Source organism: Oncorhynchus mykiss, chromosome 25 (assembly GCF_013265735.2).
Source record: "Oncorhynchus mykiss isolate Arlee chromosome 25, USDA_OmykA_1.1, whole genome shotgun sequence".
NCBI classification, from domain to species: Eukaryota; Metazoa; Chordata; class Actinopteri; order Salmoniformes; family Salmonidae; genus Oncorhynchus; species Oncorhynchus mykiss.
The window spans coordinates 20,076,974-20,221,152 of NC_048589.1; the positions used below are offsets into that span (position 1 = coordinate 20,076,974).

At 43.2% G+C, this 144,179-nt stretch overlaps 3 protein-coding genes across 9 annotated transcripts in view; 1 reads left to right on the forward strand and 2 right to left on the reverse strand.

Annotated features, from left to right (window-relative positions):
* Positions 1 to 24,784: 24,784 nt before the first annotated feature.
* On the reverse strand, positions 24,785 to 64,849 carry LOC110505542 (G patch domain-containing protein 2-like). Of its 6 annotated transcripts, none has more exons than XM_021584833.2 (9): positions 64,211 to 64,846; positions 62,480 to 63,166; positions 52,659 to 52,720; positions 46,596 to 46,760; positions 46,217 to 46,296; positions 45,996 to 46,091; positions 45,805 to 45,896; positions 34,493 to 34,581; positions 24,785 to 28,507 (listed from the first exon to the last, which is right to left on the reverse strand). In XM_021584833.2, the coding sequence occupies exons 2-9, from the start codon at positions 63,163 to 63,165 to the stop codon at positions 28,338 to 28,340; spliced, it is 1,440 nt and encodes a 479-aa protein (XP_021440508.1). In that variant the 5' UTR covers position 63,166; positions 64,211 to 64,846; the 3' UTR covers positions 24,785 to 28,337. The 6 variants fall into 6 exon arrangements, with proteins under 6 accessions (XP_021440508.1, XP_021440507.1, XP_021440505.1 ...); XM_021584832.2 differs by having other exon boundaries at positions 62,480 to 63,169; XM_021584830.2 differs by having other exon boundaries at positions 64,180 to 64,846.
* Positions 64,850 to 88,194: 23,345 nt separating this feature from the next.
* Positions 88,195 to 121,505, reverse strand: LOC110505544 (intraflagellar transport protein 43 homolog A). Of its 2 annotated transcripts, none has more exons than XM_021584838.2 (9): positions 121,387 to 121,505; positions 120,983 to 121,087; positions 107,667 to 107,737; positions 101,943 to 101,981; positions 101,057 to 101,103; positions 91,259 to 91,331; positions 90,202 to 90,277; positions 89,947 to 90,009; positions 88,195 to 89,333 (listed from the first exon to the last, which is right to left on the reverse strand). In XM_021584838.2, the coding sequence occupies exons 1-9, from the start codon at positions 121,429 to 121,431 to the stop codon at positions 89,241 to 89,243; spliced, it is 612 nt and encodes a 203-aa protein (XP_021440513.1). In that variant the 5' UTR covers positions 121,432 to 121,505; the 3' UTR covers positions 88,195 to 89,240. The 2 variants fall into 2 exon arrangements, with proteins under 2 accessions (XP_021440513.1, XP_021440512.2); XM_021584837.2 differs by having other exon boundaries at positions 89,943 to 90,009.
* Positions 121,506 to 133,222: 11,717 nt separating this feature from the next.
* Positions 133,223 to 144,179, forward strand: part of LOC110505545 (transforming growth factor beta-3 proprotein) — a 14,083-nt gene continuing 3,126 nt past the window's right edge. The window contains exons 1-3 of the mRNA XM_021584839.2: positions 133,223 to 134,032; positions 142,618 to 142,781; positions 144,046 to 144,175. Coding sequence (XP_021440514.1) covers positions 133,687 to 134,032; positions 142,618 to 142,781; positions 144,046 to 144,175 — 640 coding nt within the window. The 5' untranslated portion in view covers positions 133,223 to 133,686. The remainder of the gene's footprint in view (positions 134,033 to 142,617; positions 142,782 to 144,045; positions 144,176 to 144,179) is intronic.

Genomic DNA, 144,179 nt, shown 5'->3' on the forward strand with positions numbered 1-144,179 from the left:
ATGAAATGTGTTACCAATGTAAATGAAGCTGCCTCTTTCTACTGGAAACCAGGATTGCCATATCCACAAAATGTTCAATATTTCAGGTTTAAACTATTTAAATTGTTTACATAAACCTATCAAATGGTGTATTGAAAATGCTTGGGGTTCACCCCGGTGCAAACTGAAAATAAAACCATGTGACGTTCATTATCAGCTTCTATTTACCCCTTTCCTGCACTCTCTTTATGTATCTAATATTTCAAATTTACCACCGTCCAGGAAAAGTGACACAAGAAACCATAAATTCCCTTCTAATTCCAAATAATTCCGATTACATGGACGAGTAGTTTTCAATCAGAAAGATAATCTGGATGATAGATGGTGGGATAATTGGCTGTCTCTGCCACGTAAATATTGTGTCGTTCTATTAATCTTGCCGAATGAGGTGTCACTCTGTCACTCATTCGTCAAACTGAATTAGGAAATATAACGAATAAATAAATGTGTGTGTGTGTGTGTGTGTGTGTGTGTGTGTGTGTGTGTGTGTGTGTGTGTGTGTGTGTGTGTGTGTGATGCAATGAAATGGAAGGAATTTGTAGGTGCTATAGTTACTATCCTACCAGTATGAAAAAGTAAGAATGCAGGGTATAGTTTCCAGGGAAAAACCATATGTATGCACTATTACGCATCTTTGAACATTACTTTGTAACCATACCCCATGCTAAATCTTGAAACAGGCATTTTTATCAGTAAATATACCCCTGGTACAGTACTGTATTTTCTGTTTCAGGATCCATTTCTCTCGCATGTTAAATCACTCAGAGGCAGCTCGTCCAGACAGGGAATATTTTCCTCCCCCATCAGGTGACTTGGATGTAGCTGGGAAGAGACAGTTTATTGCCACACCAAGAAGGTCCATCCTTTTAGATTTACATTGAACCCTAAACAATATGTTAGACATATTTGCTATGACAGGCTTTTTCCCTCAGATAATATTTAGCATTGTTGTTATTGTACTGGCATTCATTTAATGAATTCCCTTGTAAAGCTTTTGATATCGTCCTAATGTACAGACTCATCCGGAAACAGAACCTACTTTTCCCTAGCTAATATGTCAGCTAGTCTCTTAACCTGTGTGGGAGGAAGATTTTTAAAAATCAACCAGTGACATCTTCCTAATTTAATTTATAAAGATCATAATTAATGACCTGCAGGCAGCAGGAGACCCCATCTCAGAGCGGAGACAAAAAGGCCCCAGCCGTAAGAATAAAAATGAAGTTTTCATTGAATTCTGAATTAAATCTCAAATATCAGTAATTTAAAAGAAAAGGTCAGCTCTAATGGAGTCCCTCCCTGCTTTTTAATATCTCATAATTCTCTTTAAGGAGCCTACCTGGCATGACGTGGTCTGCTAATTCAACTCTATTAATTAATAGAACCATCAGGTGTTTGTAAAGGCAAACAAATCACTACAGTGCTGGTTTGGCCTGTGGCCAGGTGAACTGATCTCCCTGCATGAGGCGTGACAGATTATATCTGCTCAGGAGATGGGCCACCGGTTTATCTGCCTGATAAAGTCAGATCCTCGCTCCATTTTCAATCATCAGAAAGGAAATTAGATTAAAAATATCTCAAACTTTGCAACATGAAAGACAAAAAACACAGATAGGCCAAAATTTAATAAACCGAAGGCATTTTTAGATCAATCACTAAACAGAAAGTGTTGCAACATTAGCAATGCTGCACTTCCGGTAAATCCAGTCATTCATTCTATTTTAATTTAGTCTCATAAACCCCAGACCTTGGAGCAAAAATAAACTAGGCAACAACAGCACAAGGTCTGGGTAGGATGTCGGATTCCCTTGGGAAGAACATTTCTGCGGAGGCTCTTCTTCGGACAGACAGTTCTCCCAACAAATCATGGGTCTGGGTAGGCGGCGGCGAGGTTTAAAATGCGGTGCTCATGCTTAGCTAGGGTAACAAGGGGATACGGCAGTGACGTCACCGGTGACTCGCGTCTCATTTCCGACTCCTCCTCTCTGTCCCAACTTACTCCAGAACTTCTACAGATGTGTAAACCGGAACATTGGAACGTTGAGTGAGGTAACCCGTCTGTCTAGAGAGACTACTTTTAATTCAGGCTATATCAGGTCATTGTTCTATGGATTTAATGGATATTCCAACCCACCTTCTGTTACACATTGTATTGTCTGTATTGCATGTCAATCATGTGTGTTACCTGCAGGTCAGGATTGCAGAGATGGTCTCCAGAGGAAGCCCTGATAAAGGAGTGGGTTAGAGACAGGGGAGGTAACTTTGGGCATTGAGAGGGACCAGCTGGGGGCTCCACTGCCTGCGGAGAACAGGTGGGCTGTTTAAAAGGCAAGCTCTCTGCATGACGCGTGACAGATATCTGCTCAGAGGATGGGCCGCCGATTTATCTGACTGATAAAGTCAGAGCCTCAGTCCATTTTCAATCATCAGAAAGGAAATTAGATTAACAAGATCGCGGTATAAGCAGACAAATATAAACCCCATATTTCCTTTATGCCACTGTAGATTCCTGAACACAGCTTGAATTATAAAAAGGAAGAATCATATTTGCTAATATTTGATCTAAATATGATTTGCAATTTTTCAGAAAAAGGGAACTTTCAGTTGTTCAAATAGAAGCCCCTCCATCTATTCTCTGCCTCTTCTCCTGTCCCAGTTAAATCACAAAGCACAGTGTGTGTCCATAGGGCAAAGGTATGGGGACGGGACAGGTCTGTCATTTCATTTCTGTGGGCGAACAGGCTCCATACCTCAGTCAGTCATAAATTTACAGTACCCCTGCTCTCCCCTGGTGGGTCAGCCCCTCCCCTGCCTTTCCGGCCCTGACACGCATAGCAAGCATCCCAGGCCTCGTAAAGCTGACATCTTCACTAAACTATGCTAACAAGACCATGGTGATTTGTATATGCACAGTTCCCTGGCACGTGGCAGTAAGGAGCACAGGAAGAGAAAGAGCCCAGGGGGAATGAGGGGATCAGGGGTGGAATCTACAGGCCTGTTGATGGGCAGCCCCCTCAAAGTTCCACCTTTGAGGGGGCTGCCCATCAACAGGCCTGTAGATTCCACCCCTGATCCCCTCATTCCCCCTGGGCTCTCACACATGGCCAACAGGACAGCAGGGGTGGCAGGGTAGCAGGACGGGGGACAGGCGACCCCAGGGATGTCATGGCCAGGACATGGAACATTCCTCCTGTGATTCTCCACAGGAGAATTTATAGATTTATAGACCCCTGGGTGAATGGTTGGTGCAGGTGCAGAGCAACTTGCCTCTCGCTGCTGATGCAATATATTACAAAGCAACTAACATGGCTTAGGGTGTCACCACAAACAACACAGTTATTATTTAAGGTTTATTTTAAGGTGACGACATTGAACAGCAAAGGCTGGATAAAATCACGTTGGATTTAAGGTTTGGAAAATCATGTGTATAGATGAGTGAAATGTGGGGTCAAATTAATCCAATTGTATATGTTTTGGCTCCTCTGATAGATTAAGGTAAAAATAGAATAAAGTCCGATTTTATGTTCCATCTGAATGGCCTTAACATGTTATTTAATTTACAACAGCTACCCAGGTTATTAACAGTGTTCATTCCAAATATATAGCAAATCACATGGATAAGACAAAACGACAGCAGCCTAAAACTATATCTGTGTCGATGTATCTGGTTAGGCATGGTTTCACTAGAACCTTCCTCCTCTCTATTAATACCTGCCTCTGGGCTTGGAGACAGTGAGTTGTCCACTGCTCACTACAGGGTGATTGAGGGCCTGCATGCTCTTTTACGACCCGACAGGTGAGGCTTATTTGAGGGCATTGATAAGAGCCTCACCCCTGTCATGACCCAGCCACGCTAATTTGAGAGACTCCCAGTTAAAATTATAATACACTTCATTAAAGACACTCTTTTAATTGTTTTTTTCTGCAGAGGAATGACATTCAGAGGATTAGATAAGATCCAGTTCAGCGCAAAAGATCTCGAACTTTGCAACATGAAAGACAAAAACCAAAGATAGGCCAAAATGTAACAAACCGAAGGCATTTTTAGATCAATCACTAATCAGAAAGTGTTGCAACATTAACAAGGTTGCACTTCCAGTAAATCCAGTCATTCATTCTATTTTAGTTTAGTCTCGGAAACCCCAGACCTTGGAGCAATGTAAGCTAGGCAACAACGACACAAGGTCTGGGAAGGATGTCAGATTCTCTTGAAAAAAATTGTTCTGGGAAGGGTCCTCTCCCAACAAATCATGGGTCTGGGTAGGCGGCGGCGAGGCTTAAAATGCGGTGCTCATGTTTAGCTAGGGTAACAAGGGGATACGTTATCTGCAGGTCAGTATTGCAGAGATGGTCTCCAGAGGAAGCCATGATAAAGGAGTGTGTTTGGGACAGGGGAGGTAACTTGGGGCATTGAGAGAGGCCACCTGGGGGCTCCACTGTCTGGGGAGAACAGGAGGGCTGTTTAGAAGGCAAGCACTAAACCCACACACAGATCATCACTGTATACAGAATAAATATGATTGGAATGAATCCAGACAGTTCAGTAGGATTAAATGAAAAAGAAAAGAGAAACCACAACAGAGACAGCACCAAGGATAAACCATGGATACAAAAAGAGAATAAACAGAACATGATTCTGTTGGAAGCAGAGGAACAATGGTTGAGTTACACAGAGGGAGAAGGACAGTGGCCATGGAGATAGAGCTGTGTAGAGTCCAACACTTCCTCCTGTACAGTATCTCTACCTCCTGCCACACCTGTCCCGGAGTTCATCCCATCCACCGTTTGAAGTTCCAACTTATCTCTCCCTTCTATCTTTGGGCCCATTTCACATCACTGACTGTTTTCTTCTCTCTGTGCTTCTGCTACATCCTCTCCCTCTCTAACTCTTTATCTCTCTGCCCCCCTCATCCCCCCCCCCTCTCTCTCTCTCTCATTCTCTCTCTGGTTTGGACACCAGGGCCAACCAGGGGGATGAAGGGGTAGGAGTGAATGAGAGTGCCCCCACTGATCTGCTTTCTTCAGGCTGTCAGCGTGCCCTGGAGTGGGCCGTGTGGACCCGCTGTCGGAGGGTGTCATGTTTCCAGGGCTGACACTGTGGCCCCTCTGTCCTGCCTGTGGCCCGGACTCAATGGGACCTTTGATGGGACACCCGAGGCCTTTCATCGTGCACCCTGCCCTGGAGCACGGAGCCGGGAGGGGGGGGGGGCTCACAGCCCAAAACACCTGGCAGGTACCGAGGACCATGTGCCTTGGCCAAAACAAAAGCCACTCTGTCAAGTCATTTATTGCAAATTAATTTCCTCTCCCGATCTTTTTGCATTCATAAAACACAGGGGGGAAGTGAGGGAGGGAGAGACAGGGTGCTTACAGTGAGCCACTCAGCAGGTACAGATGAACTGTCAGCTGCAGGAAGTAGGTTTATTTACACAGGCAGATTAAGGAGATCAATATTAAAATAAAATAACAATTGGTAAAATCATCAGGCTCTTGGATAACAGCTAACAGCTAATCTGCTGAATACAATTTGCACACCATACATTTTTCAGAAGTACACATCATCCTGAAAGCATTAAATACTCCTTGATATTTTTTTGTTGTTATCCATTTCATGGTTTTATTCATTTTTAAGCTGTATGTTGTGTATGGATATAGTTGATTCATAAGTACACTTCCACCTACCATGGGGCCTATCTCGCTTGGCCCTTTAATGCACGCCTTGTGGCACACCTGCCCCCTACTGTGTCGCCCTCTTACCCCCTTCCCCCAAACACTGTTACATCCCTGGACTCATCCTCTTCCTTCCTTATCTGCAGTTCAAAGCCTGATGACTGAATTATCTCTGGATGGTCAGAGAGAAAGGAAACAACTGTCTGCAGCTCTCAGCGTGGTGGGGATGCTGTTCTCCCACAACCGCCGGGTTAACTCTGCCTCCCTTCTTAATCCCAATGAAGAGAGAAGGAGAGAGGGAAATACAGGAGAGAGAGAGAGCGAGAGAGCAGTGTGAGGGCACATCAAGGCCATTGCTGGTCTGTCTGCAGGGGTGGAAGTAACAAATTAAAAATACTATACTGTAATTGAGCAGCTTTTCCAAGTATTTGTATTTTTGAGTATTGTACTTCACTACCTTTTTATTAACATCCGTTACAGAGTACGATTTTGTAGGCTATCCATAATCGTAGCTCGTGAGGACACGGAAAGTTTGCAAGAGCCCCTCGGAACCAGAAAAAAACTGCTCATCGTTGTTTTGTCAGTGAACAATCAAATAAAATGTCACGCATTGCGCCAATACAGGCCAATCAGATCAAGCTGTGCATACAAACTGAACAATGACAGACAACGACAAAGCTAAAACATGTTTTAGCAATTTTTGCACATTTATTGAAAATGAAACTCATTAACATAAGTACCCTGTAGATGCACTGGTGGCGGTGATTACACCTGTGAGTCTTTTTGGGTAAGTCTCTCAGAATTTTTCTCAACTGGATTGTACAATATCTGCCCATTATTCTTAAAGAAATTCTTCATGCTCTGTCAAGTTGATTGTTAATCATTTCAAGACAACCATTTTCACATTTTGCCATAGATTTTAAAGCCAATTTAAGTCAAATATGTAACTAGGCCACTCTAGAACATTCAATGTTGTCTTGGTAAGCAACTCCAGTGTAGATTCAGCCTTATTTCTTCGGTTATTGTCCTGCTGAAAGGTGAATTCATCTCTCAGTGTTTGTTGGAAAGCAGACTGAACCAGGTTTTCCTCTAAGGTTTTGCCTGTGCGTATCGCTGTATTCCTTTTCTTTTTTTTATTCTAAAAACTCCCTAGTCCTTGTCGATGACAAGCATACCCATAACATGATGCAGCCACCACCATGCTTTAAAATATGAAGAGTGGTACAAATTGATGTGTTGCTTTGGATTTTCTTTGTATTCAGGACAAAAAGTAAATTTCATTGCCACATTTTTTGCAGTATTACTTAGGGTACCTTGTTGCAAACAGGTTTTTAATTCTGTACAGGCTTCCTTCTTTTCATTCTGTCATTTAGGTTAGTATTGTGGAGTAACTACAATGTTGTTGAGCCATCCTTAGTTTTCTTATATCAGTTTTCATCCTCTGGAAGTTAGGAAGGATGCCTATAGTGACGGGGTGTATTGATACACCATCCAAAGTATAATTAATAACTTCACCATGCCCAAAGGGATATTCAGCATTTGCTTTTTTATTTTTTACACATCTACCAATCGGTGCCCTTCTTTGCGAGGCAAATCATAAACATAATAATAAAATCTGTCTGTTTATGCTAGAGATATCTGCATGGGCTTCGTCTCGATCCACCTCATCCACTGATATCTACGGTGAAAGGTGGCAAAGCTACAGCTGTGTTTGTCAGACCATAAGAAATCCAGAAAATAACCCACAAGCCTCACAAGACACGTCTGAAGGTCCCCGGTACCAGTTTAAAAAATGAATGGAAGTATACACTGAGTATACAAAACATTAAAAACACTTGCTCTTTCCATGACATACACTGACCAGGTGAATCCAGGTGAAAGCTATGATCCCTTTTTGGTGTCTTGTTAAATCCACTTCAATCAGTGTAGATGAAGGGGAGGAGACAGGTTAAAGAAGGATTTGTAAGCATTGAGACAATTTAGACATGGGTTGTGTATGTGTGCCATTCAGAGGGGGGGTTGGCGCCCCCCCTTGGGTTGTGCCGTGGCGGAGATCTTTGTGGGCTATACTCGGCCTTGTCTCAAGATGGTAAGTTGGTGCTTGAAGACCAGTGGTGTGGGGGCTGTGCTTTGGCAAAGTGGGTGGGGTTATATCCTGCCTGTTTGACCCTGTCTGGGGGTATCATTGGATGGGGCCACAGTGTCTCCTGACCATTCCTGTCTCAGCCTCCAGTATTTATGCTGCAGTAGTTTATGTGTCGGGGGTCTAGGGTCAGTCTGTTATATCTGGAGTACTTCTGTCTTATCCGGTGTCCTTTGTGAATTTAAGTATGCTCTCTCTAATTCTCTCTTTCTTTCTCTCTCTCCGAGGACCTGAGCCCTAGGACCATGCCTCAGGACTATCTGGCATGATGACTCCTTGCTGTCCCCAGTCCACCTGGCCCTGCTGCTGCTCCAGTTTCAACTGTTCTGCCTGCAGCTAATGAACCCTGACCTGTTCACCGGATGTGCTACCTGTCCCAGACCTGCTGTTTTCAACTCTCTAGAGACTGCAGGAGCGGTAGAGATACTCTTAATGATCGGCTATGAAAAGCCAACTGACATTTACTCCTGAGGTGCTGACTTGCTGCACGCTCGACAACTAATGTGATTATTATTATTTGACCATGCTGGTCATTTATGAACATTTGAACATCTTGGCCATAATCTCCACCCGGCACAGCCAGAAGAGGATTGGCCACCCCTCATAGCCTGGTTCCTCTCTAGGTTTCTTCCTAGGTTTTGGCCTTTCTAGGGAGTTTTTCCTAGCCAACGTGCTTCTACACCTGCATTGCTTGCTATTTGGGGTTTTAGGCTGGGTTTCTGTACAGCACTTTGAGATATCAGCTGATATAAGAAGGGCTATATAAATACATTTGATTAAAATGGACAAGACAACAAAAATGTAAGTGCATTTGAACTGGGTATGGTGGTAGGTGGCAGGCGCATCGGTTTGTGTCCAGAACTGCAACATTGCTGGGTTTTTCTCGCTCAACAGTTTCCCTTGTTTATCAAGAATGGTCCACTACCCAAAGGAAATCAGGCCAATTTGACACAACTGTGGGAAGCATTGAAGTCAACATGGGCCAGCATCCCTGTGGAATGCTTTCAACACTTTGTAGAGTCCATGCCCTGACGAATTCAGGCTGTTAAGAGGGCAAAAGGGGGTGTAACTCAGTATTGGGAAGGTGTTCCTAATGTTTGGTTTACTCAGTGTATATGGAAGTAGTTTAGTGCCTCAAAAGAAGAGGTTAAATATGTTAATAACAATGTAAATAATTTCCTGAGCTTTCTTATAGCTCTCAGATATAGGACAGACACGTCAAAACAAACGTCCACTGAACCAATTTCAATCAAAAGGAAGAAAATTATGATTATTCTAGGCCAAGGCCATAGTACCCCATACCCTTAAATATGTATTTAGTCAATATTACAGCAGCTCAAATGGCATTTTCTAAGATTTAAAAAATGTATGTCAAGTAATTATTTAAAAGGGTTGTCTTAAATATGTAAAATGATATGGCCTAGGACCCACTAAAACATTAAATCATTGGTAACCGTGAACACATTTCTGAGTTGAACAAGTGGATATTTATCTCAGCATTTACAGAAACTATTTCAAACACATTAGGCACAAATAAGCAATGACATTGGACCGACAAAATATCTAACGTTTTTGTTTTCCTGTGAACTAGCTAGCTAGATTTTTATTATTTAACTAGGCATGTCAGTTAAGAACAAATTCTTATTTTCAATGACGGCCTAGTGGGTTAACTGCCTGTTCAGGGGCAGAACGACAGATTTGTACCTTGTCAGCTAGGAGGTTTGAACTTGCAACCTTCCGGTTACTAGTCCAACGCTCTAACCACTAGGCTACCCTGCCGCCCCAACGTAAATTAGGATAACGTTAATCTAAAAGCCAGAGACTCACACCATAGCCAAACCGGGTGCTCGAGTGCGTCCACATGCACCATCAAGCGTCTGCATGCGTCTGCATGCGCCATTGTGCGCAAATTGATTTTGTCCCCCCACACCAAACACGATCAGGACAAGCAGGTTGAAATATCAAAACAAACTCTGAACCAATTCTATTAATTTGGGGACAGGTTGAAAAGCATTAAACATTTATGGCAATTTAGCTAGCTAGCTTGCACTTGCTAGCTAATTTGTCCTATTTAGCTAGCTTGCTATTGCAAGCTAATTTGTCCTGGGATATAAACATTGAGTTGTTATTTTACCTGAAATGCACAAGGTTCTCTACTCCGACAATTAATCCACACATAAAACTGTGAACCTAATTGTTTCTAGTCATCTCTCCTCCTTCCAAGCTTTTTCTTCTTTGGACTTTATATGGCGAATGGCAACTAACTTTCATAAGGTGTATTACCACCACGACCTCCGTTCATCTTTCAATCATCCACCCATGTGGGTATAACCAATGAGGAGATGGCACGTGGGCAAATGCTTCTAAAAGCCAATGAGGAGATGGGAGATGCAGGACTTGCAGCATGTTCTGCGCAAACAAATAGACGTAATTTAGATTTTAGCTCGTTGGCTCGCGCAAGCAGTGTGGGTGCAATGATTGAATAACATGTATGTGCACATTTATTTTGCAACGCTCACACAGCAGTGTGGTCAGAATGTAAGTAAGTCTAACTGTGCAAATAATTGTGAGTCTACACAATAAGTACAGCTAGACATGGACTCATCTCAACTTTTTAGGTCTGAGAACATCTGACAAATTCACTTCAGTTTCAGTATCTGAGAATAAGTATGGAAAGTTTGTGTTTGGGCTATCGTGAGGTCAGTGCTGTGATAAAATAAGATGCCACATGAAACAGAATTGTCATAAATATTCCAAATATTTACGTTGTGTATTTGCCACTATACAGGTTTGGTCTACCTGAAGCATCATCTTGACATAATGACAGAGGACGAGAGAAAGCAACAGAGCCAGCATTCATCTGATGAAGAGGATTTCTTCTCATCACTAATGCCCAAAAGGTTACAAGGTACTAGATGGGTACCTTGCCTGTGTGTCAGACAAGATGGACTTGCTTCATTCCTTTCCATACATAAAGAAGCTGTCCCTCAAACTCAACACGGGCCTGCCTGCCTCTGCCGCCTGTGAGCGATAGGCACGATTCACTTTGAAAATCAGCGCCTGCTGAAACTGAACAGAAAGTTCAGAGAGACGTGAACGCATTAGAACAAAACTCTTTTGTTTTTGCTCAAAGAACACTACATAACCTAATGTACTCTGTACATCTAGTCTATGTAGAGTTTATCAACCCGTCTCTATTCAGGGGGGGGTTTGCTCAAACATTTTTATTTCCATGATGTTTTGATGTTGCCTCCAAAGGTAATTTGACATCAAATCCTTTAGGTATGTCCAGTGTGCCCTGGAACTCCCTATTTGGCCTTGTATGGGTGTGAGTGAATGAGTGAGTGAAGTGAAGTGATAGTGATTGGGTGATTTTTTTTGTTTATGTACTTTATTTTGTGAATTGCTTTGAATGTTTGACAAGTCCTTTGTTTTTTCATATACAGCTGTGCCCTGTTGCAACTCAAACAATCAAGGAACTTACTTTATACTATACATTAATTTCCACTCTTTTTCAATTTCCTGCAGATAATGTGTAACAATACTCAGGTAAACTTAGCGAAATTAACTATTTTTATTTTAAAAGTAATAAGTTACTTTTACTCTGAGTACTTTTTAAATGAGCTACTTTTAATTTTACTTGAGTAGTTTTTTACACCAGCAGTTTTACTTCAACTCGAGTAAAATGTAACTAAAGTAACAGTACTTCTACTCGAGTAGGATATTTCATTTCATTTGTCTGTCTGTCTGTCTGTCTGTCTGTCTGTCTGTCTGTCTGTCTGTCTGTCTGTCTGTCTGTCTGTCTGTCTGTCTGTCTGTCTGTCTGTCTGTCTGTCTGTCTGTCTGTCTGTCTGTCTGTCTGTCTGTCTGTCTGTCTGTCTGTCTGTCTGTCTGTCTGTCTGTCTGTCTGTCTGTCTGTCTGTCTGTCTGTCTGTCTGTCTGTCTGTCTGTCTGTCTGTCTGTCTGTCTGTCTGTCTGTCTGTCTGTCTGTCTGTCTGTCTGTCTGTCTGTCTGTCTGTCTGTCTGTCTGTCTGTCTGTCTGTCTGTCTGTCTGTCTGTCTGTCTGTCTGTCTGTCTGTCTGTCTGTCTGTCTGTCTGTCTGTCTGTCTGTCGAAGTGCCGGGACAGGGAAGATGGCCTCTCTATTTCTTCTCCAGCAGTGGGATGTCATCGATAGTGGCTGTCAGCAGCGGAAGCTGGGGTCTCATGTTTGAGTGGCCACAGAGTGCAGTTGACTGAGGTGTTGAGAGGGGAGGTGTGGTGGCCAAACCCACAGGAGAGAAAGAGACTGGGGGAAGAGAGAGAAAGATGGGGGGTACAGAATGAGAGGGACCCATTCAATCTAGAACACCTGTGCCCTCTGATCACAGGAAATGTGTGTGTGTATGTATCAGTCGTCTAGTTTCTATAATCACAGAGACATAATAGGGGGTATTCTCCTTGATACCAAGAATTATGGACTTGCTGTACGCTTTCAAGTTTCAAAGTTGATTCACAATGTGCACAGGATACAGGTGTAAAACAGTACAGTGAAATTCTTACCTTGAGAGCTCTTTCCCAACAATGCAGTGATAACAATAACATAGATAATAATAGAAATATTATAAAATACATAAATAAAAACCACACAAGAACTACGATGTGAGTTCAATAAACACGACTGTGCAAGTCTATACAGGTCAGTGCCAGTATCTTATTCAATGTGCAGTGTTTATCACAATTGCTCTGAACATTTACGATAAACCACAGAACCTACCACAATCTCACAATTAACTGTTACCTACTGTAGATGTAAAGTAGCCCCCCATACCCATATAGATCTCCATCCTGGCCTGGCCTCCTCGTTGATCTTATCTCTGGCACACAAGGTCATCCCCCAGCCAGTCACGACACTCCAATTAAGGGTACTAATGGACAGAGCTAATTGGGAGGATTTATAACCTCCTTTTACTATGCTTTATGAGGAAGGCAAGTGGAGGGCATGACCATTTATAGGCCCTGGGCTCCATCCGGGATCACCGGGTGTTACTGTCCAACTTGCCACGCAGACCCAGGAAAAAGAGAGTCCTAACAGTAGTGACTGAAACTGCCATCTCTACAAAACGCTTCCATCAGCTTCTACGTCCCTCGTCCTTTTCTTTCTATAGTTTCCTACATAGACAGAGAGCAAAAGGAAAAAAACAACATCTTACAGCAAAAAGAAACTAAATGAAGAGTGAGAAATAGAATGATTTACACAGAGCAAAAGAGACACAAAGAGAAAGAAAGAGACCGGCAGAGAAAAAGAGAGAAGAGACAGAAGAGAGACAGTGAGACAGAGGCAGAGACAGAGGTAGGCTCCACAGAGCAGGCAGGCCCCAGCCAGTAATGAGTGTGTGGTTATTGATTGTATTGTCAGGGTGGCTGACCAGGGTCCCGTGTGCTATGGGCCCTAGTCCATCTGTGGACAATGCAGTCAGTTACAGCTCACTGCCCCGTCTAATAAAGAACAGGCAGATTGATGACACGAGTATGGGTGAACTCTGCCTAACACTCACCAGCCCAGCACCCCTCAGCACTTTCAGCTGACCGAGGAGGGGTGAGAGGGTACCTTAGTGCTCCCGTGTAGGAGCTGCTTGTCTAGGACTGAGGATCCATCCCATCGAGGGGATTTCTATGATGACAGCGTGATTATAGAGGGATTCTTTGTGTGATCTAGATTCTTCTTTTATTTATGCTGGGCTAGAAATCAATTTCATACCAACGTCATGCAACTCTGCTCACATACTGCTTTTATTGCACATTTTAATTTACCATTTGGGCATTGCTGTTGCATCTGAGAATTTACATGAACCTGTTTCCCAGAACACAAAGACACAGATACAGATGTAAAAAAATAAATAAATAAAAAACACACACAAGTAATGTGCAACCTGTTTGTTTCAAGTAGAGCCTGAAGATGCCGTCTGTCAGAGACCTCAGTGTCTCCCCTGAGGGAGAAGAACTCCCCTCTATCAGTCAAGCACAGGAAGAACAGACCGTCTTCATCAGCTCCAAACATGTCTATACACATGTCTATCTCTACAAATGTCTGTCATAAAAAAAACACAACATTACCACAGAACTCAAAGTGTGGTATTGTGGTCAGTTGGACAAGGCTAAATAGGCTAAAGTCTGTATGAGACAGGACATCAGGTGAGAGGAGGACTACAGTCATATTGAGCTACCATGCTAACGTATCTCACTTTGGATGGAAGTCTCAGTCCAGGGTCCCACCTTACGATTGGCTGTACCCCAGCCCCAGACCCAGGCCAACCGGTAGCTCCAGTGGCAGCAGAAGCACGAGTGATTACTCTGGTGCAGCCAGCCAAAACGCAAAAATCAATAAACAATCTCAACGTTTCTGAGGGCCTTTCGTCTGACCTAATAAATGTCTCAATTCACTGTTATGACTTCATTTCGCTTTAACGTCTTCTTCATGTGCATCTTTTGCCGATCAATTAGAGAATGGAGTGCCCCCTGTCAGGACACCTGCCCTCGTTCTGCTACTACACACGTGTACGCACACACAGAATATTCCACTCTTGTGAGCACGGTAAACATATATTTTTTATCGGGATTTAGATATTATTGGCAATCCTTTCACCAAAATGACATAAAATAGAAGCTGTTTATATGAAAAAAATTAATACATGCTTGAATGACATTCCATACATTTTCCTTTATTGGAAATGTTTTGGAGAAATGATTGCCGGTTTGATTGTTTTCCCTCACCATAGTGAGTGGACACTAGACTCTAGAGCTAGTAAATGATTGTAAGGCAAACATTTGTCTCCTGCTTGATTCTAGCCTGGTAGGAAGACATGTAAGTGTGCCAGAGAGGCTCCATATCCATTCTGTCAGTGACAATGACAAGTACACAGCCTCTCTCCAGCCTGGTCCCCCTGTCACAGGCCCTAATCCGGGGAGGTGCAGGGATGACAGGTGAGCTGTGCCAGAGCCCCTGGTCTGTGACTGGGAGCTCGGGGAGAATCTCATACATGGGCCCCTCTCTTGTCTCCACTCGATTCTGCCAGTTCCCATTATTGTCAATCAGAGCAGCGGCGTCTCCATGGGCGGAGAGGAAAGCAGCGGCAGGCAATCAGGCAGGCGGCAGGGCAGTGGGGTGCAGAGGAGTGAGGCCAGGGGGAGAGACGCTGCTCCACGCCTGCCAGGCACCACGCCACCATTGGGCCACCAGGGGCCTCACTCTGGGGGCCACACTGGGCAGGATGCCACCACTCAGACAGGACATTTGCTCTACAACATGCAACACACACTCGTACAGCGTAGCGGGATGAAACCTCTGGAGCTGACTTGCTATGCTTTCTGCCATGGCAATAAGAGCAGCTGAGACTGTGGTTCAAACATAGTTTCACAGGGGCTGTCAACAAGAAAACATTACTGTTCTCTCAGACGTGACTATCTTGTTAGAAAAATGACATAATAACAATGACAGGAGTGATGGAACAGAAGTGAGCCGCTGTTTTGCAGGATGAGGTGAGGTGGGAGGTACGCTCTCTGGGGCCAGGTCCATCAGAGGAGCCCAGATGGGTCCTGAGTGGGCTGCTCCCCTGGCGCCTCTTGACCCTGTGTGGGCCGGTGGTGTGCACGGCGAGCCGATGTTCTGGTTGGGTAATGCGACCATGTGGCAGCCATAAGCCCCGGAGATTGATTGGAGCGTCGTTCTCCCGCCCTGCGCTGTAAAAGATTATCCGCTCACCCGGTGGAAACAAAGCTGTGATGGAAATTCGTCTCGCATCATCAGCAACAAAATATCTACACGCCGAAGCGGGAGTCTCTCATTTTTCATGGGCTATATATTAAATAAAAAAGAGCATTAAAGAAAAAGAGAAGGGGGGTAGCCTGAGTGATAGCGCTAGTTAGTATTTTTTTTTAAATGGCCCACTTGAATCGGGGAGATTATAATGTTTTTATTGGCTGTCAGAAAACACAACTTTCTGCGTACTTCACCCGCTGGAGCTCGTAACGCTCTGATTAGAATGCCAGGAGAAATGAAAAGGAATGGTGCTGTTGTAAGACAACAGAGAGGGAGGCACGCAGGCCAGCAGATGTCCTGGGATCTGCTCAGATACACACAGACACAGCAGGAATGTATCAGTTCAAATACTATCTCTATAAGCAAAAATATGGCCAATTGATGTATTGTATTATATTAGAATTTTCCATTATGGGAACCGCAAAGTGAAAAATGCCACTGATCCCTTTTTATTTTACACTACCACTGTGTAGAATGCTCCCGTGTTCAAGAGGTAAAGGAGTATTGTGGTGATAAGGATGGACTGATGGAAGCTACAGACAGCTGCTGTGTGGGTGGCTATCCTAGTGCAGGGAAACTGACTGATGTTAGTCAATCAAAGGGTCACCTCAGATGAAGTTGCCATGACAGTTTGCCACCCTCTAAGCCAACCTTTACCAGCCTCCTACACACCCTGCTCCCTGGGGCATACCCCTCATGAACCAACACCACCCCAAATGAAGATTTCAGGGCAACCCAGCAAACAAATAGGAGAGATCGAAAAAAAAAATATATATATAGATAGAAATGGGATAGAAATGGGTAATTACCAAGCTAACAACAAACGTTCGCAAAACTTTAGATAACTTTCCCTTAAGAGAGATCGAAAAAAAATATATATATATAGATAGAAATGGGATAGAAATGGGTAATTACCAAGCTAACAACAAACGTTCGCAAAACTTTAGATAACTTTCCCTTAAGAGTCTCATAAATTCATTACATTAATTTACATTTTCATAGGAATGTTCTTGTGATGTGCAAGGAATGTTTCCAAGAGACCATTCCCTTAACTCAAATTGAACTTATCCAGAATGTGGTTACCATGTTCTCAGAACATAAGATATTTATGTTCAAGAGGTGTTCTGTGGGTTAGGAGAATATTCCAGCAACATCCCACCAAACATACACAGAGTGTACAAAACATTAGGAACACCTTCCTAATATTGAGATGCAAATCAAAATCAAATCAAATGTATTTTTATAGCCCTTCGTACATCAGCTGATATCTCAAAGTGCTGAACAGAAACCCAGCCTAAAACCACAAACAGCAAGCAATGCAGGTGTAGAAGCACGGTGGCTAGGAAAAACTCCCTAGAAAGGCCAAAACCTAGGAAGAAATCTAGAGAGGAACCAGGCTATGAGGGGTGGCCAGTCCTCTTCTGGCTGTGCTGGCTGGAGATTATAACAGAACATGGCCAAGATGTTCAAATGTTCATAAATGACCAGCATGGTCAAATAATAATAATCACAGGCAGAACAGTTGAAACTGGAGCAGGAGCACGGCCAGGTGGACTGGGAACAGCAAGGAGTCATCATGCCAGGTAGTCCTGAGGCATGGTCCTAGGGCTCAGGTCCTCCGAGAGAGAGAGAAAGAAAGAGAGAAAGAGAGAATTAGAGAGAGCATACTTAAATTCACACAGGACACCGGATAAGACAGGAGTACTCCAGACATAACAAACTGACCCTAGCCCCCCGACACATAAACTACTGCAGCATAAATACTGGAGGCTGAAACAGGAGGGGTCAGGAGACACTGTGGCCCCATCCGATGATACCCCCGGACAGGGCCAAACAGGAAGGATATAACCCCACCCACTTTGCCAAAGCACAGCCCCCACACCACCAGAGGGATATTTTCAACCCCCAACTTACCACCCTGAGACAAGGCAGAGTATAGCCCACAAAGATCTCCTCCACGGCACAACCCAAGGGGTGGCGCCAACCCAGACAGGAAGATCACATCAGTGACTCAACCCACTCAAGTGATGCACTCCTCCTAAGGACGGCATGAAAGAGCACCAGTAAGCCAGTGACTCAGCCCCTGTAATAGGGTTAGAGGCAGAGAATCCCAGTGGAAAGAGGGGAACCGGCCAGGCAGAGACAGCAAGGGCGGTTCGTTGCTCCAGAGCCTTTCCGCTCACCTTCACACTCCTGGGCCAGACTACACTCAATCATATGACCCACTGAAGAGATGCGTCTTCAGTAAAGACTTAAAATGTTGAGACCGAGTCTGCGTCTCTCACATGGGTAGGCAGACCATTCCATAAAAATGAAGCTCTATAGGAGAAAGCCCTGCCTCCAGCTGTTTGCTTAGAAATTCTAGGGACAATTAGGATGCCTGAGTCTTGTGACCGTAGCGTACGTGTAGGTATGTACGGCAGGACCAAATCAGGACCAAGTTGCACCCCCTTTTGCCCTCAGAACAGCCTCAATTCGTCAGGGCATTGACTCTACAAGGTGTCGAAAGCATTCCACAGGGATGGTGGCCCATGTTGACTCCAATGCTTCCCACAGTTGTGTCAAGTAGGCTGAATTTCCTTTTGGTGGTGAACCATTCTTGATACACACAGGAAACTGTTGAGTGTGAAAAACTAAGCAGAGCTGCAGTTCTTGACACACTCAAACTGGTGCACCTGGCACCTACTACCATACCCCATTCAAATGCACTTAAATCTTTTGTTGTGCCCATTTACCCTCTGAATGGTGCACATACCAAATTCATGTCTCAAGGCTTTAAAATCCTTCTTTAACCTGTCTCCTCAACTTCATCTACACCAGTGGTTCACAAACTTTTTATAGTCCTGTACCCCTATAAAAATTCAACCTCCAGCTTCGTACCCCCTCTAGCACCAGGGTCAGCACACTCTCAAATGTTGTTTTTTGCCATCATTGTAAGCCTGCCACACACACACTATACAAAACATTTATTAAACATAAGAATGAGTGTGAGTTTTTGTCACAACTCGGCTCGTGGGAAGTGACAAAGAGCTCTTATAGGACCAGGGCACAAATAATAATATAGTAATAATCAATAATTTTTCTCTTTATTTAGCCATCTTACACTACCGTTCAAAAGTTTGGGGTCACTTAGAAATGTCCTTGTTTGTGAAAGAAAAGCAATTTTTTTGTCCATTAAAATAACATAAAATTGATCAGAAATACAGTGTAGACATTGTTAATGTTGTAAATGACTATTATAGCTGGAAACAGCTGATTTTGAATGGAATATCTACATAGGCGTACAGAGGCCCATTATCAGCAACCATCACTCCTGTGTTCCAATGGCACGTTGTTTTAGCTAATCCAGGTTCATCATTTTAAAAGGTTAATTGATCAGTAGAAAACCATTTTGCAATTATGTTAGCACAGCTGAAAACTGTTGTACAGATTAAAGAAGAAATAAAACTGTCCTTCTTTAGTATCTGGAGCATCAGAATTTGTGGGTTCGATTACAGGCTCAAAATGGCCAGAAACAATGAACTTTCTTCTTAAACTTGTCAGTCTATTCTTGTTCTGAGAAATGAAGGCTATTCCATGTGAGAAATTGCCAAGAAACTGAAGATCTCGTACAACGCTGTGTATCACTACCTTCACATAGAACAGCACAAACTGTCTCTAACCATAATAGAAAGAGAAGTGGGAGGCCCCGGTGCACAACTGAGCAAGAGGACAAGTACATTAGAGTGTCTAGTTTGAGATACAGACGCCTCACAAGTCCTCAACTGGCAGCTTCATTAAATAGTACACGCAAAACACCAGTTTCAACATCAACAGTGAAGAGGCGACTCTGGGATGCTGGCCTTCTAGGCAGAGTTCCTCTGTCCAGTGTCTGTGCTCTTTTGCCCATCTTAGTCTTTTATTTTTATTGGCCAGTCTGAGATATGGCTTTTGTTTGCAACTCTGCCTAGGAGGCCAGCATCCTGGCATTGCCTCTTCACTGTTGATGTTGAGACTGGTGTTTTGCGGGCACTATTTAATGAAGCTGCCAGGTTAATGAGAAGGGTGTGCTTGAAAGGATGCACATAGCTCTGCAATTGTGGGTTATATTGGAGAGAGTCTCACTCTTAAATAATTTTCCTCACACAGTCTGTACCTGTATTTAGTTTTCATGCTAGTGAGGGCCGAGAATTCACTCTCACATAGATACGTGGTGCGAAGGACATCAGTGTCTTAACAGCGCGATTTGCCAAGGCAGGATACTCTGAGCGCAGCCCTATCCAGAAATCTGGCAGTGACTTCTGATTAAATTACCACTTGTTGCAATTTCGATGAGGCTCTCTTATTCAGATATCGGTAAGTAGACTGGAGGCAGGGCATGAAAAGGATAACGAATCCAGTTGTTTGTGTCATCTGTTTTGGGAAAGTACCTGCGTAATTGCGCACCCAGCTAATCAGGTGCTTCGCTATGTCACATCTGACATTGTCCGTAAGCTTGAGTTCATTTGCACACAAAAAATCATACAATGATGGAAAGACCTGTGTATTGTCCTTGTTAATGCAGATAGAAAATAGCTCCAACTTCTTAATCATAGCCTCAATTCTGTCCCGCACATTGAATATAGTTGCGGAGAGTCCCTGTAATCCTAGATCCAGATCATTCAGGCGAGAAAAAACATCACACAGATAGGCCAGTCGTCATCATGCAAGCGGTCAGAAAAGTAAAAATGATGGTCAGTAAAGAAAACTTTAAGCTTGTCTCTCAATTCCTCTGTATGTTGCAAAAGCGTTACATGGTCTCTGTCCATATCATTGCATAATATAGAAAATACACGAGAGTTCAGGGGCCTTTCTTTAACAAAGCTAACCATTTTCACTGTAGTGTCAAAATCATATTTCCAGCTGTCAGGCATTCCCTTGGCAGCAAGAGCCTCTTGGTGGATGCTGCAGTGTACCCAAGTGGCGTCGGGAGCAACTGCTTGCGCGCGCGTTACCACCTCAATATGTCTCCCCGTCATGGTTTTTGCACCATCAGTACAGATACCAACACATCTTGACCACCAAAGTCCATTTGATGTCACAAAGCTGTCCAGTACTTTAAAAATATCCTCTCCTGTTGTCCTGGTTTCCAGTAGTTTGCAGAAGAGGATGTCTTCCTTAATTGACCCCCCCATAAACATAACAGACATATACCAGGAGCTGTGCCAGGCCCGCCACATCTGTTGACTCATCCAGCTGTAATGTATATAATTCACTGGCTTGTATGCGAAGTAATAATTGTTTCAAAACATCTCCTGCCATTTCACTGATGCGTTGTGAAACAGTGTTATTTGATGAAGACATTATCTGTATATGTTTTGGGGGCCTTTTCCCTCAGCATTGTCCCAGCCACATCCGTAGCAGCAGGAAAAATGAAGTTCTCCACAATGGTATGGGGCTTGCCTGTCCTAGCCACTCGGTAGCTCACCATATAAGACGCTTCTAGCCCCTTCTTATTAATGGTATCTGTTGCTTTTATACATGTCTTACTACTCGAAAGTCGTCTTTATTCTCGTTCAAAAAACTCCTGTGGCTTATTTTTTTAATTGTCATGTTGCGTTTCTAAATGTCTGCGCAAGAGTGAAGGTTTCCCTCCACAGAGTAACGGTTAATGTGATTGGATGTTAATTATTTGACTAGGCTACCTGTATTTGACATTATGCTGTTATTTCACTGAACACTAGAAGGCTAAATTTTATTTTTGCCAGTGAAACGAGGCTACTCAGGCGAGAAAAAAACCTCACCCAAATGTATAGCCCTGTTGAAAAATATAAATGTACTGTTTGAAAATGTGAAGAAAATTTTAAATATTATTATTATTATTATTATTATTATTATTAATGTGAATCACATTTTTATTTGGCGTACCACCGACGGCATTGCAGGGGTACACATACCCCAGTTTGGGAATAACTGATCTACACTGATTGAAGTGGATTTAACAAGTGACATCAATAAGGGATCATAGCTTTCACCTGGTCAGACTATGTCATGGAAAGAGCAGGTGTTCCTAATGTTTTGTACACTCAGTGTCATGTTCTCAGAACATAATATATACATTAATGGGAATATTTATGTGTCCGAAGAGAAATTCATTACACTTGTTCCTGAGTCAATCAAGGCCCTGATTGGTGAATAACGTATCCATTCATAGCTCTTTGTCTGTTGGCAAGGTGCTTTTAACTTACATATTTGACATACATGATTACATTTCTACAGTAGTTATTATTCAACATGTCCTCAACTTGGATTTGAACTCACAACCTCTTGGTTTATGCTACTCTGATCATCCTCGAACGCCACCATGCCCGTGTCAGATATCAGTTAATCTGATTATTCTCATCATTCATTTGATTTACTTACTTCAGCAACTGAAGGGATTTCTGTATAGTTGTCTAATGTTAGTGGGGCATATTAACCTGTTTTAATGTTACTCCTGAATCACTATGATCAATGAAATATTTTAGTGTACTTTTAACAGAGAATCCCTGTGGAATGCTTGAAACCTTCTAAAACAATGCCCTGGTGAATTGAGGCTGTTCTGAGGGCAAAAGGGGGTGCAACTCAATATTAGGAAGGTGTTCCTAATGTGTTGTACACTCAGTGTATATTGCTAAGAATGTGAGTAGTGTGACTCCCCTAGTGGGTCTCTAACCCAGGTCACCAACACCAATGACCAACACCCGAACCACTGTACCAATAAGGGATATCACTAGGGCATGTGCTTATTGGCCCAGGATAGTTAGGCCCTGTCCAGCAGAAACCCTAATCCTCCTCCATCAGCATGTGTGTTGTTCTGAAACAACTTGATAGGTGTAAGCAATAGGGTGCATGCACTTTGAAGTAAATCTCAGCTCTGTTAAAAGTACACTCAAAATGTATTTTTATTGACCATTGTGAATCAGAAGTATCATTAAAACAGGTTAACATGCCCCACCAACTATACAGAAAGCCCTTACATTTGATTTTAAATAAGTAAATTATTAAATCAATGATGAGAGAATAGTAAAATTATGCCAAATATGTACATTGAAAACACTATGTTAAAAGCACTTTGTGTGTGAGTATCCCTAACCTTGCCAACAGACAAAAAGGGCTGTGAATGGATCAGTGGTTCACCAATCAGGGCCTTGATGGGCTTGGCAACAGTAACACGGCGTAATGTTTAATTACATTTTTTTCTTTCTTCTTTGGGACCACCAGGCGACGCCCTGAAAACTGATACACAGAAATGTTCTTGGAACGTTCCCATGAAACATTAATATCGACCATTAATATCATCTAGAACATTAATATCTTACATTCTGAGAACATGGCAACCATGTTTTGTGTGTGTTTGATGCATCGTTGATGGAATATTCTCCTAACCCACAGAAAACTGGACACAGGAAGGTTCTTGCAACTTTCTTTTAACAATGCTGAATAGCATAGCGCCACAGTCAAATAATATTACTAGAAAATATTCATATTCATGAAATCACAAGTGCAATATAGGAAAACACAGTTTAGCCTTTTGTTAATCCACCTGTCGTCTCAGATTTTGAAATTATGCTTTACAGCGAAAGCAATACAAGCGTTTGTGTAAATTTATCGATTGCTCGATAATCAGAAAAGCAATCAAATTAATCGTTTACCTTTGATGATCTTTGGATGTTATGCCCAGGAATCCACCAGAAAGAGCGGTCACGACAACGCAGACAAAAATTCCAAATTATATCCATAATGTCCACAGAAACATATCAAACATTTTTTATAATCAACCCTCAGGGTGCTTTTCAAATATCTATTCGATAATATATCAACCGGGACAGTTGGCTTTTCACTAGGACCGGGACTAACAATGGCCACCTCTCTCTTTTGCGCACAAATCACTCTGAGAGCGCCCACCTGTACACTTACGCAATGTGGTCGTTCTTCAAAATAAAAAGCCTGAAACTATGTCTAAAGCCTGTTGACACCTTAGGGAAGCCATAGAAAAGGGAATCTGGTTGATATCACTTTCAATGGGCAATAGGGATGCATAGGAACACAGGGGTTTCAAAATAAGAGTCACTTCCTGATTGGATTTTTCTCAGGCTTTCGCCTGCAATATCAGTTCTGTTATACTCACAGACAATATTTTTACAGTTTTGGAAACTTTAGAGAGTTTTCTATCCTAATCTGTCAATTACATGCATATTCTAGCATCTGGTCCTGAGAAATAGGCCGTTTACTTTGGGAACGTCATTTTTCCAAACATAAAAATAGTGCCGCCTAGCTTCAAGAGGTTTTAAATGTGTTTTGAACATTTATGTTGTATATTTTGAGAACATTGTAACCACGTTCTAGATAAGTTCAGCTTGACATTAAGCAAATGTTCTCCTAACTTTAAACACCAAAACATGCTTAAAAGGCTCTCAGAAGATTTTTGCTAACATAGATAGAATGTTCCACTAATGGAACACTGAACACTCAAACATTAGGGGAACATTACGGGTAAGACTACAAAAACGTTCTCTCTCTCCTTAGAATTGTTAGCTGGGTTGGGAGAACGGAGAGAATCTACTTAGTCACTGTCAGTGTGAATCTACTTAGTCACTGTCAGTGTGTTCAAACACTACTTTCACTCCGAGAGCTGGGAGGAGAAAGCAGGGTAGGGAAAACATCAAACTCCTAAACATGACAGAGCAGGAGAGGAAACCATTGATTTTTCCTCCATTTGGCCATGAATCTGCTGGAGAAGAGGTGGCTGTGGGTGCTCAGACAGCTGATGATGTGATTTGTAACACTGGACCACTGGTGAGCAGCAGAGAGAATTGCTCGACTCTCAACACATGGCAAAGTGGCTGCTGCGACTCCTTCACCATCCAGACAAGATTAACTAACAGCGGGGGACCTACAGTATCGATAAGCTCCACAACAATCCTACAGAGTTTTTCCTCTGTCACAGCAATCTAGGAGCCACTGTTCAATTAACAGTGACTAGAGCGATGGGCAGACTGGGGGGGTTTACAAATAGTTAGTCCTTCCTGTTGTGACAAACATGTCAGAGATCAATAATAAGGACAGAAAAGTGTCCAAATATGTTTTTCCGAACCAAGTGAATCATTTTGCTTCAGGTGAAAATGAATTCCCAGAGACATCATCCCAGATCCCAAACACTAAAATGCATGTATTGAACACACACAGTTACAGCCTTTGGGATAAATATATTTGAAAGGCATGGACATTGAAGACACACAGTGATAAAAATGCACATGGGTATATGATTAATGATTCATAATGTACTAATTTGTTTAACTTTCCTAATGTTAATTTAACATTAAATGAAATCATGGTATGGAAAGTTGGGCATAAATACTGTATACTATATTAAGTTTATCTAGCAACTACATAAATACTGTAATGTATTTCTGACATCAACAGAACGACAAACACACAGTGCAGGCTTTCTAAGGACAGAATAAAAATAATCCTCCTTAGATCATTTGCAAAGCAATTACGCAAATATAAACATAACAGCTTACAAGATAAGATGCTATTAGTCATATGGGATAGCTGCCTACGACAATAGTTTAAAATCCTTGTAATAAAACTACAAATATAATCAAGACAGTTTCGTCATTCTGTCTATCACGGTATATCTAGCACTTAGAAGTCATGAAGATGCCATAATAAATGCATATCTATATACCAGGATCTACATCTATGGATGGACCTTTCGTATTTTATATCATACAATATGAGTGCAATGTAATGAACACTATGTTTATGTTTAAGGTTTCATAGAGTATATCAACATTCTGACAATCCATGCAAAAAATATCAGTCTATTCAAGCAGCCAAGAAATACAGGACGGATAATGTACAATAGTATTGACCCTTGATAGTGCAGTACCATCATCACTAACTCAGAGATCCTGTGAACAGAGTGCTTGGAACTTATGGATAAGAGTGCCCAGACATACAGAAACAAAACATACAGTTGTTTTCTCATCTTTAACAGATCACCTATTGACTGACTGGATCACTGATGTCATTGACAGAGGTTCTTTCACCAGAGCCAACCATTGTGACCCACAACATCTACATTTGTCAGCAGGGACTGAACTGCGGTAACCAGATACCACAGATGTGTTAGCAATCAACACATGCTGTATCTGTGTTTCTGCCATCAACCATCTACAAATGCAATTCATAACAACAACAAAAATATTAAAATAAAAAAGTGGCCCAAACAGCGAGTTCACAAATGACCTCTGACCTACAGGGATGGAGGAATGAGCCTTCCCTGCTTGTTCAGAGAGTAGGTTCATGCAGAGTTTATGACTACATTATGTCTCCTCATCCCCCCCATCCCGTCCCATCCCCTGTTCAGTGGACACGGCCTGGAAGCCTCCCACTGGAGGAGACGGACTGGGCATCACTCATTCACTCGCCTCCTAGGTGCCTTTGTCAGGTGATTGCTGCCGGAAAAAGGAAAACAGATCAATACATCTCCCGTGGGCCTGACAGGTAATCTTTACCCAGGATGAAATATGAGTGGTACCAGCCCGCTGGATTCCTTAACTGTAACAGGGCAATTGACTGGGTGCACGTAACGCTCTCTCTCCCCACTTCCTGTCTGCATGGCCATTGGAAATTCATTTTGGAGGGGGGCTGGCTGAGACATCACATCATGGTGAACACGAATTACTATGGAGGAAGCCAGGTAAGGCATTCCCCCTGCAATTGACGAAACTTGATCTGAACATTCCTTCCTATCTGTCATTTCCTTTGGCACCAAAACACAGAGTGAAGGATAAGTCATTAGGGAAAGGGACCTCTCCAGGAAAGACCAAGCACTTGTTAAAACAGAGCTGATCTAGCAAAAGCTCTGACTCACAATATCCTTTAACATTAGCATATTTTTGTATGACATGTAATATTCTTATCCAACAGTGCTGTGGTTCCTTGAGAAGCTGAGTAGCCTCTCTTGTGTTCAGGTACCCACTGATGTGTTCTCTTCAGGATGGAGCTGGCGGTCTGAGGGTGGAGGTTATTTCTGTCTGTCTGCAGACTGACAGATTCCTGTAGCAGGATGTCTTGGGAGAGGCATCCATTTAGATGAGTATACACACACAGCATTTCTAAAACGTCAGCTAGCACCTTCTCAAAAGGATCACTGCAGATCTATATCTCACACTAATTTATAAAACCGTGACTATTCCACAGAAGTGTTATCTGCACCTAATATTTTTTAAATATTGTTTCTAAAGCTTTGAAAATAGCTATGTATTTACTGTGCACAATGACCAATGAAAATGAAAAATGATCCAAGATTATAATCATACTGCATTAGTGACATAGTTATCTAGCCAAATATAGTTCATAAAGAGCGGTTTCCTAAATCATACCACTGATAAATCAATGTATCACTTGATTCCTTTGCCTAAAAATAAAATGTTCCACATAACTAACTACCTTGTCTCATCTCTGAAGAGCGTGCACAATGTTGGTTAGAGTGAGTGTGACTGGGCTCATGTGACTGGGCCGTGTGATATAAAACCACTGAGGGAGCTGAGTCAGTAGGGAAAGCTGTCCTCTCATTCTCTTACAGTTATTCATTATCACTGATCTCGCTGGCATCCAGGAGTAAACCCTCTGCTCTCTAATGCAGGGACTCCTGAGCCCTGTACTGGATGGTGAGTGTATGCTATCATGATGCTACCACACTGATCTCTCTGTGCCCCTGGCACTGCCCATTTATCTGCTGTGGGCGGGCGGCCAGGGAATGCCAGGTAATGTCAGGGCAGACAGTCACAGCCCAGCCTCACAGCTAGCTAGAGACACCAGGGTTCCTCTTTGTGTGCCACTTAAAACACGGTGGAGATTACTGTTATTTACCCTCCTCTCCTGCTCCCCCATCCCTCTCCACCTGACTTTCAACACACTCAACATTAGCCCAGTCAGTCACAAAACAACCGCTTTCCACAAAAAAACGGGGTTTTGAAAACGGATTGTGCGACTTGCCTTGAACTTGAATGTGTTATGAAATTTGAATAAGGAAGGTGAGCTGAAGAGAACAAAGAGGCCCCTCCGAGGAGCACAGCCACAGCCCCTCTCTGTTGTGCTAATGAGAGACGTTGTAGCCAGTGTAGCTTTTCCAATCCATGCTAATAGGAGACCTGTTCTTTGTGCCGCTCTCTCTCGGTGGTCACCTCTCTGAACCTTGTACCAGCATGAGGTAGCAGAACATTCTGATGCTCTCTATCTGTCAGCTGCTACATACGCTGCAGAGCAGACCTGTTGGTCCCACTTCTCCCAGGCTTTCAGCAGAGCAGAGCAGACCCCAACCACTCAACCCTCCCTGACCATCATTTCAGTGTCCCTGCTGACAAATGCCAGGCAACTCAAAGAAGACATAATTGTTGGGCCTGAGTAATGGGCAGGTGGCCTGCAGACTGTGTATTGTAGAGACAGGAGGAGGTGCCTGGCTGGTGCTGCAGTCTGGAGTAGCAAGACGAGGAGGCTCTTCAAGGAAATGGCTGGCTACGGAGTGATTAACTGGGCTTGATTGCATTAACATTATTCATCCTTTAAATGCTAGATGGAAAGACTTGATCCAGCAGCACAATGCTGATTCAGAGAGCAATGGCGTGCTCTCCCTCTCTCTCGCTCTCTCCCTCTCTCTCTCCCCCTCCCTCCCTCCCCCTCAGTCCTGCTCCTGCTCCCTCTGGGGGCTAGGTCTGAATAAAGTCCCAGGCTTGATGAAGTCCTGCTTGTCAGACGTGGAGGGCCCAGGGCCTGCAGACTCCATGCTCAGAGAGGTGGAGGAGGTGGACGTGTCCTCTCCCAGGTCATCTTTATGGAAGGGGATGCATGCTGCAGAGAAGAAGGACACACAAATAAATGTTAACTTGTCTTTTGATTTTAGAACTCAAAGACGGTTCTTCATTTTATCTACATGAATGCATTATCACTATAAATCTACAGTTATCATATGGCCTAATAGTTAATTATGTATTGTTCAATCGATCTCAATCCTTTTTGGCCTCATATGCCTAGTGGCCACGGTTGTTAGAAGGGCAATCTGATTCTCCTATGGTTAAAACTCTCCCATTGAACATGATCTACTTCAGTGAGACATTGTGTGGCTGTTATGTAGTACCATTTTACTGAAAATCTTGACTCAAAACAACTTCATTCTCACCATCTTCATCCTCCTCACTTATTTAGCCATTCTGTCTCAATACGCTCAGAGTTGGAGGGAGGGGAAATATCTGAAACACTTCTCGAGCCAATTTACACTGTAGTAAAAAAGAACTCTAAAACAATTGCACTTTCTAATATCTGCTCTCCTTTCCTACTTTCCGTTAATAAATCAATCTGTGTTGGTCTCTCCAGAAGTTAGTGGCAGTCACACAGACTTTTTGTGAGGTAGAGTAGGAGCAGAGGACACAGGAACTAGAAGTGACATTGTGGCTCAGGGTTGTCTCAAAGGATTAGGCATTACAGCATTCACTGGCATGTGCTTTTGCTCTTTCCCATTATATCTGCTTGTGCCTCTTTCCAGATGACTTCTTCCCCAAACTCATCCGGCGGGCTAGATAATTGATTAATATTTCTGGAGGGAATGATGACTAAACTGTTGCTGTGGTTGAGCCCAAACACTTGGACATCTCAGGTTAAACACGGTCAAAGTTATGAATACAAATTCCGTAGTTTTTTTTCTTACTTGATAATGCCTTGGGAACAGACGACAGTGTATCCACCGCTGAAAGATTGATCATGCGGAATACAATAGTATTTAATTGTAACTTTTATCAGTAGTGATATTTCATCAATATTGTTTTTTCAGTATTGTTTATTTCATTAATAAAAACAAATCAGTGACTTTCCATGAATAAATGTCTCAGTCCCCCTGAAACATACACTGTGAAATATGTTACCTAGATAACAACATCTAATATGAGATCCTGTGGTGGTCAATAAAAATTATACAAAGCAAAGATTCTGAGTCCATGTGAGAATTACATGCATTTGTTTTGTGCAATAATGGGTGGAGTGAATGGAACCATCTTGGCATCTTAACAACCTCTCATGTGAGGCTGTTCAGAAACAATCATTACAGCACTTCCTGGAGCCATTCCCTCCCCTCCCCTCCCCTGTTTATTAATCAGCTAATTACACATTGACAGTAATGGGTCTGCTGATTCTCACAGTTAAATGAACAGCACTGAATGGGCCTTTAATCATTAGCCTTTGTGTGTTTCTCCCATACACTCCAGGCTCCATCCATTTCACTGGACCACAAGAGGACATTCAAATCAAATCCCTCAGAAGAGGGCTGGAACACTTAAACACTACTAGTACCTGACTGTTCAAACCAGCTACTCTGTAATAGTGCAGTGTGGTCCTGTAATGGAGAACTGAACATAGAAGAACCAGTAAAGGACAGCAGCTCAATGAAGAAAACAATCATCCATATGATCACATTTTGTTTTCTGTGATACATGTGAAGCAACAGGAAAATCAAGTCCCCCACCAAAACACCTTTAACCAAACTGTGAGGACTCATGCGTATTCACCCCCACACAGCAGCCAGCGACTCTACCCTGAAACTTTGGTGGAGCGGTGCTAGTGGCAGGGGCAGGTGGGTTTTTGAAGGACACGACAGGGTAACTGAGGGGAGCAGAGTGGAGCGGTAGAGGGCGAAATAGTGCGCTGGGCTGCATTTCTGTCAGCAGAAGTGATGGCTGAGTGCTGGCGTTATTTGTCTTGTGCTGCCATACGGCCGTCGCACCAACCTGGGCATTAATGAGAGGGGGCCGGACCGGCGGGCAGGAACATGCAGGGTCTCAGACGCAGGTGATCTGTCACACAACAGCCCTGCTCCGGCTCCACCAAGGAGACACACAGAGATGGAGAGGCAGGGAGGTGGGCGCCACACAGGGAGGTTGGGAGGTTGGGGGTTGGACCCACCATGGGCATCCACTTGGGTCCCATGATAGAATGTAAGGTTGCTAAGTTACATGCCAAGCAGCTGCCAAGGTTGAAGGAGGGTGATGTACACAAATGTTGGTTGCCGGCAAATTATGTAATAAATGGTTTGAGGAAACCAATCATTTACACAAATGTAAAATGGATAGAAAACTTCAGATCAAACTGTTACGTACACAGTCAGGACACATGTACTAGCTTCTTTAAAAAAGTGCACTGTATGAGTGTGTGAGTTAGTGCTTATTATCAGCCCTCGTCCCTAATTTCAAATGAAGGGCACTGTGCAATACAGTGGGGGAGGGGGAAATTTGAATAATGAATTAGTCGGCATGTGAAACAAGCAGAGGGTATTAAAATCCATCAGGACCTTTATACTTGCTGATTTATCCCTGCCAATGCATACAATGAATTATCTTTTACTCTGAATGTAGATTAACCAAATGAAACGTGCCCAACATAGGTATATTTCTTGGAATAGTGTACATTGAAACCTTTTCTTCATTTTCTTTTTCAAAATGTATGTAGTAAAAAGTCAATAAATGTCCCCCGCAATGATTAGATTTCTTAAATCTAGAATTGAGGTTGAGATCTGAACACAGTACGCAGCTTAAAGGAACAGTGTCTACATAATGTGAAAATGACACTTTTTAACACATTCTGTAGAACGGATCCTAAGCAAATTACTCGTGGTGATGTCATCGGTCACACATTGAAACCAGGTATTTGCATTTTCCGTTCAGTTTTTGTTGGCGGGATGTGGTCTTCTTCTATTGTTGGATTGATGGTAGTGAGAAGTGTATTTAATGGCCAATTTGAGCCTGACAAGTGGAGTGGTCGTCCTATACAAACAGATACCTGGGTTGATAAGTTCTTTCACAGCCAACTTCAACACTTGAGCTGATAAGTGCTAAGCGTGTAAAGATGGAGGACACAGCAACAGCTAGGTACCATCTCAGCAATACCCTCAGGAACCCTGGGAGACACTTCCAGCTACAGGCCATGTTCACTACTTATTACAGAGTTTAAAATCAACCACAATACAAGAAACTCACTTCCCAAACTCTTCTACACCGGGGGAAAAAAAGACAAAAAAAACTACACATATGTCTAAAGGAATTCTTGCAAATTCAAGGAAGAAAACGCATTTGAATGATAAACTATGAAAGAAAATAAATGTGTATGAAGAATAGTTCATTCCAGCTATAATGAGAATACCTATTACTATTTCTACAAATAAACTGCAAATGCATTTAGGAGCCGATGTGTATCTCCTGGCTTCTGTGATATGACAAAGTAGAGGCGTGGAATACTGTAGCAGGGCGCCAAGTAAAGATTTATACAGAGCAGTAGGAGCCGCAGAAACTGCCATTGGATGACCATTCCCTGCATGATAAATCACTCTGGTACGGGGGCATCAGACTCCAGAACCAGGAAAAACAACTTGGTACAGGGACATGGGGAAATACTGTAAACTTAAGCGTTAAACTTCAAAAAGATTGTGAATATGGTAATAACTTTCATTAGGCCTATTAAGAGTTTGAAAAAAATCTGCCTCTTAATAATAGTTCTTATTTATTGAGAACGTTTTTCATTCCGGATCGAGTTGCCTGTTTTCACCAAATCTACTTCTTTATATTGAGTGGGAAATGTATCCTTTCGTGATTTTATTTGGCTTTTATGTTTACAATATTTTCTTCTGTTGAGCATAAACCCTATGTTTCAGTTCCAGCAGCTGGATGTGATGTTAACTGCATATCTCTCCTGGGGGGGGATGTTGAGGGATCCCCATGCCTGCCTCTACATGGTGAATAACATGGAGAATATGAGGGGTCTTTAAGGGCCAGGGGTGAATCTTTTTGAATCTTTTTTTAGTTTTATGGGAAGTGGCTGAGCGCTGAAGAGGTGAAGGACAGAGTCGCTGGCCGTTCCATCACTCAGTGCAATAAATGGATGCAATCTGTATCCCAGTAAAGCATTGGCTGGTTTTAAATTCCACCTCTTTTATCCAAATGAATGATGGATCCCGGTACAGTGCACTGTGCGGCAATATCAATATACATCAAAGGCCAGCGCCCCTCACTAAATCAGGAAACCACCGGCATTTGTTATTTAAATGACAAACAGAGGCTGCAGGAGCAGAGCAGGAAGAGGGGACTTTGGAGAAGAGGTGGACAAACCAATTCAAATTTCAATCCGGTAAAGACGCCAGGCCCGGAGCCATCAGTCTAATGAAAAAAGGCAGCTCTACGAGCCCAAACGGACGAGGGGGCTGCTGCAGGGTGCCGCCTCCAATACGGTCTGCTTCCCATCACACTTCCCTCAGACTCAGTCAGACCACTTCCACATGGGAGGACAGACAGGAGGCCCACAGAGCCCTGTTCTGCCAACAAAACAGCACACACTAGTCAAGACTGAACTCTTCGCTCAGCTAATAAACAGTAAATATGTTGCTGTCTCACAAATACTGGAGACACTATTTGTAAGAAACTCAAGAATTCACATGTATCCAATATTCCTATATTAATAGATATGATTCACATGTTTCCTATTTTCCTATATTAATAGATGTGATTCACATGTTTCCTATTTTCCTATATTAATGGATGTGATTCACATGTATCCTATATTCCTATATTAATGGATGTGATTCACATGCAACCTATATTCCTATATTAATGGATGTGATTCACATGTATCCTATATTCCTATATTAATGGATGTGATTCACATGCAACCTATATTCCTATATTAATGGATGTGATTCACATGCATCCTATATTCCTATATTAATGGATGTGATTCACATGTATCCTATATTCCTATATTAATGGATGTGATTCACATGCAACCTATATTCCTATATTAATGGATGTGATTCACATGCAACCTATATTCCTATATTAATAGATGTGATTCACATGTTTCCTATTTTCCTATATTAATGGATGTGATTCACATGTATCCTATATTCCTATATTAATGGATGTGATTCACATGTATCCTATATTCCTATATTAATGGATGTGATTCACATGTATCCTATATTCCTATATTAATAGATGTGATTCACATGTATCCTATATTCCTATATTAATGGATGTGATTCACATGTATCCTATATTCCTATATTAATGGATGTGATTCATATGTATCCTATATTCCTATATTAATGGATGTGATTCACATGTATCCTATATTCCTATATTAATGGATGTGATTCACATGTATCCTATATTCCTATATTAATGGATGTGATTCACATGTATCCTATATTCCTATATTAATAGATGTGATTCACATGTATCCTATATTCCTATATTAATGGATGTGATTCACATGTATCCTATATTCCTATATTAATGGATGTGATTCACATGTATCCTATATTCCTATATTAATAGATGTGATTCACATGTATCCTATATTCCTATATTAATAGATGTGATTCACATGTTTCCTATTTTCCTATATTAATGGATGTGATTCACATGTATCCTATATTCCTATATTAATGGATGTGATTCACATGCAACCTATATTCCTATATTAATGGATGTGATTCACATGCATCCTATATTGGTGGTTATAAAGGATCATCTAAAGTAAAAGTTAAAAAAAGATATATATTCTAAACCATTTATTTGAACATAAATGTGATAAGCATTGTACATTTTTGTTGGGTAGTACAAGTAGCACAATGTTTTGGTCTGCTGTTTTAAAAAAGATAAAAAACTCTGTTAACCTGAAAGTGGTCTTGGGGATTAGTTACTGTATTGTCAGCAGGATGTATAATAAAGTAAGCGCCCCGATGAGAGGTTAGGTGAATGTTAAACAGGTCAAAGGTGCAGTAGTCATGGCGACAGGTACCTGATGTTGTGGTGACAGAGACAGCAGTGGTCTTCCTCCTCCTCTTGATGTCCCCTGTGCACAGCAGTCCCAGATGGACGTTAGTCTGCCTAGGTCAGAGACACAGAGCTGTAACATTAATCTCAGACAAAATTATTCAAAGACCATCCTTTTCCAATTTCTATGGATCTGTATACTGAAATGTGAGGTCAAAATAAAATAAAAATACTTTGGTTGTTTCAAATCATTATTCATTTATCTTTTCTGTTTGAGTCTAAAAGAAAAATACGAGTGTTGAACCTTTCTGCTATGGCTTTTCCATGAGCAGTTAGAAGTTTCTAGAACACTGCTGCAAGGGAATATCCAACCCTGGACCCAAAAGAAGGTAAAAATACTACAAACTGTTTTTCTTTACTGGAGGGAATCACCAGAATTTTGTTCCATTTTGTTCAGAGTTTTGTTGAAACGTTAACAAAAAATATCAGCGGAGGAAGAAGGAGGTGTAGGGGTTGTGCGTCTGTCGCTGCCGGGTGCAGTTAAACAAAGTACCCCTGCTGTGGACCTCCCGTGTCATATGTCAGTAGCCTCCACAGCCCCTCCTAGCCCTGATTACTGGGATGTAAAGTTAAGGTCAAGGTCCCGCCATGGCTGAGGGGGAGGGACTGACGTTACCAAGAGCCGGCAATGTGATGAGTTGACTCAGTGTGTGTGTGTGTGTGTGTGTGTGTGTGTGTGTGTGCCTGCGCTCATATAGTGCCAGTGCATGATATCGCCCACGAAATGGTGTATTATCTCACGTTTCACAACACTATATCCACTTTGACAACATTGTTTATTGGTTGAAAGCACCTGTAAAGACCCATCTGTAAAAAGAAGAAATCTCTGCAGTGCAAAACAACAAAGGAAGACATTAATACAGCAGACCCCTGTTAACCGTGGTGTCTCCTCCTGAGCAGTCAGCTACATAAACCTCCCTGGTCAAACATGTGCTGAGATAGGATAGGGTCCTGTCATGGCTGCCTTTTAACAGCCTGCATGTACCATCCATGACCTCAACACCCATTAATCACATGACGGCACTGCAGGAGAGGGTGCAGAAAGCTGTGTGTGGAACGCTTTGAGCCAAGTCTATGTTGTATAATCAATAGGTATAAAAATAAATGGCTTGACTGTTATTCCCTCCCTGCTACCCCACTCTAATAAAATCCCAGTAATGCATATTTCATTTACTTTTATACTTATTGATTACCTGTAGTCCAGTTAGTAAATCACGCGCCTATCGATCCCTCAATCGTACAATCCCTCTGTCGGACAGCACATAACCAGCCATTTGTGCCCCTGATAAAGAGCTCAGACATTGAACTCCCCACAGTAAATCTTTGCAAACTAACTTTTTAATTCCAAAATCGATCCGTGCTTAAACGTCGCATTATTTCACGAGGCACGCCCGCGGTATTAAAAGTAATACCCTGATGCATTTGGTCTTTATGCATAGAAGTCCAGACTTCCAATGCTCCCCTCATTACACAGAGTCCTGATCGGGCAGGTGCTCTGGGGCCCAGGCTGCAGCCTGGTGGGAGAGATCCTGTGGAGGGAAGGCTGTCTGGCCCCTCCCCTCCAAGGCCCAGACTACAGGCTGAGGAGCAGGGACCACTCAGGGGCCACATGGAGCCCACAGAGACACTCAGTCACATGCTAATAAAACATTAGAATACCATTAGCTGGCGCATTAGGGAAGGCTAAACGGGACAACTCGTTTAAAAAATGGAACCAAAAGGCCTCTGGTAACAGGCTTGTATCATTTGTAGCTGTTTGATTAGCTCACTGCGGGATAACACAGCTACAATTTTACTCAAAGGTGTAATAAAAAGCTATTTTGGAAATTGGTTTGCAATAGAGTGGGTTTAAGATGTGTTTAAGAGAAGCAGTTTTACATTTCAATGTAATGTAACGGTAAACTAGAAGAGTCCCACAGAAAGAAGCGAAAGTCATTGAATTAGGGATCACCAACTAAGAATAGCAGAGCTGTGTTGAGCCATGGAAAAATAACCCAACATCCAATAAAGAAGACGAACAAGAACTCAATTCTCGCAAAGACACATCGAGGACATTCAAGAAAATGTCTGAGCGATACATTTTACATGTCACATGGGTCATACAACGAAAAAGACACTCTTAAAAACAGCGTGGTCCCTTAGGTAAAGAATACAACAAAAGTGACACAGGGTCAATTGTAATTCAGGTGCCCACAACCAAAAGCAGATATATCAATTAAAAAGAACACCTCAAAAGAAGAGGGGCAGAAGTAACAAAATTGCCACCTATTTTCATTAGGGTACACAGTACTTCAGGTGTGAACAGGATCTCAAGATGAATAAAGGTGTTCAAATGAATCAGAAAGGATTAAAGTCTCCTGGGAAGCCGATCAATAGCCCCAAATCAATAATCAATAGGCCACTCACACCAATATACTTACTGCTGACACCGAGATCTCACAATTAAAATGAAAACTGGGAGAGGAGTGGCGTAAGACTATGATTTATCTTGCGCCTCAAATGTCATTTAGAAAAGAAAAAAAAAGTCAATAGATATAACCGAAGTGCGGCCGGCTCAGGTGGGAGGCAGTTATGCATTTTAACATGGCCACCATCCCAGAACGTTAGAGCCAAATCCTACTGTTCACTGTGCCCAATCACACGGCCATACTAGGACAAATAACATGGAGTCCTATACAGCCTAAAGCACTTCCTATCAAATCCCTGATGGTTGCCATCAACTCTACCAAAACAGGAGATGACAGGTTTTTATTAACGCAGTATTATTTCAACCTCTGCCAGATACAAGATGAATGTTTATACTTCCCTTACAGACCAAAACACTTTTCTTTCAAGGGTATTTTGAAGTAAATAAAAGGCATGGATACATGAGAGCTCAGTGATCATTTGAATAAGTTCCTCAAAATAAATGAAAATATAGTGAAGCCAATTATGTGGAGAGTAAACTTTGCGGTGAGCAAGGTGTTATTTAATACAGTTTCTGAATCTGAGTATCGATGCTCTGTGTTAGAGACACAGCACTATTATCCCCACCCTGTCAGTACCATGCTGATGCCCTATATAAGAATATTGATGAAATGTATGTAAGGGAGTGCATGTGTGAGTGTGTGCATTAGCACATACACCAGTAAGCGTGTGTCATGTACAGTGCCTTCAGAAAGTATTTACACCCCTTTACTTTTCCAACATTTTGTTGTTTTACAACCTGAATTTAAAATGGATTACATTTAGATTTTGTGTCAATGATCTACACACAATGGCCCATAAGGTTAAAGTGGAATGATGTTTGATGATGTTTATTTTTTTTAATTTAAAACATTTTAAAGCTTAAATGTTTTCAGTCAATAAGCATTCAAACACTTTATTATGGCACGCCTAAATAAGTTCAGGAGTATATGCTTAACAAATCACATAATAAGATGCATGGACTCATTCTGAGTTCAATAATAGTGGTTACCATGATTTTTGAATAACTACCTCATCTCTGTACCCCACACATTGTGACGGCCCTGAATTTGACTGAACCGTCTCTGCTTCTCCTTCCAATAGGACACTTCCCCTTTAATTCCCAACTAAATAGCCAGTATCAGCTGCGCAAAAGTGGGTTAATGATGGTGGTGTGAATGAGGATGTGTTCAACCCTCAGTTCCGAAAGCTTCTTTACTCCATTTGTTTTGTTGTATTTAAAAGTGTGCTTTGTAGCTTTGTCTCAAGTTTAACCAGGATCGGATCCACTCATTTCTTCCTTTGGACAACACATCTCATTTGGTCTCCGCAGTTTTATCGTGACCTTTCTCCGCTGGAGATCTGTTGGCGGATTGGGTTGTATGACAACTTTTTTTGCATACGGTATTTCACTTGTTTGAGTGTGATTTATACCGTGTTGATTTGTGGTCAGTTGTAGTTGAAGACTACTGAGATTTGATACTGTTTATGGTTGTTTGGCAAAAGAGTTTGATATTTTGATTGTATGATTGAGACTGGGTTTACGCTACACTTTTATGAACGGACAAACATTGCGTGACTAAAGTCCCTTGAGTTCACTGAACTCCTTCACCGGGCTAGACTCTTTTAGGCCCGAGGTGCGGGACTTTTCTTGAGGAACCAGAGCTCATTGTTTGTTATATTGTAATGTGTGTGATCATTTACACTGCTCAAAAAAATAAAGGGAGCACTTAAACAACACACTGTAACTCCAAGTCAATCACACTTCTGTGAAATCAAACTGTCCACTTAGGAAGCGACACTGATTGACAATACATTTCACATGCTGTTGTGCAAATGGAATAGACAATGGGTGGAAATTATAGGCAATTAGCAAGACACCCCCCAAAAAGGAGTGGTTATAAAGATGGGTACCACAGACCACTTCTCAGTTCCTATGCTTCCTGGCTGAGGTTTTGGTAACTTTTGAATGCTGGCGGTGCTTTCACTCTAGTGGTTGCATGAGACGGAGTCTAGAACCCACACAAGTGGCTCAGGTAGTGCAGCTCATCCAGGATGGAACATCAATGCGAGCTGTGGCAAGAAGGTTTGCTGTGTGTCAGCGTAGTGTCCAGAGCATGGAGGCGCTACCAGGAGACAGGCCAGTACATCAGGAGACGTGGAGGAGGCCGTAGGAGGGCAACAACCCAGCAGCAGGACAGCTACCTCCGCCTTTATGCAAGGAGGAGCAGGAGGAGCACTGCCAGAGCCCTGCAAAATGACCTCCAGCAGGCCACAAATGTGCATGTGTCTGCTCAAACGGTCAGAAACAGACTCCATGAGGGTGGTATGAGGGCCCGACGTCCACAGGTGGGGGTTGTGCTTACAGCCCAACACCGTACAGGATGTTTGGCATTTGCCAGAGAACACCAAGATTGGCAAATTCGCCACTGGCGCCCTGTGCTCTTCACAGATGAAAGCAGGTACACACTGAGCACGTGACAGACGTGACAGAGTCTGTAGACACCGTGGAGAAAGTTCTGCTGCCTGCAACATCTTCCAGCATGACCGGTTTGGCGGTGGGTCAGTCATGGTGTGGGGTGGCATTTCTTTGGGGGGCCGCACAGCCCTCCATGTGCTCGCCAGAGGTAGCCTAACTGCCATTAGGTACCGAGATGAGATCCTCAGACCCCTTGTGAGACCATATGCTGGTGCGGTTGGCCCTGGGTTCCTCCTAACGCAAGACAATGCTAGACCTCATGTGGCTGGAGTGTGTCAGCAGTTCCTGCAAGAGGAAGGCATTGATGCTATGGACTGGCCCGCCCGTACCCTAGACTTGAATCCAATTGAGCACATCTGGGACATCATGTCTCGCTCCATCCACCAACGCCACGTTGCACCACAGACTGTCCAGGAGTTGGCGGATGCTTTAGTCCAGGTCTGGGAGGAGATCCCTCAGGAGACCATCCACCACCTCATCAGGAGCATGCCCAGGCGTTGTAGGGAGGTCATACAGGCACGTGGAGGCCACACACACACTACTGAGCCTCATTTTGACTTGTTTTAAGGACATTACATCAAAGTTGGATCAGCCTGTAGTGTGGTTTTCCACTTTAATTTTGAGTGTGACTCCAAATCCAGACTTCCATGGGTTGATACATTTGATTTCCATTGATCATTTTTGTGTGATTTTGTTGTCAGCACATTCAACTATGTAAAGAAAAAAGTATTTAATAAGAATATTTCATTCATTCAGATCTAGGATGTGTTATTTTAGTGTTCCCTTTATTTTTTTCAGCAGTGTATGTTGGTAATACAACCCACGCAAAATAACCGTTGTTTTTTTTGTTATTTCCAATGTTTTAAGGGTTTATGAAAGGTGTATGTCCATACTGACTTTTACATGAGTCCTTTGTATTGGTGTAGACTTGACGGACCAGACAGGACTCATTCCCTCCCAAACAAAAAGGCGAAATCAATATTTTCTCTGGTACCCCTACAAACAATAACTGCAAGTCAAAACTGTTACAACATACAGATAATTGTAAGGTCCCTCAATTGAGAAGTGAATTTCAAGCAAAGATTCAACCAAAAAGATGAGGGATGTTTTTCAATGCCTTGGAAAGAAGGGCACCTATTTGGAAAAAAAGCAGACATTGAATATCCCTTTGAGCATGATGAAGTTATTAATTAGGCTTTGGATGGTGTATCAATACACCCAGTCACTTCAAAGATACAGGTGTCCTTCCTAACTCAGTTGCCAGAGAGAAAGGAAACCACTCAGGGATTTCACCATGAGACTAATGGTGATAAAATCCTAGAGGAAAATCTGGTTCAGTCGTCTTTCCAACAGACAGTGGGCGATGAATTCACTTTTCAGCAGGACAATGACCTAAAACACAAGGCCAAATATACACTGGAGTTGCTTGCCAAGACGACAGTGAATGTTCCTGAGTGGCCTAGTTAAGTTACCGTTTTGACTTAAAAATCGGCTTGAACACCTATGGCAAGACTTGAAAATAGCTTTCTAGCAATGATCAACAACGAGCTTTAAGACTTTTTCAAAGAATAAATGGGCAAATATTGTACAACCCAGGTGTGCAAATCTCTTAGACTTACCCAAAAAGACTCACAGCTGTAATTGCTGCCAAAGATGATTCTTATCATATTTTGTCTCAGAGGTGAACATTTATCTTATCATTTGTAATAAATGTTAGAATTTATTTCCACTTCGACAGAGTATTTTGCGTAGATCGTTGACCAAATATGACAATTTAAATACATTTTAATCCCACTTTGAAACACAAAATATGAAAAAAATAAAGGGGTGTGAATACTTTCTGAAGCTGGCTGGAGTGTTTACGAACATATTCAACCTTTCCCTATCTCAGTCGGCTGTCCCCACTTCCTGAACTAAATGACAAATGCCCCGTAGCACTCACTTCTGTCATGAAATGCTTTGAGAGGCTAGTTAAGGATCATATCACCTCTACCTTACCTGACACCCTAGAGCCACTTCAATTTGCTTACCACCCCAATAGATCCACAGACGATGCAATCGCCATTGCACCATCTGGACAAGAGGAATACCTACGTCAGAATCCTGTTCATTGACTATAGCTCAGCCTTCAACACCATAGTACCCTCCAAGCTCATCATGAAGCTCGGGCCCCTGGGTCTGAACCCCGCCCTGTGCAACTGGGTCCTGGACTTCCTGACGGGCCACCCCAAGGTAGTGGTAGGAAACAACACCTCCACTTCGCTGATCCTCAACACAGGGGCCCCACAAGGGTTTGTGCTCAGCCCACTCCTGTACTCCCTGTTCACCCATGACTGTGTGGCCACGCACGCCTCCAACTCAATCATCAAGTTTGCAGACGACAACAGTAGTAGGCCTGATTGGCAACAATGACGAGACAGCCTACAGGGAGGAGGTGAGGGCCCTGGCAGAGAGAGGCCAGGGAAATAACCTCTCTCAACGTCAACAAAACAAGGTAGCTGATCGTGGACTTCGGGAAACGGCAGAGGGAGCACGCCCCTATCCACATAGATGGGACCGCAGAGGAGAAGGTGGAAAGCTTCAAGTTCCTCAGCATACACATCATTGACAATCTGAAATGGTCCACCCACACAGACAGTGTGGTGAAGAAGGCGCAACAATGCCTCTACAACCTCAGGAGGCTGAAGAAATTTGCCCCCTAAGACCTTCTGAAACTTTTACAGATGCACAATTGAGAGCATCCTGTCAGGCTGTATCACCGACTGTTACGGCAACTGCACCGCCCGCCACCGCAGGGCTCTTCAGAGGGTGGTACGGTCTGCCCAACGCATTACTGGGGGCACACTGCCTGCCCTCCAGGACACCTACAGCACCCGATGTCACAGGAAGGCCAAAAAGATAATCAAGGATATCAACCGCCAGGGCCTGTTCACCCCGCTATCATCCAGAAGGCGAGGTCAATACAGGTGCATCAAAACTGGGGCTGAGAGATTGAAAAACAGCTTCTATTTCAAGGCCACCAGACTGTTAAATAGCCATCACTAGCCGGGTACAACCCGGCTACTCAACCCTGCACCTTAGAGGCTGCTGCCTTATAGACATGGAATCACTGGCCACTTTAAATAATGGAACACTAGTCACTTTAATAATGTTTACATACTGCTTTACTCATCTCATACAGTTGAAGTCGGAAATTTACATACACCTTAGCCAAATACACTTAATCTTAAATTCCTGACATATACTCCTAGTAAAAATTCCCTGTTTTAGGTCAGTTAGGATCACCACTTTTTATTTTAAGAATGTGAAATGTCAGAATAATAGTAGAGAGAATGACTTATTTCAGCTTTTATTTCTTTCATCACATTCCCAGTGGGTCAGAAGTTTACATACACTCAATTAGTATTTGGTAGCGTTGCCTTTAAATTGTTTAACTTGGGTCAAACATTTTGGGTAGCCTCCCACAAGCTTCCCACAATAAGTTGGGTGAATTTTGCCCATTTCTCCTGACAGAGCTGGTGTAACTGAGTCAAGTGTGTAGGCCTCCTCGCTCGCACACACTTTTTTAGTTCTGCCCACAAATTTTCTATAGGATTGAGGTCAGGGCTTTGTGATGGCCACTCCAATACCTTGACTTTGATGTCCTTAAGCCATTTTGCCACAACTTTGGAAGTATGCTTGGGGTCATTGTCCATTTGGAAGACCCATTTGCGACCAAGCTTTAACTTCCTGACTGATGCCTTGAGATGTTGCTTCAATATATACATTTTCCTCCTCAAGATGCCATCTATTTTGTGAAGTGCACCAGTCCCTCCTGCAGTAAAGCACCCCCACAACATCATGCCTCCACCCCTGTGCTTCACGGTTGGGATGGTGTTCTTCGGCTTGCAAGGCTCCCCCTTTTCCCTCCAAACATAACGATGGTCATTATGGCCAAACAGTTATATTTTTGTTTCATCAGACCAGAGGACATTTCTCCAAAAAGTACGATCTTTGACCTCATGTGCAGTTGCAAAACGTAGTTTGGCTTTTTTATGGCGGTTTTGGAGCAGTTGCTTCTTCCTTGCTGAGCGGCTTTTCAGGTTATGTCGATATAGGACTCATTTTACTGTGGAAATAGATACTTTTGTACCGGTTTCCTCCAGAATCTTGACAAGGTCCTTGCTGTTGTTCTGGGATTGATTTGCACTTTTTGCACCAAAGTAAGTTCATCTATAGGAGACAGAACGCGTCTCCTTCCTGAGCGGTATGACGGCTGCCTGGTAATATGGTGTTTATACTTGCGTACTATTGTTTGTACAGATGAACGTGGTACCTTCAGGCATTTGGAAATTGCTCCCAAGGATGAACCAGACTTGTGGAGGTCTATAATTTTCTTTCTGAGGTCTTGGCTAATTTCTTTTGATTTCCCATGATGTCAAGCAAAGAAGCACTGAGTTTGAAGGTCGGCCTTGAAATACATCCACAGATACACCTCCAATTGGCTCATGATGTCAATTAGCCTATCAGAAGCTTCTAAAGCCATGATGACATTTTCTGAAATTTTATAAGCTGTTTAAAGGCACAGTCAACGTAGCGTATAAACTTCTGACCCACTGGAATTGTGATACAGTGAAATAATCTGTCTGTAAACAATTGTTGGAAAAATGTAATGTAAATGTAAGTAGATGTCCTAACCGACTTGCCAAAACTATAGTTTGTTAACAAGAAATGTGTAGAGGGGTTGAAAAACGAGTATTAATGACTCCAACCTAAGTGCATGTAAACTTCCCACTTCAACTGTATGTATATACTGTATTTAGTCGATGCCACCCAACATTGTTCATCCTAATATTTAGATATTTCTTAATTCCATTCTTTTACTTTTAGATTTGTGTATTGTTGTGAATTGTTAGATACTACTGCACTGTTGGAGCTAGGAACACAAGCATTTCAACACACCTGCAATAACATTTGCTAAATATGTGGATGTGACCAATAAAATTTGATTTGGAGGCACTTTATGTGTTGGGTGACTTGTTTAGGGGTGTGACTGTGGAGGGGGGTGACCTCCAGTGACTGTCCAGGGTAAGTCTGGACAGTCACTAGAGGATGGATTTGAGCTGCTTGGGGAGATGGCTTCAGGCTTGTGCCGTCCGACGGGACACATCTGAAGCACCACTCGTCAATCCCCCTCTCTCCCTCGTTCATTTGGGAGTATGATTTATACTTTTTGAAGTGAAGGGTCTTGAATCCCTCTATAAAGGAATTAAGAGGCTTCCCCTGAGACGGCATTCAAATGAGAGCATGGTAGGGATATGAGGGCTTTTTAATAGATAGAAATTAGTATTCACAATGCCTCAAACTGGAATCTGAAGGAACCTTTCAGGTGGAGAAGAAAGAGCCAGTTAAGAAAATAAATCTAAGAAGTTTAGCCTTTTCATTGCATTCGTGTTTTTGCCCATCAAGAAATGATGGAGGGCTTTCTGAACTAGCCCAGGAGAGAGAGCGAGAGAGCTTGAAACAGAATAAAAAATGCTCTGTAAATAGGCACTGTGGAACTGGAAACAATGCAAGGAAGAGTCTCAGACTGAGGGCTGTTCAGCTCCTCAACAATCCCCATGCAGATCCAGCAGTACAGGGGCTGACTTGGAGCTAGAGGCTTTGAGCAAAACTCTTTAGATAAACTTCTGCAATTATTTATATTTTTTTTGCGTTTTCAGAAACACTGGAAACCAAAGATTCTACATGAATATATTCTATGTTCGAGAAAGACAACCTTGGAAAAATACATCAGTTATTATTCAGCGGAGTCTTATATCCCAGTGAAGAGTTGTCTGTTGTATAGACCAGGGGTCAAGCTTGCCCCATATACAGTACCTGACTGTGCTAGCTAGTCTCATGGGGGACGTGGCTAATATCACACAAGTCTTTCTCCAGCCTTACCCATGTCCTCATCCTAACATGACCTTCTATGACACCACTCCTCTCATTCACTCTAAAGACCATGAATGCCCATGCCAATAGCACCAAAGCACAACTTTAACATGCTTGATGTGATGTCATCTGTATGCCCACCTGAGTCTGGAGGTCACGATGTCACACACGATGTCACACTTTGAGCTCCTGTCTCTGAGGAGTTGGTCAATGTTCTCACCCTCGCACATATTGAACATGTCTCTGAGGTACAAACTTTGATGTAGCATGCATCGGTTAAATCACGACTTGTGTTTAGCGACTGGTTCATTTAAGAGTTAACCACGTCTGTCAATATATTGAGCTTCAGAATGGAATGGGCTGAATGGCTCCAATAGGCCCAGGAGAGGCGGAGTTTAACCATGCCAACAATAATGAGTGCTGTGTGCATCCCCTACCTGGTTTTGCAGATGGAAGAGGAGCATCTCCGATGGGAGCTGTCTGGCACCATGTCAATGGGATAAACAGGTAACGGACACAGAGGGTTGAACTGGAACACATTTAGAAGATGTTAGGAGTTCACCCAGACGCATCAAAAATAGGGCTAGAGAGATGAAATGTCTTATTCAATAATTCAACACAAATATACCTGGCTCCGGTCTCTTTTTCCAATGGAAGGCAGCCATTGATAGGGGTCCTGAGAGAAATGCTTCATTCTCTCCATAGACACTGACATACTGTTGTCCTGCAACACATACAAAGTGCTATTTTAGAACATATCACATAACTTGTTAAATACATGCATTAAAAGCCTGGTATCCATTAATGTTGGTCAAGGAATGTGTTTCTAGTGTGCCACTCTGCCCTCACCTTACTGGGAAGCCTCCTCCGGCCTTTCCTGATGCAGCGGGCAGCCACGCCAGGCAACCGGTTCAGACGGGCATGGTAACCTGCAACACCAAACCACACTGTTACCCAATCAGAACCGGAGAGGGTGACATTTCTGTTGTTTTCTGTTATTTCACAATGTAAATGGGCTCCCGAGTGGCGTAGCGGTCTAAGGCACTGCATCTCAGTGCAAGAGGCGTCACTACAGTCCCATAGGGTGGCGCACAATTGTCCCAGCACCATCCGGGTTTGGCCGGGGTAGGCAGTCATTGTAAATAAAAATTTGTTCTTAAACTGACTTGCCTAGATAAAAAAGGTTAAATATTTATTTTTATGTATAGCATTTTGATTAGCTCATCACCTCTCTGAGTGGGCCGTGCAGGCTGTAGGAAGGTGGGTGGAGCTGAGTCTGGTACTTCGAGGACAGGAGGAGTATCTGGGTCCCAGCTGGGCAGCAGGCTGGGAATGCCCATCCCCCCCGCTCCACACTCCCCCTCAAAGAACCAGTCACTCTGCTCATCATCACCTACAGCACAGGCAGGAAATTCAACACTGTTAGTCACAATGTGTACATTGGGAAATTCCATAACTGCTCAATATGATTCTGCATGACATTTAAACAATGATACAAAAGTATTTTCACGGATGGGCTGCACCAATTTATAATTTAGTGCTGTACAATTAACCATGGAATGAAGTACTGACTGCATGAGGGCATCTTTCCTACTTGGCCTGCATCAATCCTCTCTCTATTTGTTGACAGCCTCTCCACCACCACACAGCAGACCACCCTGGTCCCCAGACACTGCTCTCTCCACAGACCTGTCAGTCAGCGGGGCGCATGCCTCTCACAGTCAAGGTGTAGTGACAACTGTTAAATCAGGGGCCGCCTCGCCCCACCACGGCTAATGAGATTAGCAGAGGCTTCAGCGCTCATTAACACGACATGACAACGCCTTATTAGAGCCGCCTGGGTGCCCGGCAACCAGCCTATTGTATCAGAACCTCTTTCTGTCTAGTCTTAGCATTCTGTTACACTTACAAAGAGCACAGGCTCCATCCTGGAGCACAGCTCCAGCTCCATCCTCTGAACATTCAGGTAATGCTAGAATTAAAAGGCTTATTACATGCTTTTTGTTTTCATTTTGCACCATTATTACCTTTGTCATCTTATTTAATTTGCATATACATATGTAAATGACACAAACCACATTTTCATCCACAGTTTGTATGCGAGGAAAGTCATACCGTATAAAACAAAATCACAATAGCTGTGATGGAAACAGGAGGTTTTGGTGTAATTTTATAAATGCTGACAGAATTTGTTCCTTCGACATGGTGGGATATTATTGTGTCTGTAAAATGTATTATGCGGGAAATGACGGTGGAAACACATTTGTGTGCAAATACTCTGAACAAAAATATGAACGCAACATGCAACAATTTCAAAGATTTTACTGAGTTACAGTGCCTTGCGAAAGTATTCGGCCCCCTTGAACTTTGCGACCTTTTGCCACATTTCAGGCTTCAAACATAAAGATATAAAACTGTATTTTTTTGTGAAGAATCAACAACAAGTGGGACACAATCATGAAGTGGAACGACATTTATTGGATATTTCAAACTTTTTTAACAAATCAAAAACTGAAAAATTGGGCGTGCAAAATTATTCAGCCCCCTTAAGTTAATACTTTGTAGCGCCACCTTTTGCTGCGATTACAGCTGTAAGTCGCTTGGGGTATGTCTCTATCAGTTTTGCACATCGAGAGACTGACATTTTTTCCCATTCCTCCTTGCAAAACAGCTCGAGCTCAGTGAGGTTGGATGGAGAGCATTTGTGAACAGCAGTTTTCAGTTCTTTCCACAGATTCTCGATTGGATTCAGGTCTGGACTTTGACTTGGCCATTCTAACACCTGGATATGTTTATTTTTTTAACCATTCCATTGTAGATTTTGCTTTATGTTTTGGATCATTGTCTTGTTGGAAGACAAATCTCCGTCCCAGTCTCAGGTCTTTTGCAGACTCCATCAGGTTTCTTCCAGAATGGTCCTGTATTTGGCTCCATCCATCTTCCCATCAATTTTAACCATCTTCCCTGTCCCTGCTGAAGAAAAGCAGGCCCAAACCATGATGCTGCCACCACCATGTTTGACAGTGGGGATGGTGTGTTCAGCTGTGTTGCTTTTACGCCAAACATAACGTTTTGCATTGTTGCCAAAAAGTTCAATTTTGGTTTCATCTGACCAGAGCACCTTCTTCCACATGTTTGGTGTGTCTCCCAGGTGGCTTGTGGCAAACTTTAAACAACACTTTGTATGGATATCTTTAAGAAATGGCTTTCTTCTTGCCACTCTTCCATAAAGGCCAGATTTGTGCAATATACGACTGATTGTTGTCCTATGGACAGAGTCTCCCACCTCAGCTGTAGATCTCTGAAGTTCATCCAGAGTGATCATGGGCCTCTTGGCTGCATCTCTGATCAGTCTTCTCCTTGTATGAGCTGAAAGTTTAGAGGGACGGCCAGGTCTTGGTAGATTTGCAGTGGTCTGATACTCCTTCCATTTCAATATTATCGCTTGCACAGTGCTCCTTGGGATGTTTAAAGCTTGGGAAATCTTTTTGTATCCAAATCTGGCTTTAAACTTCTTCACAACAGTATCTCGGACCTGCCTGGTGTGTTCCTTGTTCTTCATGATGCTCTCTGCGCTTTTGACGGACCTCTGAGACTATCACAGTGCAGGTGCATTTATACGGAGACTTGATTACACACAGGTGGATTGTATTTATCATCATTAGTCATTTAGGTCAACATTGGATCATTCAGATATCCTCACTGAACTTCTGGAGAGAGTTTGCTGCACTGAAAGTAAAGGGGCTGAATAATTTTGCACGCCCAATTTTTCAGTTTTTGATTTGTTAAAAAAGTTTGAAATATCCAATAAATGTCGTTCCACTTCATGATTGTGTCCCACTTGTTGTTGATTCTTCACAAAAAAATACAGTTTTATATCTTTATGTTTGAAGCCTGAAATGTGGCAAAAGGTCGCAAAGTTCAAGGGGGCCGAATACTTTCGCAAGGCACTGTATATAAGGAAATCAGACAATTGAAATAAATTCATTAGGCCCTAATCTATTGATTTCACATGACTGGGAATACAGATACCTTTTAAAAAGAAAACCAGTGTGTGTACCATTTGCCTCATGCAGTGCGACATCTCCTTCACATAGAGTTGATCAGGCTGTTAATTGTGGCCTATGGAATGTTTTCCCACTCCTCTTCAGTGGCTGTGCGAAGTTGCTAGATATTGGCGGGAACTGGAACAAGCTGTCGTACATGTCAATCCAGAGTATCCCAAAAATGCTCAATGGGTGACATGTCTGGTGAGTATGCAAGCCATGGAAGAACTGGGACATTTTCAGCTTCCAGGAATAGTGTACAGATTCTTGCTGAAACACGAGGCGATGGCGGTGGATGAATGGCACGACAATGTGCCTCAGGATCTTGTCACGGGTATCTCTGTACATCCAAATTGACATAGATAAAAAACAATTGTGTTCGTTGGCCGTAGTTTATGCCTGCTCATACAATAACCCCACCACCACTTCGGGCACTCTGTTCACAATGTTGACATCAGCAAAATGCTTGCCCACACGACACATCTGCCCGGTACAGTTGAAACCGGGATTAATCCGTGGAGAGAACACTTCTCCATCATGCCAGCGGCCATCGAAGGAGAGTATTTGCCCACTGGCCGGTTACGACGCCAAACTGCAGACAGGTCAAGACCCCGGTGAGGAGGACGAACACGCAGATGAGCTTCCCTGGGACGGTTTCTGACAGTGTGTGCAGAAATTCTTCAGTTGTGCAAACCCACAGTTTCATCAGCTGTCCGGGTGGCTGGTCTCAGACGATCCTGCAGGTGAAGAAGCCAGATATGGAGGTCCTGGGCTGGCGTGGTTACACTTAGTCTGTGGTTCTGAGGACTTTTGAACGTACTGCCAAAAATATTTAAAACAACATAGGCTTACGGTAGATAAATTAATATTCAATTCTCTGGCAACAGCTCTGGTGGACATTCTTGCAGTCAGCATGCCAATTGCATGCTCCCTCAAAACTTGAGACATCTGTGGTATTGTATTGTGACAAAACTGCACATTTTAGAGTGGCCTTTATTGTCCCCAGCAGAAGGTGCACCTGTGTAATGATAATGCAGTTTAAGTTATTTGGGACTGGGGGGCAGTATTGAGTAGCTTGGATGAATAAGGTGCCCAGAGTAAACTGCCTGCTACTCGGGCCCAAAAGCTAGAATACGCATATAATTAGTATATTTGGATAGAAAACACCCTGCAGTTTCTAAAACTGTTTGAATGATGTCTGTGAGTATAACAGAACTCATATGGCAGGCAAAAACCTGAGAAAAAATCCAACCAGGAAGTGGGAAATCTGAGGTTTGTTGGTTTTCACTGCCTATCCAATATACAGTGTAAATGGGGTCAGATTGCACTTCCTAAGGCTTCCGCTAGATGTCAACAGTCTTTAGAACCTTGTTTCAGGCTTCTACTATGAAGGGGGAGCGAATAAGAGCTGTTGCCTGGACACCAGGTGTCTGGCAGAATGCCATGAGCTAAGTCTCACGCGCGAGCTGCGTTCCCTTTCATTTCTAAAGACAAAGGAATTGTCCGGTTGGAATATTATTGAAGATTTATGATAAAAACATCCTACATTTTGATTCTATACATCGTTTGACATGTTTCTACGAACTGTAATGTAACTTTGACTTTTCGTCTGGACTTGCTCGTGCGTTGTGAATTTGGATTACTGGACTAAAAGAGCGAACAAAAAGGAGGTATTTGTACATAAATGATGGACTTTATCGAACAAAATGAACATTTATTGTTGAACTGGGATGCCTGGGAGTGCACTCCGATGAAGATCATCAAAGGTAAGTGAATATTTATAACGCTATTTCTGAGTTTTGTGACGCCTCTCCTCGGTTGGAAAATGGCGGTATGTTTTTCTGGCTTGGCGCTGACCTAACATAATTGCATGGTGTGCTTTTACCGTAAAGTTTTTTTGAAATCTGACACAGCAGTTGCATTAAGGAGAGGTTTATCTATAATCGTATGTATAACACTTGTATCTTAGATCAATGTTTATGATGAGTATTTCTGTAATTTGATGTGGCTCTCTGCACTTTCACCGGATGTTTGTTTGAGACAATGCATTTCTGAACATAACGCACCAATTTCAAATGAGGTTTTTGGATATAAAGATGAACTTTATCGAACAAAACACACATTTATTGTCAAACATGGAGTCCTGGGAGTGCCATCCGGTGAAGATCATCAAAGTTCAGTGATTAATATTAACGCTACTTCTGTCTTTTGTGACACCTCTCCTTCTTTGGAAAATGGCTGTATGGTTTTCTGTGACTAGGCGCTGACCTAACATAGTAAAGCCTTTTTGAAATCAGACACTGTGGCAGGATTAACAAGAAGTTTATCTTTAAAATTGTGTATAATACTTGTATGTTTGAAGAATTATAATTATGAGATTTCTGTTGTTTGAATTTGGCGCCCTGCAATTTCACTGGCTGTTGGCGAGGCGTCCCACATATCCCAGAGAGGTTAATCAGCTTCTTGATATGCCACACCTGTCAAGTGGATGGATTATCTTGGCAAAGGACACATGCTCACTAACAAGGATGTAAACAAATTTGTGCACAAAATTGGAGAAAAATAAGCTTTTTGTGCATATGGAACATTTCTGGGATTTTTTATTTCAGCTCATGAAACCGACACTTGTACATGTTGCGTTTATATTTTTGCTCAGTATAATAATCAACATATCGAACAAAACTTGGAGTCACACAATGATATGGTGTGTGGTTCTCCCACTACAATTCAGAAAACCATACATTTTATTAGTCTACAGATTAAATAACTTATGATGAACTTCACAGGGGGCTCTTGATGCTCCTTTCCAATAAATATTGACGGTCTTACTCTGGTGACATGAGGATCGATGCTTGACTGCCATTTGACAAATAACAATTATCCATAATAATCTTATCATGTAGACTAGCCTACATCTGCGAGCTGTTGGCTACAGAGACCAGAGTAGGCACATTTGCTATTTAAGGCAACGGTTTGTGATAAAACTATCGGTAGAGTTTAAAATGCGATGGAAACATATTGAACTTTACATTTTTATTCAGTACATGAAAAATAGATTTTGTGTGCACTACGTCATTACACACTCACTTTTATCTGCAATAAGTCAATTTATTGGAAACACACCACTGGTGAGAGAATGCACACATTTTCTTCATGCAAATTCTACAATATCTGCATGAAAATCTGTTGCCAACTGGATGGAAACCTAGCTAGTGAGAAATAAATATTATGCTGAACATTAATACCTTGTCTTCCCTCATCGTTAGTGAAGAGGCCAGGATCACTGCTGCATATGCTGCTAGTTTCACTGCAAACAGAGGAAGAAGAATACAATTGTCAGTATGCATGTTGAACTTAGCAGTCTTTTTGTAGTGATAATACTGATGTGTAAAAAGAAAAATAAATATGTTGTGATGGATCATTTTAAAATGGGTGCATTTTAGGGTCAAAGAAGGTTGTGCCTTTGAAAATAGAACAATGTGAAGCAAAAACGTGCAAGCTCACTCTAAAAATGTTAACATGCAACATTCAATAACAAAATAATGAATCAGTCCCGAGCTAGAGGTCAACATAAATATAAAATGACACAAAAAGAGGAGGGGCGCTCTCCCCACTGGTTGCCATCCCCAACACAAAGGCATGGGGAAGGACTCTGGTCGAAGCCACTGAGTGACATGCACAATCTAATTGAATATCCTCCGCTGTCAGCTCCAATCTAATCTGTGCTGCGTTCTGGAGGATGACAGGAGTGCGGCAGATTCCCCTGCCTTCTCAGTCTGTGAGCAGGACCCGCGGACGTGCCTCCACACAACAACTGGCCAGCATCTGCTCTGAAGGCTGGTCCAGCCCAGGCTGCTCCATGGCTGGCCCTCTCCATGCCCCCAGGCGTCCCCGTGTCACCCCCCTCTGCCCCGGCCCATACCCCACCCTGGGCCTCTCTGCCTCTGTCACACCTCTGCCACTTTGGGCTGGGAGCTAAATAGACCCGCCAAGGTCACACAGGAGTCAGGACTATTTGTTTAACACAAAAAAATATTAAAACAAAATATTGTCTTAATGAAGTGGACATTAGTGGAGTAAATTTTAGAACTGTGTTCTGTGAATTTTAAGAATGAATATGTGTGTACGTATTTCGTTTTTTGTTGTGTATCACTTTTTTAGATTATTACAATCAAACTGCCATGGATGGTCACTGATTTAGTCTTAAATTCTCTCACAGCATGCCAAGTAGCAACTGTAACACAAACATCCATGCTCAGTCCTTTGAGGCCATTTGTCCACTGGGTCAGAGGAAGTCTGAGGGTCTTGTTTGCATTGCATTTTGCTTTGCGGTGATCAGCGTTGACCTTGGTGACGAGGGAGAGAGACTGGCGGGGTCAGATACACGCTGATATGGTTCTTTGCCATATTGCACAGGCGTGGCGGTGACGGCAGGCTCAGACTAGGCTGCTGCCAGATGGTCCAGCACCATCTCCCTTCACACACCCAAGAAGCAGATGTGAGAGGGACCAGGCCTCTCCTGGGAATGTGGAAGACGTCTGGCCTAGCCAAGAACTCCAGGATCATCCCTCCCTCCCCACCCCCTTCCCCAGACCCTGGTTCCCCAGGCCTCTACTCAGCTGTCCTCCACCTCTGGACACACGGCTGAGCATCTGGAGCAGGGCTCTCTGTTCGACAGCAGTAGAGGACATATCTCCTCACCATGCATCCTCCTGGCTATAGGCAGCAGCCCCTATAATAAACACTAGTAGCCCTTTCAGGATGATTGTTACTCATCCTATAGCTCTTTCAGTTATCTGTCTCTGTCTCGCTATTATATACAGTACATTCGGAAAATATTCAGACCCCTTCCCTTTTTCCACATTTTGTTAAGGTACAGCCTTATTCTAAAATGTTATTTTTTAAATTCCCCTTTATTCCCCTCATCACTCATAATGACAGAGCGAAAACAGGCTAATTTATTAAAAATAAAAATAGAAATACCTTATTTACATAAGTATTCAGATCCTTTTCTACGAGACTTGCTATGAAAGTTGAGCACAGAATTGTTTCCATTGATCATCATTGAGATGTTTTTACAACCATGGACAGTGCCTGTCAGAGCAAAAACCAAGCCATGAGATCAAAGGAATTGTCCATAGAGCTCCGAGACAGGATTGTGTCGGGGCACAGATCTGGGGAAGGGTAACAAAACATTTCTGCAGCATTGAAGGTCCCCAAGAACACAGTGGCCTCCATCATTCTTAAATGGAAGAAGTTTGGAACCACCAAGAGTCTTCCTAGAGCTGTCCGCCTGGCCAAACTGAGCAATCGGGGGAGAGGAGCCATGATCAGGAAGGTGACCAAGAACCCGATGGTAACTCTGACACAACTCCAGAGTTCCTCTGTGGAGATGGGGGAACCTTCCAGAAGGACAACCATCTCTGCAGCCCTCTACCAATCAGGCCTTTATGGTAGAGTGGCCAGACGGAAGGTACTCCTCAGTAAAAGGCACATAACAGCCTGCTTGGAGTTTAGCAAAAGGCACCTAAAGACTCTCAAACCATGAGAAACAACATTCTCTGGTCTGAAACGAAATCAAATTTCATTAGTCACATGCACCGAATATAACACAGTGAAATGCTTACTTACGAGCCCCTAACCAACAGTGCAGTTTCCAAAAAATATGGATAAGAATAAGAGATACAAGTAATTTAAGAGCAGCAGTAAAAAATATATACACTGCTCAAAAAAATAAAGGGAACACTAAAATAACACATCCTAGATCTGAATGAATGAAATATTCTTATTCAATACTTTTTTCTTTACATAGTTGAATGTGCTGACAACAAAATCACACAAAAATTATCAATGGAAATCAAATTTATCAACCCATGGAGGTCTGGATTTGGACTCACATTTAAAATTAAAGTGGAAAACCACACTACAGGCTGATCCAACTTTGATGTAATGTCCTTAAAACAAGTCAAAATGAGGCTCAGTAGTGTGTGTGGCCTCCAAGTGCCTGTATGACCTCCCTACAACGCCTGGGCATGCTCCTGATGAGGTGGCGGATGGTCTCCTGAGGGATCTCCTCCTAGACCTGGACTAAAGCATCCGCCAACTCCTGGACAGTCTGTGGTACAACGTGGCGTTGGTGGGTGGAGCGAGACATGATGTCCCAGATGTGCTCAATTGGATTCAGGTCTGGGGAACGGGCGTGCCGGTCCATAGCATCAATTTATTCCTCTTTCAAGAACTGCTTACACACTCCAGCCACATGAGGTCTAGCATTGTCTTGCATTAGGAGGAACCCAGGGCCAACCGCACCAGCATATGGTCTCACAAGGGGTCTGAGGATCTCATCTCGGTACCTAATGGCAGTCAGGCTACCTCTGGCGAGCACATGGAGGGCTGTGCGGCCCCCCAAAGAAATGCCACCCCACACCATGACTGACCCAACGCCAAACCGGTCATGCTGGAGGATGTTGCAGGCAGCAGAACGTTCTCGTCTGTCACATGTTCACGTCTGTCACATGTGCTCAGTGTGAACCTGCTTTCATCTGTGAAGAGCACAGGGTGCCAGTGGCGAATTTGCCAATCTTGGTGTTCTCTGGCAAATGCCAAACGTCCTGCAGGGTGTTGGGCTGTAAGCACCACCTGCAGAACCACTCCTTTATTGGGGGTGTCTTGCTAATTGCCTATAATTTCCACCTGTTGTCTATTCCATTTGCACAACAGCATGTGCAATTTATTGTCAATCAGTGTTGCTTCCTAAGTGGACAGTTTGATTTCACAGAAGTGTGATTGACTTGGAGTTACATTGTGTTGTTTAAGTGTTCCCTTTATTTTTTTGAGCAGTATATATATATACAGTGCCTTGCGAAAGTATTCGGCCCCCTTGAACTTTGCGACCTTTTGCCACATTTCAGGCTTCAAACATAAAGATATAAAACTGTATTTTTTTGTGAAGAATCAACAACAAGTGGGACACAATCATGAAGTGGAACGACATTTATTGGATATTTCAAACTTTTTTAACAAATCAAAAACTGAAAAATTGGGCGTGCAAAATTATTCAGCCCCTTTACTTTCAGTGCAGCAAACTCTCTCCAGAAGTTCAGTTTATGGAAGTTCCTTTATGGAAGAGTGGCAAGAAGAAAGCCATTTCTTAAAGATATCCATAAAAAGTGTTGTTTAAAGTTTGCCACAAGCCACCTGGGAGACACACCAAACATGTGGAAGAAGGTGCTCTGGTCAGATGAAACCAAAATTGAACTTTTTGGCAACAATGCAAAACGTTATGTTTGGCGTAAAAGCAACACAGCTGAACACACCATCCCCACTGTCAAACATGGTGGTGGCAGCATCATGGTTTGGGCCTGCTTTTCTTCAGCAGGGACAGGGAAGATGGTTAAAATTGATGGGAAGATGGATGGAGCCAAATACAGGACCATTCTGGAAGAAAACCTGATGGAGTCTGCAAAAGACCTGAGACTGGGACGGAGATTTGTCTTCCAACAAGACAATGATCCAAAACATAAAGCAAAATCTACAATGGAATGGTTCAAAAATAAACATATCCAGGTGTTAGAATGGCCAAGTCAAAGTCCAGACCTGAATCCAATCGAGAATCTGTGGAAAGAACTGAAAACTGCTGTTCACAAATGCTCTCCATCCAACCTCACTGAGCTCGAGCTGTTTTGCAAGGAGGAATGGGAAAAGATTTCAGTCTCTCGATGTGCAAAACTGATAGAGACATACCCCAAGCGACTTACAGCTGTAATCGCAGCAAAAGGTGGCGCTACAAAGTATTAACTTAAGGGGGCTGAATAATTTTGCACGCCCAATTTTTCAGTTTTTGATTTGTTAAAAAAGTTTGAAATATCCAATAAATGTCGTTCCACTTCATGATTGTGTCCCACTTGTTGTTGATTCTTCACAAAAAAAATACAGTTTTATATATTTATGTTTGAAGCCTGAAATGTGGCAAAAGGTCGCAAAGTTCAAGGGGGCCGAATACTTTCGCAAGGCACTGTATATATATATACACACACTAGCAAGATTTCTGGCTCTCACAGACCTGTAACTTCTTCTTTAAGAGGCTCCTCTGTCCTCCACTCGTTACCTGTATTAATGGCACCTGTTTGAACTTGTTATCAGTATAAAAGACACCTGTCCACAACCTCAAACAGTCACACTCCAAACTCTACTATGGCCAAGACCAAAGAGCTGTCAAAGGACACCAGAAACAAAATTGTAGACCTGCACCAGGCTGGGAAGACTGAATCTGCAATAGGTAAGCAGCTTGGTTTGAAGAAATCAACTGTGGGAGCAATTATTAGGAAATGGAAGACATACAAGACCACTGATAATCTCCCTCGATCTGGGGCTCCACGCAAGATCTCACCCCGTGGGGTCAAAATGATCACAAGAACGGTGAGCAAAAATCTCAGAACCACACGGGGGGACCTAGTGAGTAACACACTACGCCGCCAGGGACTCAAATCCTGCAGTGCCAGACGTGTCCCCCTGCTTAAGCCAGTACATGTCCAGGCCCGTCTGAAGTTTGCTGGAGAGCATTTGGATGATCCAGAAGAAGATTGGGAGAATGTCATATGGTCAGATGATTTTTTTACAGTGGGGTGCCGATATAGAGTCGATGTGCGGGGGCACCGGTTAGTTGAGGTAGTATGTACATGTAGGAGTTGTGGTTGGAGGCCGAGCAGTTACCATACCATGCAGTCATGCAACCAGTCAGGATGCTCTCGATGGTGCAGCTGTAGAACCTTTTGAGGATCTGAGGACCCAAGCCAAATCTTTTCAGTCTCCTGAGGGGGAATAGGTTTTGTAGTGCCCGCTTCCCGAATGTCTTGGTGTGCTTGGCCCATGTTAGTTTGTTGGTGATGTTTGTTGTCCTGGCACTACACAAGCGTCACGTCCTTTGGCACTATCCCTACGATGAATCATGTTGGTGGCAGCATCATGCTGTGGGGATGTTTTTCAGCGGCAGGGACTGGGAGACTAGTCAGGATCGAGGGAAAGATTAACGGAGCAAAGTACAGAGAGATACTTGATGAAAACCTGCTCCAGAGCGCTCAGGACCTCAGACTGGGGCGAAGGTTCACCTTCCAACAGGACAATGACCCTAAGCACACAGCCAAGACAATGCAGGAGTGGCTTCGGGACAAGTCTCTGAATATCCTTGAGTTGACTAGCCAGACCCCGGACTTGACCCCAATCAAACATCTCTGGAGAGACCTGAATATAGCTGTGCAGCAACGCTCCCCATCCAACCTGACAGAGCTTGAGAGGAACTGCAGAGAAGAATAGAAGAAACCCCAAATACAGGTGTGCCAAGCTGCTTCAACAAGTGCTTCAACAAAGTACTGAGTAAAGGGTCTGAATAATTATGTAAATGTGATATTTCAGTTTTTATATTTTAAATAAATTAGCAAAAATGTCAATTTTTTTCTTTGAGGGGGAAAAAAACTATTCAATCCATTGTAGAATAAGGCTGTACCGTAACAGAATGTGGAGAAAAAGTCAAGGGGTCTGAATACTTTCCAAATGGTCTTAAGGATAATATTTTGAGTACAGGTTACACATGTACAATAATTATCTTTCTCTATAATAGAGGAACATTTCGAAATATGCACCCTTATCAAAAACAAGTTATGGCTCACAGATGGCAGCGGTACAACAGTTTCTTCCATTTCTGCGTTTAAAAAATGGGTTTGTTTCCTATAGGGGGATTTGGAGCAAAGTTTGAAAAAGATCACAGGTATAAACAATTAATTAGAGCCACACATTAACTATTTATCCGTATTAAAGGTGTAATGTGATGTCGCTGGGAGCAGCCCTGAGCCAATGTGAAACCGTTTCCATTAAGTACTGCCTAATTAATTCCATGAATAATTGAGGCTGCCATTTTTCTTGGGACCAGTAGAAACACCTCTCTCTTTCATCTCCTCCCATGACCTTTGTCAGGAAAAGTTGACAGACCTTTTAGTCAAACTTAGCCTGTTTCAAATGCACTTGCGAGAACAAGGATCATTCCTGTGTTAGTATCAATTACAGGTAAAGCTCATCAAAACACTTGCCTGATGACTCAAACTTGTTTTCTTCCACTGCTCAGTCTGAGATTGACATCATTGAAGTCGTTTGTGGTGACGTCAAAATAAAGGGTGTTGTACAAAACAAAGTCATCAGCGATTGGATCATCTCTAACCAATCAGAGTATCAAAGCCAATTTCTAAATGCAGCTTTACCCACGTGTGTTCTGGCCCAACCCATCAGTTTATGGGACTAATCAGAATGGTTAGAATGTTTGCGTTCTAGAAATCGTTGGATAGGTACTCAAATCTAGACTCATTGCGGAGAAGAAACTAACGTCCGTGGGTCTGGTGTAGCGTTTGGCCAGATCAAGGAGTTTGGGTAGCCAAGCAATCAAAACACACGCCTCCCATTTCTTCTTCCCAGAGAAATACTCTCACGTACTTTGCATCAGGCTCCATATCACTAAATAAGCCTTGACACTGATGTTCCCTTCAACCATGGTGGCACTCAATTAAGACAAGGACAGTTCCGTGTTCGAAGACACAACTGCATTCCAGTGTGGAATAAAAGCTCCCTTCTGACAAACCTCAGTCATTTCTGGTTGAACTAATCTGTTCCCCACACGGCCCCATTGTCTGCAGACAAGCCAGTGAGGTGAAGCAAAAACACAGTATCCAGATTAGGACTAATCATTAGGATATAATCCCTGGCTCCTGGGAGAGGCAGACCAGTTTGCGCAGAGATTACCGGTCGGCCGCCATTTATTGAGCCTGGGCTAATTCAGCAGAGGGGGGACAGAGACAGAGGGGGGCAAAGCGCAGATAACAATGGCTCCGTTGGCTCTTCAAACAAGCCGCCCCAATCCAAATCCATGCCCTCTTCCATGGGCGTCTTGAATATAAGGTTATCCCACTCTCCCTGAGCTCCTGTAATTGGATTAGTCTCAGAGATTTATGAAAATGAACTTCAGCAAATGGAATACAGCTCTAAACCAAAACTCTTCGTAGAGTTTTCAAAAAATCCAAATTAGAAAGTGAATGTGTGGAGTGTGACAAACGCACGCACAATGGTTTGTGCTTTCCGGTGGAAAGGTTGTCCTTGTTGAACACACCACCAACAGTACCAACACCACAGCTGTAGACAAAGGCCGTGTCCCTGTTTGCCTCCACCCACAGGTGAGGCCTGCTCTCTGGGCCAGACTGGGCACCAGGTGGCCATCCTGCCAGCAGGCCAACGCTGCTCTAATCAAGGATGTGGAGCCCAGCTGGAGTTGCCAACATCTGCTCCCAATGCACTTGGGCGGCTAACGGCAGGCTATGGTCTGTGCATATACTGCATGAGCTGTGACCTTAAGGCAAAGGACATTTAAGAGATCAAACACAGAATATGAAGAGGTTAATGGAACGAACAGAGAGAGACTACTGAAACCTAAAAGGGTTCAAATACATTTTAAGAAGTAACTGAAGTCTAAAACATCAGATGGATGGAGCATAGCTTTTCCTGGTGTCTAAATATGGCTGTTGTACCACTGTCAACACCCCATCACTTGCTACCATTTTCCCATTTCCTTGGACTCCAGCAGGACTTAACCCAGAGATTGTTTAGTCCTCAGTACAGAGCGGCAGTCTACTGAGCAGCAATCAGCAGCCTTCTGTTGTGTAAGTGAGAAATGATTGACAGCGTGCCACGGTGTTCCCATTTATTTCTTCTCCCGAGCTGTTTTCTGTCAGAACGGCTATTGATTTTTCCATAAAGTAAGAAAACAAGTACCGTTGAGGGGCCAGGGAGGTCAGGACAAATTAAACCAGAAGATGTAAAGCCCTCTGTCTCCCTATTATTGGTTACCACAGACTTCTTCTCCATGTTTTTTATATGGGCCAACAGATAATGAGATCATCAAGGGGAATACCCAGTGGAGGCAGGTGTCTAGCAGTGGGAGGGACATTGGGGAGAAGAGACCAACCAGCTTTACACACAGGCAGCACTATGCCCTTCTTTGGGACGTCTATGGAACTAGCCTATTCCTCCACGGTCCACGTTTCTATTTTCTTACTAGTGTAGTATACAGACACCGATGATTTCCACTCCGTTGAGGATAGCAGAGGTTAGGTTAGATTATTCACTGTGTATTTTTATGTCAAACTGGCTCAGCCCTAAAGTGTCCAGGCAGGACTGAATAGGCCTATTTAGTAAACCCATTATTGTAATTAATATGACAGCATGGTAATTGATTGGTTCCAATGTCACTTATAGGCAGTCACAGTAGTATATCTAATTTAGATTTTTATTTTTTTTATGCACACATTGGAATGCACTCAATTGAACTCAGGACAGACATAGCTTCAAATATTAAGAATAATATAGACATTTATTTTGAAACGAATCAATACCTCACCAAGCGACTTATTTACTTGAGACAATTTCTCCCAGCAAAGTAATGAGCTGAGTGATGCCTTGCGGCCACAGTATCAGCGATCCCTCCCCACTTATCACCTCAGAGAGAGAGCAGATGAGCAGGAGAAGGGAATATCATTCATTTTTTATGTCAATGAAATACTTGAAGGTGCAGAAGCATCAATGTAATGCACTTTTTGTTTTAGATGAGGCCACATTGAATATTGACAACTAGATGTAGACAGGCAGTATAGATCATTTTAAATGTCGCTGTGTTTAATTGCCTCTGTCAGATAGTAGTTATGCCCATGACTTTTATATTACGGCCCAAACTGCCTCAGTAACTTCACCACCCAAAGGGTAAATGGAACGTGATATTTAGGGGTGATTTGTAGTTTGACTAGGTCTGTGTCAACAAAGGCCAGCAATAACATATTTTACAATTGTAGGCTATATTGTAAATATTGCAAAGGTTGCAAATGTTATGTCATATTTAGGAAATGCCAAATAAAAACACTTAAAAAAAAAAAAAATCACTATCCTAAAATATTATATCCTTTTAGATGTTATATTATTGTCCTGCCAAACTTGATATTTTCTCACACAAAAATAAAATGTATGTTTGGAACATTACCCTTCAGACATATTCTCATCAGAAGCCTCTCGTTGCTCCTTGGCCTCCAGGACCAATGGGATCTTATCCTTCCAGCACTCCTCTGCCCTGAGGCCCACTCCATCAGCCTCCCTGTCCACTCCCACCCAGCCTCCAGCGCCCTTCTTCAGCCTGGACAGACGCTGCTTTTTGGACAACCTGTGGTTTCCGCCCCGCTCGCCATCCACCCCTGACACCGTCAACTTCTGCTGCAGGCTGACCGTCACATCAGAGGTCATGCGTTTGACCTTCCGCCTCCTCCTGAGTGGCCGTCCCGGGGTGTTCTCTGTGAAGGAGTCTGACTCAGGCCAGGAGTGCTGCTTGGTCTTGATGGCGTAGCTGTTGCTGGAGCAGGAGGGCCAGCGCTTGGCCATTACCATGTCGTCTGAGTCGCTGTAGTTGGCGGCGGAGGGGGGCGGGGCAGCATTCTCCCGGCAATCCTTGGCTGCTTCGTCCAGGCTGGACTCGGAGGCCTCACTGAGGCAACGGCTGTGCTCCAAGGGGTGGAGAGAGGAGTCACAACGGCGTTTACGTCCCCGGCGCCGTCGGATCTGCCTGCGCTGTTGCAGAGGACTCAGAACCATCTCCTCCCAGAGCTCCTCTAGCTTGGTCTGCTCGGAGGTCTGCTCCAGGGCTGACACCAGGTCGTGCACCAGCTCATCCATCATGCTGCTGGGGGACAGGGGGAGAGGAATAATGGTAAGCTGGAGCTGTATACTGTAGATGTGATTGGCACATGAATAGAATGAGTATAGTGTAAGTTGACACTAGCTTATGGTGCGTCTAGGATAAGAGGACAGTGTATGCTGCTGCTGATGCCAACTACAACACTACTGAAGCTACTGTTAAAGCTTAATGCACATGACTATGAAGATGTTTTGTTCAACTAATTGAACAACATTCGTGTTAGTCTTAATACAGCCTTCATAAACCCTTCATAGGGCCAATGTAGATGCTATACAACTTATTTATAGCATACTGTATAAAACAAACTTGCAGGTCTGGCATCTGGCACTTTGCCAGAAGTATCACAGACATGTGCTTAGGTTTTCTATAAAATGCTTACTGATCGTTTAAAGTGGAACCTAGGATTTTTTTCAGTTTAAAAAAAAAGTAATAACTATCATTTTCTCTTCTAGTGCAGTTTGCTTTCTGTCAGGCAACCTACAGCGTTCCACGACCCACTACCCAGGCATAGTAACAGCAGTGACTACATAGCCTACAGAATGAATCTACTCACAACTCATTCTTTATTTCAGCACTGCTTCTACTGAAACACTTTTGAATAGAACATGAAGACAGAGTGAAAGAGATAATTTGATCATTAGGCTATAATCAGGACTGAATATGACCAATTGGACAGGGGAATTAAACTATTATGTAAAATATATTGTGTGTAGCCTTCAGCACTTCGGCAGACTCCAAATAACTAGAAAGTTCATATCGTTCATCAATTTTGATTGTTTCTTCTATCGTTCTAAAACTGACCATGATAATTAGATAACAATAGGCCTAGCCTGGGGAGCGAGATGTGCTAAGAAAACCACAAACCAAAACATTATCGTTGCGAAACCTTGATATCGCTTACAACGGTATCGTGACACAATTGTTGTTACTGCACTTAAAATGAGAACGCTGTTTGAGATTACATGCTCCATTTCTCAATGAAATGATATCCTTACGTTATGTAACGATGCTGTTGTTTCCACTCACCAGTCGCAGTTCCTGCTTGTTTTGTTTTCACAGCTGTAAACATGAGACGTACTTCCGCCCCGCTGCCAAACGAATGAAGTAATTTCCGCCCCGCTGTCTTTTTCGGTCTGTGCTCTCTTTATCAAGGCGGAGTATTGATAACTGGTCGCGCTAAATGTGTCCTGTACAACTGCGGTGCTGACCAGGGGTGATGAAATTCATACTTAAAAAAAAACACTTTTATCCAAAACAGCCACCGATGTTTTCCTCATTTGTGTTGCTCAACTTGCTTCTGTCAATTGAATCTCGGAGGTCAGTATGTCTCCAGTTCAGCAACACAAATTAGGAAAACATCGGTGGCTGTATTCCTTAAAATTATGAATTTAAGCAAATCGCGGGAGGACCGCAGTTGTACAGTGCAGTCATGCATTTTTTAAATGTACATTTTACAAGTATCGACTCATGTTGCTAGCAAATCGCGCGACTAGTTATCAATACTAAACTCTGCCTCGATATAACGTATGCTTGGATATAACGGTTCTTGGATATAACGGATCCCAGGATCCTATCTGGGATCCTTGGAGCGTTTCTATCCCATTGAAGTTTACATTTTAAACGATAAGGTTCCAAGGATCCCACAACCCAGATATGATCTTTATCCCACCCATAAAAAAAGAAGCTACCTTAGTTGAGCTCTCTGCACTATGCTTAAAGGGGCAGTGCAGTTAAAAACGTATTCTTTCACATTAAGAGGTCTAAATAACACTGAAATTGTGAACATGGTGATAATGCCCTTTTTGTGTAGGAGCTGTTTGAAAAAAATGCCTGGAATTTCAGGCTGTTCAGGTGGGATGGAATTTTTAGCCACAAAGTGTCACAAAGTGATCTGATTATAATAGACCAATGACTGTTCATCTGGGTAAGGAGGTTGGCTCTTAACCATCCTAACAGCCATTCAGAAGATATGTAAATATCTTCAAATTTGCTTCCGAACTCCCACACAATCAGACTGAGCATTTCAAGGGCCAATGGAGGCTCAGGGAAATAAATGAGAACAAATATATTTTTGAGTTAGTTTCATTAAACACACACACACACACACACACACACACACACACACACACACACACAGAGAGATTTATCAGACATACCATGATGACTTAAAAAATGCATTACAAAGACTGCATGGGGGCTTGAAGCACATAGGCTACCAGAGTCTAGTTATATATAGACATATATATAGACATATAACAAGGGAATAGAATTAATATCTTTATTTTGTATATATTTTTTAAGGAAACTTCCCAGAGGGCAATATAACAGTACATCATGTCAGGTCAACTGTTTTTCTTGACCAGGCAAGCAATAGATGGGCCTATAATACAGCTAGTATGAAAACAGTATTCCTAGTGGTTTGCAGAATAGTTCCCTCAAAGTGACATTGTTCCTTGTGTGTTGGGAAAGACCCATTCTAAATGTATTAGATAAGTTCATACTTTTTTTTAAACAATATAAATAAGTGTTTTTAGACAATGTCTGACAAGTGCCAATAATGGAAGTTTTCCTCAAAGTGAACGTGTGGCTGAATGAAAAGTCATTTACCACTCCTTTCAACTCTCAAATGAAGCCAGGCTAAGTAAAATAAAACATTTAATTTTCTGAGAAAATTAGCACAAAAGCCATTTAATCTCTCTCATCTTACTCTTAATAACTGCACATTTCCCCTTGGGCCCATGGGAAAGGGCCTCTCTGTGCCGCTGCCACCTTATCGGTCCTCTCCATATGTCAGCATGCTGAGCGGCTCCCTCAGTACCCAGCCCCCGGCCTCCTCTCACCGGGCCTGTGGGAGAGCTGGGCTCCAGGGCCCGCCATTGTTCTGGCCTGGGAGGCAGTCCGGGGAGAGGCCTGAAAGCCGGAGAGGGGGAATAAAAAAAACTCAGCCACTGCTTCATTAAATGCCAGCCTTTCACAAGCAAACATATCAGAAACAACCCCCTTTCAGAGGCGGTAATTAGCAATTTGGAAACCTTGCCCCCTCAGGATATACAGTTTCAATTTAGTCGGCAGGACAGCTTTAGATTCTAAGGCACTTAATATTCATTGTTTCTCCCATCTTCCCAATTTCTCAACGTACATTGTCTATCCTTTCACTGGTGATAAAGTTTTTTTTTATCTGTCATGTAATTCTTCTTTTCAATGAGCCTTCTGCAAGAGAATAAAACTTTTCTAGATCATTTTCAAAGGGATTTGTCAAGAATGTGTGGGATATGATAGCAAAGTGCTTTTCAAGAAGCGCCAAGCCGGAAATCCTGTAGAGTTGTGCATGCTTGATTAAGTTGAGAAGTAAATAGTCTGTTAAGAAAACTTGGGGCAACTCTGCCACAGAGGAGACTCTCCCCTCCACAGGAAAGGGCATTTGGGTCTTTGAAAGTCAGGCCAACAAAAGCCTAAACAGACATGCAAGAAACTTGCATCACATGTTAAATATGACTGTGATGACCAATGGAGATTGTCTTCAGACAGCTATTCTAGCACGGCTTAGACATCCTTATGCTGTAGCACTTGCTGTTGCACCCGGCATGCACAGCTCTACAGGATGTCCGGCTTTGCGCTTCTCGAAAAGCACTTGCTATCATATCCCACACATTCTTGACAAATCCCTTTGAAAATGATTTATAAACAGTATAGCTGAAATGATTACCGTTACTTTTTTGACCATTGTTTGGTGGTGCTATAATACTTATTTTGCTGCCTGGATGAGAGGGAAAATGTTTGCAAAGTGTTTAATAACCCAAGCCACACGCTTTACCTCAGGGGGCAAGAATAACACTTATCAGGCCCTCTCCGGATCCTTTGTTTCTTAATGCAACCCATTCCATTCATTTGCATTCTGCTTTGTCTAATAAAAATAATTGATTTTGCCTCTTTCACATAAATGAAAAAGGAATGTGATTAAGAATTTTGTCCCCTCCCCCCCAAAAAAATCTAAATTCCAAGATCTCATCAAAAATGGAAAAATACATAACTCATTAAAGCCAAAAAGAAATAGCTTAAATTGTAAAAAGAGGGACAGGGAATGAAATAATGAATGGAGTCCGAGTGAGCTATCTTTCCCAGGCAGAGCGTCACTAGGGAAGCAAACTCCCAGCCAGCAGAAATGAGCTACCTATCTGTGAAAAGAGTGACTGCTCCATCCTATTTGATTTGGCTTCCCTATCATCTCTTAAGAAGATGTCAGCCTTGCTTCGTCTATTGCTCTGAGCCTTTATCAACCCATGGACGCTTCGCTGCAAAAGGGGGAGCCTCATTTCAATGCCTTTCAAGGAGCAACACTAAAGAATAAGTGTTATGTGATAAAAAGAGGGTTGTTAAATAGATCTGTCTATTTGTATGGTAATAATGATCGCTTAAGGACCTGGGGCTCCGTGACTTGTAGAACAAGGAAACAAATCTGTATTCAGGTGTTGGGTTAACATGGCTCTCAAAACGACCTTGTGAAACTTTTACACAGTAACAAATGAGTTGCATGCTACGTTTTTTCATTATTTCCTCTGCAGCTTGGTATTGGAGCATCCTGTGGCCGCTCAACACAACTCACTGATTTGCTATAAAATGGGGCCCTTGATACCAATGTTTCCCACAATCATATCATTGTTTGTTTTGGTCACATTCAGGGCTTGAAGGCCCCTGATTTCATTGACAAGGTCAGAACCATTTTCATCAAAGAAATACATCCTGATGTTTCCCATTCCTTCAAAATAAAGGAAACATTGTTGATCGTTATTGTTGATCCAGTCACTGCTAGCTACAACACCCACTGTAAGACCAGAAACACCAACATAAACAACATGACAAAAGCCAAAACACATCTCTCATTAGGATTCAAAGGATTGTTTTTCTGGCCCCACATGATTAACAACACAGGAGCATTGTTTTTGTTGTCAAGGAAATGAAACAGTGGTGAGTGTGTTTGTCGTGTCTCTGTACCTGGAGACCTTATTGTAGCACATTGTTCCAGTTGTGTTGTTTCCTACAGTTAGTGATGTCAGCTTGTCCCAATGAAGGCAGGGTTGACATGTCAATTTGGCAGAGGGGCGGGCCAGGGTTCACCGCAGTCATTTGATCCTTTATCTCCCATTTTGATATCTCAGTCTTGTGTCAGTACAAACAACAACAGTCTGCCAGAGAGAGGCTGATGAACATGATTGATTCTTCAGACAGACCAGGGGATGAGTAGGGACCCTCCACAGATACAACAATGACATGAGCACTTGATGGAAAAGCTCCCCTCTATCCTCAGAGTAGCTGGAGTGAGTCAGGGTGTACTCTTTGTTGCCATCCCCCAATAGAAATTACATAATAAATAGAAATACACAATAAAGTTCAAGTCCATTTATTCAAATGTCAATACACCTTGTGACATTCTTCACTGAAAAGCAATGGGTTATTTATTTATTCTGTGTGGCCCTTACATGTCTCCAAAGAGTGAATTGGTAATGGAAGGGCTGGGGGTAAAATAACTAATTTCTCCATTAGCAGCCCCTGGTTGACCTGTGAGTATTCACAGCAGGCAGTCATGTTGGCCAACTCAGCTCTGCACCCCATGCCTGGCTCCATTATGGCCTTCCCCAGCCTGGTCACCCGCTTCCATTTATCTGGTGGGATAACTATAGAAATCTGTCAGGAGGCAGGGGGAGGTTTTTTCGCTCTGCTCCAGCCGAGCTGGCAGATTGAGAGCCTCCCGTAATGCACAAGTCTGTTTTTATTATTCTTGCTGGGGGAACACTATTTCATCAAGCGCATGATTCCACAGAAGAGAGGAGATAGCCCCAGCCGGCTATATTTCTTCCAATCAAACATTCCAAGGGGAAAAAATGAGTGGGTGCCATCAAATCACAGAATAATGCTGCCAGATTTTATGTAAAAAAGAAGGACTGATGGACAAATACAGGAAGGCAAGACAAGTTAAATGATGTGTGTTCAGGAGCTGAGATTGGAAAACTGACAGAGAAAAGCAGCCTCTTTGCTGGAATATAAATTGTTGTGCGCTGTAAAAAGGCTTTTATCTGGAGTGAATATGGGACGTAATACAAAGGTCAGGGTTAAGTCATTTTCTACGGCAAGTTAAGCGAATAATGAAGGCGAGCCCGCCTGGAGAAGGAGCAGTGCTACTGCCAGTTTGTCTTCATTTATTATGCCAAATCTCATGATTTTGGCGTTGCCACGGTGGGTGCTCTGGCGCGCACCAGTGGACGACATATCGCTTAATTTACACAAGGTAATGAAAGCAGGGAATGGGAGGACAAAACAATTTACCTGCTGACACAGGAAGAAGTGATTTGCGAACATGGGGGTGAACGGAAGAGCAGGCAGAGGGCCAAGGCAGAGGGGTGGAAGAGAAAGGGAGAGAGGGAGGGGGTGAGGAGGAGAGAGAGAGAGGCGTAGAGGATGAAAGAGGGGGGGACAAAGAAAAAAACAATAGAATGGGGGTTGGGAGGATAAAGGAGATAGTTGGGTGTTAATAGTTGGAAAGCGAGAGAGAGAGAGAGATGGAAGAGGGTGTTGGTGGGGGGCTGGGCTCTTTTGATCACACCACTATTCTGATCACAGGCATGATGATGGCTCTGGTAACTCCAGTTTAAACACACACACACACACACCTTCAAACCTGATAGAGAGTCTGTTCTGAAAAGGCCCTTGTTTTACTCCTTCCCAATTTGAATCATTTCAACTACGCCACTCCAGTGGAGGGGGTGGGGAGGGGGTGGGGAGGGTGTGGGGAGGGGGTGGGGAGGGTGTAGGGAGGGGGTGGGGAGGGTGTGGGGAGGGGGTGGGGAGGGTGTGGGGAGGGGGTGGGGAGGGTGTGGGGAGGGTGTGGGGAGGGGGTGGGGAGGGTGTAGGGAGGGGGTGGGGAGGGGGTGGGGAGGGTGTGGGGAGGGGGTGGGGAGGGTGTGGGGAGGGGGTGGGGAGGGGGTGGGGAGGGTGTGGGCAGGGGGTGGGGAGGGTGTGGGGAGGGTGTGGGGAGGGGGTGGGGAGGGGGTGGGGAGGGTGACAATAATCATCACACTGGCAACACAACAGGTATTTCTACCCACAGACATCATACGTTTGTAAGACTGCTATCTCAAGCTACCCTGTTTGACAACCACATTACGGTAGTTTAACACATTCACGTTATGTAAAGTTTGCCGCACACATTTTGAATCTTGTGTGAATGTTGGCACAGATTGACATGTGGTCCCTGTAAAATGAGCTGTTCACTTACAGAGGAGCTGAAACCTTCAGACTTGCGCTGATGTTTCGTAACATTCTCCTATAGAGTTTACAGACATACACAAAGCGTCCTAGAATTGCCAGATGGATGGCGACAAAGATCAAAATTGAATGAATTGCGACCATTCAGCTGATGTTCGTTCACTTGAGCAGATAAGAGTCTGACTTGTGACAATGCTTGAGGAGAAGCCCTGTAATTTTCCAATCACTACCATTCAGGCCAGGCCACTCTTTAGGGCCGTAAGATCAGATGAGACTCAGCATTTGCTTTTGTAAGAAACTACAGTCTATTTTCCTGCACACTGTAACAAAAACAATCAGACAGAGAATCCGGCTTTTTTAGTCTCCCTGGAGTGGGACCATAGGGAGGGGAGGAGAAGAGGAGAAGAAGGGGTGAGAGATAGAGAGGTGTCTGAGTCTCGTCCCACTGGCCGCCCACAGTGGGTGGTTGTGGTGATGATAAACGGAGTGGCGGCACAGCACTGAGGCTCTGCTGGCACGGCGCGCTGCAGGACCAGACACTGAGAGGAAGTGTCACTCTCCACAGGCCTGCTGGGTCAACCTGGAATCTGCTGTGTCCTGCTGTTTGAGTCTTCACAACAAATCAAACACCATAACACCACCTCCCTGAACACAGCTGGAGGCCCTCCGCTGTCTGGAAGAATGTGCTAACAAACTCTGGTGCTCATCCAGAATGAATTGAGCAGCACAGCACTGCTCACTGAATATCTGAATGAAACATAACCATTCAACTGCTTACAGCTGGGAGCCCTGTTCTCCCTAGGAGGGTAACTGATCTTTGGGCCCTGGGCCTGAGGGTGCTCCTCCCACAGGCTCCCCTCTACTCCACCCTCCCCTGCCCTGGCCCCCTCCGTAGGCTTTCCTCTCTTCACCCTACCCTGCCCTGGCCCCCTCCGTAGGCTCTCCTCTCTTCCACCCTCCCCTACTCTGGCCTCGTCCACAGGCCCTCCTCTCCTCCACCCTCCCCTCCCCTGGCCCCCTCTGTAGGCTCTCCTCTTCTCCACCCTCCCATGCCCTGGCCCCCTCCGTAGGCTCTCCTCCACCCTCTCCTCCCCTGGGTCCCCTCCGTAGGCTCTCCTCTCCTCCACCCTCTCCTCCCCTGGGTCCCCTCCGCAGGCTCTCCTCTCCTCCACCTTCCCCTCCCCTGGGTCCCCTCCGTAGGCTCTCCTCTCCTCCACCTTCCCCTCCCCTGGGTCCCCTCCGTAGGCTCTCCTCTCCTCCACCTTCCCCTCCCCTGGGTCCCCTCCGTAGGCTCTCCTCTCCTCCACCTTCCCCTCCCCTGGGTCCCCTCCGTAGGCTCTCCTCTCCTCCACCCCCACCTCCCCTGGGTCTCCTCCGTAGGCTCTCCTCTCCTCCACCTTCCCCTCCCCTGGGTCCCCTCCGTAGGCTCTCCTCTCTTCCACCCTCCCCTCCCCTGGGTCCCCTGCGTAGGCTCTCCTTTCCTCTACCCTCCCCTCCCCTGGGTCCCCTCCATAGGCTCTCCTTTCCTCCACCCTCCCCTCCCCTAGGTCCCCTCCGTAGGGCTCTCCTCTCCTCCAGCCTCCCCTCCCCTAGGGGGAGGGGAGGCCTGTTCTCGCCTGGGAGCCCTGTTCTCCCTAGGAGGGTAACTGATCTTTGGGCCCTGGGCCTGAGGGTGCTTCTCCCACAGGCTCCCCTCTACTCCACCCTCCCCTGCCCTGGCCCCCTCCGTAGGCTTTCCTCTCTTCACCCTACCCTGCCCTGGCCCCCTCCGTAGGCTCTCCTCTCTTCCACCCTCCCCTACTCTGGCCTCGTCCACAGGCCCTCCTCTCCTCCACCCTCCCCTCCCCTGGCCCCCTCTGTAGGCTCTCCTCTCCTCCACCCTCCCATGCCCTGGCCCCCTCCGTAGGCTCTCCTCCACCCTCTCCTCCCCTGGGTCCCCTCCGTAGGCTCTCCTCTCCTCCACCCTCTCCTCCCCTGGGTCCCCTCCGTAGGCTCTCCTCTCCTCCACCTTCCCCTCCCCTGGGTCCCCTCCGTAGGCTCTCCTCTCCTCCACCCCCACCTCCCCTGGGTCCCCTCCGTAGGCTCTCCTCTCCTCCACCTTCCCCTCCCCTGGGTCCCCTCCGTAGGCTCTCCTCTCTTCCACCCTCCCCTCCCCTGGGTCCCCTCCGTAGGCTCTCCTCTCCTCCACCCTACCCTCCCCTGGGTCCCCTCCGTAGGCTCTCCTCACCTCCACCCTACCCTCCCCTGGGTCCCCTCCGTAGGCTCTCCTCTCCTCCAGCATCCCCTCCCCTGGGTCCCCTCCGTAGGCTCTCCTCCACCCTCTCCTCCCCTGGGTCCCCTCCGTAGGCTCTCCTCTCCTCCACCCTCTCCTCCCCTGGGTCCCCTCCGTAGACTCTCCTCTCCTCCACCTTCCCCTCCCCTGGGTCCCCTCCGTAGGCTCTCCTCTCCTCCACCTTCCCCTCCCCTGGGTCCCCTCCATAGGCTCTCCTCTCCTCCACCCCCACCTCCCCTGGGTCCCCTCCGTAGGCTCTCCTCTCCTCCACCTTCCCCTCCCCTGGGTCCCCTCCGTAGGCTCTCCTCTCTTCCACCCTCCCCTCACCTGGGTCCCCTCTGTAGGCTCTCCTCTCCTCCACCTTCCCCTCCCCTGGGTCCCCTCCGTGGGCTCTCCTCTCCTCCACCTTCCCCTCCCCTGGGTCCCCTCCGTAGGCTCTCCTCTCCTCCACCCTCCCCTCCCCTGGGCTCTCCTCTCCTCCACCTTCCCCTCCCCTGGGTCCCCTCCGTAGGCTCTCCTCTCCTCCACCCTCCCCTCCCCTGGGTCCCCTCCGTAGGCTCTCCTCTCCTCCACCCTCCCCTCCCCTGGGTCCCCTCCGTAGGCTCTCCTCTCCTCCACCTTCCCCTGGGTCCCCTTCGTAGGCTCTCCTCTCCTCCGCCCTCCCCTGGGTCCCCTCCGTAGGCTCTCCTCTCCTCCACCCTCCCCTGGGTCCCCTCCGTAGGCTCTCCTCTCCTCCACCCTCCCCTGGGTCCCCTTCCTAGGCTCTCCTCTCCTCCACCCTCCCCTCCCCTGGGTCCCCTCCGTAGGCTCTCCTCTCCTCCACCCTCCCCTCCCCTGGGTCCCCTCCGTAGGCTCTCCTCTCCTCCACCCTCCCCTCCCCTGGGTCCCCTCCGTAGGCTCTCCTCTCCTCCACCCTCTCCTCCCCTGGGTCCCCTCCGTAGGCTCTCCTCTCCTCCACCCTCCCCTCCCCTAGGCTCTCATCTCCTCCACCTTCCCCTGGCCACGGCTCTCCTCCACTGGCTTATTTCCTCTCACAATGAGAGGTGACAGTGAACAGCGGAACTCGTCAGTGTGAATAACACACAGTCACGCTCTGCGAAACCCTATCTGGCGGTGTGCACACACACACACATGTGAGTGTCACAGGGGGCTGGGGGGCCTGGTGCAAAGCAGCACAGCGGCAGGCAGGCTGTCAGCCCCACTCCGACCCCTCCATTACAGCTTAACCAGGGACAAATTGAGCGATTTGACGTGTTACTGTATATCGTTTGACTCACTTTGTTGTCTTACAATGAAGTAGTGCAATTATAGACTAGTGTTAAAAATGAAATACCTTCTTCTGGATGGAAGGGTGTCATCAATACAAAAGTGCAGTGTCTCAGCTTTATACCAAGGGCATGCCAGTCATCTTTGGTTCAAACTTTACAGAAATAGCTAAGCTCACATTACTGTAAATTCCCATAGTTGCATGCTCTCAGTCTCTTCAGTCTTCCTCTGTCCTTCTGTGACAGACAGCCAGGAGCTGCTATAAGACAACCACTAGTCTGGCTTAATGTAACAACATTCTTACTCCTCTTCTGAGGAGGAGAAGCGAGAAGGAGAGGAGGACCAATGCGCAGCGTGGCAAGTATCCATAACGTTTATTTTAAGACATAAACTGAACACTATGAAATACAAAACAATTAACGTGACCGTGAACGAAACCGAAACAGTACCGTGTGGCAACAAATACTCACACGGAAACAAACACCCACCACTCAAAAGTGAAACCCAGGCTACCTAAGTATGATTCTCAATCAGAGACAACTAACGACACCTGCCTGATTGAGAACCATACTAGGCTGAACTCAAAACCCCAACATAGAAAAACACACACAGACTGCCCACCCCAACTCACGCCCTGACCATACTAAATAAAGACCAAACAAAGGAAATAAAGGTCAGAACGTGACACTTAATTTAACCACTTTCCCTGTCCACTGTCACATCAGTATACAATATTACATAACTGCTAATGGGCTAATAGCGAGAGAAAGAGAGAAAGATAGTTAGTTAGTTAGTTAGAAATGGAGCTCAGGTTCATCCAAACATTTAATACTTTATCCAATCTGGAGCATACACCTCTTACTGGGCTAATTATATATTTTAACTGGCCTGGATGAGTGGCCAATGCAGCCACTCTCTCTTACACTGTCACCACATAATTATGACTTATGCCAGCACAACCTAGCAACCTGAATGAAGTCAGCATGCAATAAATTGTAATCATCACTTAGACGATACGGACATTCACGCGGCTTCCACCACATTAACAGGAAAATATGGATGCCATCAAAGTCAGACAAGAGACTAGAGACAGGAGGAGAGATGAGATGTGGGAGACAAACAGGGGAGACGTGACAGAAGCCCTGTTTATACCTGTCGTTAACATGAGTCCTTTGTCCTGATCTTGACCTGATCTTGTCTGTTTCACAATCAGAGCACATTTCATCTTTTAATCGTCCACACTTGTCTAAAAAGGTGAGCACAATCACAATGTGGACAAGATTAGGACAAAGGCTCCATGTCAGAACCAGGTATAAACAGGACTATAGGGACAACTAGGCCAGCTGATTTGGGGCAGATACATTTTCCTGCATCTGTGGGATAGGTTTCTGTCTGTGGTCACTGCTCGGCCTGGTTGGGGAGTGACAGAGCTGGTGTGGCGTCAGTTCAGGCCTGTCAGAGAGGTAGACACTGGTTCAGGAACCAGAGCTGCTGTTGCTGTGGTGTGGTGTGGTGTGGTGCGACTTGTCCCATCCAGCAGTAATGGAAAAACAGCAGCTGACACTCTACTCCTGAGGCGCTGCTGGTGACCTCATTTAGAACATGGGCTTTTGGAGGAGGGGTGGAGAGGAGGTGGGCGACTGTATATGGTGGACAGGGAACGCTGCCTTTCACGTTCCAAACCTCAAAGCACTCGCACAAAGTTTCAAATAACTTTCAAAGGTTGAAATAAAGAGAAATGTAATAATGAACAATGGTGATATAAAAATAGATTGGACATAATGAAAAGGGTTGCATGTCTTTTTAATAGCTGTAAAATGGCTAATTACCCCACTATGATTGATCATTGGAGAGGCACATTGGGACATTTGAGACCCCTGAGATTTTCTACTGAAATAATTCAACATTTCTCATGTAATTAAGGGATGTTATATGACTTTACTGACCTTAAATGACTGTGAAATAAGTCATGTAAAAACACAGATACAACAGAAAGGAATAGGCCTCTCAGATAGAAAGGGACTTGACAGTGGTAGATGGCCTGTCTAGAGAGAGAGAGAGAGATGAGCTCTGTGCTGTAGCTGTTTTTGTGGCTATCCTATTTCATGACCGCGCCTCGCCGTGGAGCGATTGAATGACAGAGATGACCTGTTTGGAAAGCACCAGTCTGACCACTTGATTTATGCATGTTTTTGTTTTCTTTCCTGGCTTTGTGAACTCTGTTGTTTTTCTGCTGTAACATGACTAACTAAACCTGAGGAGGGTGATTCTTACCCGAGGGACTCAGGCCAGGGATCAGTCGGTTTCTGATTGAGACTTAGCTCAGAGTCTTGTTGGCTTGTAGCATTTCTGGACCAGGGGTTCACCACAGTCACCCCGTGAGCCTCGCATTGACTTAAAGGGGGTGAAACAATATATTTTTAAAATCTCCCCACCACCACAATCCCATTCTTTCCCAATATTAAATGAGATTGAAAGTTCCACTGCACACTTTCCCGGGGCTGTCAAATGAGCTGTCAGTCATGTGTCAGAACAGTCCGATGCTCATCTGCTCTAATACATCACAGCCTTTTATATGGACCAGGATCAGGGAGGCTCCCCTCCCCTCACCAGCCCCCCCTGGGACCCAGCGTGATTGATAACAACATCCAGGCAGGGACTGATTCATACTGGTGCCCATTTGGAGAATGGGGTGAGGCAGAGACCACTTCCTCCTGTACTGGTGCCTACCACAGCCCCACTGGAGAACATGACATTAGCCTGTTAAATACACAGCAGCAGCATGCTGAACCCCTGGAGCGTTCTGGAGACAAACTCAACAAGGTCTTCATTCATAAAGTGTGCTTTGACAACCATTGATAAATCGTATTCACCAGATGCTGATATGATTTTCATTGTTTATGTTTAGTATAAGGTAATCATCTTAGAACACAGACACCATGACATGCCCACTTTAAAATCCAGAGGGGCGGCAGGTAGGCTAGTGGTTAGAGTGTTGGACTAGTAACTGAAAGGCTGCAAGATCAAATCCCTGTGCTGACAAGGTAAAAATCTGTCGTTCTGCCCCTGAACAAGACAGTTAACCCACTGTTCCTAGGCTGTCATTGTAAATAAGAATATGTTCTTAACTGACTTGCCTAGTTAAATAAAAGGTCAAAAATAAATATTCCTGTGTCCATGCTCCACTCTAAATTAAATGCAGACATCTAAACTATTCTCCCTGATTAGCTGCTCTCTTTCCTTTGGAAGGAGGTTCAGTGCTAGGATTTGTATTGAGGGGAAGTTTTGAGCATGTGGTGGTGCTGCCAAGCTAATGACCACTTGGCACATAGACAGCTATCCATCCCAATCTCAGGTCACACTAATCCAATTCATGCGACCTGCTTGGCATCAGAGAGACTCATCTGTCTTTACTGTTCATTAACAGACCTCCTCTTGGACTAAACGCATTCACATTCCTCCTCTGGATTTCCTGAAAGGGAACACTAGCATATAACCCCCGATCTAATCTGAAGAGTCAATAGAAGGGATGGATACACAGCATCAGAGATTCTACATAAAGCTAAAAACCACATTCACCAAAGGGATATGTTTTTGGGTAAAACTGAAACTCGTTTCTGGACTGTTACAGTACATGTTCCTTCAGACCAGTGTAGGAAGATCTTCACTCAAACAAATCTAATCCCTCCGTGTGATGAGCAGTGTGATGAGCAGCAGGAGCAGCAGTGGAGGGGTATGTCAGGGAGTCTGGAAGTGATAAGTACATCAGTTGCGGCTGTCGTGAGTAAAAGTGTGTGAAGCGATGTAATCACGGCAGTCACAGCGCTGAGGACCTAATCCTGGCCTAGCATCACAGCTATTGACCATGCTATGATAGGACGCTGTGGGTAAACAGACCTGTCTTGATAATCTCACACACACACACTAGTTCCATCATACATTACATCAATCCCTGAATCCAGAGCCGGATGACAGGGAATTCATGCTTTTGACAGGTAATCATGCTCACTTTCTCTCTATATCTCTCTCCAACTGTTTCTCTAGTCCTAGACACTGTCGCACATCCAACTGTCTCTTTGAATATGCTCCATTCAAATTGCATGAAAAAGCTCTTTTGTAGATTTCCCCCATATCCTATTCAAAAATATATCAGAGTACTTGTATTCACGTCAAATCCAATGCGTTTATTCCACACCATCTCAGTGTTGTCACAAGCTGAGTGGCTACATGGGATCCCCCTCTCTTCTCTCCTCTCTCTCAGGCTGTGACAGGGACTTTATGTCTGGGGGTGGAATGATAATAATGTTTCTAATCTTGTTACATTGCACACAGAATTGTGTTCCATGTTAATGAACTGGCCCCCTCCCGGCCCTGCCGATCTGCTTACTTTCAATTTGTGTACTGTCATCTCCCCGCGACGCTGCTGAAATTGATGCACCCTCTTCCTTTTAATTAAATCAAACCCAGTCGGGGGCCGGGCAGGTGGGGGGCCTGCGCCCGTACATACGTCAAAAAGACCTGCCTGACTTCACGCCAAACCTGAGTGCTGGTAAAACTCTGGTTTGGGTTTGGTAATCCATTAGCTAGTGTGTACTTCACTGTTCTCTCTAAGTGTATGTTGCATGGCAGTGTCTTTGAGGCAGACAGGACATCCAGCACACTGTAGTTTACCATAGAGGTGTAACCCACTGATTCCATGAAAATGTATTCAAAACATAGACAGTTGACATCCCGTGCCCATGCTAACATGTAAAGATTTAACACAAAAATGACCTTTCTTGGTCTTTCCCAATCAGCCAAAATAAGTAATACGATGTCAGTAGGGTAATGAAAATCTAGACTTTCTTTAATCTTGAATTATGTAGGCTGCATCACAATACAATATAATAGTCATGGAATAATTGATGGCAGCTGAAACAATCCAGTTTCCCAATCTTAATTCACACATTTTGGAGTTCTATGGACACTGCTCCTAATCTACAAAATCTCTGCTAGAAAAATAGTCCCTCCAACCTGCCTTGTAGCTTGCACAGGTACAGTGGAATATTGGAGCCAGCCAGAGCATAAAAAGGGAAGCGTAAAATTCCCACAAATTACAGGGAAGATAATTGGATTCCGAGCTTTGTCCTGTATGGTGGGCTGTGGGCGGTGGCACTCCTGAAGCTGTGACATTATCAATGTAACATAACCTGAAGGCTGCAGTGCTGTGGCGCAGGGCTGCCCGGTATGGCCCGTCCTCCAGGTTCCACATCACTGCCTGCTTGGCTATTCATCCTGTGGACCCGGCAAATGAAATTATGGGAGGAAGAGCAAAGGACATTCTTTGGGAATTAATCCTATTTATGCCTAAACTCACTTCAAAATGTTATAGTGAGGTACTCTTAAGATGTAAGGCACATTTACAATTAGACAAGGCACTGGGAGGATGGGTCACACAGTATGGCTGTTTCTTGGTAAGTAGGGCAGATGTGAGAGATATAGCAGAGTGTCTGGAAATAATCAAACAGATGGCTAAACACTGAACAAATAAAGACATTCAACATACTGATTTCACACTCAAACAATCTGAAAGAAAGATTCTCACCAGGTGTCCACTAGACCAGGGTTTCCAGTCCAGGGGTCCCCCATTGGTACAGGTTTTGGTTTTTGCCCTGCACTACACAGCTGATTCAAATAATCAAAGGGGAGTTTAGGAAACCCTGCTGTCGGTAACCTTCATTCTGGACTGTATCTGCACCTGTTTGAACCGTTAGAAATGTATGTTTTGTCTTCTCCAAATCTAGGCCTACACCAAATGAAATGAAACATGTTTTTTCAAAGGATAGTCATCTCAAATATTTTGTCACTGTCATTTCCCACACACACACCTCAGTTCTGCCAGAGCAAAATATTGCCCTCTACAATTATAAAAATGTTGTTTTTGTTTTTATATCTAGGCCTACCTTAAACTCCAATAATCTTCTTCCTTGATCAGAAAAGGTGTGAGAATTGTTGTCGGTATTTATGGAGGATTTTTAATTCAATGGATTAAATTCATTAGATCTAGTCTACAGTAGAGGCACTTTGATGTGAAGGCACGCCAAAGTAATCAAAATGACCCCGCAACACATCAACAAGCACTGGCTCGACACCGTGCTACGTTTTAGCGTCTGAAATAGAACGCTGTTTTGAATTAAATAATGTAAGAAAAAATACATACATAGATTTTATTTGTTTGGCCTAGGCATTTGATTTGTTTAGCCCATAGGCCTATAATTTTATTTTTATATAAAGTTTTCATGTATACATTTGTTCAAACTTCTGTCATTCTAAGAATAACATTGTTGTTTTGGTGAAAATAAAACGATTATTCTAAAAAAAGTTCCTCAGTCTCGATGGGCCTGTAGTTTGCAACCGTTTTTATAACGGATCCGTTTTACAGCGCATAGCAGTGGCCATACACATTCCACCTGGCTGTCACTACGAAACAGCGCGTGCTGTATATAGGCAATATCAATGCATGGACTTTCTTGCATTCAAATGAAACACTGTCAAAAGCAGTAGAGCCTAAACGGTCACAATTGTTCCATTTGTTGAAATTATATACCTAATTGTATTTAGGCCAGCTGTGGAAATCTGACAAAATATTCAATTTTGAATAAAGGCTACCGAACATAAGTAAATGTCTACTGTTTCGCCATTCTTTTTGAATACATTTGGCCATGCAAAATATACAATTACAATAATATGACTATTACATTAGGGCCTAATAATTTAAATATGAATGAAGCATAAGAGCAATGTTAGGCTTATTGAGACTGCTGCAATTTTGAAATAAAGTTGCAGGATTACCTGTCATTTAACAAAGAAAACCCAAATCTAACCTGTAATTATGTGATCAGAATGTATTAAATCCTAATCAGCCAATTTACGTCAAAACACAATATACTGTTACAACAAAACGATTAAACTGAAGCCACAAATAGGCTACGGATTTTGACATGCCACTGCGTTATATGAAGTGAACCAAACTGGAGTGTTTCGACCCTCTCGGAATTGCAGAGAAACACTGCCCCCTGCTGATCAATACAAATACAATGACGATTCAAAAATGCCTTTAAAAAATCTGAAAATTGCACATTATTTTATTCAAACATAATTGCACACATTATTATATTTCCATACACAGCAGCTTTGAAAGCATTCGGTTAGGAAACACATAAATCGAGCCTATATACCCCGTATGACTTTCACTATAAATCTCATTGTTGTTTGTAACAATGACATGACTACAACATACATTTCTGCCTGTCCAAAAGAGTAAAACATTATTTGATGGGGCTTATATACTGACAAATTACTATTACCTGTCCCACAAACATGGAGGTGTATATTGTAAAATATAAGATGAGGTATAAGCCTATTGTCAGCAGTGAGAGGTTTAATATCAGGTATCCTTGTGTTTAGTTAATTTTATTCCAAAACATTTATATATTCTATATATTTAAATAAAAATGATGTTAGACTACAAAAGAGGACAACAACATAAACACAGATATACTATACACATGTTCCAGGGAGGGCAGTGGCCATAATGGTTCTATAGCCTAATTACCTGATAGGTCCTTTACCCTTCTCATCAGGAGCAGCACAGACCCCAGCCAGAGCGAAGAGGCCACACCACAGAGCCTGTCTCTTCTCCCTGGTTACACGCTATCTCCCCCACCCACCGCAAACACACACACAAGATGCACAGGAAAGAGGATACCGACACATACACACATGCAGATGTACACATGCACTTGTACAAACAAACAATAAAACACACACACACACCAGAGGAGGCTGGTGGGGGGAGCTATAGGAGGACAGGCTCATTGCAAAGGCTGGAATGGAATCAATGGAATGGTATCAAACATATGGAAACCACACATTTAACTCCATTTATTCCATCCAGCCATTACAATGAACCTGTCCTCCTATAGCTCCTCCCACCAGCCTCCTCTGACACACACACACACACACACTTGAACACTCAGTCAGACCCACAACTACTGCTTCACCCTGCCATTATCCCCTCCTCTACCCCAAACACACCGTTTTAATTTCAAAGCTCTGATTAGCTGATGATTGCATGACAGCCGCCGAACAGGTTCCCTTTTCGCCTGGCTCCCAGACTGCAACTCAATCATGCCCAATTAGTGGGTCCCCAAACACTCTCTCTTATTAGAGGACTCATAATCGACTCATTGTGTCCTGATTTGGCAAATAAATCACTCTGGGGGCTTCTCTCACTCTCGCTCTCATTCCCCCACCTCTCCCACTATGTCTCTCACTGTGCCCCCTCTTTACCTTGTCCAGGGGTACAGTGAACGTTTTCAAGCAAGCTTTTCAGTGGAGCTGACAGTTTGAGCTCCTCTGCTGGAATCCTTTTTTATTCCCCCAGAAGAATAAATAATCATTTAGCAGCGAAGGCAGCCAGCATGCGGGTGTCCTTGTCCTACAAGGTTAAGAATCCATTCCGTCTGAGCAAGGAAGGAGTGAATTAAAATAAATGACGGCCAGATATTTATTGCGAGTTTGTAGATGAAGCTACGTCACTCCAGCGGACCAGCGGGGGCTGGGCTGCCAATGGCTCTGCCTCACTGCATGACCTGCTTGCTCTTTTTGCGTGGGACAAGGGAATAACACTCAATGTCACATTACGCCTTTCCTGCTTTTAGATATTTCTGTTTATTTATATATATATATAAATGCATGTGTTACTGCGGACGTTAGGGGGTAGACATCAAACGAGATAGTAAGGCAAACGTAAGGATCTAGTGCTGGATGCTAAACATATTTGTCATTTGATCGAAAGAGAAGATCGTGAGAGATGTAAGCTTGGTAGAAAGACAGCACTGGCGGCTGGCATAGACAACGAGATATAGAGTGAAGGGGATGGATGGGATAAAAGAGGACAACGTTTCCTTGGTATTGTCATGGAATGTGGAGACACCAAACTCAAAGCCACTGCTTTCGTCCAGTATCTGTAATTGATATAAATAGGATAAATGTTAATGTTCAGGAACAAGGAGACAGGTTGGTTGGGAGGGGGTGTGGCCCCTTGACACTGTCCATTCATATAACATTCCAGAGACTCCCAGCAGACATCTGTATACAACATGTTAGCCCCAGATCTCAGCACAAAGGTATAACAGCCTAATTAATTAAGTGGACCGAGACGAAGTAGCTTCGTCATAGTAAAAATACCTCCTGTGCCGAGGATTAAAATAAGGTTTTCAGTGTTTCCACACAGTGATCATGTGCCATGTTCATAGATAGTTGTGTTCTGCACGTCGCTGAGCTTCACAGGCTCTGTGGGGTGTACTGGGTTGAGCTCCAAGGGCTTGAGGAGGAGACAGGAGGCCTATGAAGTGACAGACAGAGGGAACCCGTCGGACTCTGATGTAGTGGACTCAGAACCCCATCTTACAGAGTGGAGTCAGCTGTCTCCTACTGTGATTCTGAGCCTGGCTATTGGGCTCAAATGGCTTCTGCCAGTAGGGAGGATTTGAGCATGCTTAGTGGGCTCTCAGAGGGGTGTGTGAAGTAAACTCTGGAATGTACGTACCTGCTCAGAGAGACAGACAGTACAGTAGTCCCCAACAGGGTGTAGCTGGGGGGCTGTGCAAGTTCAGATGTCCCTCGCATACCTTAACATGATGATTGTGTGAGTGGCCTTTACTGTCACAAGCCTCATGCTCTCTACTGTGTCCATATCACACAGCAGAACACAATCCTCATCATAATCTTTACTTTAACCACTTGACCCTTTGGCATGTGTGTCTCCCTTAACTCTGAACCAACTAATTTCCCCTTAACTCTCTCTCACACTTTACCTAGTAGTGTATGTGGACTGAGGCTGTGTATTTGTGTGTGGTGGTCATTAGTCTCTGCCTTTAAGGTAAAATGAACCATCCTGGCCAGCTGGCGTGGTGTGGGGTGCAGCGTGGGGTGGTCTGCCACTGTGAGACTCCCACGGCAGAACCACTGAGGCTTGGTGCCCCCCGCCCACCGACGGACCGCTGTGACCACCATAGGCGCTCAGCAGATGGAGCCTCCTGCTCTCCTCTCTCTCCTCTCTTCCACAGGAAGGCAAGGAGATTTGGGCTAGGACTGGCCTAACTAACCTCCGTCACAGATGCCAGAAGAAGCCTGGGCCTCCAGTGGAGCCCTGCTGGGGAGATGCTGGGCTGCAGCAGGTGTGATCTCAGCCCCTCTCTCTCCCCCCTGTCAGCACCTCAGTGGTGGAGCCCACACTCTGCACTCTCTTCCTGCCCTCGCTCTTCCTCACTTAGACACCGTCTGTGCTGAGGTAACAGGACCACATCCTCCCCCTCACTAACCAAAGACATGTCCACTACAGTACATTTCACATCTCTTTAGATCCAGATATTCTGACAAACTAGGCTTTATCATTCACTAACACGATGAACGGGGGCGAACTGGGATCAGAAATTGGCTCTGGCATTTCTAACACCCTGGCAAATTTCTTCCCTGAGGCCCCCACAACGGTCAAATGTTTTTGCAAAAAAAATCATTTTATAATTATCACTTTTGCCAAAAAAAAAAAAAGTTACAGGTCCACTTGGCAAAAAGTTGACCACCCTTTTGGCATTTGCAAGATATGTCAGATGGCCGCCCCAACGATGAAAGATGAGAGGTTACTGACAGATGACTGACTGACTCTGGCTGTGGACTGAATTGGATTTAACACATGAAGCATGAGGTATGGCAAATGATATGAAGTACCAAGATCAAAGTACAATAACCAAAGTAGATGTTTTTGCCCCTTTGAGGGCAAACTGTCTGCCTGTTGACTCAAGTGTTTTCCACTGCTGGTGATGATAAGCTCTCCTTCTGACCTCGCCACCGCCACGGGGCCCAGCCCACACTACCACTCTCCCTTCCATCAGCCCCTTCTCTATCGCCAGCAGCTACAAGACAAACAGGTTCTGCTGCAGGTCACACACTGCTGCGGCCAGTGTTCTCTGTGATGGAGAGGGTTTACATGGGGGTGCCGTCGCACCACGCGGCTGAGTCCCCCACCTTGACCTGTCCCTGTCTACAAGGCCTCGGTGAACGCTGTCCCCTGCCCCCCCGGTCCCCCCAGCCTCTCTGACCGCCACTGAGTTATTATCATAATTTCCCAGAGAGGAATTGCGGGGCCTCTACAGCGTGAGTCGCCCGTGTTTTACAGAATGTTTTGTGTTTTATTGCCTTTAAGTCACTCGTAGGCCAGTGGAGAGGGCCCACAATGATAAGAAAACCACTCATGTGAAAAATGAAGGGCCTCATGTCCTGGACTGAGAGGAGAAGAGAGGAAATAATCAAATCCATGGCAAATGTGGACCCTGAATGTAATTCATGTTCACACCTCCCCTCCAACCCACACCAATTCCCCAAAATTGTAGAAGAACGAGGAAATAAGCATAATTAATTCAGCCAATCTCTGTGTTACAAAAAGAACAGCGGCTTTATTCTCGTTTGGTTTGTACTTGAAAAAAACTCCTATAAAACACCACCCGCCCCTCTCATTCCCCCTCCCGACGCCCAAGCCCTTGACAACATGACACCTGTAAAATGCCCAGGGGCATTCCAAGCTGCCACCGTCCCAGTCATTTCATGTCCAAGCCCACCTGGGGTAAACAAAAAAGGACCAAGAGCGATAGAATATTAACAAAAGAGGGGGGGAAAAAAATCACTGTCGAAACTGAAAACACAAACTCACACAACTTTGGGCTCTTAAATATAAAGCCTTTGTCTCTAATGTGGTCAGGAGAGCCCCTCCCCCACAGGCCCCTGTGGCTCCGCAGGATAAAGGTGCAGCATATCTCATGGAAAATAAAACATCTGTTTAATCTATTACTTTCAAACGCAAATCCCCTTTTGATCAAAGAATGATATTGATCTGCCTGCCTCTGTCTATGGCAGGGATTTCTCTTTCAAACTTGAAATATCATCCAGTCTTTGTGGCAAGTTAATACAGGGGCTAAACAGCTCTCTTTTTTCCAAGTCATTTTCAAAGTGCACTGAAACAATTTGAATATGGTTGCATTTGCATTTATTTCAACCATATAAAATACAAATTCAGCTTGCCCATGTAAACAGAACGTATGTAGTGTGGTGGACATTTGCCCTAGAGTTAAAACACTGCTAATGTTTCATCCTACATAGAGAAGCCTCCAAAGCTTAATAATGAACAGACTCAGGGTCTGATGATTTATTTACTGCATCTCTGGAATAATCAAACCAACATCAGAGATGCTGGACATCCAGGCTTGGTTCATGGCACCTGACTCAGCTTGTAAAGCCCTGATCAGGCCAGTGACTGACTGAAGACCTGTGACAGGCCAGGCGCCTGGCCCCTGGTGGAACGAGCAGGTCAGGTCTTAATATCCCGTGAGCTTTGGCGTGTCTGTCCTCACCCGTCACTCTGTGTGTGACGGGCCCTGGCTGAAGGCCCCGGCTATCTTCACATCTCCCCATTTTCTTAACACTTTAATTACACATCAACATATTGCTTTTGGGCCATATGGAAGGCAGATATTGAGACCAGATAAGATGTATAAACTTCTGTCAACACCACAGCATATTAGGGGGAGTTGGAAGCATAGTACCTCTATTCCTTCTTCCAATTAGCGCCCTGTATCAAAATACATTAAGACAAGCCCATCAACCCCGAGCAGGAAAATACATTTTTTAGAAGCCGTGGCCCAGTTGTATTAAAATTGTATTACTTCCCCTGTTTGTTTCTTTGCCACAAAATGAAAAGTCATTTCCACAAAGGGATTCAATAAAAACTCAGATAAAGGACCCAGTAAACTCGATGGCCTGAGAACTGGTCCTAGTCCGCTGGCTCAGATTGGACTCTCAAGGTTCTACAGTTGGACTACAAATATGAGAAAACATCCATAAAAAAGAACCAATAATAATACTTCACATGAGAATAAATAAATGCGGGATGAGAACTGAACTTTTACGTAACTGATGTATATTTACATTTTATGCGGGACCCTGACAAAGAGTTCAAACGAACAGTTATTTATTCCAATCAGCCGAATAAGGATATCATATTCCACATTAAATACGGTGTATTTTCTTTCTGTACTAATGAGGTCAGAAGATCCCACTACAAAATCACTCACCATTCCCAAGGATGACCTCAACCCAAATGAGACCTAATCCTCCTAAAATAGCTTCCTACGTTTTATCAGAGGCACACAAAGAAGTCTCTGCTCACCTCTGCGTGACACGGTGTTCTTCTGGAGCTAAATACATCTACACTGCGAGGAGCTCTAGGAGCAAGGGCCGTCTCTCTTCGTAGAAATAACGTATGTGTTACAGTTGGTTTGACGTGATTCAATTCAGTGCGCCCAGCTACTGAGAGGTCATTCTAAGCCTTGCTGCATCAGGATATAAGAGAGAGGAAGAGAGATGGGGAGAAAGAGAGAGGGAGGGGGAGCACGAGAGCGAGAAAGAGGAGAGTATGAGGGACAGAGAGAGGTCACTTTGAGGAGCTGGATGCAGGCACATGCCAAACAGCGTCTCCTCTCCCTCTCTAATCCCCACTATGATCCACTGGTGTTCCAGCCAATCGTCTGAGACAGGCCACAACCCGTGATCACTGGGCCCTAATCTGGGTCCTCCGCCCGTAAGCCGTCCACCTCAAACGCCAGCGGCCCGGCGCCAGCAGAGGACTGGCAGGCGCAGCCATCTCCAGAGAGACAGCTAGAGGTTGTCTCTACATGGCTGGGCACTTCGCAGCTCCGCGGGGGTGGGAGGAAGGGGCAACGCGGCAGCTGCTCGGGGCATATGGGCAGAATTCATTAAGGCTGGCTAAATAAGCCAATTGTGGAGAGACTGTAAGTGTGTGTAAGTGATGGAGAGAGAGAGAGAGTGAGGGAAAAAGAGAGATGGAAGAGGGAGAAAGGCTGACCACTCGTTACAGTAATTCTGAACATCCCCTCCATCTGTAATACCCATGAAGACTGATTTGAGGCCTACGAAATGACTGGCTGAATGGTTATCTATGTGTGACTGGAGATAATTGAGCTGTGAGCTGCGTAGATTGTGTCCTCCAGGCCGTTGGCGTATCCCCAACTGTCACGAGACCTCTCTCTGCTTCAGGGAGAAATAAACCTAATCACAGTCTGTAAATGTTAAACCTGTTTTCCCAATAGTCTCAGTGTAGCTTTGGAGGCCTGCGTCTTTATTCACACACATGATCCAAAGACTAATCTAAGTGGAGACAAGGCATAAACACACACTGATACATACTAAACATTTGTGTGCAAACTATGACAGTGAGAGGATCTTAGGTATAAATGATTCCATCCTTACATATAAAAAAGTAAAGAGCAGAGGACATACTCCACCGAGGGCTTCTTCGCTACTAATAATCTGTATTATGTTGAATTGGACTCATGTTCAGGCCTATAGGCATACATAGTATTACAGCCTCTCCTAAGGTCCTGTGGTTTGGGTTTGATGCATGGTTGTTATGTAAGTTTGGAGAGAGCATGCATCTGGACACCTCCAGCCATCTCCAAATGAGAAAGATGTCTTCCTTATATAATGTATGCTAATCCCCCATTTGTCAATAGGAAGTGTGTTCAATGCATTTGAGATAATAGTAAAGAGGGGGCAGCTCTTGTCGAAGAGCTGGAAGATAAAGTCAATGGCACAGTCAATAACAATAAAGTTGTGGGCTTTAATGAAGAATGTTAATTTGACCACAATCAAGTGGATTTCAGCTTAGGTGATTGTCAACCTTGGACTTGTATCTGACTGAGGTTGTAGGGGGGTAGATAATGCAGGTGGGAGATGAGGGCATTTTGATCTGTATCAGACCATTTAGGCATTCAGCATTTTTAAACAAAAGTGATTTGTCTTCTAGCAGTCTTGGTAGATTCAAACAGATAGCATTGCAGTGAAATACCGCACGTGTCATTAAACTTCTGTGTCTTAGAGAAGATAATTCATTTGCAACCTACTATAGAAATTACAGTAATTAATTTCACAATAAATATACCTACAAATGTGGCGTGTTTAAACTTATTAGAAAAAATAAATACATTGTGCACTAAATTTGGAATATGAACAACAAGCTACATATACTTGATGGTCCCTATGTTTGGACAGAGCCTTGACATGCACCCACCCAGGTCCCAGAGGAGGCATCCTGGTCCACCCGATCCCATCCTGGGGAGGCTCGTCATCATAACACATAACACATCATAACTCCTCCTTCTCTCCTTGATCCCATTCCGTCAGCAGCTCTGAGGACACCTCCGTAAACAGACGATCCCAGTCCCAACCCACGTCCTCCTGAGAGAGAGAGAGAGAGAGAGAGAGAGAGAGAGAGAGAGAGAGAGAGGGAGAGGGAGAGGGAGAGGGAGAGAGAGAGAGAGAGAGAGAGGGAGAGGGAGAGGGAGAGGGAGAGGGAGAGGGAGAGAGAGAGAGAGAGAGAGAGAGAGAGAGAGAGAGAGAGAGAGAGAGAGAGAAAGAGAAAGAGAGAAAGAGAGAGAGAAAAAGAGAGAGAAAAAGAGAGAGAGAAAAAGAGAAGAGAGAGAGAGAAAGAGAGAAAGAGAGAGAGAAAAAGAGAGAGAAAAAGAGAGAGAGGAAAAGAGAGAGAGGAAAAGAGAGAGGAAAAGAGAGAGGAAAAGAGAGGAAAAGAGAGGAAAAGAGAGGAAAAGCAGATGAAGGAAAAGAGGGAGAAAGAAGAAAGCGAGGAAAATAATAGAGGAGGAGAAGCAGAGCAAGACAGAGCGAACATCCCAGGGAAGGTGGGAGAAAGATAGTAGAGCGTGTTAATGCACACATCATAAATCTTGATTACCTAGGAGACTGGAAGGCAACCTCCCCTGGTGCTTCAGAAACAGCTGGACACCCCCCTCACATGGAACACAGCAGCTATATTTACAAAAAAATACTCACTCACCTCCCGCACCTCCTGCTCTGGAGCCAAAACCTTGGTGAGGAGCTTCAAGTCAATCTCCCCATCCTAGGGAGAGGCATAGACCTTATGAGAACACCCTGAGTGTGCAGAAACATACTCCTCAGAGAGAGGGGATTGATATTGGATGCATCCTAAAATGATCTCCTTAAAAGGCAGGCTGGGAAATCTATTACAAAGAAAAATAAATTAGCAGTTGAAACCTGGCTGTGTGTGTGGGGCCCATATGAGATGTCTTACCAGGGTCTGGAAGGCAGAGTACTTCATGAGGTCATTGTCCAGATCTCTGTATGTCATTACCCGGTTCACCTGGATGCTGAGGAGAAGAACAAACACTAAGTAAACAAAAATCCTATAGTAGATGCGCTATACTAAATGTTGGCATGCTTTTCCTCATTAGAGGCTGTCTATTCAAATACAGTAGCCACTATCTGCATCAGTAAGATATCACCAGACCAATCGACAAACTGCATCATAGTACAGTACAACTTGCAAGTATCACTCTGTGAGACAGATAGATTCTCAGAAGTTTAGGGTAGTGCTTACAGGGCACGGAGAGTTCATAAAGGACAGAGAGATCAGGAGATGGGCGCCAAGTGGTAACCGCCTCAATTTGAAACCCAGCTGCTTATCTGTAGTTGGAATTAAGAGGAGGGCTCTGAAAGTGGCGAGGGCCTAGCAGTGCATGCCAGTCCTACTTACTGCACATTACACGCTACATTGCCCCCTCAATAAGTTCAATGTGGATATTATCTCGTACATAGAGCGGGCCCCAGCCTAATAACCCCCGCCGCTGTCATAGTCGTGCTACATAGCGGACACATGTCGGCGCATCTCTCACTGCCCTGTAAATCAAAGGGCCCCACTTGTAAGGGCCCCACTAACAGCCGTGCATAAATCACACCTTAACTGTTATTTCTGCATAACGGCCCAATATGCCAAGACACCTTCATTACCATGATGAGAGGAGGCAAGGTAACAGTCAAGACACCATCTAAGACCAGTGTATCTTTAACTCTCATTGATGTTCAAATGTAGGCCAGGTACTGTACATGGCTCTGAGGGTGGGCTGGGTCTGTAACCCTCCAGAGGTATCTGAACTCAGCTGTCAGGTCCTATCAGGTCACTTCAGAGAAGTGAACAGTTAAGCAGCCAGTGAGGGTGAGGAGGCATGTCTGTATTCACAAGACTGACCAACTGGATACACTTCAACTCTGAAAACAGAGTGATGGGATGCCATCTAGGAGTTTGAGTAACTGGAGTCAACTAAAAGGGAGGCTGGTGTTGTTTACAGTACCTTGGAGGAGCAGCAACTTGCATGGTAAGGTCTTCCTCTTGTACTTCATCAAGGTCTGGAATCACTGGTATATCTAAAACACAATATACATACAGAACATATCGATATCTCATCAATGTCACCTTCTCCCTTATTTAGTCATTCAATCTGTACATCTAACGTGTTAACTGAGAAACAATAGTGGTCAATCACATAAACTGGACATGGATTACAGAAACACTAATTTCAAAGATACAGTCTGCTTTGTGTTTAGTATGACAGTTTGTGTGTACGTGTGAGTGTCTCAGAGTAAATTGGCACCTGATTCATCCCCTCCCTCTCTCTCCCTACATCCTCCGTAGAGCTGCCCTGTCACAATAGCCAGGCGGCCATGAATATTCAGGAGGCCAGGCAGCAGGTCTTCCTGCTGCGAGAGGGGCGCTGGCCAGGGGCTCCCCGGAAAGCACCCCCCGCTACCCCAGCATTTGGGCCCTGTCAGCGCCGCCCACCCCCAGGACCCGCGGTGGCCGGCAGGCCGACCTCCGTGACCACTCTGCCACTCGGACCGGGGCGGCATCCAGCCATGTGCAAGAGTATTTGCTGGCGGGCCCATCTGTGTGGGGTCGGAAGTCACGGTGCGGCCTGGCAGGGGCTGCGGTGCCAGGAGCCGCCAGCCCGCTGCTCAAACAGTGGGAACTCGCTTTAATTGGCAAAACGCAACAGGACAGAGGATGGCTCCGCTCCCAAGAAGGACAGGGCAAACTTTCACAGCACATTTCAGATGGACTTTTGTTAGAGTGGGCGAAGGTGTGTGTGTGTGTGTGTGTGTGTGTGTGTGTGGGGAGGGGGGGGAGGGGGGCAGACAGACAGACTGTGAGGAAATAGGATGAATATTGAAATGTTGAAGACACTTAAATGCACCTGTATAATTCATATGAAATTAATACATGCATTATACTATGTTAGAAACAAACATTACAAAATAATAAATATTACATCATATTTGAGGGAAGGTACCTACTTCCACAACTGAAAACGATAAATTCATACTTGTGCAAACATCAAAGTCACAGAAATCTATCTAATCCTTGTCGCCATGTAACAACTCTAAATGAGCAACAAAAAAAACAGAGACAACTCATGTGCACTCAGAGGAGAGGTCTGATTTTCTGTTGTTTTGTCTCTTTTTTTAATACTGGTTTTGGTTGAAGGCAATTGAAAAGTGCAGCTACATTTCATTCTGACTTCCTACAGACAGACAGTGTGCTAGGTGTCAGTGGAGAGGCTGGGAGAGAGCAGGGGAGCGGGAGGGAGGGAGAGAGGGAGCAGGAATGTCAGTAATCTCTGAACACAGCGCTGCACCCTGAGGGGAAAGTCAATAGTGGAGCTAGATAGAGGCCAGGAGATGGGAGGCACGATCTGATGGGAGGAAATATCTGTAGATCTGTCACTATACCTTCAAAATACTTCAAAATACATACTTTCTTGGAGGGTTAGTCTACCATTCTCATATAACAGTTAAGCAAATATTTCAGCAATGACAAAAGAAAAAGTTAAGGAAGTTATATGTTCCTAGAATGAGCTAAATGAGCAAAACGATTAATGTTATGAAGGATTCTTCCGTTGAAGGAAACAGAAAATAACCCCAGCAAATCCCAGCAACTTTACACAGATAACAAACATCATCATCAGTTGATAACTAATTCCGTTCTCTTTTTTTAATTAAATAAAATTTAAAATGCCACACTCGTTTAGCCGCTGACAAGATTCATCTGTGTTTCTGATATCCAAATAAACGCAAGCGCGGGTATTTCATATTCATGAGGCCCCGGTGACACTTTGTCCTCTCATTTACAAAGCACAGTGTTCAGCAGAATCCATCCCCTCCGGACCCCCAATCAAATTTAATGGTCTTAGCGCAATGACATCAAAAAGCCGCGCTGTCCAGCTCTTTGCAAATAGCTTCCTGGGTTGTTTCCCCCCCCACTCTCTCAGCCAATAATGCACTATTAACACTATTCTATGAGAGTTCAACGTGAAACAGCAAGGGTTAGGTTCTCTATATGCAAACTCTCGAAACACTTTACTTGACACCCAGTGTCATAACACGTTATAATGTCATAACAGCTGACATAACCTGTCAAAATATGGTCATAACACAGTCATGACCCTTATACAGTACCGGTCAAAAGTTTGGACACACCTACTCATTCCAGGGCTTTTCTCTACTTTTACAATATTGTGGAATAATAGTGACGACAACTAAATGAATGAAATAACACATATGGAATCATCTAGTAAACAAACAAAAAAAAGTGTTAAACAAACCAAAATATATTTTCTATTTGAGATTATTCAAAGTAGCCACCCTTTGCCTTGATGACAGCTTTGCACACTCTTGGCATTCTCTCAACCAGCTTCATGAGGTAGGAACCTGGAATGCATTTCAATTAACACGTGTGCCTTGTCAAAAGTTAATTTGTCGAATTGGAGTTAATGAGTTTGAGCCAATCAGTTGTGTCGTGACATGGTAGGGGTGGTATAAAGAAGATAGCCCTACTTGGTTAAAGACCAAGTCCATATTACGGCAAGAACAGCTCAAATAAGCAAAGAGAAATGACAGTCCATCACTACTTTAAGACATGAAGGTCAGTCAAGCGCAGTCGCAAAAACCATCAAACTGGCTCTCATGAGGACTGCCACTGGAAATTAAGACCCAGTGTTACCTCTACTGCAGAGGATAAGTTCATTAGAGTTAACTGCACCTCAGAAATTGTAGCCCACAGAGTTCAAATTCACAGAGTTCAAGTAACAGACATCTCAACATCAACTGTTAAGAGGAGATTGCGTGAATCAGGCCTTCATGGTCAAATTTCCGCAAAGAAACCACCAATAAAGGACGCCAATAAGAAGAAGACCTACTTGCGCCAAGAGACACAAGCAATGGACATTAGACAGGTGGAAATCTGTCCTTTGGTCTGATGAGTCCAAATTTCAGAGTTTGGGTTCCAACCGCCGTGTCTTTGTGAGACGCAGAGTAGGTGAACGGATGTGTGGTTCCCACCATGAAGCATGGAGGAAGAGGTGTGATGGTGTATTGCTGGTGACACTGTTGGGTATTTATGTAGAATACAAGGCACACTTAACCAACATGGCTACCACAACATCCTGCAACAATACACCATCCCATCTGGTTTGCGCTTAGTGGGACTATTATTTGCTTTTCAATAGGACAAGGACCCAAAACACACCTCCCGGTTGTGTAAGGGCTATTTGATCAAGAAGGAGAGTGATGGAGTGTTGCATCAGATGACCTGGCCTCCACAATCACCCAACATCAACCCAATTGAGATGGTTTGGGATGAGTTGGACTGCAAAGTGAAGGAAAAGCAGCCAACAACTGCACAGTATACAGTTGAAGTCGGAAGTTTGCATACACCTTAGCCAAATATATTTAAACTCAGTTTTTCACAATTCCTGACATTTAATCATGGTAAGAATTCCATGTCTTCGGTCAGTTAGGATCACCACTTTTATTTTTAAGAATGTGAAATGTCAGAATAATAGTAGTGAGAATAATTTATTTCAGCTTTAATTTCTTTCATCACATTCCCAGTGGGTCAGACGTTTACATACACTCAATTAATATTTGGTAGCATTGCTTTTAAATTGTTTAACTTGGGTCAAAGTTTTCGGGTAGCCTTCCACAAGCTTCCCACAATAAGTTGGATGAATTTTGTCCCATTTCTCCCGACAGAGCTGGTGTAACGGAGTCAGGTTTGTAGGTCTCTTTGCTCGCACACGCTTTCTCAGTTATGCCCACACATTTTCTATGGGATTGAGGTCAGGGCTTTGTGATGGCAACTCCAATACCTTGACTTTGTTGTCCTTAAGCCATTTTGCCACAACTTTGGAATTATGCTTGGGGTCATTGTCCATTCGGAAGACCCATTTGCGACCAAGCTTTAACTTTCTGACTGATGTCTTGAGATGTTGCTTCAATATAGCCACATAATTTTCCTCCTCATGATGCCATGTGCACCAGTCCCTCTTGCAGCAAAGCACCCCCACAACATGATGCTGCCACCCCCATGCTTCACGATTGGGATGGTGTTCTTCGGCTTGCAAGCCTCCCCCTTTTCCCTCCAAACATAACGATGGTCATTATAGCCAAACAGTTCTATTTTTGTTTCATCAGACCAGAGGACATTTCTCCAAAAAGTATAATATTTGTCCCCATGTGCAGTTGCAAACCGTAGTCTGGCTTTTTTTTATGGCGGTTTTGCAGCAGTGGCTTCTTCCTTGCTTAGAGGCCTTTCAGGTTACGTCGATATAAGACTTATTTTACTGTGGATAAAGATACTTTTGTACCCGTTTCCTCCAGCATCTTCACAAGGTCCTTTGCTGTTGTTCTGGGATTGATTTGCACTTTTCGCACCAAAGTACGTTCATCTCTAGGAGACAAAACGCGTCTCCTTCCTGAGCGGTATGACAGCTGCCTGGTCCCATGGTGTTTATACTTGCATACTATTGTTTGTACAGTTGAACATGGTATCTTCAGGCATTTGGAAATTGCTCTCAAGGATGAACCAGACTTGTGGAGGTCCACAATTTTCTTTCTGAGGTCTTGGCTGATTTCTTTTGATTTTTGTCAAGTAAAGAGGCACTGCGTTTTAAGGTAGCCCTTGAAATACATCCACAGGTACACCTCTTAGCCTATCAGAAGCTTCTAAAGCCACGACATCATTTTCTGGAATTTTCCAAGCTGTTTAAAGGCACAGTCAACTTAGTATATTTAAACTTCTGACCCACTGGAATTCTGATACAGTGAATTATAATTGAAATAATCTGTCTGTAAACAATTGTTGGAAAAATTACTTGTGTGTCATTCACAAAGTAATTGTCCTAACTGACTTGCCAAAACTATAGTTTGTTAACAATACATTTGTGGAGTGGTTGAAAAACTAGTTTTAATGACATCTGACTTCAACTGTATGTGGGAACTCGTTCAAGACTGTTGGAAAAGCATTCCAGGTGAAGCTGGTTGAGAGAATGCCAAGAGTGTGCAAAGCTGTCATCAAGGCAAAGGGAGGCTACTTTGAAGAATCTAAAATATATTTTGATTTGTTTAACATTTTGTTGGTTACTACATGATTCCATATGTTATTTCATAGTTTTGTTGTCTTCACTATTATGCCACAATGTAGAAAATAGTAAAAATAAAGACAAATCCTTGAATGAGTAGGTGTGTCCAAACATTTGACTAGTACTGTATTTATACCTGTTGTTACATATATTGTATTATTTTATGGCTGGTAATGACACCTACATAAGAGTGTCAAAAACCACATATTTTCAAATGAGTTTTCCCTGCCAAGAAGTTTCCTTCCTTTCCTTTGTTGTTGTTGTATTTCATTATTTGTCATTTTTCTTCATATTTCAAATAACTTTTATGACACTGTCAAGAAGCATTATGACCATCATAATCATATACACCAGATAGGCCTATCACATACATGCTCTTATATCAGTCATCAGTCAAAAAGAGGGTGTCTTGTCCTGCTCCTGAAATCTGCTCCTAATCTATATATATAAAATGTACCATGTTCGATTATCATTGTAATTGCACACAGATTAATGTCAGACATGCGCCTACTACCCCAGTGCCGTGTTGCTGAAGACGGATGAATGCAGGATAATATATATATATATATATATATAACATACTGTTGGCTATGGTGTAAAGGATTGTTTTGCCTTGTGTGGTAGGTTTTGTGGGTTTTGACACTCTTATATAGGTGTCATAACCAGCCATAAAATAACTACAGTGGTAACTTGTGTGGGTTTTGACACTATTGTGTAAGTGTCATAAATCCAGCCATAAAATAAAGCAATATATGCCAAACAGGTCTAAATATGTGTCAAGACAGTGTTATGACCATATTATAATAGGTTATGACAAATTGTCAGCCGTTATGACAAATTATGACATAGTTATGATCGTGTCATAACGTGTTATGATGCTGGGTGTCAAGTAAAGTGTTACCCAAACTCTATTACTAAGTGAAAAAAAAGTAAAACATTTTAAAATGAGCTTCAAATTCAACCTATTACTGGATGTCAAGAGAGTATAAATAGGAGCTGCAAACAAGCTGCCGTTTTTCTTTCTGAAGGAAAGGGCAACGCCATCAGAAAGAGACGTCTGTTCCCAGCACTGCTGGCACACATTACCTGATACATATCCTCCATTCCCCATTGCAGCCTGGACATCTATCAAGGTTGCTTTGTCTGGCGGCGACTGGGCCAAGCCTATCCTTATTACACGGTCACGGCGAGTTTCCTCGCTGAAGCATGTAAATATCAAAAGGGGATAATTTGCTGTGAATGTAGACATACTCCCAGCAGGCATGCCGCAGTCAGCGACTTTGGGGACACCTCCACACATCACCAGGCAGGGCTGCTATAATCTAAGCAGGGAGGCTATGGGATGATTACCTAGGCACGGACTACATTTAAAAAGCTTATGGGACAATATTCAGCAGATCACTGACAGAGAGAGAGAGAGACGGAGACAGAAAAGAAACAGATTGAGAACAGATTAGTGTGTTTGTAATGGCAGTTCTTTGCAATGAGACTGGCAGGGGACTGTAAGGCAGCCAAGGGGGAGAGGGGGAAAGGGCTAGCCCTCTCTCTCTCTCTGCTTCTAGCCAGTGGACATAAGGGATAGGGTAGGGGACATAATCAAGATCGGAGGGGCTATCTCACTAACCCTCAGCACTGCAATTTCCACTGCCCCAGCCGCCGGCACTGTATTAAGAGGTGGCCCTCCACTGAGGAAGTTTCTTTCCAGCTGCATTTGCTGGGTAAGAACGGTACCACTGGGGTCTCCACACAACTGACCCTTTCAGCTAGGGTGTGTGTAAGCATGTGTGTGTGTGTGTGAATGTGATTATGACAGTGTGTGTGTGTTCTTGTGAGCAACTTAAAAGCATTGTCAAAAACATTTATTACCATTTGTTATAATCGTAAAAAAAACAAAACAGAAGAACAATGAAAAATTAAAAAGGCTTTGTAAAAACAAAGTGGCCATAAAACTAAAAGAAGATGTCAAATGTTTACATTATTTAGTAAATCTAATTCCAGTAATGAAGTTCATAACATCTAAACCTACAACATCCTACAACAATGTGCAAATACACTTTATTAGGATTCTAAGCACATACAGTGCATTCGGAAAGTATTCAGACCCCTTGACTTTATCCACATTTTGTTACGTTACAGCCTTAATCTAAAATGGATTAAATTCACATTTTTCCTCATCTACACACAATCCCACATAATGTCAAAAACACGTTTTTAGAAATGTTTGCAAATGTATTACAAATAAAAACAAAAATACCTTATTTACAGAAGTATTCAGACCCTTTGCTATGAGACTGGAAATTGAGCTCAAGTGCATCCTGTTTCCATGATCATCCTTGAGGTGTTTCTACAACTTGATGGGAGTCCAACTGTGGTAAATTCAATTGATTAGACATGATTTTGAAAAGGCACACACCAGTCTATATAAGGTCCCACAGTTGACAGTGCATGTCAGAGCAAAAACCAAGCCATGCGGTCGAAAGAATTGTCCGTAGAGCTCCGAAACAGGATTGTTTTGAGGCACAGAAGGGTACCAAAACATTTCTGCAGCATTGAAGGTCCCCAACAACACAGTGACCTCCATCATTCTTAAATGGGAGAAGTTTGGAACCCCCGAGACTCTTCCTAGAGCTGGCCGCCCGGCCAAACTGAGCAATCGGGGGAGAAAGGCCATGGTCAGGGAGGTGACCAAGAACACAACGGTCACTCTGACAGAGCTCCAGAGTTATTCTGTGGAGATGGGAGAACCTTCCAGAAGGACAACCATCTCTGCACCACTCCACCAATCAGGCCTTTATGGCAGAGTGGCCAGACGGAAGCTACTCCTCAGTAAAAGGCATGACAGCCCCCTTGGAGTTTGCCAAAAGGCACTTAAAGACTCTGACCATGAAAAACAAGATTCTCTGGTTTGATGAAACCAAGATTGAACTCTTTGGCCTGAATGCCAAGCATCACGTCTGGAGGAAACCTGGCACCATCCCTAAGGTGAAGCATGGAGGTGGCAGCATCATACTGTGGGGATGTTTTTCAGCGGCAGGGACTTGGAGACTAGTCAGGATTGAGGGAAAGATGAACGGAGCAAAGTACAGAGAGATCCTTGATAAAGCCCTGCTCCAGAGCCCTGAAGACCTCCGACTGGTACACAGCCAAGACAATGCAGGAGTGGCTTCGGAATAAGTCTCTGAATGTCCTTGAGTGACCCAGCCAGAGCCCAGACTTGAACCCTATTGAACATCTCTGGAGTGACCTGAAAATAGACGTGCAGCTATGCTCCCCATCCAACCTGAAAGAGCTTGAGAGGATTTGCAGAGAATGGGAGAAACTCCCCAAATACAGGTGTGCCAAGCGTGTAGCGTCATACCTAAGAAGACTCGAGGCTGTAATTGCTGCCAAAGTTGCTTCAACAAAGTACTGAGTAAAGGGTCTGAATACTTATGTAAATGTTTTTTTTTTTTTTTTTTTTGAAATACATCTGCAAAAACTTCTACAAACCTGCTTTTGCTTCGTCATTATGGGGTATTGGGTGTAGATTGATGAGGGAAAAAAATATATAATCCATTTTAGAATAAAAGGCTGTAATGTAACAAAATGAGGAAAAAGTCAAGGGGTTAGAATACTTTCTGAATGCACTGTAAATCCACAGAAGAGGGCTATAATGGTGGGTAGGTGTTTCATTAAGTATGAGAGTAGTAACTACAGCCACAGAAACAGTGCTTCTGTTCCTCATTAAGATGTCAGTTTAATACGTCAAAGAAAACCTCCTTATACAACGCCATCTAGCCCGGCCATTGGCATGTATATAATATAACTTCTTAAATAATCAGGGGCTCACCACTCCTATCTTTGCTAAGGCAATTTCACCCTTATTTCCCCTGGTGCTTTGCTCCGAAAAATGGAACAATTATCCCAGGCCGTGCTTTGTTGAAATGTCTACTCTGAAATTGTTTGTGATGCGGAGAACCAGGCCCTGAGGTGACCAAGTCAGAGGCTAGCATTGAGCGTTCCCCGCTGGTTCAATGCTCTGAAGCACCTGCCCCAACATGTAGATGTATGTGTGTGTGTGTGTGTGTGTGTGTGTGTGTGTGTGTGTGTGTGTGTGTGTGTGTGTGTGTGTGTGTGTGAGTGAGTGAGTGAGTGAGTGAGTGAGTGAGTGAGAGAGAGAAGACGTGTGTGTGTGTGTGAGAGAGAGGAGAAGACGTGTGTGTGTGTGTGAGAGAGAGAGAGGGAGAAGACGTGTGTGTGTGTGTGTGTGTAACGCTCAAAGGGAAGAGACACTTAAATCCTGCTTCAGCCACTGAATAGGATAATTCATTTAGTGAATACTGTATTTGAGGTCTGTTATGGACTGTGTATGATGTGATTTTATGAGGGGATAACCAGTGATCAGCTACAGTTCTCTAAACGTATCAAATTAACATATTCACCTGTCACTTTCATCTAAACGATTGTGTTCTCTGGTAAGTTTTGGGTGTCTCACAGTAGGTGGTCAGAAGCAGATGCGCTACAGAGGATTCCTCACTAGCACTGAGAACAAATATGTTGGGACTGTTAAAGAAAGCGATAAGACGAGAGGCAGCTTATCTGCTCTATTTTGGATGAATGTGCTGTGGAGGGACTGGAGGACTCAGCTCTGCCCGCCAGAAGAGACGCGGGACTGGGATACAAGGGTGCTCTCACCTCCTTCATCATCCGAGCCCTGGGGGGTTTGTGGTCGAAGGCGTCGGCTGCAGAAACAGGAAGTGGGAGAGTATGAATTATTGAAGGCTTTCAGTGGTGAGGTCATCACAGGGAGCCAGACTTAGACTGGGCTGTTGTGCTTTGATGATGGGCCGGTTTCTGTGGGCTGAGTGAGGCTCTAGATCAGCCTGATAGGAGGTTTGCTCTGCCTCTGTCTGTCTGCTGCAGACTGACTGGGACTGTTTCTACAATACAGCAGCAGACACCGCCTAAAGGCTCAACAGACACAGCAGCATCAGTGGGACTGCCTGGCTGATTGTCTCTGTGAGCAGCCCAGGGCTTCAGTGAACTCAACAGTATCCCTCTAAGAATGAATCAAAAACACAACGGAGGCAGCAAATAAATGGAACTGAGATGGGCTGGTGGTGAAAAGAACATAGATCAAAGGACTATTTTGTAGCGCTGCCTGTGTTTCTTTCAAAGCCTGTGTCTCAACACTGCTATTCAAGCATGGGCCTCCAGCCGTGATGAGTAAAACACACCATGTCCTCTAGTCTCCTTCCATCTCACTACTGTCTATTCAAGGCCTAATATGCAAGTTGGCAACATGGAAGAACTAAAATAACAGGCTAACTTGGCTCCCAACAACAATAAAAGTGATGACAACTCAGTCACGCTGGATTTTAATCATGTTAAGTGATTGTTCTTGGAAGGCGAGGATTAGTTGCAACCAAGTACAGCAATTTCCAAATCAGAGCATCGGGCACAAACATTTAAATTGGTCCAATTTCGATTCCTGTATTTTTTTTAACCAAATAGTTCTTTAATTTAATCAACAACTGAGGGAAATATTTCAGAGTGAAAAGACGAGACTAAGTGAACTTACTCTTCCACGTCCTCCACCATGGCAGGCCTTCTTCCAGACCTACGGAACAGTGAACATAATTGATAGATTATACAACAAAGGAACACAGACAAAATGCTTTTGTGCCACATAAATAAAACGACTAAAATCTATTCAATTTTAACAGACAAACCAATGACCAATTAGCTTATTGATTCTATTGATATTTGAAAGCTTAATCTTAAACCACTAATGGTTTCTGATGTAGGCTAGTTGCTCGGTCAGATTTGAGCCTCCTAAGGCTTAGGTGAGGGAATGGCAACTGGCAGCCCCCCTTTTGTAGGCCCGTGGATCAATTTCCCAAAAATGAAAATAGAAACAGAGTCAGAATCTTAGCCTAGGCAGATACAGGCTCCAAAGGCACAACTTTCCTCCTTAACTCGTTTTAGTGGCAACACCTCGCGAAAAAAACGAGGAAAATACGTGTACTGTCTTAATAATAAAACTATTTTGGGATTTTCAGACAATTATGCCTTCGCAGCCTGAATGGAGGTTGCTTTATATGTATGAGCCGGTCCATGGGGGACATGAGTGTATTACCAGGAATGCAAATCAAATTTCACTTAGGGCTACTAAAAGGCTAGAGCTCTGACTGCATGTATAAGTATGGATGTGGGTACGCAGCCCCGCGAGCCACTGCATCCCCTCATGATGAATTCAGATTTTTTTGGTGTCCCCAACCCCCATCAAAGTTGCCCATCCCTGTCCTAGGTTGTATTCTCTGTTTCTCCTCTTCTCTGTTGTTCCTCCCCTGCTGGACCACGGGGCTATTTTCAGACACCTCTCCATTTACACAGCCCAGCTTGACTGCATGCCACGCCCTACACACACTGACAGAATCCCTGTCTTTTCACACATTCTCACCTCAACACACTATTCTTGGCATAACACTGTTTCACACCAGGGTTAGGGGAGATAATATTACACAAAACAGGGCTACTGTCAAATAAAGGTATCCTCACTACAAGCAGCATTAGAAAGGAAAATCAAGACTTAAAATCTTAACATTTTAGACCAAGGCAGTCTGTGAATTTTTGGCTATGAAGACAACTTTTTACAAAGTTACTTTTACATAAGAGTGTTTCTAGATAATGTTTTGGAGGAGATACACGGTACCGGCAGGTTCTACTGGTACAGGAGTGCCCCCTACTGGTTTTGAAGAAAACAGATACTGTAATTTTCTCTGGACTGAAAACAGCTTTTTAAGGCAAGAGAATGTTGCCCTACAAATATATTTCTTATTATTCCTTACTAATGTGTATCAATAACCTAAATAAAAAAATTGAAATTACATTATATATGTTTATAAATTGTACTTCATGAATAATCCATTCACTAATCTCTGGAGGCTCCCCGCTCTACAATAGATCAGCATATTCTCTGGGGTTGAAGCCAAAACAGGGCCATAGGAGTGTTAAGGGCTCCTCCGTCGAGAAGCAGGAGACCAGTGGTGTAGATGGCAGACACTGGCCAGGGTCCAGACAGAGCTCAGGGGAGACAGAGACAAAGCGGACATGCCCCCCGAGCCAACCCCCTGGCCTTAGGGCCTCGTCTGGAGGGGAGCGGAAGCAGAGCCTCACACATGGTCCTCATCCACCCTCTAGTCCACACAACAACCAGCTACGGTAGGGACACTTCACTGCTGTGGGACCTGATCTCTGCTGTATTATGTATGTTTATTTAGTCTTCATTAGTAAAGGCTATACATTATGTTTATTTAGCCTTCATTTATAAAGGCTATACACTATTTATACTTATAGCCTTTATTTATACAGCCTTTATTGATCTTTTTGTTGAGACAAATAAAATAAAGAAATACTTCAGTCTGACCCCACCTTAACCCACCATGTCTATCCTGATAACAATAGCAACAGAAGCATCGTGATCAGCTATGGAGTCTGATGGTCAAAGAGAGATCAGAGAGGGAGCCCACCTTGCTGCCCTTGGACTGTGTCCTGGGCTGGTGACGCTTAAGACACATTACAGGCCCCTTGATTAAGACTCATGTAGACTGAAGCGATAGACATGGTAAAACTGTCTGGAAAAAGTTGTTAGGGATAAAATATATTGTGACAACCCGGCTTCAAAAGGTTCATCAATAAACTGACAGATCATTTAGTGTCAATTAGGAGTGATAGATCGACAAATCCTGGGATTTCTGGGCTGGGATTAGTGGGAGGAGGTGATTGAGCACAAGGGTTGACATTGAAGGGAAAAGTCCTTGCCGGTTCCAGGGGGGCCCATTACTTACTTTGTTTCAGAGAGGATCAATGCACGTGAGAAACTCTTAACACCTCTGGTATTCCAATCTCTCTGAACGCAGGAATCAAGACGAGTTACGCTAACGCAAGGACGAGACACTCTGACCTTCCCAGAGTGAGAAAGATATATTTAGTTTGCTGTTGTCTTTACTGGCTCTGCAAATAAATAATAACTATGCAAATAAACCCAGTTAAACCAGCTTGTTCACTTCAATGTATAGATTCATGCATCTCCCCGGCTCTCCTCCCCACAGAGACTGGAGTAGAGTGGTGGATGGAGCCATCTGGAAGAGTGCAGAGCCAGTTCCACAGTTTGACTACAGTCACACTGACGGCACATAGGGAGAAGCACAGTAACGAGCGAGGGGTAGTGCCTTTTCAGTCCTATAGTTGGCCCCCCTTTTCAAATCATAAAAAATGGACAGTTAAGAGGAATATGTTACTTAATGTAGAGACAAATAACTATGCATATTTTTTGGTCATAAAGTTAATTTACGAAAATCTAGCTAACATTAGCCAACTCGCTCTACATTTAGCTTGCTATATGGGCGTTTGACATTTGCATGAATTTAATGTTTTAGGGACTTCTGAGCAAACCAGCAAACCAGTGCTGTCATCTGTGAAAACCAGCAGATGTACTGTACATAATCTACCTAGAAAGCATTTACTGCAAATTGAATGAACAATATTGTCAGGTTGCCTAGCTGTAATCACTTGTCAATGTTTTTTTACTGTAGTAAGTAACGTAACGTTAGTGTTAGAGATTGAAGATATTTGCCATAGCAGGTACATAGCAGTAGCTAACTCTTTTCTATCTTGTTGTGTAGTGGAGGATAAAAAGACCTGTATGATATGGATGTGTAACCATCTGTGTAAAACGTTTGGTATAAATATTAGTTAGAACAGTGGTTTTAATTGTTCTAGAATGCTTCCACTGGTAATGACTAAGTGAAGCAAATGCAACTGTTACATGCCAAACTGTTATGGAAGTCCTGCTTCAGTACTACTCCACATTGAACCACAGCCAGAAGATGGGTACATTACGAGCACATTGTTGTTCTGCTACTCTCAGATGGCGCTCATATGATAAATAGTAAGTACGCATTTGCTGCATCAGAAATATAAGGAGAGCTGTTACTGCCGCCAGTACGGCCATTGTGAAAAACACAAGGCTCGTCGCCAATGAATTGCGTGGTATCCGTTGGCAGTTTCTGTTGTGAGCGAGTGATGTACTGTTATCCCAGTCCCTAGGCCTAATTTACAGTGCCTTGCGAAAGTATTCGGCCCCCTTGAACTTTGCGACCTTTTGCCACATTTAAGGCTTCAAACATAAAGATATAAAACTGTATTTTTTTGTGAAGAATCAACAACAAGTGGGACACAATCATGAAGTGGAACGACATTTATTGGATATTTCAAACTTTTTTAACAAATCAAAAACTGAAAAATTGGGCGTGCAAAATTATTCAGCCCCTTTACTTTCAGTGCAGCAAACTCTCTCCAGAAGTTCAGTGAGGATCTCTGAATGATCCAATGTTGACCTAAATGACTAATGATGATAAATACAATCCACCTGTGTGTAATCAAGTCTCCGTATAAATGCACCTACACTGTGATAGTCTCAGAGGTCCGTCAAAAGCGCAGAGAGCATCAGGAAGAACAAGGAACACACCAGGCAGGTCCGAGATACTGTTGTGAAGAAGTTTAAAGCCGGATTTGGATACAAAAAGATTTCCCAAGCTTTAAACATCCCAAGTAGCACTGTGCAAGCGATAATATTGAAATGGAAGGAGTATCAGACCACTGCAAATCTACCAAGACCTGGCCGTCCCTCTAAACTTTCAGCTCATACAAGGAGAAGACTGATCAGAGATGCAGCCAAGAGGCCCATGATCACTCTGGATGAACTGCAGAGATCTACAGCTGAGGTGGGAGACTCTGTCCATAGGACAACAATCAGTCGTATATTGCACAAATCTGGCCTTTATGGAAGAGTGGCAAGAAGAAAGCCATTTCTTAAAGATATCCATAAAAAGTGTCGTTTAAAGTTTGCCACAAGCCACCTGGGAGACACACCAAACATGTGGAAGAAGGTTCTCTGGTCAGATGAAACCAAAATTGAACTTTTTGGCAACAATGCAAAACATTATGTTTGGCGTAAAAGCAACACAGCTCATCACCCTGAACACACCATCCCCACTGTCAAACATGGTGGTGGCAGCATCATGGTTTGGGCCTGCTTTTCTTCAGCAGGGACAGGGAAGATGGTTAAAATTGATGGGAAGATGGATGGAGCCAAATACAGGACCATTCTGGAAGAAAATCTGATGGAGTCTGCAAAAGATCTGAGACTGGGACGGAGATTTGTCTTCCAACAAGACAATGATCCAAAACATAAAGCAAAATCTACAATGGAATGGTTCAAAAATAAACATATCCAGGTGTTAGAATGGCCAAGTCAAAGTCCAGACCTGAATCCAATCGAGAATCTGTGGAAAGAACTGAAAACTGCTGTTCACAAATGCTCTCCATCCAACCTCACTGAGCTCGAGCTGTTTTGCAAGGAGGAATGGGAAAAAATGTCAGTCTCTCGATGTGCAAAACTGATAGAGACATACCCCAAGCGACTTACAGCTGTAATTGCAGCAAAAGGTGGCGCTACAAAGTATTAACTTAAGGGGGCTGAATAATTTTGCACGCCCAATTTTTCAGTTTTTGATTTGTTAAAAAAGTTTGAAATATCCAATAAATGCCGTTCCACTTCATGATTGCGTCCCACTTGTTGTTGATTCTTCACAAAAAAATACAGTTTTATATCTTTATGTTTGAAGCCTGAAATGTGGCAAAAGGTCGCAAAAGTTCAAGGGGGCTGAATACTTTCGCAAGGCACTGTAGCTCTCCCTACCACTAGCTGCTCCGGTTGAGTGCCACTCTCCCACTGAGGAACACTTGAAAATGAGGGGGAGGGCTAAGGGAAGGCACTGGGATGGAGCCTAAATGTGTTGTTTTAGGGAGTAATTATTTTGTTCAATACATTCCATGTGTTTGTAGTTGGAAATAATCATACATGTGCCTTTAAAAGCGAGCATGCATTGGTTAGACAGCCATTGTAAGAGGTGATAAAGTGGCCAACCCTGTGATGAAGTGGATAACTGACTAACAGTGCCCTCCTGTGGCTGATACATGAACCATGTCAATTGCCACCTCCCTCTCAGCTGAAGAAGATTTGTGGGGTTCACTACTCAGATAGGCTCCCTTCAGAGCGCAAAGTAGAAAAAAATATGCATTGATAAATAACCTATTCTCTGTTTCAGCATGAGAGATCATTAGTAACAAAAAAACATTGCTCCCAATCTCAAACGCATGCCAGAGACACATTCTGGAGACTGAGGTGGAGTTACCCAGTCTACAGGCTGGAGGTGAGTAGATCGAAGGAGATACTCACTTGGCTGATCCAGATCCAGAAGTCTCCTCAGCCCAGCCGCCCTGCCTGCGGGCTGGTTTAGGAGGGGGTACCTGAGGTTAGAGAGATCCTTAATGACAGGCATAACAGACAACTTCTTTAAACTATTAGGCTAAATTCTACACTTCGGCTGAAAACATACAGAAGGAGGAAAAGGGGTCCAAAATAGTCTTTCACATGGTCTCTAAATCCATGTGAAATTATGCTTTCTGTCAAGCTTAATCAGAAAAATAAAGTAAAAGGAAAGTTCCAAAACTGAGCAGACCCTGATACATTTTGAGACAACTGCCCCTGGAACTGTATTCTGGAGCTGTAGGCTAGTACAACAGACCAAGTAACCCTTGGTATCCCATATCACTGAGGAGAGACTATTTTATCTAAGAGATCTTTTCAAATTACCATAGGAACTATGTCATAACCCCTAAAAGTTCCAGAATGGGGTGAAAATGGCAGTATTATTGGTCAGCGTGAAATTCACACCACTCTAATTGAGTCTTTGCTAAACCCCGCCCCAGGATTTTGGGCAACCAATGGATAGCAACTGTTTTTGAGTCCGACAACTCAGACAAGCTCATGTTTGAAACGCATGAAAGCCAGTGAGGGCAGTGGGAAAAAAAACAAGTTTTCTTTAAAAAAAAAAATTTGTTTAAAATGGCTAAATAATATTGCACCTGGGGTACTTGCCACTGTAATTCCTGAAATACAGAGCCAGTTGCAGTATTTTTCAAATAACTAGCTAGCTCTCAGTCTCATTCTTTGACCGCCAAATGTTGCTAACGCTAGCTAGCCCCTTAATATAAAGTTCTCTCGAAATGTGCAGTACCGGTCAAAAGTTTGGACACACCTACTCATTCAAGGGTTTTTCTTTATTTTTTCTATATCGTAGAATAATAGTGAAGACATCAAAATTATGAAATAACACATATGGAATCATGTAGTAAGCAAAAAAAGTGTTAAATCAAAATATATTTTATATTTCAGATTCTTCAAAGTAGCCACCCTTTGCCCTGATGACAGCTTTGCTCACTCTTGGCATTCACTCAACCAGCTTCATGAGGTAGTCACCTGGAATGCATTTCAATTAACAGGTGTGCCTTGTTAAACGTTAATTTGTGCAATTTGTTTCCTTCTTAATGTGTTTGAGTCAATCAGTTGTGTTGTGAAAAGGTAGGGGTGGTATACAGAAGTTAGCCCAATTTGGTAAAAGACCAAGTCCATATTATGGCAAGAACAGCTCAAATAAGCAAAGAGAAACGACAGTCCATCATTACTTTAAGACATGAAGGTCAGTCAATACGGAAAATTTCAAGAACTTTGAAAGTTTATTCAAATGCTTTTGCAAAAACCATCAACTGCTATGATGAAACTAGTTCTCATGAGGACCGCTACAGGAAAGTAAGACCCAGAGTTACCTCTGCTGCAAAGGATAAGTTCATTAGAGTTAAGTGCAGCTCAGATTGCAGCCCAAATAAATGCTTCACAGAGTTCAGAAGACCTGGCCTCCACAATCACCCAACGCCAACCTAATTGAGGTGGTTTGGGATGAGTTGGACTGGAGAGTGAAGGAAAAGCAGCCAACAAGTGCTCAGTATATGTGGGAACTCCTTCAAGACTGTTGGAAAAGCATTCCAGGTGAAACTGGTTGAGAGAATGCCAAGAGTGTGCAAAGCTGTCATCAAGGAAAAGGGTGGCTACTTTGAAGAATCTAAAATATGAAATATATTTTCGATTTGTTTAACACTTTTTTGGTTACTACATGATTCCATGTGTGTTATTTCATAGTTTTGATGTCTTCACTATTATTCTGTAGAACGTAGAAAATATTACAAATAAAGAAAAACCCTTGAATGCGCTGGTATCCAAACTTAGCTTAGCTTAATCGGCTATATTAGGAATATAACTCATCTGCTGTCAACATCAGCAAACGATTGGCTCCAAAAGTGGTTTGTAGCTTTAACTGCATGCACAGTGCATTCAGAGCCATTAAGAGGTTAGCCACACTACAATGACAGTCCACCACAACATACCCAAGATGTTCCTGATTAGCCAAGAGTAGTCTGTTATTAATTTAATTGTGTATTAAAAACAGAGTTTGAAATCATTGTGAGCGGATTTCGCCAGTGGTTAGAAGGGGGAATTAGGCTTCCCGGAAAAATGTTGTCCAAGGTTGCAACAGTAACCAAGGGGGGTGGGGCATAGAGAAGGGTCAATTGGAATAAATGGCAGACGCGTAATCCTGATTTTATATGGGAAAATAAAAGTAAGAAATTGTGTAATAGAATTAGTCAACCTAAAATATTATCATACAATTCTAAATAGTTTATACAGGTTTTATACATGTTCTGTATAAATAGCATCTAAAATATATGTGAACAGGCCATAAATGTCTCAATTTTTGTTTTCTTGGAAAGCTGTGAGTGCTATTATATGATACAATATCAGTACTTGTTGCATCATCAACTGATTTCAGCCAGTGATTGACTGCATTGTTTTAATGGAATGTTGGCATATAGGCAGTAGATTTTAAAACTTAATGGAACCATTCCTCTAAAACTGACTGGCTAGGTAGCTAACAAACATTCTTCAAAGTCATTATTTTGCACAATATCTTATCACAGCACTGGCAAACCATGGTTTACCAACTCCCTGACCAAAATGGCTGACCTTTATACCATCATAAGAAGGTTCATTGCCATTCTAGTATTCTAATTCTATATTTGATCAGTGTTCTGTCATTTGTATTATGCACTATACCAAGCTGCAGATAGATGCATGTTTCTGGCAAAGATCACATGCCTTCTCACTAAGCCCACATACAAAATACTTAGGAATGGCATGCACAACATCTTGCCGTCTGTATGCAAACCATTGTGATGCTTATTATGGTTTTAACTCCTGTCCAATAATAGAGCCTGAACATATGGAGCAGAGTGTGGGAACTGCCACACAGAGGACAGCCCGGGTGGACTGCGAGTCTGACCTAAAATAGCTTCACATGAAAAAAATGACCCTCTCCCTCTCATTCTTTGATTCTGAAAATAGTACTGAAAATAGTGAATTGAATTTGGATTGTGGTCCTGAGACCGGGGCCCGGGGAGCTGGGGACCAGCACTTGAATGAATGAATTCCTCAGAGCACACAAGGGTAGGCAGCAGACAAATGAATTTGGAAAAAAAGGACAACATTCTCATTACCAAATTGGGTCTGCAAAGGACATATTGGTCAGGAGGAATTTCTTACTTTCGACATGAAAGAGGAAAACATCTTTCATGGCTGGTTCCTTCAGTAAACCCATTTATAAATGTGAATGTCAGCGTCTACAGAGGAAGGGGAGGCTGGCTGATGGTATTAAGCTGGGAGGTTGAGGCTGAACAAGTAATTTCATGCAAAAAGTAAAGAAAAAATATTTCAACAAGAACAAGGGAGGATAAATGAATGACAAATGTGGCAACTTATTAACAGTATTAAATTACTCTGGGTAAATCCTGCTTTTACAGTTTGCTACCAAAAAGAACACTCAGAGCGCTCTATGTAATTAGGAATTAATGAGGATAAATACTGATGACAAAGACGATACAAAAGCAGTTGATCTTTGAAGATGAAGACCTATCTTTAGCTTATGATGAGTTATTTGAACATGAAAAATAACTAAACTCAGCAAAAAATATATATAATTTTGAAAGCACTTATGCCTGTAATCATTTTCTATGTGACTGCAAGATGAGGGTCCAGGAGCAAGTGCAGATTAGTACACGGCGCTGAACAAACTTCAGACTAACTCAAATCTATCCTCTCTCTTCATGACAGCCGAAGACATAGAACGGACAACGATGTACCAAAGCAAATAGCCTAGGCCAATTCAAAAAGAACATACAGTGCCTTGCGAAAGTAGTCGGCCCCCTTGAACTTTGCGACCTTTTGCCACATTTCAGGCTTCAAACATAAAGATATAAAACTGTATTTTTTTGTGAAGAATCAACAACAAGTGGGACACAATCATGAAGTGGAACGACATTTATTGGATATTTCAAACTTTTTTAACAAATCAAAAACTGAAAAATTGGGCGTGCAAAATTATTCAGCCCCCTTAAGTTAATACTTTGTAGCGCCACCTTTGCTGCGATTACAGCTGTAAGTCGTTTGGGGTATGTCTCTATCAAAACAGCTCGAGCTCAGTGAGGTTGGATGGAGAGCATTTGTGAACAGCAGTTTTCAGTTCTTTCTCGGTTGGATTCAGGTCTGGACTTTGACTTGGCCATTCTAACACCTGGATTTGTTTATTTTTGAACCATTCCATTGTAGATTTTGCTTTATGTTTTGGATCATTGTCTTGTTGGAAGACAAATCTCCGTCCCAGTCTCAGGTCTTTTGCAGACTCCATCAGGTTTTCTTCCAGAATGGTCCTGTATTTGGCTCCATCCATCTTCCCATCATTTTTAACCATCTTCCCTGTCCCTGCTGAAGAAAAGCAGGCCCAAACCATGATGCTGCCACCACCATGTTTGACAGTGGGGATGGTGTGTTCAGGGTGATGAGCTGTGTTGCTTTTACGCCAAACATAACGTTTTGCATTGTTGCCAAAAAGTTCAATTTTGGTTTCATCTGACCAGAGCACCTTCTTCCACATGTTTGGTGTGTCTCCCAGGTGGCTTGTGGCAAACTTTAAACAACACTTTTTATGGATATCTTTAAGAAATGGCTTTCTTCTTGCCACTCTTCCATAAAGGCCAGATTTGTGCAATTTACGACTGATTGTTGTCCTATGGACAGAGTCTCCCACCTCAGCTGTAGATCTCTGCAGTTCATCCAGAGTGATCATGGGCCTCTTGGCTGCATCTCTGATCAGTCTTCTCCTTGTATGAGCTGAAAGTTTAGAGGGACGGCCAGGTCTTGGTAGATTTGCAGTGGTCTGATACTCCTTCCATTTCAATATTATCGCTTGCACAGTGCTCCTTGGGATGTTTAAAGCTTGGGAAATCTTTTTGTATCCAAATCCGGCTTTAAACTTCTTCACAACAGTATCTCGGACCTGCCTGGTGTGTTCCTTGTTCTTCATGATGCTCTCTGCGCTTTTAACGGACCTCTGAGACTATCACAGTGCAGGTGCATTTATACGGAGACTTGATTACACAGAGGTGGATTGTATTTATCATCATTAGTCATTTAGGTCAACATTGGATCATTCAGAGATCCTCACTGAACTTCTGGAGAGAGTTTGCTGCACTGAAAGTAAAGGGGCTGAATAATTTTGCACGCCCAATTTTTCAGTTTTTGATTTGTTAAAAAAGTTTGAAATATCCAATAAATGTCGTTCCACTTCATGACTGTGTCCCACTTGTTGTTGATTCTTCACAAAAAAATACAGTTTTATATCTTTATGTTTGAAGCCTGAAATGTGGCAAAAGGTCGCAAAGTTCAAGGGGGCCGAATACTTTCGCAAGGCACTGTATATGGTGAGTTTCCACTGAGGATTTACCTTGGTGTTTTACCAAAAATACTCTGTTTGCATCTATGCGGACCGGCCTCTGTGTCTCATTGGGCCATGGCTTCAGCGGACCTTCCCTGACTTGAGGCCAAACCTAGGCATCTGGGTACTTTTCAGCTAGTGTTAACATAACAAAAGCTAACTGTGAACTTTAACACCTTCTCACAAAGCAACTGTCGAATGATGCAGACGTTGTTGATTCTGTACGCTCCAAGTCTTTACTGTCACACTCCTGATGGAAACACAATTACACTAGAGCAGGGTTCCCCAACTGGCAGACCTCGGGTGATTTTATTTGGCCACCCAAGTTCTGAGCAAAACATTTTTTGTTGAAAAAAACAAAAGCAAATCCGCTCTTAGTGATTTTAATTTTGGAAATCTGTTCCAAAGTATTCCAACAGACCACACATAATAGAGATATATGTGGCCGTATACAAATGTAAGCAAAGTTTGAAATGGTTATGTCTTAGTCAAATAATTATGATATCCGTCTTTCAATCTACAAATAATTTGTAATTATGTTTTGGCTGAATCTACTTGATGATCCCCTGGTGCGGGGGTAAGACTCAATTGAAAAGTACCACTAGTCCCTATTCCTACAATTTCATGTGTGATGGAACTGGGTAGCTGGGCTTTGCATAAAAAACAAGCAACTCAAGACCACCACATACGTAGGACAAATTTTAAGTCAAAGAAACTGCACGATCAGGAACACCACTAAGCAAGGGGCACCACCAAGCAAGTCATGAAGACCAAGGAGCTCTCCAAACAGGTCAGGGACAAAGTTGTGGAGAGGTACAGATCTGGGTTGGGTTATAAAAAAAATATCAGAAACTTTGAACATCCCACGGAGAACCATTAAATCCATTATTTAAAAAAATCTAAGAATATGGCACCACAACAAAACTGCCAAGAGAGGGCCGCCCACCAACACTCACGGACCAGGCAAGGAGAGCATTAATCAGAGAGGCAACAAAGAGACCAAAGATAACCCTGAAGGAGCTGCAAAGCTCCACAGCGGAGATTGGAGAATCTGTCCATAGGACCACTTTAAGCCGTACACTCCACAGAGCTGGGTTTTAGGGAAGAGTGGTCAGAAAAAAAGCCTTGCTTAAAGAAAGAAATAAGCAAACACGTTTGGTGTTCGCCACAAGGCATGTGGGAAACTCCCCAAAAATATGGAAGAAGGTACTCTGGTCAGATGAGACTAAAATGGAGCTTTTTGGCCATCAAGGAAAATGCTATGTCTGGCGCAAACCCAACACCTCTCATCACCACGAGAACACCATCCCCACAGTGAAGCATGGTGGTGGCAGCATTAAGTTATCGCGGCCAGAAACCTGCTCCCTTTGCTCTCTGTTCCAAACGTAATAGACGACCAGTTCTGATAGCCTTTAGCTGTACCCTTATCCTACTCCTCCTCTGTTCCTCTGGTGAGGTAGAGGTTTTTTATTTTACCTTTATTTAACTAGGCAAGTCAGTTAAGAACAAATTCTTATTTTCAATGACGGCCTAGGCACAGTGGGTTAACTGCCTGTTCAGGGGCAGAACAACAGATTTGTACCTTGTCAAATCGGGGGTTTTAACTTGCAACCTTCCGGTTACTAGTCCAACGCTCTAACCACTAGGCTACCCTGCCGCCCCATATAATCCAGGCCCTGCAGTGCCTAGCTCCACTCCTACAGTGCATAGCTCTCATTTGTTGACTTCTGTAACCGTAAAAGCCTTGGTTTCATGCATGTTAACATTAGAAGCCTCCTCGCTAAGTTTGTTTTAGTCACTGCTTTAGCACACTCTGCCAACCCGGATGTCCTAGCCGTGTCTGTATTCTGGTTTAGGAAGACCACCAAAAAACCTGAAATTTCCATCCCTAACTATAACATTTTCCGACAAGATAGAACTGCCAAAGGGGGCGGTGTTGCAATCTACTGCAGAGATAGCCTACAGAGTTATGTCTTACTATCCAGGTCTGTACACAAACAATTTGAGCTTCTACTTTTAAAAATCCACCTTTCCAGAAACAAGTCTCTCACCGTTTCCGCTTGCTACAGACCACCCTCTGCCCCCAGCTGTGCCCTGGACACCATATGTGAATTGATTGCACCCCATCTATCTTCAGAGCTCGTGCTGCAAGGTGACCTAAACTGGGACATGCTTAACATCCCGGCCATCCTACAATCTAAGCTTGATGCCCTTAATCTCACACAAATTATCAATGAACCCACCAGGTACAACCCCAAATCCGTAAACACGGGCACCCTCATAGACATCATCCTAACCAACTTGCCCTCCAAATACACCTCTGCTGTTTCAACCAAGATCTCAGCGATCACTGCCTCATTGCCTGCATCCGTAACGGTTCTACGGTCAAGCGACCACCCCTCATCACTGTCAAATGCTCCCTAAAACACTTCAGCGAGCAGGCCTTTCTAATCGACCTGGCCCAGGTATCCTGGAAGGATATTTACCTCATCCCGTCTGTAGAGGATGCCTGGTTATTCTTTAAAAGTGCCTTCCTCACCATCTTCAATAAGCATTCAAAAAAAAATGTAGAACCAGGAACAGATATTGGTTCTCTCCAGACCTGACTGCCCTTGACCAGCACAAAAACATCCTGTGGCGTATATGCATTAGCATCGAATAGCCCCTGTGATATGCAACTTTTCAGGGGAGTTATGAACCAATATACACAGGCAGTTGGGAATGCTAAGGCTAGCTTTTTCAAGCAGAAATGTGCATCCTGTAGCACAAACTCAACTGAGGCTAGGAAACACTGTCACCACCGATAAATCCACTATAATTGAGAATTTCAAGAAGCATTTTTCTACGGCTGGCCATGCTTTCCACCTGGCTATCCCTACCCCAGTCAACAGCCCTGCACCCCCCACAGCAACTCACCCAAGACTCCCCCATTTCTCCTTCACCCAAATCTAGATAGCTGGTGTTCTGAAAGAGCTGCAAAATCTTGACCCCTACAAATCAGCCGGGCTAGACAATCTGGACTCTCTCTTTCTAAAATTATCTGCCGAAAATGTTGCAACCCCTATTACTAGCCTGTTCAACCTCTTTTTCGTATCGTCTGAGATAACCAAAGATTGGAAAGCTGCCGCAGTCATCCCCCTCTTCAAAAGGTGCAGACACTCTAGACCCAAACTGCTACAGACCTATATCCATCCTACCCTGCCTTTTCAAGGTCTTCGAAAGCCAAGTTAACAAACAGATTACCAACCATTTCGAATCCCACCGTACCTTCCCCACTATGCAATCTGGTGTCAGAGCTGGTCACGGGTGCACCTCAGCCACGCTCAAGGTCCTAAACGATATCATAACCACCATCGATAAGAGAAATTACTGTGCAGCCGTATTCATCGACCTGGCCAAGGCTTTCTACTCTGTCAATCACCACATTCTTATCGGCAGACTCAACAGCCTTGGTTTCTCAAATGATTGCCTCGCCTGCTTTACCAACTACTTCTCTCATAGAGTTCAGCGTGTCAAATCGGAGGGCCTGTTGTCCGGACCTCTGACAGTCTCTATGGGGGTGCCACAGGGTTAAATTCTCAGGTCGACTCTCTTCTCTGTATCCATCAATGATGTTGCTCTTGCTGCTGGTGATTCTCTGATTCACCTCTACGCAGATGACACCATTCTGTATACCTCTGGCCCTTCTTTGGACACTGTGTTAACTTCTTATGGTATATGGGACGGTTGTGTCCCTCTTGGGCAAAAAACAGGGAAAATGCAGCGCGGCAAATTAAAAAAAATTCACACATGTAAGATACTCAATTAAAGCTACACTCGTTGTGAATCCAGCCAACATGTCAGATTTTAAAAAGGCTTTTTGGCGAAAGCATAAGCATAATATCTGATGATAGCACAATAGTAAACAGAGGGTAGCATATTTCAACCCTGCAGGCGCTACACAAAACGTAGAAATAAAATATAAAACATGCATTACCTTTGACGAGCTTCTTTTGTTGGCACTCCAATATGTCCCATAAACATCACAATTGGTCCTTTTGTTTGATTAATTCCGTCCATATATATCCAAATGTCCATTTATTTGACGCGTTTGATCCAGAAAAAAACAGCTTCCAAAAAACTCGAAAATATTTCTAAAGTTGCCTATAAACTTTGCCAAAATATTTCAAACTACTTTTGTAATACAACTTTAGGTATTTTTAATCGTTAATAATCAAACAAATTGTAGACAGGTCTATCTGTGTTCAATACAGGAAGACAACAAACCAACGCTACTTTTCACATCTTGCGCACTCTCAACAGTGTTACCCAGTTCCTAGATGGCCTACTTCTTCATTGCACAAATGAATAACCTCAACCAAATTCCAAAGACTGGTGACATCCAGTGGAAGCGGTAGGAACAGAAAACAGGTTCCTAAGAAATGTAATTTGCCAATGAGAATACAGTGAACAGACAGAGACCAAAAACAAAAATTCTGAACGGTTAGTCCTCTGGGTTTTGCCTGCTACATAAGTTCTGTTATACTCAGACATGATTCAAACAGTTTTAGAAACTTCAGAGTGTTTTCTATCCAAATCTACTAATAATATGCATATCTTATATTCCTGGCATGAGTAGCAGGAAGTTGAAATTGGGCACGCTATTTACCAAAAGTGAAAATGCTGCCCCCTATACCTTAAGAAGTTAACTAACCTCCAGACGAGCTTCAGTGCCATACAACTCTCCTTTCGTGGTCTCCAACTGCTCTTAAATTCAAGTAAAACTAAATGCATTCTCTTCAACCAATCGCTGCCCGAACCTGCTCGCCCGTCCAGCATCACTACTCTGGACGGTTCTGACTTAGAATATGTGAACAACTACAAATACCTAGGTGTCTGGTTAGACTCTAAACACTCCTTCCAGACTCACATTAAGCATCTCCAATCCAAAATGAAATCTTGAATCAGCTTCCTATTTCACAACAAAGCATCCTTCACTCATGCTGCCAAACACACCCTCGTAAAACTGACTATCCTACCGATCCTCAACTTCGGCAATGTCATTTACAAAATAGCCTCCAACACTTTACTCTACAAATTGGATGCAGTCTACCACAGAGCCATCCGTTTTGTCCCCAAAGCCCCATATACTACCTACCACTGCGAGCTGTGCGCTCTCGTTGGCTGGCCCTCACTACATAATCGTCGCCAAACCCACTGGCTCCAGGTCATCTACAAGTCTCTGCTAGGTAAAGCCCAGTCGTAACTCAGCTCACTGGTCACCATAGCAGCACGCGCTCCAGCAGGTATAGCTCACTGGTCACCCCCAAAGCCAATTCCTCCTTTGGCCGCCTTTCTTTCAAGTTCTCTGCTGCCAACGACTGGAACGTGCTGCAAAAGTCACTGAAGCTGGAGACTCATATTTCCCTCACTAGCTTTAAGCACCAGCTGTCAGAGCAGCTCACAGATCACTGCACCTGTACATAGCTCATCTGTAAATAGCCCATCCAACTACCTCATCCCCATACTGTATTTATTTATTTATCTTGCTCTTTTGCACCCACAGTATCTCTACTTGCACATTCATCTTTTGCACATCTACCATTCCAGTGTTTAATTGTTATATTGTAATTACTTCACCACCATGGCCTATTTATTGCCTTACCTCCCTTATCCTACCTAATTTGCACACACTGTATATAGATTTTTCCTACTGTATTATTGACTGTTGTTTATTCTATGTGTAACTCTGTGTTGTTGTATGTGTCGAACTGCTAGGCTTTATCTTGGCCAGGTGGCAGTTGTAAATGAGAACTTGTTCTCAACTAGCCTACCTGGTAAAATAAAGGAGAAATAAAAACAATAATAAAAACATGTTTTTCATTGGCAGGAACTGGGAAACTGGTCTTAATTGAAGGAATGATGGATGGCGTTAAATAAAGCGAAATTCTTGAGGGAAACCTGTTTCAGTCTTCCAGAGATTTGAGACTGGACGGAGGTTCACCTTCCAGCAGGACAATGATCCTAAGAATACTGCTAAAGCAACACTCGGGTGGTTTAAGGGGAACATTTAAATGGCTTGGAATGGCCTAGTCAAAGCCCAGATCTCAATCTAATTGAGAATCTGTGGTATGACTTAAAGATTGCTGTACACCAGCGGAACCCATCCAACTTGAAGTAGCTGGAGCAGTTTTTCCTTGAAGAATGGGCAAAAATCCCAGTGGCTAGATGTGCCAAGCTTATAAAGACATACCCCCAAGAGACTTGCAGCTGTAATTGCTGCAAAAGGTGGCTCTACAAAGTATTGACTTTGGGGGGTGAATAGTTATGCACGCTCAATTTCTTGTTTGTTTCACCATGAAAAATATTTTGCCCCTTCAAAGTGGTAGTCAGGTTGTGTAAATCAAAAGATACAAACACACCAAAATTTCATTTTAATTCCAGGTTGTAAGGCAACAAAATAGGAAAAATTCCAAGGGGGGTGAATACTTTCACAAGCCACTGTTTCAGACCATATACTACGGGTATGACAAAACATTTATTTTTACTGCTTTAATTATGTTGATAACCAGTTTATAATAGCAATAAGGCACCTCTTGGGTTTGTGGTATATGGCCAATATACCACGGCTAAGGGCTGTGTCTCCACGTTGCACCATGACTAAGAACGACCCTTAGCCGTGGTATATTGAACATATACCACACCTCCTCAGGCCTTATTGCTTAATGATCACTTCTCACAATGGTGCTTGTTTAGTAGATCAAAGCTGATTCAGTGTTTTGTAAGATTACATAATGATTCATTAGCATTTTACATTACAGAACCGAATATAATACCATAGCATAGTAGGCCTACAATGTTACTGTTACACTAAAAACATTGTTAGCTGAAGATGAATGGTCCCAAAAAAAGATAATGCGCCAAATCTCAACAGAGCGTGCCACTCAGCAGGATATATGCTTTGATTGAAACGAAATACAAGAAAGGCTAATAGCTTGTTAACACCATGTGCTCTAATTCGCTCACGAAACCATAATTCAAGTAGACCTAAATGCACATTCCCATGAAACTGGGAATACAAAGAATGAAGAATTATCATTCATGATTGACAGTGATGATGGCCTATTTTGAAACGAGGTAGCATATACCTAATTTGGTGTTTGAGAGTATTAACCTTTTTTTTAGACAATACTGTATGTGTGAACATATGCAAATGTTGCAATTGGAGGATCCATTTTATAGATATTCTATTATGATAGGCAATTCAATTGGCTACATCTGTCGGTACAAACTGAGGAAATGATGACATCACTTACTTTTTTTTGCGCTCCCTTGTCTAAAAAATAATAATAGCACTATACCACTGTGCAGGATCCACTTCAAACTCATTTTACATAAAAGTAGCAGTATCCAAAGGAACAACTGTACTATAATATGCCTACATCTATAAAGCAGAATAGAGCAGTACATCCCTTGAACACAACATGAAGTAACTTAATACCACAGTGTGAGGTACCCAGTGACAGCTGAGTTTGTAGAATGTAGAATGCCTACATTCAAATCATATGTAATGTGTATGGATTCAATCTATGAGGGTACAGTATATGTTCTTGTGGTATAAAGTTACTCTGTAGGGTTATAAAATGAATACTGCCAAGCCATATCATTACTTAAGTGCCCTCATACAATACCTCTTCCTCTTCCTTGGTTCATGCATAAGAAATGATTCACATGTATTTAGGTGGAGTGTATGCAGTGACGTTAATGGCCATGACAAGTAATATATGATATTTGGTTTTAGGTAAATAAAACATTACAACAACACTGATAGTCAATCATAAATCATAGCTACCTCTCCCATCGACGTAGAAGAAGAGGATTTCCTGACGTGTCGATACTCCTCCATTGAAGATGTTTGCTCTGCAGCCTGGCGAGCCCGTCGACCTAACTTTGCAACCTGAGTGAATATCATAATTCGAGTCACTAAAAGTTATCATAAAATGACATGAACACGGTCGTAACTCTGAAGCATTAGTTGAATATTAACTTTATCACACAATTGCTGTAAAGCGGTGTTTAGTTAGCTGGATGGCAATGCTAACGCTTTAGCTAGCTAAGTAGCTGCCTGGAAAAGGCTGCCTCGACAAGAGAGAAACCATAATTCAAGTTCAAGGTTTGCAATGACATTCTAAACATTACTAACGTTACCTATTATGTAAAGACTCTGTGTACAAGTTGAAATCGTAAATCACTTACATTCTTTACAACTCCACTGTCACCGAGTTGAAGATTATCGTCCATTTCCCCGTGCGTTTACAGATGGAGCTACTTCCTGGGGACCAGGAGCGTCACACCGCAACCATCTCCATGGTGACACCAATAAGGGGGAGTGGCGTAAATGGTCCATGCTCGAGTGGCAGGGAGCGTGACGTTAGAGGCAAGACAAAATTACATGATGGAGCTACATCCAAAACTTTCAAAAACTCGATGCTGAGGCTACCCATCATTGGGTAGAAGTGGCCAATAGACAGAGACACATCAGACAAAATGTAATTATAACCCTACCTACACAGGAGTAGAAATACCTCCTATCACTGTTATGCTAATGAGGCATTAGCATACCAGTGATAGGAGGTATTTCTACTCCTGTGTAACTTCAGATTACCTATAGTATAACTTTTATTTTACTTTTGAGGACATTTTCTGTAGCCTACATCTAGGCTGGAAACATATTTTTTTATATATATAAAACTAGTTAATTGCCTCTGCCATGGAGCCCAGTTTCATAATATTACCTTATCTCCCTGCTACTTGCCAGTTTTTTAGGGCCTTTTTCACACCTTTTTCCCCTAGCAACTGCACTAGACGCCAGTGGTGGATAAAAGTACATAATTGTCATACATGAGTAAAAGTAAAGACACCTTAATAGAAATTTACTAAATTAATAGAAAATTACTCAAGTAACAGAGAAAGTGAAGGTTACTGAAACCCCCAGATCCTACACTGCCCTTTGTGGTGGAGGTGGCCACTTCAGAATTGGGCATAGGGGCCGTCATGTCCCTATGTCAGGGTAACCCACAGAAATTGTATCCATGTGCATACTACAAAAAAAAACGGTCTCCTGCAGAGAGGAACTATGATGTCATCGATTGGGAGCTCTTGGTGGTGACGTTTGCATTAGAGGGGTGGAGACACTGGCTGGAAGGCACCACGGACCCATTTCTCCTCCTTCACGACTATCGGAACCTGGAGTACATACGGACAGCGAGGCGGCTGAACCCGCGCCAAGAAAGGTGAGCCCATTTCTTCACTAGATTCGACTTCACCTTGTCATATCGCCCAGGTTCAAGGAACATCAAAGCCGATGCCCTGTCCAGTCTCTACAATTTGGGAGAAGTTCCTGTCCTGAGTGCACCAATTATACCGCCCTCCATGAGTGGTTGCCCCCGTGCTTTGGGACATAGATATGGACATTCACTAGGCTATGGGGATAAGGAATGGGCTGTTGACCTGGGTGCAAACATCTCTCGTCGCTGGACACCAAGGTATCACCCGCACATCGCTCGCTATGTCAACACCTGCTCCGTATATGGCCAAACTAAATCTTCCCGGCACGCTCCAGCAGGGAAACTCCTTCCCCTTCCCGTGCCTCAGCGGCTTGGGTCTCATCTGTCCATTGATTTCGTCACTGATCTACCCTCTTCTGATGGTTTCACTACTATCATGGTTGTTGTGGACAGATTCTCTAAATCCTGATGTTTTATCCCTTTCTCTGGTCTCCCTACCGTTCTCCAGGTCGCTGAGGCACTGTTCCAGCAGGTCTTCCGGCACTATGGCCTTCCGGTCCCCTGGCTGGTGCCGTCCCCTGCGACACCCCTCCACCTCCCCTGGATATCAATGGAGCCCTAACTATGTCGTCAGGTCCCTCCTGGACTCCCAACGTTGTGAGGGTTGGCTCCAGAACCTGGTGGACTGGGAGGGGTATGGTCCAGAGGAGAGTTGATCCCAACATCGTCCTGGATTTCCACCTACTCCGTCCGGACCGGCCCACTCATCACCCTCGTGGCCGTCCCCCTGGCCAGTGTCGTCCTCCGGCTATAACCGTGCGTCAGGCGGGGGATACTGTCACACCTACTCCTGCTTTCCCGCTCCAACACTCAACGTTGCCAGTCTACTAACCACTGGTCCTGGCAACCCACATTACGCACACCTGCTCCCCATTGTTACGCACACCTGGACTTCAATTATCATCCTGATTTCTCTCCCTTTATTTAGGCCTCAGTAGCCTTCAGGCAGTATTGGTTATGATATTCTTCATGTTTTTTATTATTAAACTCACCTTCTGCACCTGCTTCCTGACTCCCTGCGTATTGAACCATTTTCCTGTCCTGCTAGCCATTCAAAATGTAACTAGTACTTTTGGGTGTCAGAGAAAATGTATGGAGTAAAAAGTACATTATTTTCTTTAGGAATGTGGTGAAGTAAAAGTTGTCAAAAATATAATTACTTATGTACAGATACCCCCAAAAATGACTTAAGTAGTACTTTAAAGTATTATTACTTAAGTACTTTGTACACTGCTAGGCCCCACACTGCTAAGCGCCACTATGGTATTTTCATTCATAGCATGGTACTACTATGGTACTTTCACTTATACCATGGCATAGTCTGAATCATGGAAGTGTACCATGGTTTTAGCCTTGAACTATGATGGTACTACCATGTTCTGCCATTGTACCTAAATATTACCATGGTATGGTATCATTTATACCAATGTCACGATCGTCATAATGATTGGACCAAGGCGCAGCGTGCGTAGAGTTCCACATATTTTAATTAATAGAAACTCACCAAACAAAACAAACAAGCACAAACGAAACATGAAGCTACTGGCGTGCACACAGACAAATACGTAAATTAATCAGTATAATACCAACCAACCTCTTGACCTTAGGGGGTTGATTTACTTAATGCATTATACTGCAATTGTACTATGGTAAAGCACACTTAATAAAGATGGTAACATATGATAATTTGTTGTACAATATATCATAATTGTGCATTACTATGGTAGAATGTATAATACAGGTTAAAACCATGGTTTTCCCATGATCCACATCTACACCATTGTATATTTAAAAAAAAAAGTATTTAGTCAGCCACCAATTGTGCAAGTTCTCCCACTTAAAAAGATGAGAGAGGCCTGTAATCTTCATCATAGGTACACTTCAACTATGACAAACAAAATGAGAAAAAAAAATCCAGAAAATCACATTGTAGGATTTTTAATTAATTTATTTGCAAATATGGTGGAAAATAAGTATTTGGTCAATAACAAAAGTTTATCGCAATACTTTGTTAAATACCCTACAATGTGATTTTCTGGATTTTTTTTCTCATTTTGTCTGTGTGACATTAGTATTTTAGCGATCGGGTAGTCTCAATTCGCTTGCTGCATGGCAGGATTGACAAAGGTTTTAGGGGCTTCAGGAGCTAATGTAGTTTGGGTTCATCTGATCGGGAGCTGGCGAGGACAGTTTTGGTCTGAGGGAATGTGAGGGCTTTGTTGACACTCAACATCGTTTTTCAGATGCATGCAGGGCACTTTCTGCCAATTTGATTATAAATAGGCAACGGCCTTGGAACTGTTGCTTTCAAGGGGTTTCTACAAAACCATGAGTAACTTTGTGGGGTTACATGCTGACCACACCACTCGCGTTACGTGCGCGAGCGTTGCAAAATAAATGTACACATACATGTGATTCAATCATTGCATTCACACTGCTCGCGCGGGTCAATGAGCGTCTGCATAGCCAGGGGCTAAAATAGAACTTGAACATTTCCTCATTCATTTTTAGGAGCATATACCCATGTGGGGGACTGAAAGATGAACTGAGGTCCACATTCCAGTCCAGTTGGTGGTGGTAATGCACCTTAAAGTTGGTTGCCAACCACCATATAAAGTCCAAAGAAGAAGAAGAAGCAGCCTGAAGGAAGAGAAACAAACTCTGTTTACCCTTTTATCTGTGGATTAATTGTCGGAGTAGAGGACCTTGTGCATTTCAGGTAAAATAACAACCCAATGTTTATATCCCAGGACAAATTAGCTAGCAACAGCAAGCTAGCTAACTAAATTGCCATAAATGTGTAATGCTTTTCGATCTGTCCCCAAATTATTATAGTATATACATGCGTGTTCTGATCATGTTTGGTGTGTGTGGACAAAATCAACGTGCGCGCATGTTAGCATAATGTTTTTTTGAGCTCCAACGACGCCAATTAACATGTTCAGTTTAGCCTAAATCTAAACCCGGGTGCTATCTTAAAATTGTATTGTGTGTATTGGAGATTGTTTGCAAGTGTATCATTCATCATTAATTATTTCTATACAAATATATATGTAGGTAAGAACCCTGGGCTCTGTTTATTTCCTAGCGAGTTAAGTTATACTAGGTACTGAGAGGTCTTTTTCACAATACTTACTGTATTGATTTACAGTGCCTTCGGGAAGTATTCAGACCTTTTGACACTTAAATATTTGCAACTTTGTTACACAACACAATGCCACAGATGTCTCAAGTTTTGAGGGAGCGTGCAATTGTCATGAAGATGGGAGGAATGTCCACCAGTGCTGTTGCCAGAGAATTGAATGTTCTTTCTCTACCATAAGCTGCCTACAATATTGTTTTAGAGAATTTGTCAATAGGTCCAGACGGCCTCACAATAGCAGACCATGTGGTGGTGATTGGCTGGGCCTGGCCTCCCAGCGGGTGTGTCTGGGAGCCACTGACTTCACACACCATTGTTACTTGGATATAGTTTACTTTATTTAATAAATATGTTTGTCATTTCTTTATGAAATGCGTTGTCTCCCTCTTTGTTACGCGATATGAGCTGGTTCGTAACACAAGTCATGTGAAATTCATAGATTAGAGCCTAATGAATTTATTTCAATTGACTGATTTCCTTATATGAACTGTACTGAGTTACAATCTTTGAAATTGTTTCATGTTGCATTTATATTTTTGTTCAGTATACATTTTAAATGCAAATGCAAAATGATAGATAGTTAAAGCTGTGTGCAGTAGCTAGATTCAACACAGCTACATGTAGCTACATGGCTGGGCACCTAAATAAAAATCTGCCTGCCCTGAAAGCCATCACTGCAACATGAGGGATGCTAGCTCCTTTTGGAGGAGCAGAAGTGAACACTGGAATCCAAAGAACTTCTGGTGCGTTTGAAAACGAGCCATTCCCGTTGCGGCTGTAAACAGCTACATATCTATGCTAATGTAACCGGTACTGTACCGGTACCTTTCTGCGTTGTGTTCTGGTGAGGTGTAGGTAGAAGACAAGGCTCTGGACACAATTCTGTCTCTCTTTTAATGACTGCATGAAATGGATACAAATACAAGGTAAAGGTTAATAGTGCCTTCTGGACTCCCATACACAAGTATATTTGCCTCTCTTCATCATGCTCTGAGCAAAAATCCCGTTGATGACATCACAGCATTTACACAATTTAGAATAAAATACAATAAAACATTGTATTTACTGCATGACAAACACAGACCCTCCCTTCTACAGTGTGCAAGCGTAGAGTGGTTTGTACCGTAACACACCTGCAGTATTTCCTGTAAGAGTAACCTTGGTTAGGTGGGTGCTGCGGTCTTACTGTTGTCTGAGTGTTCTGCGTTAGCACACGGTCAAGTAGGCTTATCAAGGTTTGCATGCACTTTCCCTCAGTTTGATTAGCGGGTGTGACAAGTTTTTATTTTTTTATTTCACCTTTATTTAACCATGTAGGCTAGTTGAGAACAAGTTCTCATTTACAACTGCGACCTGGCTAAGATAAATCAAAGCAGTGCGACACAAACAACAACACAGAGCAAACAAACAAACATACAGTCAATAATTCAATAGAAAAAAGTCTATATTAAACAGTGTGTGCAAATTAGGTAGGATAAGGGAGGTAAGGCAATAAATAGGCCATAGTGGCAAAATAATTACAATATAGCAATTAAACACTGGAGTGAGAGATGACAAGTACCTCACTCTGGCTAGGAGACACTGGACAAGTTGTCACTTCATCTTCAAGTACAGCCATCTGGATATGTGTCTCACAGCAGCCTGGCGCTTTGACCTGGTCAACATTCAGGCTTTCATTTCAGACTGATACTCCTCTAGACGTTCTTGTATCTCAGCTGCCGTCCACCTATCAGCTGTTTTGAACGTTTAAAACCTCAGAAAGAGAAGGATCTGGGCAGTATTTCACAAACATCATCGATACCTCTTGGCTGGAGTCCTCAATGTTCCGACCCTGTCTCCTCAAACACTCATCAGCCACATCTACTGCCTTGCTCAGAAGGATCCAGTACTCCATTTTCCCTTAGTATGGGCAAAGTGTTATAAAAATCATGAAGAGGCATAGATGAATATGTTCCCTCACTGAAATGCTGTCTCATTATATCTATTATCACTTTAGAGTTCTTGTGAGGTTTCAGAGATGTTTTGCTGCGGAGTGTTATCTTTACGACGTCTCTAGCTCTTCCCATAAGCGTGGACATGACCTCCTGTGACTGTTCTATGACCGGCACGCCCATTTTCCTCAGGTAAGCTTCGATGAGCTCCCCCCATTAATGTACTGAGTACTTGTCAGACCCCTCCCCTCTGAAACATGGAGGTTCTCTCATGTCAGACTGCATGACCAACTTCACACCAGATAAATTAAGGGAAGGTGTGTCAGTCAATGTCTAACCTGCACTGGAGCTCTGAGCATGTGCTCCTCTATCCTCCTTCCCCTCATCTTCCTTCCTAATTTGAGCTGATATAGACTGTCCTATCTGATGAGCGAGTTGTGTGATAAGATTTCCCAAGTCAGGATTGGCCACCTCTGAACTATCTGAGGGGGTGTCACTAGGCATAATTACAGGAGCTGAAGGTGTGTTGTTAGGCGCCTGAGTAGAGCAAAAATGTTGTGAATCTACAACATCTTTAGTTCTAGCTGGGGTCTGAGGCAACTTCCTGAAAAACATCCCTCTCCCAAGACCCAGTTCAAGATCATCACTGGAAATACGGTCTTCTTTTCCAACAATATAAGTCGTATTCACAATATGATACACAAATAAATGGATGAGTAATTAAATTAAAATACAGTTGAAGTCAGAAGTTTACATACACTTAGGTTGGAGTCATTAAAACTCGTTTTTCAACCACTCCACAAATGTATTGTTAACAAACTATAGTTTTGGCAAGTCGATTAGGACATCTACTTTGTGCATGACACAAGTAATTTTTTCAACAATTGTTTCACTTATAATTCACTGTATCACAATTCCAGTGGGTCAGAAGTTTAAATACACTAAGTTGACTGTGCCTATAAACAGCTTGGAAAATTCCAGAAAATTATGTCATGGCTTTAGAAGCTTCTGATAGGCTAATTGACATTATTTGAGTCAATGGAGGTGTACCTGTGGATGTATTTCAAGGCCGACCCTCAAACTCTGTGTCTCTTTGCTTGACATCATGAGAAAATCAAAAGAAATCAGCCAAGACCTCAGAAAGAAATTGTAGACCTCCACAATTCTAGTTCATCCTTGGGAGCAATTTCCAAATGCCTGAAGGTACCACGTTCATCTGTACAAACAATAGTACGCAAGTATAAACACCATGGGACCAGGCAGCTGTCATACCAATCTGGAAGGAGACGGATTCTGTCTCTTAGAGATGAACGTACTTTGGTGTGAAAAGTGCAAATCAATCCCAGAACAACAGCAAGGGACATTGTGAAGATGCTGGAGGAAACAGGTACAAAAGTATCTATATCCACAGTAAAACGAGTCCTATATCGACATAACCTGAATGGCTGCTCAGCAAGGAAGAAGCCACTGCTCCAAAACCAAAGCCAGACTACGGTTTGCAACTTCACATGACGACAAAGATCCTACTTTTTGGAGAAATGTCCTCTGGTCTGATGAAACAAAAATAGAACTGTTTGTCCATAATGACCATTGTTATGTTTGGAGGAAAAACGGGGAGGTTTGCAAGCCGAAGAACACCATCCCAAACGTGAAGCATGGGGGTGGCAGCATCATGTTGTGGGGGTGCTTTGCTGCAGGAGGGACTGGTGCACTTCACAAAATAGATGGCATCATGAGGAGGAAAATGATGTGGATATATTGAAGCAACATTTCAAGACCTCAGTCAGGAAGTTAAAGCTTGGTTGCAAATGGGTCTTCCAAATGGACAATGGACCCCAAGCATACTTCCAAAGTTGTGACAAAATCGCTTAAGGACAACAAAGTCAAGGTACAAAACCCTGACCTCAATCCTATAGAAAATGTGTGGGCAGAACTGAAAAGCTCTGTCAGGAGGAATGGGCCAAAATTCACTCAACTTATTGTGGGAATCTTGTGGAAGGCTACCTGAAACATTTGACCCAAGTTAAACAATTTAAAGGCAATGCTACCAAATACTAAATGAGTGCATGTAAACTTCTGACCCACTGGGAATGTGATGAGAGAAATAAAAGCTGAAATAAATCCTTCTCACTACTATAATTCTGACATTTCACATTCTTAAAATAAAGTGGTGATCCTAACTGTCCCAAGACAGGGAATATTTACTAGGATTAAATGTCAGTAATTGTGAAAACTCACACACCCTTTGGCTACACTCACTGACCTCCTCCTTATCAACCTCAGCACACTCACCCTTCAGCTACACTTACTGACCTCCTTCTCCTCATCAATCTCAGCAGCCAGCAGAGCAGACTTTGTGAACTGAGTCAATCTAATTTAATTATGCTACATTGACTCAGATCAGAGTTGGTGGCATAGGAGGAGGTGAACTGCAGCAGAGGTGAACTGCAGATAAATTCTGGTAGCCACTGTGATGTAATGTCATCCACCCTGAGACTTGAAGTAGTGTCTCCTCCAGTCTATCATGAACCAATCTATATTTTAATGCTGTAAGCATCTTGGCTGCTGGATGATGTCCTCTAATTTTGCCCTGATTTGCTTCATTTTGCTACACTTATTGTCCTCCTTCTCTAGTGGTTGGTATAGCTACAAGTGTATCTGATTAGGATTTCTGGCCCAGTCAGCCATAAAAGGATGGAATTCATACATTACATAGCTACTTTGCAGCCCATGTAAAAGTTAACCTTCATTGTGGTCACTCTCCAGGGAATGTTTTTCTTGACTCCACTATTGGTTACAGTGGATGTGAGATTATTTATGGCATGCATGCACAATGCAGACATGATGGGATTATTATTGGCCTTGTGGGCATGTCCAATGTACTTGTACACGTGGCTTGTCATTTCTGTACGGAAACAGGATTTGCAAATCCTCACACATTGTTTACATTTTGCTGATATGTTTTCTCCATTTAAAATGATACTGTAGAAATAGGAAAAGCACTCACACATCTGAGAACGTGTGTGTGTTAATAATTTGCTAATAACTTGAAAGAAAATACAAGTCTGGTTTGATACTGGCAAGATCAGTGTGTGGGTTTTTCTTTTTTTCTTAGACAATTAACAAGGCTAACCATGTTGAAGGACAATTAACAAGGCCAACCATGTTGAAGGATACCAGATTTTACTTCTATAGATTCTGTGCACTTCTCTGATTCAGAGGGGTTGGGTTAAATGCGGAAGACACATTTCAGTTGAATAGATTCAGTTGGAGAACGGACTAGGTTAACCATTTCCCTTTCCCTTTACATGCCGTCAGAAAATGTATTTGTGCAAGCCCAACCCTTGTAATGAAGGTAGACCTTAAAACCTCTACAGGATCAGTGGGTCCCCCGCGGGACGGTTGAGCTAACGTAGGCTGATGTGATTAGCATGAGGTTGCAGGTAACAAGAAGATTTCCCAGGACATAGACATATCTGACATTGGCGGAAAGCTTAAATTCTTGTTAATCTAACTGTGCTGTCCAATTTACAGTATCTATTACAGTGAAAGAATACCATGCTATTGTTTGAGGAGAGTGTACAGTTATGAACTTGAAAATTTAGTAATAAACCAATTAGGCACATTTGGGCAGTCTTGATACAAAATGTTGAACAGAAATGCAATGGTTCATTGGATCAATCTAAAACTTTGCACATACACTGCTGCCATCTAGTGGCAGCAGTGTATATAAACGGAGCCTGGGCTGCAATATTACATTATGGCCTTTCTCCTTCATTTCAAAGATGATGATACAAAGAAATAAAAAATAAAAAAACATGTTTTTTTCTTTGAATGATCTTTTACCAGATCTAATGTGTTATATTCTCCTACATTAATTTAACATTTTCACAAACTTCAAAGTGTTTCCTTTCAAATGGTATCAATAATCTGCATATCCTTGCTTCAGGTTCTGAGCTGCAGGCAGTTAGATTTGGGTAGGTCAAAAGTTTGAAAAAAATGGGGCGGATCCTTAGGATGACATGCTCAGGAGAGAGACATTATTAGCACATATCACTATCAAGAGGGTGTGCAGAAAGGAATATTTTAGGGTCCAGTTGATTTAATTTCATAATTTCAATATTTGTTTGCTTCACGTAATGTATCATCCTGGTGTAATTCATATACAGTTCAACATTATCACCACAAGGTGTCAGCGCTAGGATTTGTTTTACTACAAACCGCTAGCTTGGTCTCGTAACGTGAGGTCAATAAGACATGCCTAGCACAAGCTAGTGGTTCATTAAAACAACAGTATATTTCTTAATTTAAACTAGCTAAGTGGGCAATATACCTGGGTAAAATATAGTTGCGTTTTGGAGGAAGCAGACGAAGAGCTAGCGGGGTAATTAGTGCTGCTAGCCAACTTTGATGTAAACAATGCGGCCGTTAAACATTGGACTCGAATGCTAGCTACGTTGGCTGTCGTGTGAGAATCGTCATAATCGTCATAATTTGAGCCAATTATCAGTCAGGAAAGGAGCCCGTATTAACTTTGTTATTCTTAGCCTTATATGCCCTGTAGTCAGTCTGGCATCGCTTTAAAAGTTTTGGTATAGCTCATATGAGTTTATGGCATCTGAACCGCAGTTTATTTTTGTTAGTCAATGGATAGTTGGGTGTATGCCAGCAATTGGAGGTTCAGTATTGTTTACTAGATTATTTCCAGTGAATGTTGATTTAAGCCCCTTGGAGTTCCATATATAGAGATACTGATATGGAATCTCTCCCTGCAACCACACTAGTGACTTCATACCACTATATATGTTCATGTCATTCATGACCTAAAAAAATACATTTTAGTGGTAGAGATTTCTGCAATGTAAAATATCCTATCATGCAGTCCCAAGGGAAGCATGCTGGGTATAGTTTTACACCAAAAGCGACATTGCTGACATTGGATTGTATTAATAATTCGACAAACAACTTTAGCAAAGTTGAAGGACATAGGCACTTGTTGGATATTATGTCTCAGAACCAATAACTCAAACTTGTATTTACCCTTTATGTGTACAGAGAATCCCATTTGAGACCAGGATCTCTTTTTCAATCGTGCCCTGTGTTTTAACAAACAACAATCCAAACCGCAAACAGATATTACATAAAAATAATAAAAAGTTTAAATTATATAGGCCAATAGAGAAACATGATTCGATTTTCAATCACAAACAAATACTGTCAGCATACAGGCTAATACAGGTTTATTATAAAGGTATGACAGAAGTACGCCCATTATATCACTAAATTATCTGAAAATCAAGTAATATGCACTGGTTTGGTTTTCCCCTAATGTTTTCCACATTAGCTTCACATATCCACTAGGGGGCATACTCTCACTTCTTGAAAATGTACACTGCTCTTGTGTGAACCCAAACTATTTTGTGACCTGACGTGTCAGCGTAGGCTATTATTTGTATAAATTGGATAAATACTACAAAGTTCAATCGCAAACAAAACAAGTTGTTTATTTATCTGTAAAACGTAGCACATGGCCTCCAGATAGACAGACATAATCATAGTGTGAAATGCGTACTTCTGCAATGATGATCTGCAGTCCCTCCTTCCCAAACGTCATAACTACGGTTTACTATAAAGTATCAGTGAAGGGACTGCGCGCACATTGAGTACGAGACTCTGGTTGTGCAAAACGGGCAGGAGCGCGAGGGAGACCGGCACTGACTTAACACCAGCAACAATTGATGAAAAATAAAAAGCAATGGGGAAAGTGAATTTTGTCATGATGAACTAATGAAGAGAGAAAACGGAACACGTCAAGGTTGTGACAGAACATATGAAGAACAGAAAGACAACAGGTTGAATGAAAAGGGGTCTCAGATAAGATACAATTTCAAGAATGATCTGGACTATTCTTGGAATGCACAGCCGGTTAGCACCCAGATGACACTAGCCCTATCTTGACAAGATGGGATTCCTCGGGGGAAAGAACTCGTTGACCACTTGAATGCAAAGAGATAGAGGGTAACATTTCTCCTGGAATTTAGTCCAAATTATTTGGTGTATTTTTCTGTTTCCACTTTACCATACGTTTAAAAACATATTTCATCATATTATTAGCTAAGCAAGGGCAGATAGAAATATGCATTTGGGCAAAGCACTTCTGTTTTTCCTCCTGTTGAACTGTGTGACAATGACTTTGTCACTATCCACTTGCACCACTGTGGACATAGACCACATAAAGAAAAAGAGAGTAGAGGCAATCCGAGGACAGATTCTTAGTAAACTTCGAATGACCAGCCCGCCGCAAACAGTGGGTCCGAATCAGGTACCGTTTCAGGTGCTGGCGCTCTATAACAGTACGAAGGAGCTGATCGAGGAGTTGGGGAGAGACAGACAGCAAAGTTGTGGACAGGATAACACGGAGACTGAATATTACGCCAAAGAGATTTACAAGTTCAATATGATTAATGGACCACCAGAAAACAGTAAGTAATGTTCATGTATCTATTTACGCGTTTTACTCATGAAGGCCATGTTTCTATCATGATCATACCAAACAGCTGATCGTGTTGCCACCGTGGCTTCTATTGTGTTAGGTATCCTACTGATCAAAAGCCTGATTATTAAATGTAAATAGCCCATTGCTCCTTGGTGAAAGGTCTGATGATGCGTCATTTCTTAAATCTGAATGCCACAGCTGGTGAGCAGCGCATGCATGTAATAACAATTGATAGTGGTTTGCCATGAAAATGAGTAAAATAATCGAGGAGCATACCTCTCCAATAAAGACACAAGACAGCAACTTTATGATTTCCCGAAGAAGCCAATTTAGCCTTTTTTTTTACTCCGCTTTAAAATATAATTCTTCTGACGCCCCTCCAGAGTACAGAGATGTCTGTGTGTAATGCAAATTGTCTGTGTTTTATTTATATAATTTGTCATTGTCTCCCTTCAACTGGCCATATGTTAATTCCAGCGGAATTAAATTATAAAAGCCTCCGTAGATCTCCAGCATATGCGAAATACTGCAAACACGTAGAGGAAATATTAACAAATTCTACTAAAGAACGCAAGAACACCTTCGCTTGGCGTGCGTTCCCATCCGCCTGAAATGAATTGGCGAACACAATTTAAACGCACACTCGCGTCTCTGAGCAGTGGAAAGACCGCGGGCATTGGAGAGGGCAAAGCAAACAGTCTAATTGGCGTAAGCGCCATTCCTCCCTCATAGCTCACTCAAAAGCCATGGGAACTCCCAATAGCACACACGACCGTCTGAGATGCCATTGAATTTTTTTTTTCTAGGACTCCATTGATTTGAGCATTCCTCCAACCACTGTTCCAATTACCCTTTCTTTCCCAAGTCCAAATATGCATTTATCCAAAACCTTTTTTTATCAATTGTTTGATTATGTATTGTGTACACTACAGCAAAAAAAAAAAAGATGTTGGTTCAATTGAAAAGTTAAAACACAGCTAATTCAGCTGCAAATTGGCTTGTGCACTAGAGCATAATTGCTAATCCTAGTTGGCATTACCTGTATAAACCACCCACAACTGATTTTTCCAGTCTAATCAGAGTGAGACGTTTATTGGAAGCTTGCCTCTCTATTGCAGTGAGTTTTCTCAGGGAGGGAATTGTTTACTGAGTGGAAGACTTGGAAGCAGGCCTATTCACTGTTCAGGGGCTGAATCATTGCATCATGTTACTACTTTAAGATCAACATGGCAGGTGTTTCATGCTATTCAAAGACCGAGCTGTGCTTCCTCTGGCAACAGCTCAGGCCCCCGTGTCAAATCTGTTTCCTGGGTCCCATTTGTGCATCTGACTCTCAAAATAATAACTACTACAACCACCTTGGTTTAGCGGTGTAGGGACAGGTGCTCTTGTCAGTGTTCCAAACAAGACATTATTTGTTTTTTTTTATCTAAACAAGCAAACACCATCAGATCAAATTCATAGCAAGCAATTCACTGTGTTAGTCAGATTTGATGAAATATAACAGAATGGATGACCTGGAATGACATTCATTCTCACGGGATGGGTTGTCAAAATAAACTGAAAGCCACACCTCCAATCAGTCATGAATATGACTTAGAGGCGTATGTCACAGTGCTTCTATGTCTATATACACCATACCACTGCCTATTTCTATTGTTCATTTAGCAAACAAGACAGCTCATAATCCCGTGACTTTATCACAGTCAACACAACTTTATTTAGTCTTTAATTAGCTTTAAAAATGCAACATTTTCCCTCAGCCTCAGGGCAAAATGTGTAGAATAGCATGGAATGAGCTATACAATGGCACATTGTCCTCTCTGCCCCATAGCAAAATGTGTATAATTGTAGGAAATGTGATTTTTAAAAGCAACATTTTCTCTCGGCCTCATTACAAAATGTGTAGAGAATAGCATGAGATTAGCTATAAAGCTGCACATTTTTCTATGTGCCCCATGGCAAAATGTGTACAAAGTTGGCTGGTTTTTGGTGCCCACCCAAATTTCTGCAGTCCCACACACCAACTAATCTTTGGCTACGCCACTGCCTTAGTCAGAGTCCGCAAAACAAACAGAGGTCTGATGCGTGAGCTATGGGCTGCACCAGTCATGGTCAGGAGCCCTAGTCACATCACCCTGTCAGTCACGATCAAAGTAAATAAACAGGGCCTATAGGCTACAGTTGTCACTCATTGTCTATGGGACTAGACTAATTCTTCTTCATACACTTACGTAAAAGTACAATGCACTTTTTCTGTCCCTGTTTTTTGTTTGTTTAATTGTTTTACTTGTTAATGTCCAGATACACCCTCCAGAGTAGACTGTAAGGGAGGGAGAATGTTTATCCTCTCATTAACAAGGCCTGCAGTTTGGACAAATAACCACTTTTCTCTTCCCTCCACTTTCCATTATGTCATTTTCATAAGAAGTATCAGTGAGTGTAATGTCTGTCACCAAAATTCTAATGTTATTGGTCTCGTACACATATTTTTCAGACGCTATCGTGGGTGTAGCGAAATGCTTATGTTCCTAGCTCCAGCAGTGCAGTTAAACCTAACAATACAAAACAATACACAAATATATGCAAAGTCACTTCACCCCCACCCACATGTACAAATTACCTCAACTAACCTGTACCCCCGCACACTGACTCGGTACCAGTACCCCCTGTATATAGCCTCGTTATTGTGTTACTTTTTATTATTACTTTTTGTTTTGGTCTTGGTAAATATTTTCTTAACTCTTCTTGAACTGCAAAGTTGGTTAAGGGCTTGTAAGTAAGCATTTCATGGTAAAGTCTACACTTGTTGTATTCGGCGCGTGTGACAAAAAGTTTGATTTGATTTGAAATCCCCCAAATAAAAAGGATTTAAGAAATATTAGAACGCGCAACCACGGTAATACAGTAAGGCATATTTTAAATCCATTTCCATAATCTAATGGGTTATACATACACTCTCTTTGGAAAGTGGGAATGTCTTGGATTATTGTCAGTGGTGCTTTTTCACTCTTTTTATTATTCAGTTACAGGGCTGTGTAAGATGAAGCAGAGACTTTTCCTCCCAGACTCATATGCTTTAATAGCTAGAATAATTTGCCAAAATACTCATTGTACCACTAGTTAGGTATCTCTGAATATAAACAGCGTTTCTAAACAGTAAAGCTGTGGATATGACAAGTGCAGATGGGAGCCATTTGGCAAACACTGGTAGAGGAGCCAAACTAACGACACAAGGGCCAAGCATCTCCATAACCCACACCACTCAGTCCTAGGTTTGGTTTAGGGATTGAACTCCAGTTGTACTCACTCCTCCACATATATTATTACTCATTCACTGTCTTTATGTTTGCTGTAACATAGTAAGACTGTCCGAAGGCAACCATTGAACCATCTAAGAAAACCACCTGTTGGCTCTCATAGCTGAAAATTAGGCAGAGACAGGTTTCTTTAAAAGAAAAGCTTGTAGTGAGTGGTCAGTCTGGCATATGGCAATCATTGATTCATCGTCGGGAGGATAGAAGGATGTGGACCGGAGCTGAGGACAGCAGTGCTTCTGATATATGGAATAGTAGAAAAGTGATGTCATCCCAGGCAAACAGACAGAGTTCTCTGGTCCATTCCGAAAGACGCCTCCCCCCCCGGCCATTTTTCCCTCTTCATCCTTGATCAAGTGGAAAAAAGCTGTCTTACTTCAGCAGAGAACTCCATCACATTATCTCATCTAACGCAGTCAGCCACAGGCTCCATGTGTAGAGACTTACTCAGGACAGAATGGCCTGGTCCACACTAAAGCATTGCGTTTAACCCTTGTGTAGTCTTAACATTCTGTATACTCCCCTTGTCCTAAGGGTAAAAATGACTCACCTTCACTAAACCCCTAAAATAAAGCAGCTTAATTTGAAACCCCAAATCTATTTTTTCATGAAGAAACCACCTGTCATTCATCAAAATTTGTTTTCCCTCTTCACAACACAGAAAGATGGGGCGGCAGGTAGCCTAGTGGTTAGAGCATTGGACTAGTAACCGAAAGGTTGCAAGATCAAATCTCTGAGCTGACAAGGTGAAAATCTGTCGTTCTGCCCTTGAACAAGGCACTTAAACAGTCATTGAAAATAAGAATTTGTTCTTAACTGACTTGCCTAGTTAAATAAAGGTTAAAAAAACTGCATTTAATGAGTAGACAACACTCATTTATTACATCACACCTTTCATAATTGTTTTCTTTACTAGAGGTTTATTATTATTGCTAAAGGTACTGCATAGGTGTAAAAAAGAAGAAGAAGCAAGAGATAGCCTAAGAAAGTAGCAGAAATGTGCATAAAGTAGTTTTGAATGCATTTTATTGAAGGGAAACAATCTTGAACTTTTCTGGCAACATAGTGATATTATTATATACTGTACAATGAGGAATTCAACTACAACATACTAGTCTTCTCCCATTTTTTTAAACCATTGCCCCACCCACAAGGTGTATAAGCAACAACAATAAGAATAAAATAATAGATACAAAAACGTGAAGAACTTAAATCAGTCAACTCTAATTAGCACATGTAGGACAGTATGCAAGTGTGTGTGCATGGACTTTGTAGATGTATTTCTCACATGTGCAGCACAAAGTATTGGTTTTACAGTCCTTCTTTGGGGGGAAGAATTGGCATCTCCTCCTCTTGCCTGTCCCTGCTGCAGCCTCAGGTGGATCAGGACAAGATTCAGCCCCCTGAACAGTTTTCACAAGCGCTGCAGAGGCTGCTGTGCGGGGGAGGTGCTCCCTTTGAATGTGTGGGGTTACAAGTGCCTTTCCCAGCTGTTCCAGGAACAACACCCTCTTGTTCCGCTTATCAGGCATCCAGGTAGGGTTGATCTTGTTCCATATCACGAAGGTATTGTATAAGGACACATCAATGATGTTATGGAACATGACCAGGGGCCAGTGGGCAGTCATCCTCCTAAAGCTGTAAGTCCCAATCACCTTGTCTAGGTTGTCCACCCCTCCTTTTTTGTGGTTGTAGTCCAGGATGATGGCTGGCTTCCTGTCCTCACGATCGCTGATCTCAGCCGTTTTGTGCAGTGTGCTCAGGAGGACCACATTCTTGTTCCTCTTTGGGAGGTAAGAAACTAGAGTGGTAGTGGGGTGAAGGCAAACGTTTGATGAGAAGGCCTCTCTACCCTTTGTTGCGAGGAGTGCAGGGGGGAGCTCATGCTTGTTCTTTCTAACTATGCCAACCATGGTGATCTTTCTCTTCAGGAGCTGCTGGCTAAGTTCAATCAGTAGCACACAATCTCAATTTATCATTTTGTGTGTGTGTTGTGTAAATGATTTTAATTGCCGGGTCACAAATGACCCTAAGACAATCTTTGTACCCTGGTGGTGTACAGCTTTCATTGAAATATGAACAAAGGCGATGTTTCACTTTTTCAAATGTTGGGATCACTCTAGGAAAAGTCATCAAATTTCAAGTTGAAAAAATAGAATTTAGGGGGTTTTCACTGCTGTTAAACATAGTGGGTCATTTTTTACCCTTAAGACAACACAAGGGTTAAATGATAGTACCACACACAGGTGATCAAATCTTTGACATAACACTATGTTTCTATGAGCATGATCAGTACTTCAGTTGCAAGAATTTAGAATTTACTGCTCAAGTTATTACATTTAGTCATCTGGAGTTAGCTATATTCTCCTATTGACAGATTCGAAAGCATGATTGGTTACTTATTATTTTAAGATGGAAACGTTAGTTGAAAAACATTAATATTAATGGCCTTCTGGAACAGCCTTAAGATTAGTTTGATAGGTCATTTAAATACATTATAATACCAGTTTTTGCAGCGCCGTTGCCATTTTTCACTGGTAAACAAGGTCCAGACTCCTCAGCAGCTGACCAGCACCTGCTTTCTATGCTTCCCATTTCCTTTGTTTACTTTCACATAGCTGTGGAGAGACTGACATCATGGCACTGGGAATAGGCTGATTGCTGGGAGCTTCTATGTGATGTCACCTGCCAGGGTAGGAGCTAGTGTGGTGGGGCATCCCAGACACAGGAAGCAGAGGGTTTGAGGGCGGAGGATGGAGGAGGGCGCAGGGGGAGGAGTGTCTGTCTGGGGTGGAAGCTTTATGAGAAGCTTTAGAGCAGAGATATTTGAAGTCTGTCCCTAGGCCTTCCTATGTGGAGGGTTTCACTACTGTTGCAACCCTTACCTAATACTCTTCTATTGACCATGTTACTGACCTAGAACCCTCAAACTCAACTCTGGACCTCTAAGCCAGTTCCACTGCATTTCTTCATTGTTCCCTCCAATCAGGGACCGATTTAAACCTGGGACACCAGGTGTGTGCAATTCATTATCAGGTAGAACAGAAAACCAGCAGGCTCCGGACTTTGTAGGGTAAGAGTTGAGTACCCCTGACCTAGAACATAAATATATCTGGTCAACTGCTGAACATTTTGACTACATCACACTTCTGTCAAAGTGTTAGTGGATGGTTTCCAACTGGTCTTCAGAAGTCAGCTTTCTCAGCTCCACAGTCCAGACTCCATGAAAGTCATTGACGACATACTGCCAAAGAAAAGAGAGAGGTTACAAAAAGCAGGACCTCAGTTTCAGTCCCCTGGGAAAAGTGGGAGAGGTGTTTGTACCACTTCATGTTAAGTGCCATGAAAACCATGTATTTACATAGTAGTTACATAAGCAGGTGATTAGTGTAATTACAGTGTCGATATACAATTCTAAATAGTACTTTGTGTGTAGTATGTAACTGTGATACCTGTTTGTGGTTTGTCATTACACAACAACAAAAAAAAGTTACTATTTTCACAATGAATCTCGAAAGAACAGTGACCCTTGAGAAATGGGGAGGGCTACAATGTAATAAAAGTTTGTCACATTGACAAATAATCTATTTTGAGGGCCCAGAGAAGCTCTTTGGGACATGTTTTGGTTATTCCAGATAAAGTTCAGGTCCAGATTCCACTGATATCAGCATCCTCACGATGCTGATCTGATAATGGAGAGGAGAGAGACTGTCAATTATCCTGCTGTGTATTTCACTCTAATTATACTAGCTATCCCCTGCACTCACAGCCATGGAACAAATTACCTTCAGACCCTTGGCAAAAATAAGCCTTAATGCGAAATCCACCTAAAACCATTGCAATGGGAAAAATGAGGTCATCCAAAAGGAAACTAAAGACTTGATTAGAATTTCAAATCTCCTCTCAAAGTGGGGCTTTCCACCTTCTGTGGGGGAGGCAGAGGGACACAGGAGACGAGAGAGAAAGGGTGTGTGGGACAGGCCAAGGGAGTACGGAGCCCTTATAGATTGTGAGGAAGCACAGGACAGATATTTGGCTAGGGGTGAAGAGTCAAGACTGAAAAGGTCACTTGAAAAAAGTGTGGGGGGGGGGGAGGGGGAACAGTCAATGGAAATATCGGATAATGGCAAAGCCGCAGTGAAATAGGATTACGGGTCATAGGAAGTTTAGGTAGACGTGTAAGCTCACAATCCATTATACACAAACATCCTTCTCCATTGTTATAAACAGATCTAGATGTCAACCAAAGGTGCAATGTCCTTGTTAACCACCACAGCGAATCACAGGGTCTCTATTAAAGCTCAGGCTTGGGGTAATAAATTAGCGATGGCTTGGCTGTAAATTAGTGTTTCCACTTAGCTCGTAAAACGCTTGCCGTGTTCTTGTTTTGCTCAACACTGCATGCGCTCGGCCTGTTAAAATAATAAACAATTCAATGGTATTAGGGTTGGAAAAAAATAAACGCTTCCTTGACTGGCAGTGCAACAGGAAGTATTTCAGAAGAGGGCCATCGAGAAGTGTTCTGTGGCAGTTACTGTAACTACTGTACAACTGAAGCTGAGTTCACTGTCTGCCTTACACAACCACACCACACAGGTTGACAGAACTTGTTCCCCTTCCAATTCATTACTCAATTGATGGCTAAGAAAACCTTAAGGCGCTACTCTGTTATACACTCAGCCCCCCTGACAAACAGTCACAGAAGGACTGTCTTTCTCCCTTACAAACAACACATTGATTGAACTCGCGTTCTGTATCTACATGCATGTGATTGCACATGTGCGCTGAGCTGGTTGGTTGTTCCAGGGAATGCTTGGCTTCTGTCCTAGCTTTCTGAGCACCTGTTGAGCTCTGGATCGGGAGGGGGGAGGAGCACCCTGCCATCTTAGACCAGCCTATTCAGTTCCACCAACACATGGGACATTTGGTTTTCATTTCATGACTTCAACTTGTTGCTAACTCGCACTGCACGAAGTATAACCAGATGGCCCAAGGCTTAGTTTTATTCACTGGCAATAGTTGAAGAATGGTTAACTGTATTTTTTTCTGTTGTGAACAACATTTGTTTATAGTATCAAACACTACGAAATGCAGAAGATTGACAAATCATTTTATTTCAAAACAGATTTTAGGCTGTGTACAGAGTGACGACTTTAGTCACAGTCCTGCTGTGTGGAAGCAGGGAGGATTGCATAATTATAGTGTTTCAAGGTGGCTCACCTTGTCTGTGACTAAAGTGTGTTATGCTCTGCAGATGACCTTCCCTACTGCCCCAAGGGCATCACCTCCAAGGTGTTCCGCTTCAATGTCTCGGCCATGGAGAAGAACTCCACCAACCTCTTCAGAGCCGAGTTCCGAGCCCTTCGTGTCCCCAACTCTAGCGCCAAGAGGAACGAGCAGAGGATTGAGCTCTACCAGGTGTGTGAATGTACTATTTCATTCCCACTGTGCTCAAGCATGCAGGGGGGTCGTGATCCAATTCTCCCATATGGCTCAATGCACATGGGACGGTGTTGGTCTACATGTAGTGTTGGTCTACACCTATTTATACAGGTCCCCTAATTCCCCTCTCCTCTTTTTAAGTGATGATCATTATTCCATGTGCCTCAAGTCAAATGGATTCTACCTAAGTCCATTTGTAAAACTTTAAGAGTGTGCTACAGCAGACTCTGAGAAACTCAAGATTACCGTTTTGATATCGCTCCTTTTAAAAGCTGTCAATCTCCAAGCTTTTGTCCAACCACCCTTTCTTCAAGTCCTGTTAGATGTTTTCAACAGGGGATTCAGACATCTGCACCTGGATTTGTGTGTTTAAATGGTGTGTGTTTGTCCTGGGATTGTGGGGTGTATGTGGGGTGGCAGGGATGGGTCTTCGCTCAGTTCTCTCATTAATCTCCAGTGAGAGACTTGGAGCCATGATCAGCTGCCAACATTTCCTGCCAGGGAGACAAGCGTCTCCGGCCCGCATACTGCCTGAGGCGAGCTCTGCTCTGGCCAGGGTCGAGCTCAGTTCAGATTGACTGGGGAAGTAAACGGAGCGGCGCCCCCACACATAGCTGGGAGCTGATTGGCAGAGGCTGGCACTGGCCGCACTCTCTCGCTGGGTCTCCTGTTCCCACAGGAAGCCAGATTAGATGCTGACAATGTTCAGGAACCTGGTTATCCAGCCTGCTGTGGGACTAGGCGCTGAGCCCCCAACTTCACTGGCCTCTCCCTTTTCACAGAAACCTTAGATGCTGTTTAAAGTGTGGCTCTCTACATCCTATGCCTCAGTCCCGCAATTTGAGACGTAGAGTAAAGTACACTTTCATGCTGGTATACAGCACATACTCAGAGACGCTCAGATCTGAATCAATGGCGACTCTAGCACCATATGCAGTGCCTCATCCTGACTAGACCAGTGTAAGGAAACCCAGAATGTTGAGATCCCAATTGTTTGAAGTGCAGATGGGAGGGACAGCCAGGTTCTCATTGGCAGTAGGGCTACACACAGGCATTAACTTGCAAAATGGGGATATCAACACAGGGAGTCACTTTTTCCATGAGGAGAAGACGTTTGGCCCAAGGCATCCTGGAGCGTCTGGCTCAGGCAGAGCTGGCTGGGTTGCAGTCTGGTGTGTGTGTGTGTGGGAGAGAGAGTGAGCATATGCAGCTGGGTCACTCTCTTACCTCTGGCTGGCAGATCCTGCGGCCAGACGACCACATAGCCAAGCAGCGCTACATCGGGGGCAAGAACGCGCTGACCAAAGGAATGCCAGAGTGGGTCTCCTTCGATGTCACAGACACAGTCAGGGAATGGCTCATGTACCGAGGTGA

Coding starts and splice junctions, on each gene's coding strand:
- LOC110505542 (XM_021584829.2), bottom strand. CDS start 64,253: ATGTTTACAGCTGTGAAAACAAAACAAGCAGGAACTGCGACTGGTGAG. Junction 34,582..45,804: donor TCTTCCATCTGCAAAACCAG/GTAGGGGATGCA, acceptor TCTCTGACCTAG/GCAGACTAACGTCCATCTGG. Junction 28,508..34,492: donor CTCTGTCACCACAACATCAG/GTACCTGTCGCC, acceptor TCTTCTCTGCAG/CATGCATCCCCTTCCATAAA.
- LOC110505544 (XM_021584837.2), bottom strand. CDS start 121,431: ATGGACGATAATCTTCAACTCGGTGACAGTGGAGTTGTAAAGAAT. Junction 121,088..121,386: donor ACAGTGGAGTTGTAAAGAAT/GTAAGTGATTTA, acceptor ATATTCACTCAG/GTTGCAAAGTTAGGTCGACG. Junction 91,332..101,056: donor GGGCTCGGATGATGAAGGAG/GTGAGAGCACCC, acceptor ATTGTGTTTTAG/ATATACCAGTGATTCCAGAC.